Here is a 141,809-nt window from a genome sequence, read left to right as displayed (position 1 = left end):
CCAGTTTATTCATTTGTTAAATGAGAGGGTTGGATCTGATGGCCTTGAAGATCCCTTCCTATTTACATCTATGACCCCATGTCTCCCCAGGTCCCCTTGATGCAACTTACTTTTCTTGATGGGCAGGGTTCCAGCCAGCTGTTGATAGGAGGCATTACTAAGCTCTGAAGGGTTCTGGATTTCTTTGAAGGTCTTCAAGTGACTTTTGCTCACGGAGTTGATCTGCTCTTGGGTCATCATCCAAGCCAAGATCTTCTTTTCCTCCTGGGGATGGGAGTAGTTTCAGCCTTCCCAGACACCCCACTCAAAGCATGGATGTGGTCTCTAAAGTGGTCCATGTAATCCCCCAACAGGCCACCTCTTAGTGATGTCAGGCTTTGGGGCATATCTCCAACACAACCACACTTACCCTTTCCCCACCAATACTTCTTTATTCTACCCCCTTCCCTCCACTGTGCAAGCTTCCAACCTCTTCTGTCCTAGGAGCAGTTATTATTTACCTAGGTACCCAAAGTAACAACAGCACAGGTGCCAGGAAAGTTCTACCCTGCCCCATCCTTACCAACTGCTTTTCTCTCTCATTCTCTCTCTCCCACCTGCCACCTCCTCCAATCTCCCAGTGGCTGCTTTGGCGAGTGAAGGCTTGAGTAGTGAAGTTAACCAAGTGGTTCACAATCTTTCTGTTCTCACTCTTACTGTCCCCACATATCCATTTGGATACCAAATCTTGTTCTTGTTCTATATGTAGCTATAATTATTAGTACAGTAATTGTTCATCCTTCGTTTTTGAAGCGGACCAATGACATCATGGATGATGTCTTAACTTTCACATGAATTAGATTTAAGTAAGGCAGAGTTACAGTCATTAGCCTCACTCTCCCTTCCAGAGCCACTGAAGTCTTAGTGGCAAGACAAAAGTCAGGATGATTGGAGATGGCCCAGGATGCAGTGAATGACCTCTTGGTGTCTTTGATGTCTGACCCAGCTCTAAGCACTCCATAGCACCTGCTTCATGGCCATTGAATAAATTATTCTCATCTGCTCATTCCTGGGGTACAGTGGGGACGTCTTCACATGCTTAGGGTACTTATCCCTCTAACTTACCAAAAGGTTTAAGGCCTGTTGATTGCCCCACCTTGGTTTAGCCTGGTCTGCCAAGATAGTTTCATTGAAGTGTGGCCAATGCACATGCTAGAGTTTCTTAAAGCCACAAGTGAGAGTTGGGTAAAAGGTGGAAAATGGATGAAAGCCCTGAAAAGGGCTCAGCAAGCCCTCACGTCAGAGATACTAGTCCTCCCTGTACACCCAGTATAGTAGAAGATGTGTGTGTGTGTGTGTGTGTGTGTATGTAGAGACAGAGACAGGGAGAAAGAGAGGAGGTGTGCCTTCAGATCTAGTCTTTCTACTGTGGTGATAATTTTTATCTACAATAAGAGAAACTGAGACAGAGCTCTGAGCCCATGGTACTTTATTAAAGGGTCCATGATCCCCTCTAATGAAATGGACCTCAGATCTTCCTTATAATCTGAGATGCCCCCTTCTTCCAAGGCCCTATTTTTCTAGGGTTAGATATTTTAAACATTCAAGAACAGCTATACCAAGTACAGAATAATTCCATTGGTTGACATGATTCATAAGCAAAAATGATTTGTCAGCATGGTTACAAGTTGGGTGAAGTAAGGAATATCTCCATAGACTAGGTGGGCATAAGATGGACACCTGCTCATGTTGGACAAGAAAGAATGGTTTGGAGGCACAGAAATAGATTTTGGGGGACTTTCCATATAGTTGAGTCACCTCGACCACACTGGGCTTGGTTACCATGACAAGGAAGAACAAGGGTGGAGTGCCTCTGGTTAACTTCCTGTGATTAAGCCAGTGAACTTAGAATCTGCAGCTGACAGCTCTGAAGCCTAATATGCAGAACTCATAATCACTACCCTTATGGAATGATAATGAACTGACAAATACTGATTTGGGGCTCCCAAGGAATCAACTTTCTCACTACTGAGCTCCAGTCTGCTATCTGGACATTTCAAACTGGATGTCCCATAGGCATCTCAAACTCAGAATGTCCAAAACAGAACTCCTTACTTTTCTCCCCAAACCTACTCCTCTTCCAAACTTCCCCATTATTGTTGAGGATGTACCACTGTTCTTCCATTCATCAAGATTTACAACCTTGGTGTCACCCTCAACACCTCACTCTCACTCACCCCATGTATCTTTCATCAGTCACCAAACTACCTATACATTCTCCTCCCCATTCACCAGCCACCACCATAGTTCAGGCCCACAGTCAGTTCTTGCCCTGGATGACTACAATAGCTTCTTATTTCATATTCCTCTCTCAAATCTTCCCCATTCCTTTATACAGCTGCCAAAGGGATTTTCCTAAAGCACAGGTATGACCAAGTCACCCCCTGTACTATGAACTTCTATGCCACTGTTACCTTGAGGATGACATATAAACTTTGCTGATGTTCTCATATCACTTCTTCAGCACCGAGCTTGACCAGCCTCCACAACTTTGACAACGCTGATTTCTCAGCTAGAATGCTCTCCCCATCCTAATTTACTTTGTTCAGCTTCTACCAAGGTCCAGTTCAGATCCTACCTATTTCCTTTATGATGTTGACTCTAACTTACCTAACAGGGTTGTTGTGAGAATCAAATGAGAAGTTTGTGAAGCTCTTAGCACAGTGCCTGACATAGTAGGCATTCTATAAATGCTCGTTTTCTTCCTTCATTAAGTCCTTGCCCTCTATTCAGAATTCTTATAGCACGGGCAGTTTATATTTCATTATACAATATGGAACTTGATAGATTCTGTCTTACAAGTGCCTCCTTTTTGTTTTCACTCCACTGCTGGCTCTTTTACTCACCACAACCTGATCTTCATCAATTTCTTTGGTAGCTCCCAGGCTGAGGAGGAAGCCCAGAAGAATGGATGCAGGAAAGGCCAGGACAGAGCATAGAATGGAATAATGCATGACGCTGCAGGTGGGATTCAGCTCTAAAAATGAAATTGAGGAAGGTCTGTGATTCAGAATGTGGGATCTGGGGAATTTCTGTTTCTACAGAAATTCAGAGCATCTTTCTATCTCCCTTGGAAGTTCCTCCTCCCTTCTACTTATCTATGATTGCCATTTTCCCAAACCTTTAGCTCTTTCCCACCTGAGAAGATTGCTATACAGAACAGACAGTTGCATAGTACAGTAGATAGAGTCCTAGCCTTAGAATCAGGCAGACTTATCTTCCCCAGTTCAAATCTGGCCTCAGACACTTACTAGCTGTGTGATCTTGGGCAAGTTATTTAACCCTGTTGGTCTCAGTTTCCTCATCTACAAAATGAGCTTGAGAAGGAAATGGCAAACCTCAAGGTCAGGAAGAGTTGGACACAGCTGAACAACAGAACAGACATTTTGCCACCTAGTGGAAGAGATATATGGCTGTGTCCCCTTCTGCCTACTGTGACTTTTCCTAGATCCTCAGAACCTTTTGGATGATCCATCACATGCTTCTGGAAGTCAATGTATCAGTGAAAATCAGGCAGGTTTTCTGGGAGTGATGACACAGGGAGGGACCAGGACATCCAAAGGATATCATTCTTGGAGTAGGGAAATGCAGTATAGCTTCAGAGAAAGTAGTGGGGTGGGGGTGGGTGAGAGGGAGGAAACAAAGCAGGGCAAGAGGTCAGCTTCCTTTCCCAGCCCTTGACCATCAAGCAGATATTTATGATTGGGCTGCAGTAATGCACATTCTTCCTCTGATCCTCACCTGTTATCTGTTCAATTGTTGATCAATCCCTCCTTGATCTCTTGGCTGGAATCTCTTGGAAGAGGATTAGAATGGAAATAGTCACCCAGGGATGAGGATAGAGCAGTTTGTAGCCTGGGCTCAAGCCACTCTACCTTTCTCTTTAAGCACAATAATCCACAGTTCTTTCTCTTTTTTGGCATCTACTTTCCACTCCTCTAGGGCTGAGGAGGAAGTCTTCAATAAGTGGATCGTAAAGAATTAAATAGGAAATCCAAGCCAGTTCGAGTACCTCAGAACTACTGCAGGTGGTGTTTATCTGTCACCTAGTCAGCCTATTGCCTCTTAAGTGCGGGGTATTTCAGAGACCCTAGAGTTCGCCCAAAGATCCAGAGGAAGGAACTTTAAAACCCCTACAGGCAGTGGGGTTAGGTCTGGATTCCTAGGACCAGGGGGACAGAGCCTGATGGGACCAGAATTTGTCTCCTCTGATCTCTGGGGTGACCAGATAAATTTCTTATGGCCCCTCCCAGGTGATAGTACCCTAACAACCATTGTTCCCTCTGAATAGGGAACTACCACTTCAACCTCAGGGGTCTGTGACAAGGGGGAGCATATATGGTCATCAGAGTATCATTGATTTAGATCTCAAAGGCCATCTAATCCAACCCCAATATTTCACAGCTGGGAAAAATGAAGTCCAGAGAGATTTACCTGACTTGCCCAACCACTACAGTTAAGACATGCCGGAAGCAGAATCTGGCCCCTGGCCTGGAACCCAAAGCCAATACTCTTCCCACTGTGCCACACACTGACTTCGGTGGTCTCCATCATGAGACTAAGGAAAGGTTAAATATAGTCTTCTCACTTTTACTCAGATTGGAAATGTTAGAGTAGCAGTAACTGCTCTCACCTCACTTTTCTCCCTGGGTAGCTGAGAACCTCACTCAGACAGGAGCCCAGCCCTGCCCTGGATAATCAAATAGTTTGAGGACCATTGGAAAACCCATGAAGTTGACTTATGGAGAACCACTCCAGATCAAGAGTGGGATATGCCTGGGTAGCTGAAGCTTCAATCAGCACAGGAAGAACCTGGAAAGAGCAGCTTATAAATTTCCTATGGGTCAGAAGAAGCTGTGGGCAGGGGAGACCTGCAACGTCTCTCCTTCTGTTTGCTCTCCTGTTGTCACATTATTTTTCATAAGTATTATTTTGGAAGAGATGAAGAAATACAGAGAAAGATCGATTTTTTTTTTTATTAAACCAGGGAGCTTTATGTTCAAATACTCCATCAGACTTTTATCAGCTGTGTGACTTTGGGCGAATCAACAAACCTTTTTCAGTCTCAATCTCTTTTCTGTAAAATGGGGCTAATAGTACCTTCAAGTATCTAAGGGGAGGGGTGTTGTGAGGCTCAAATGAGATAATGAACTTTGTAAAGCACTTTGCAAATCTCAAAGTGCTATATAAATGCCAGTTATTATTGTGGTGGTTGTTATTTTTAGCCTCATTCGCCAGGCCTTCTGTCTAGTGATGACTTCATTCCTTGAGCCTTCTACTGCACCCTTTCAAAACAACATTTATGGAACAATCCAGGGGTGTACTGCTAAATGTTTCACAAGGGAGAGGGGATATTCAACAGTACTTTTAAGTTCAATATGCATCACTAACTTTCTTAAGTTTGGACAATTAACAAAACAATAAATCAAGTCCTAATTTGTAACTATTGCCTATTTCTTAGGTATAAATAAATATTCCCACCGAAAATTTAACAATGGGATCTCTAAGACAGGTAAAGCTGTTTCAAGCACATCTCTGCCTAAGGGGAGTTATGAGAGCCAAACAAATAATCAATAAGCATTTGCTAATTGCTCTATGTCAGGCCCTGCATCTAAGCACTGGGGACACAAAGAAACGTCAAAAAAATCCCAAACCAAACCTGGTTCCTGCCCTCATAGAGCTTGCATTCTAACAGTGGTTTTCAAAATGTGGTCAGAGGACCCCTCTGGGTCTTTGCTTATTAAAATAGCTCCTCTCCTTTTTCAACTACAAGTCTATATGAAGCTAGATTTTCTTCGAATGCTTCAGCCAAAGCACCATATCACAATAGATTGAATGCAGAAGCAGATATAAGAATATAGCTGTCTTCTATTACTAGATATTAGATAGACATTAAAGATATTTACAAAAATCTTTAAAATAATGCCACTCTTCTCAGTAAATTTGTTTTCGAAAATATAGCTATTTTCATAAAAATATGTTGTTTATGTTAACATGTAATAGAATTGTTATTGTTATTTTAAAATGAAATTAATAAATACTATATTTTAATTTTTTATTAGTTTTAATTTCTTAAACAGTAAATGTCAATAGATATAATCTACATAAAAAAGCTTTTGGGGGTCCTGTATAATTTTTAAGAATGTAAAGGGATTCTGAGACTAAAAAGTATAAGAACTGCTGCATTCTAATATGGGACACCAGTAAATAACTACATACATACCATATATTTATACACACATGCATATATGTATATTATATATACACATATACACACATGTACACATGTGTATATATACACACATGCATACATATATGTTAAAAGGAAGGTAATCTCAGAGGGAAGGCACTAGCAAGGGGGAAGACTAGGAAAGAACACCTCCAGAAGGTAAAATTTGAGCTGGGTCTTCAAGCCAGAGAAACTAGTTAAAACATAACAGAAGCTTGAATCCTCTGTCTTTGTAATTATGCCTGGAATATTCTCCATCCTCCTCCAAGACTACTGACCTCCTGGGCTTCTTCTAAGTCCCATCTAAAATCTCACCTTCTATAGGGAACCTTTTCCAACCCCTCTTAATTCCAGCGCCTTCCCCCTCTTAATTATTTCGTATTTGTCCTGTACATAGCTTGCTTTATATATATATATATATATATATATATATGTATATATATTTGCACGTTGTCTCCCCTATTAGATTGCAAGCTCCTTAAGGGCAAAGATTGTCTTTTCCTTCTTTTTATATCCCCAACACTTAGCACAGTGCCTGGCACGTAGTAGGTACTTAATAAATGTTTCTTGATTGATTCCTTGTGAAGATCTATTCTTTTATGGAAAATCATTTGGGAAAGCCTTCCTTCAGCAGATTGCAGAGCCCTTCATGATCTGGATCCAACATGCCTTTCCAGGCTTTTGTACAGTCTTCTTCATGAACTCTTCATTCTAGCCAACTTGAAGTTTCCTGTGTAGTTATTACCTCTCTGGCTTCTGTACTTTTGTGCAGCTTGTCTGCCAGGCCTGGAATGCTCTCCCTTCTCATTCCTGCTTCATGGAATCCCTAGGTCCTCCAAGGCTCAGCTCATATGCCACTTCCTACACAAGGTCTATTCTGATCCCCCTGGTTAATAATCCCCCCCCAACCTGAAGTTATTTTGTGCATGTTTCATTTTTCTATATTTGTAGGTTCATATTGTTCCACACCCCCCCCAAACCCCTCCCCCTCAACACATACACAATAGAATGTAAGCCTCCTTGAGGTCAGGAACACCTTTGGTTTTGTCTTTGTATCCTCAGCCCCTAGCACAGGCTAGGAATAAATGTTTGCTGATTGATTAAGGGAAGGATTCCCCCCCCCACTCTCCACCCCATTTACTCTGCATGTACATAATTATTTTCTTGCTGTATCCCACATTAGAATGCAGTGGTCCATGTGCCCTCAGTGCCTAGCGGAGTGACATTTAATTACACAATTTAATTCCCTTTTTCTCCAGGAAGTCTTTCCTCATCGATTTTTATCCACAACAACCTCTTTTTGATTTGAGAGATTTGAAGAAAACCTCTACCTCCTTAGAGTTCAGTTTCCTTATCTGTAAAATGAGGGAGTTGTTCTACATCATTCAATTTTATAACACAGATACATATGATTATTTACAAGGTAGATAAAAGATTTGGAGGGGAAGACTCAGGAGACTGAGAGAGGCCTCAGGTAGAAGGTGGCATTTGAGGCAAGACTCAGGCTCAATCCCTCTCGATAGGGTGCTTGGGTGCTTGTGTTTTTATTTGGACCCCAATTTCTCCCTAGTCTCAGAAACACTGCCTCTGACAATTTCTCCCCGACCCAAGGACACTGTACTTAGCAATTACTCATGAGTGGGCCTCAGCAAGACCCTTACCTCTCTCCCTGGTACAGCTACACAGAGCTGGGCTGCTCAGGCCCCAGCCCTCAGATCATGTCTCTGGAAGCCTCCCAATTCCTTAGTAAGCTCCTGTCTTGTGAGAAAACTTTCCCAGAGCATTCTCTAATCAGGACAGAGAAAGAGGGGTGTCTTGTCTGGCCCAAGGACTCTTCCTCCTGCCAGATTCCCAAGATCCATGCCTCTGATATCTCCCTCCCTGTCTGGTATACTCCCTACACTTTCCCATCCATAGCTTCCAAAGACACCAGGACCATTAGATTACCTAATCAGTATCCCTGGCATTTCTTTCCCATGCCCTTTTCCATATAAACTCTAGCTCCATCCTCAGTCTCTCACAGGTTCCTTAAGAATGCTTGCCCACTGAAAAGCGTAACACTAAACTTTTTGCCAGCTTGACTTAAAGAATGCTTGAGTCTGTGAATTCATTCCAGATGACCCCGTCCTGTACTCCAGTCTTTGAGGGGTCTCAATCTCTCAGACAGCAATACTCTCATTTTTATACCCAAGGAACCCAAGGCCCAGATAGGCTTTAGGGACTTTACCAAGACCACACAGTAGCAAGTGGCAAAGCCAGAATTCAAACTGAGCATTCTTTCCACTGCTCCTCGAAGTGGTTCTTCTTTCCGTTGAGCCTAAATCTGCCCTTTGGTAGCTCCTACCTCCTAGTCTTAGTTTTGCCCTCTGGGAATAAACAAAATAACATGTCAGCCTTTCAAATATGCCACTGTTCTGTCAGCAGAAGATGGGGAAGGCTGAAAGTCAAAGCTCAGATTAGAATAAAAGAAAACACCTGAAAGCAGTTCCCAAAACCGTTTGCCACAGAGTTACAGTGAAAGAGGAGACTGCTGGTCTGTTCTGGCCTTAAACTGACTGGAGTTTACTTAGATTTAGAGAGAGAAATCTCATTGAGGGATTTCTGTTTGTTTTCTTTTAAAATAAATATTCATTGAGTGTTTAATTGTTAAATTAAGCCCTAGGATCATATCATCACAAACTTACGCTGATGATACCTCTTTATGTCTTAACCCTCTCGTCAAGATATTGGGAGACACCCTGTTTTCCAGAGCTAAGGCCCATCAAGCAGGCTGTGCCCTGAGCTTGGCATAACAAGAGTCCTTTGCACTCACCCTCACTCATGGGCTCTGGATGAGCTCACCCTTTGGTTTAATTATTGTTATTGCTTTGACCAGCACCAGGTGTTCTCTAAGCTCTGCCGGCTCTGGGCATGAAGCCCTGCTACGAATCAAACTTGTCACGTTGTTGCTGTTACCCTTCATTGTCGGGGCTACAGCTCCCTGTGCAGCTACTAGTGTAAGTATTGAGAGTGTAAGTATTGAGATCGGCCTCTTCTAAAGCAGGTTCCTCAAGACCCTGGCACACATGGCTGGATTCGCCTCCTTGCTTGCAAGCCATTTCCCTCGCTTTGAAGTTAAACTTCTGTCTGATTTCCGATTCTCCTGTTTCTAGCCTGCTCTGTTCCACTCCGACTACTCACAGGCTAGAGGCTTGCTTGGGTCAGGTTGACTCTCTAAATGAGTTAGTAATAGAACTACTATTTCACAGTCATAGAGGTGGCTAGGTGGCGCCATAGGGCATAGAGCTCCAGGCCTGAAGTTAGGAAGAACCGACACTTCAATCCCCGCTCAGACATTTATTAGGGGTGTGATCCTGGGCAAGTCACTTACCTACCATTTGCCTCAGTTTCCTTATCTGTAAAATGGGGATAATAGCACCTCTCTTCCAAGATTGTTGTGAGGATCAGATGAGATCCTAACTGTAAAGTGCTCTATACTACATAAGATGTCAGCAACTTTTAAGTTCAATAGATTTTATCTGAAAGTGTAATTTAGCTCAACAACTTAACAGAAGACTACGCATCTAGCTGAACTCATACGTGTACCTTAACAGGCCAGTATCTGGGCAAGTATCTGATATTCAAAGACTGACCTACACTATAAAATGTGATATGATATTCTTTACTCAAGGGTAGTTATACAATAAAACAACAATGATGAAAGTATTTTAATAAAATCATTGCAATTAAGCTGTTCACTATATGGAAAATTAGGGAATTTAAGCTGGAAATGCCTGCTTTTACTTCAGTGGACTTGCTTCAGTCTTTGCTTTTGGATAACCTCAGGCACAGTGGTTAACAAACAGGATTTTCCACACCAGTGGGCATTCTTTATTTTTCAAAATATGCCACAGGCTAAAGTCATACAAAATCATAACTAGGCTTTCACCATTTAATAAATTAATGAAGCTTGATTAAATTAAAAAAAAAACTTCCAGGATATTGAGGTGGAAAGGATTGACTTTGTTAAAAAACAGAACAAAACAAAAAAGAGTCGGACTTGACCAACTCAATTGAATGTCAAGCCTAATCAAATCTTGGTTGTGGCTGGAATTATGACTAAAATACAGAAAACATAATCATTCATTTAAACACAAGCCTACCTAATAAATACCTGGAGGCAGCTAGGTGGCACAGTGGCTAGAGTGCTGGGCCTAAAGTCAAGAAGACCTGAGTTAAAATCTGGCCTCAGCCTCTTACTAGATGTATGACCCTGGGCAAGTCACTTAAGCCTTTTGCCTCAGTTTCCTCATCTGTAAAATGAGCCAGAGAAGGAAATGGCAAACCACTCCAGTATCTTTGTCAAGAAACCCCAATAAGACTGTAAACAATTAAACAACAACCTAATACTTAATTCAAAACAGTCATTCATGAAAAGTTCTATGATAGGTGAAACTAATTTAAATAGGGTAATGTTATGGTACTTTTTTTTAAAAAAAAAGGAAAGAAAGTCTCATTATAAGCAGATCTGCTTTATGCAATGAATGACTGCAGATGATGATTACTCATTCGTAGCTTTCTTGAGATATGCTATTAAGCCTACCTTTTGTCCCTTCTTCTCAATGCCAGTGAAGGTCATTTTTGTCCTAGTGACATATTTCTTGGGGTTTTCCGAGTGTTTCATCAGTATATCCATTCTTCAAATGATGCCTTTGCACTTGGCACTTTGCAAGTTGGCACTTATAGAAGAGAATCCTGGAGCCTGACTGGTCTTTTGGCCAAAGAGTCTATTCAGATTAAGTCCAGTCTTGTGCCTTCTCTTCCCTTTTCAGCTGTGTGGTTCTGTATACACTTGTGAACAAAAATCTTCTGGCCCTTCTCAACATTACCCACTGTGAATTCTGCTTGGCCGTAAAAGCTAGCTCAGTCACCTCAGCCCCAACTCTATTTCTTTTGATTCCTGTTTGTTTTCCAAAGGTCCTGTAGTTTCCTCTACAATTCAAAAAAGCTGTGGCCAGGTGTGGCTGTGCTTAGGTGTGTAGCACTAAGCTGTACACATCTTTTTTGATCTAAGATAAAAAAGATTTATCAAAGAAAAGATTTCTCTTTTAAAAAGTTTTAAAATATGAAATTAATTAGAATCAACTAATACACTTTAATATACAAAGACCAATAAGATTTTATGTAAAACAGTGAACCTCTATTTTACATTTTACATTTTAAAGCAAAGATTTATCTTTAATAAACATGGTCTTTGGCACCAAGGGGAAAAACTTGAAGTTTTCCAATGCATAGCCCAAAACATAGCTAATTGATTTTCTGGATTCTCTTCAGAATAATTAGAAAGAAAAGGCCAGAATCCAGAATTGCAAGTTATACCCAAATATTGAAAGAGGGAACTACTGTGGGGATTTGTTCCCATTACAAGTAAGGTATTTTTCAGTACTTTTAATTCAACATATTTCACTTTTCCACCTCTGTAACTTTGCTTGCAGCCAGACAAATACCAAGTTTCCCCTAAGTCCAAGACAGGGGAGACATGGCAAGCTATGCTCTTCAAAGCATTTCTGCTTCTCAGAATGTAATTCTGCTGCTTTAAAATTTTCAGACCTCTTTCCCCATCATATTCTAAGTTGTTATTATACTTAACCACTTACATGTCATATTCTTTGTAGTGAATTGTAATCTACATGAAAACAGGAACTGTGTAATTTAAAAAAAACACTCTAACTGCAGCATCTAATTTGATGTCTTGTAACATAGTTGGCACTTAATAAATATTTAATTAAATTGATAAAGATGTTGAACAGAACAGATCCAAGGTCAGGTATTTGACTAGAAACCTCACTCCAGGTTGACATCTGTTACCATAATTAGGGAAGCAGGATATATAGTTCACTGTGTCAGTAAGGGAGCAGCTACTGCAAATAGCCTTAATGAGTGTACTGATCTCTCTTTTACTGGAGATTTTGCCTGTAGACCGCAGAAAAAGGCAAGAAGAAAAATAATTATCTGGACAGGTATTTGTTATAGGTTCACCCATTATGTATAGTTGTACAGCTGATTGGAAAAGGTGTGGGGAAAGAAATATCTAGGAGAAATCTCTGTTTGGCAGAGAAATATCCCGTGGGGGAGGGGCAGTCTGTTGCTTCAGGGTACTGCTGTTCTTGTACATTTCAGGTCACTGTGTCCCTGGGGAATTCTTGTTCTTTTGGGCTATGTTGCAAGCTATACATTCGGGCCTAAAGGACAGAAGCATGTTTGGCACAAGGTCAGCACTATAGCTGTGGCCTTGACAGCATCTCTTTTCTCTTCTTTTCCTTGTTTAGTATTTTATTTTTCCCCAGTTACATGTAAAAACAATTTTTAACATTTATTTTAAAAATTCTGAGTTCCAAATTCTCTCCCTCCCCTTCCCAAGTCTCCCTAATTGAGAAGGTAAGTAATTTGATATAGGTGACTCATGAGTAGTCATGCAAGACACATTTCTGTAACAGTCACGTTGTGAAAGAAAACATGCACCAAAAGAAAACAAAACAACAACAAAAAAACAACCCCTCAAGAAAAATAAAGCAAAAAGAAGCATGCTTCGATCTGTATCCAGACACCATCAATTCTTCCTCTAGGGATGGAAAGCATTTTTTTCATCATAATTGTCTTGGATCATTGCATTGGACAGCACCTCTTCCCCCCACCCCCACCCCCGCCTTAGGCAATTGGGATTAATTGACTTGCTCAGGGTTACACAGTCTGCAAGTGTCAAGTGTCTGGTCTAAGGCCAGATTTCTGACTCCAGGGCCAGTGCTCTATCCATTGTGCCACCTAGCTGCCTCTTAGCACTTCCTTTCTTAAGCATGCCGGTGGTAAAGGTCATAGTATCCCAGAGGTCAAAGTTTACAGAATTCTAATAACATTTGTTCAATATTTTTTAGATCAACCAATTCTGAACATTTCCCTCCCCTGCTCCCAAACAATAGTAGTACCATCTGGCTCATAGAATTATAGAATTTTAGAATTGAAGGCACTTCAGCAGCCAGAGTACAATCCATACCCCAAAATAATTCATTTTAACTTTCCTGACAGATGGTTGTCCAGCACCAGGAGTGGGGAACTTGCAGCCTTGAGGCCACATGTGGCTTTCTAGATCTTTAAGTATGACCTTTTGACTGAATCCAAATTTTATAGAAAAATAGCTGCAGGTTCCCCACCCCTGGTCCAGCCATTGCTTGAATCCCTTATAAGTAAATATTTACAATTTCATGGAGTGGGCTGAGAGGCACCAAGAGCTGGGGCGAGGAGCGAGGAGCAGGGAGGAATATAGAAGGGCCTTGTATGAGGATTTTCCAGTGATGAAGTGGAGCCTAAGTTGAGCTCTGAAAAAAACTAGGAACTCTAAGAGGCAGAGGTGAGAAGGAAGTATATTCCAAACCTAGAGGACAGCAGTGCAAAGGACAGAGATGAGAGAAGGAATGCTGGATATGAGGAAAAGCAAGTTGACTAGAATGTAGAATTCATGAGAGGGAATAATGTGAAATGTCTCAAAAACTTAGCTAAAGTCAGATTGTGAAGGATTTTAAATGTCAAACCAAGGAGTTTGAATTTTATCCTAGAGATAATACAGGGGGCCACTGGCATTTTGTGAGTGGGGGAGGGACATGGTCAGACATGCACTTTAGGAATGTCATTTTAGCAGCTATATGGAGAATGGATTGGAGAGGGGAGAGACTTGAAGCAGGAAGAGCAATTGAGAGACTACAGACAGTTCTCACTTTATTTAAGGGAACCATTCTTCAGACCTCTATGTAAATTGAGTTTTTTGTAACTTGAATTTGCCCTCAATGTGGGGAATGGAGGAAGGCCAAACCAAGGGGCAGGAATGGAGGAGAGAAAGAGAGAGAGACAGAGAGAGAGAGACAGAGACAGAAACAGAGAGAAAGCACAGTACTGTATGGTAAAATTAACATAGATTCTTCTTGGAATGTGGATTTCTTTTAGAATTCTTTACATAAAGTTAAATTTATGTAAAGTAAGAACTGTCTGTACTACTTCCAGATGAGAAGTAATGAAAATGAACTATAATGGTGGACATGTGAGGCGAGAAAAGAGGACAGATATGAAAGGTTTCATGGTGGTAAAGTTGGCAAGACATGGTAGCTGAATGGATATGATGGCTCAGTGAAGGTGAGGAGTTGAGGATGACTCTACAGTTGCTAACCTAGTGACTGAAAGGATGGTGATGATGGGGTGCCTGTGTTTGGGTGCTTGTGCTTGTACTTGTACCCCAATTTCTCCCTAGCCTCAGAAACACTATCCCTGACAGTTTCTCCCCAGCCCAAGGACACTGTGCCTAGCAGTTATTCATTCATGGGGCCTCAGCACGACCCTTATCTCTCTCCCTGGTACAGCTACACAGAGCTGGGCTGCTCAGGCCCCAGCCCTCAGATCATGTCTCTGGAAGCCTCCCAATTCCTTAGTAGTTCCTGTCTTGTGAGAAAGCTTTCCCTTGTTGCAGAACCTTCTCTCATCAAGACAGAGAGAGAGGGGTGCCTTGCCCAGCCCAAGGAGTTTTGCCTTTGGCCAGCCCAAGGACTCTTCCTCCTGCCAGACTCCAAAGATCCATACCTCTGTCATCTCCCTCCCTGTCCGGTATACTCCCTGTACTTTCCCATCCATAGCCCCCAAAGACACCTGCACCTTTAGATTACCTCATTAGTGTTCCTGGCATTTCTTTCCCATGCTCTTTTCCATATAAACCCTAGCTGCATTCTCAGTCTCTCGCAGGATCCTTTAAGAATCCCTGCCCACTGGAAAGCGTAACAATAAACTTTGCCACCTTGGCTTAAAGAATGCTTGAGTCTGTGAATTCATTCCAGATGACCTGTCCTGTACTCCAGTCTTTGAGGGGTCACAACCTCTCAACCTCTTACACCGCAACAGTGATGCACTCCACAGGTAAAGGGAAGTTAGAAAGAAGGGTGGATATGGGAGGAAAAGAGAATGAGTTCAGTCATCCCGATGAATGTGAGATTCTAATTGTACATGCTTTGTTGTTAATGGGGACTAGGGCACAGGAGAGAGGCTAGGGTTATATTCACAAACACAATTAGTTTTTGAAAAAGGATGAGTTTTGTAGGAAAAGATCATGAGTAAGGTTCTGAATATGTTGAGTTTGAGATGTCTGTGTGATATCCAGTTTGAAATGTCCAACAATAAATTAGATCTGCCAACTAGAGCTGGAGGGAGATTCAGGCCAGATATATAGAATTTGAGAGTCATCTGCATAGATATGATAGTTGAAACCATTGGAGATGATGAGGTTACCAAGGGAGAAAGGAGAGAGAAGGGCCTAGGATAGAAGCCTGGGCACTGTGGCCACACACGTAGGAAGAGAACCAAAAGAGAGTTGTATTTGAATTCTACTCCTGCCTCAAAAACACTCAAGACAATGTGATTGTATCTAAGCATTTAAAAAGCGTTCTTCCTTGATCGTTTCCCTCTACTCTGTGAAGACAGAGCTGTGCTTCATTACCGGATCCCTAGGCCCATTATTGGCTCTGAGAGTGACATTTTCATTTACATTGTTGTTATGGTGCACAGTGTTCTTTCGGTTCTGTTCACTTTGGGTCACTTCATACATTTCTTCATGTACAATGTGATCTTGTTGGCCCTTCAATCTAATCTTTTTCTTTTGAACAGGTCCCCTTTTATTACCTTCATTCTGGTCATAAGTCTTATTCTGCCCAAATCTCAAACATTAGTAAACCTCATTTCTCGGCCTGAGATTCCCAAGGCTCAGGACTTCAGTTCCCTCTCCCTATTCAAAGCTCAATGGCGTTATGACATCTCAGCTGGTTGCTCAAGAATGGAAGGCCAGAGATGGCATTCCCTATACTGAGAACCCCTCCCCACCTAGAGAATTCCCAGAAGGGGAAGGAGTCACGTGTGGTTGTCCATGGAAAACTGGAATTGAAATATAGTTAATAAGAAATCCCATGCTTGGATTCAGGACATCTGGGATCCAGATTTCCTCTCCCACTGCTCTGCTATGACTTGGGGTAAGTTACCAAGTTTCTTTGAATTTCAGGTTTCCTAGATGGAATGAGGAAAAATAATCTTTGATTTTTCCTACACATAAAGATAGTGCAAGGGTCAATATTCCAATACAAAGAAGACACCCTGAGCTCTTTTGGAAGAAAGGGACTCTCATTGGCCTTCCAGAAGTCATCAGAGTTTATTGAGATTCCCCCCATGGTGGGTCTCCTTGGGAAACACAGGGCTTAGCATGCTCACATCATAGCTCAGCTTGCTTTGGATGGGGATGGGATGGGGGAGGGTTATGTGGAAGAGATAAATGACAAGAGATGACTGCTAAAGGCATCAGGTCCAAAGCTGTCCATTTTCTCTAATCAAGGCTCTATTATGTGGGTTGCCCCCTTTTTGTTGTTGTTCAGTCGTTTTTCAGGCCCGGCTCTATCCACTCTACCACCTAGCTGCCCCCAAGTTGCCCCCTACTAGCTACCACAGCCAAATGCCATGTGGTTAGGTTGCCGGTCTGCTGCTTCTACCCCACAGGGAGCCCTGGGAGAGTTCAACTAATGAAATTACTTTATTGGCATTAAACTTTTTTTTTATTACTATTGTATAACAATTGTTATAACAATGTTGACAAATATCAACTTCTAAGATATCTAGATCCCTCAATGTCTCTCATAACTAAATACATTCTTGGCAGTATGGGTGGAAGGTAATTCTATCCCTAAATTCACTTGGCTTCAGGGATAGATAGATAGAGAGATAGAGAAATATCCTGGAGTTTTTAGGGTCATTTGCTCATGCTGAGCTGGGGAAGGCAGTTTAGGAGGGTGGATAGTTTTGAAGGAAAAAGTGAGGGGGTGGATCTCCTTACTGCCATGTGGGCCCCTCCAAGGGTGGAAAGGAGTCTCTGTCCCTTATCAGCTTGTATTGTCCATTCAAATGAGAGATTTAAGTGAAGTGCTTTGTAAACCTTAAAGTATGGTATAAATGTTAACTATTATTGTTGTTATTGTTTTTTTGTTTTGTTTTGTATTTTGCTGGGCAATTGGGGTTAAGTGACTTGCCCAGGGTCACACAGCTTGTACGTGTTGTGTGTCTGAGACCGGATTTGAACTCAGGTCCTCCTGACTTCAAGGCTGGATGGAGCTCTATCCACTGCACCACCTAGCTGCCCCATGTTGTTATTGTTAATGTTATGATTATTATCATTACTCTCAAAAAAATGCCCCTGGCTGTTTTTCAGTGTTTTAATTTTCTGTCACCTCTGTCATTTCAGTCTGCAGACTGGGCCCTTCTTTGTCTCTTCATTATACCCTCCATCTCCCACTGTTCCTCAGGCTGTCCAGATCTTTGTATGTTTGAACACAATCCAGTCATCCAGGTGGTTGTCACCACTAGCCTCAGGCTGTTCCACCCTGTTCTCCATTTCTTTGGACATTTTATGATCAAATTTCCCATTTTCTTTGGCATGTCTTTGACATTTCACTGGGATTATATAGCTCAGCTCTATCTTTTCCCCAAGTAGGAACACTAGCTCCTCTTCTGGGCCTGTCAAAACTTGTCTTATCTTAACTGGCTCCTCCAAAAATCACAGTCAAGTGTGGTTGCCTACCATAGGCTTCAGGACCCAGAAGAAATCTCCCAGGCTGTAGCCTTTCTCAGGTAGATAGCCTTTAAAAGTCTGCATGTCAGTGTAGATGAATGCGGGTGGGTTGTTAGGTTTTCCAAAATCCTTTTCTTGGAAATTGTCCTCTGGTTTTAAGGCACTGACTTCATGAAAGGGGATCTTCCTGAATGGAGAAGTCCATGGCCTGGGAGAGTGAAGGCCTAAACTGGATGGTTTTTTCCTGGGCTAGCATCTTGTAGAAGCTAGAGAAGAGCTTCTCAGGGGGCACTCTCTGATAGTAGAGGAAGAAAGAGGCTAGATGCGGAAAGTCACTGGAGAGGCAGAGCTTGCTTGTGAAGCCCCGCTTAGCAAATTCCATTATCACCCAGGGCCTATTCCTCCAGATGACCAGATCATCAGATCACTGCCACTTGTGTGGCAGAGATAAAGTTGGGAGATCAGTGGATATCGTGCTCCATCATCAGAAAGTAATCAGAGAGGTTGGCAGCAAAGTCCATAAGGAAGGCATAGCCTGCAATCTATTTAAACAGGATAGGGACGAGGAAGGGCACACCAACGTTGTTGCTCAGGTTCCCCGCGGAGAGATAAGCAGCAAGAAATGTGTGGATCACCAGCAGCCGTCCTTGGAGGATTTGCGGAGCAAAGATTCTGCTCACGCTGATGCTCATCTGTCTGAGTAAGTTAGGGTCAGGATCAGAGAGGTGGACCAAGGCCGTGAAGTACCTCAGTTCAGCCTTGGAGGAAGCACTGAACACAGACTGCAGATTACTCACGAGGCATATCCCCTGCTTGGAGGACAGTCCTGTAGGCAATGGCTCTGGGGAGGAAGTTTGGGAGGTAGTTAGAACATGAGGGAGTGGAGAAGGCAACCTGAATGAGATGGGGTTGGGACATTCCTTAGCCCTTCCCTACTGCCCCTATTTCGTGTCTTTCCTTTTTTCATTGCATCTTTCCTATTTCCCTGTGCAGACTAGATAGCCTAGATTAGGGGTTGGTAACTTATTCAGAGGTTAAGTGCAAATTTTCATTTTGGGGGAATCACAGGACTTTAAGGCTAGATATGAGCTTAGAAATCACCTGTTCCAACTCTTTTCATGTTATAGATGAAGAGAAAGACATAAATGACTTGCCCAAGGTCATCTTTCTAGTTACACCCAATGTTCAGAGACATACAAGGCAGAAGGGGCCGTAGTATTCATCTTGTCCAAATCTTTCATTTTATTGATTTAGAAAATGAGATATAAAAAAAAGGAAGTGACTTGCCCATAGTTACATTTTCAATAATTGGCAGAGGCTGTACTGTAACCTAGAACTCTTGAATTCTAACCCAATATTCCTCCCACTATGCCAGGCCCTCTCCTACTTCCTTTTCAAGAAGTCTTTCCTACAAACTTCAGACCATAAGCTCATAGTTGATCTCCTTTCCTCTAGATTCCCTCTGCCAATTCCTCTAGTATTTCTACTCTTTCCCTCTAGTGGTTCCAAATTACCCTAATGAATGGCTCTGATCACATCATTCCCCTGCTGTAAAATATTAATGGCTCCCTAATGCCTAAAGGTTAAAGTCTAAACCCCTTAGCCTGACATTCAAGGCCCTTCACGATCTAGAACCAGACTTGTTTTTCTAGACTTATATCCTCCTTCTCCCACTCTTGAACCTTCTGTTCTAGCCAAGCTGTCCCATGCATATATATCACCTTTTTCACCTTCACTCAAAGAATTAGCCTCCTTGGAATGCCTTCCTCCCTCCAATCTAAATCTGATCTTTCAGCTCAGCTCAAGTTCCTTCTTTTCTGTGAGCCCTTTGTCCCCTTTGGAATGGCTTTAGGGTAGCAAAGGGGGGAGAATTAGAGGAAGTAAGAGAATGCAGTGGGGGAAACAAGTGATGGATCTGGTGTGAGAGGACCTGATTTGAATACCAGCTCTTCCACTTACTTGCCTGAGTGACTTTGGGTGGCTTAGCCCTTCATCTCAACAAGACTCAGTTTCCCAATTTGCAAAGTGAAGGGGCATCAGACTAGGTGATCTCTAAAGTCTCTTCTGGTCCCAAATCCATGATTCTGTCACTGTACAAACCTGGCATCCTTCACCATTTGTTCTAGAGGCTGCCCTGGCTTGGCTAGTCAGCATTATTTTAGGGCTATAGACTGATAACTTTTGGAGTATATGATCTCCTGAGTTCCATGTTGGCTCAAAGGTTCTGAAAGCCTAGAGAACATAGTGTCAAGCATTCCCAAGAAGCCCATTTATTCCCCTTTACTCACCTTTATTCCTCACAGTTTCCCTTCCTTCTCTCCTCCTAACCCATCATTTCCTCCTCTCTTCTCTTTCTTTGGGACCCTGCTGAAAATGTGATTAATGGACTTTTTTTAAGGAGGGAAATGATTTTAGTCAAGGTGGAAGCTAGGCCATAATGGCCATGGAATTACAATTGTCTATGTTCGCAATTCCTTAGACACAGCCCTTCCTTTCATTCCCTTCTTTTTTCCCCCTCTCCCCTGTATTCCTCCTCCTTCTTCCTTCCTAATCACCTTCCCACCCAACTATCATACTTTTCCCCCTCCTAAGAGAGCTTAACTTTTCCACAAGTTCCCCTCCCAGCAACTCACTCTTCTTTTGGGACAGGATTACAGGCAGGTGTTGGTAGGAGACATTATGGAAGAGGTCGGAGCTGTTCTGCCATTCCTTAAAATTTCTCACGAGGTTCTTTTCCCCAGATGTGACCTGCTCCTGGTCTATCAGCCAAGTCAAGTTCTTCTTTGCTTCCTGGGAATAGGATAAGCATCAGCTTTTCAGGAATACCTCCCAAACTCTAGCTAGAAGAGGCAGGATGGGATCCCTTCCATAGAGCCTCCACTGATTCCATGTGGAGACCGAGCAATCAACTAATATATTGTATGCACCTATTATGTGTTTAGAACTGTGCTAGGCACCACAAAGGATACAGAAGAAATTTGAAGACGTAGTCCCCAACTTCATGGAGTTTACAATCTAATGAACCCAGTATAAATTCCCCTACTTAGCTTTTCAAAATCTGGGCCCACACAATTAATACAAAGTAATTCCCGGTATTTCTTAAATTGCCTAACACACAATCAGTGCCAAATAAGTATTTGTTGAAGATGATGGTGATGTTGTAACTCGCACTGGTTTCATTTTCAAGACAGATCCACAGAGCTAACAGCGGGGCAGGAAAAGTGGGGTTTTGTCCCAGAAGGCCAATATTTAAAGGTTTCCAAAATTTTACCCATGTGTTCCAGCTGTGTAGTAACCATTGCGGTAACTAATTCCTTCCACTCAGATGATTTTGTCTTAATTACTTCTCATATTATTTTGATACAAATTACAAACTTGATTCTTTTTTGTTTGCTCCAGGCACAATTCATGTTGCTTGTTTCTTATTACTTGCCCTGAGAACCAAGATTACTAGTAAAGGCTTTATATATATCAGAGGTTCCCAAACTTATTTGGCCTACTACCCCCTTTAAAAAAATTATCAGCAACCCCCTGGAAATATACTTTCTTTAACCCTTTTATGTTTTTTCAATTTGCATTAGAATGCATCTTAAATTTAATAATTTATTGTAGATTTGTGGCTTTTTTCTGCATTGAATTTTTTTTTTTAGGCAATGGGGATTAAGTGACTTGCTCAGGGTCACACAGCGAGTCAGTATCAAGTATTTGGTTTGAGGACAGATTTGAATTCAGGTCCTCCTGACATCAGGGCTGGCACTCTATCCACTATGCCACCTAGCTGCCCTGCATTGAAATTTTGATGACACAACATTGCATCATGTAACTGTATAGTAACATATTGTAAACAAGTCATTACGTGCACATATTCCTGCCGATGCATGCTGGACTTCCCAACAATACACTATACTCTCACCTGCCAACACTTGCTTGTTAAGATGGGTTGGGGCAGCTAGTGTTATAACTTGCATTTTGTGTTTGTTTGGAAAATAACGTAATCATTACAACTTTAACTCTGTTACACAACAGATGAAACACATACAAATGGTTTTTAAAAATTTTCTTCTCTTCTTTCCTTATGCTTCCACCACCCCCTTATTTTTATTCAACGCCCCCCAATTGCACCTGAGGCTACTACTGCCCCCTTGAAACGTTCCAGCAATCTCAAAAGGCAGTGTTGCCCACTTTGGGAACCTATTAAATTTATATATTATGTGAGTCTTCTGTGCCTTAAGTCTCATGTTATTTTCCTCACCTGGAATGACTTTCTCTGTCTTTTCTGCCTATTCAGATCCTATTCATTGTGCAAAGCTCACATTCCTCATTCTTTTCTCTTAACCCTTCCCTCATTACTCTTAAGTTCTCACCAGTTCTTCTTTCCTTCACGACATGGATAGATTATGCCCCCTATTATATAACACTTGATCATTTTCGACTTGTATCCCCAGGGACTAGCATAGTAATTGGCACACAGTAGCTGCTTAATCAAGGTGCTTTTTGATTGGTTGATTTTGTCTCAGAGGTTATTGCCACTTGGTTCTGTCACTTACCAGGACTTGGTCTTCATCAACAATGATAGTAGCTTCCAAACTGTTGAAGACACTGAGAAGCACTGAGCCAGTTAGCACTAGGACACAGAGCTGAGTAGAAAGATACATGGTGCTCAGGTTGAGGTACAGCTCTGTAGGGAGGGTGAGAACAAGCTGAAAAATTCATCGTGTAATTTTAAAAGCACAAAGATGGAATTCTGTAGAACTGATTTCTAGTCCTGGCTCCCAAACTAGCTAGTTATAGCACATTGAGCAAACTATTTATTTTCTTTTCCTCATTAGTTACATGAAAGGATAGATCAGATAATGCATAATCCCTTTGGGTTTTGATATGCCATGGTTTTATGAGGAGCAGCTAAGTTTCAGAATTTAAAATTGGAAAGACTTTATTTCCACATAAGCCTCGAGCTGTCCATATCTCCCTTGGAAACTTTCCTTTTCCTTTTTCTTTGTTCTAGGCACAGGGAACCTTTCCTCCTTCCCCTTTAATTAATGCCTCCCCCTTGTTGATTATTTCCAATTTACCCTGTGTATAGATCGTTTGTCACAGTTGTTTGTATGTCATGTCCCCCACTGGACTGAGCTCCTTGACAGCAGGAGCTGTCTTTTGCCTTTCCTTGTATCCCCAGCACTTAGCACAGTGTCTGGAACATAATAGGTGCTTAATGTTTACTGAATGACCTTTTGTATTTTTTCTTCCCTTGAGCCTTTAGTTCTTTACCAATCTGAACCAAGACAGTCCTAGAATAACGAACGGAGACTGCCAGGTATGACTCTATCCTTCCCGGGTGGTTTGCTAATTCAAGGAAGCATGCTTTCCTCTAACTGTTGTTGTTTGTCCCTCATTCTCAAAGAGGACCAATGACAGCAGGGAGGTGATATCTTGACTTGCAAGTGAATTGGATTTAAGTGAGGCAGAGCTGTGCAAAGTTATCAGCCTCACTCTCTCCTCTGGAGCCATCTGGGTCCAGTGGCAAGATACAGATCAGGACGACTGGAGATGGTCCCTGATGCAGTGAGAGACCTTGGCCTTTTTTTTTTTTTGTGAGGCAATCTAGGTTAAGTGACTTGCCAGGGATCACATAGCTAGTAAGTGTTAAGTGTCTGAGGTTGGATTTAACCTTGGCCTTTTTAGGCTAAGGTCTTTCCCAGGTCTCAGTTTGTCTGAGGCAAATGCCCATTCAGTGATTAAGTCTAGGTAAGAAATGAGGCCAAAAAATGGCTTTCCTCTAAGCAGGCTGCCTACAAGAAGTAGATGAGACATAAGCCATGTGGATGGGTGTGGAATGTGGGTGGGGATGACAATAAGGAACACTTTGCCTGCCATGCCTATTGCTATCTAAATATTCCCCCTTCTCCTCCCTGAACTTACGCTTCTCCCCCCTATCTTTAGAACCCTGCCCCACCTTTTTCTTTTACATCTCTTTTCAACTTTCAGTTGAAAACTTGAATCTGTTAGCAGAGCCCCCCATGGATATCCCCCCTTTCTCGAAACTCTGGAATTGTGGAGGAAGCAGGGAGCAAAGGGATTGAAAGAAATCAGTATAAAGTTCTAACCACTTCAAACCCCTCACCACTGTTGAAGTTCCAGGCCCATCTAAGTTATTATTTTCTTCCTTGTTTCTTGCTTCCAGGGTGCAGAGAAGACAAGGCTCAGATGCTTCTTCAGGTTTCAGAGTTCTCTCCAAAGGTTAATAGAACAAACTTTTAGCCCCTTTGGGGCAGGGTTTGGGGCTGGACCCAGCTGGATGGGACCAGAACTTGCCTCTTCTGAGCTTGGCCAAAGCTCAGTCCTCCTAAGTGACACAGTCCCCTGACAACCATTGTTTCTTCTGAATGGTGGGCCTGCCCACTAGCCCCACCCCAGGCGCCTGTTTGGATGTGTATATGGGATAGGGGTGTATGGGATAGTTTTGTAGGACATTATAGGATTAAGGTCTTGAGGAATGAGGCCCTTAGAATAACAGAAAAAAAATTCACAGAATCTCAGAGATGGCCTTAAAGATCATTTAATCCAAACCCCTCATTTGACCTTAAATGATGGAAACAGTTCTAGAGAGATAAGATGACTTTCCTGATGCCATACAGTAAGTTAATGGCAGAACCAGAACTAGAAGGAACTCAGTTCTCCTTATGGATATGTTTGTTATTTACCTCTCATTTCAGCATATATTCCCTTCCCCTCCCCCATCCATGGAGCCACCCCTTATTTTTGTTGTCGTTGTTTTTCAGTTGTGCCGAGTCTCCATGACCCCATTCTGGGTTTTCTCAGCAGAGATACTGGAGTCATTTGCCTTTTCCTTCTCTAGGTCATTTTATAGATGAGGAAACTGAGGCAAACAGGGTTAAGTGACTTGCCCAGGGTTGTGCAGCTGGTAAATGCCTGATGCCAGATCTGAACTCAGAAAGATGAGTCACCCAGCTACCCCACTATCCCTTATACTAAAGACAAAAAAGAAAGTGAAAAATGCAGTTCATCAAAACCAATCAATACACTATCCAAGCCTAACAGAACATGCATCACTCCATACAACCCCAGCCACCCCTCTTCCCCCCGAAAAGAATTGACAGAGGTATTTTCTTGTCTTGTTTCTGGCAGCCGGGATTGTTTTTTAAGATTTATTATTTTTTTGTGTCAGGTTTTTTATTCTACGTCCTACAACCTCCATCTGAAGCTTGTTTCTGTACTGAACCGATGAATGGGCTGATATGACATCTTTTTTTGTTTTTTTTATGACATCTTTTTTAAATCAAGCTGTTAGGATTAGGGCAGCAATAAAGTCTTCTTACACTTTACCCACCCCACCCTTTCCTCCCAGGTACTACACTACCAGTGACACTGACCCCTTTGCAGTTCCTTGTTCACAACACTCCACCCCCCAATTCCAGGCATTTACACTGGCTGTCCTTCATACCTGGAACTGTCTCCAGCCTCATCTTGACCTTCAGACTTCCCTGGATTCCTTCAAGATCTAGCTAAAACTCCTACCCTCTGAGGCTGGAAGAGGTTAAGTTCTTTGTCAGGTCACATAGTTATTAAGCCTGAGTTAAGATTTAAACCTGAGTCCAGCACTCTACCCACAATGTGCTCTAAATGCTCTTCCTCTCCCTTTCTTTACACTGGATGAAGAGGAAATACTGTAAATGATCCTCAGTGTCTTTGGCTTTCTCCAAAGGGTTGGAAAAATTTGGGAGATGTTGCTCCAGAAGATTCTTTCAGTCAAAGCACTGTCTAACTGCTCAGTTCTTCAGGTGGTATAGAGCAGGTAGAATATCTATGAGCTGCTATCTTAGGCAATCAGTTTTCTAATACCTTCTCAACTCTCTACAAGTGTCAGGACTGCTAAAGACCTGGCTGGCTTACCTATGGACATCATAGACAGAGAAGCAAGCTTCTGTAAGGAACAAAAAGGGTTTCTTACATGGGTGGATTTTTTCAAATATATATGTGTGCATATATATACGTACATATGTGTGTATACACATACATATGTGTACATACACACATATACATGTGTATATATACATATGTGTATCATAAGTGAACCACATCTGTACTTATGTGCCTGCATAAACCAAGTAGAATGATTTGAATCACAGAGTCAGGCATGACATTAGAGGTTGTCTAGTCCAATGTCTAATTCATTTCAAGTATCATTTCCCTGACAGCCTTTGAACCAGCCTCTTCTCATGAGATGAAGCAGTATATATCATTGTTATATAGCAGGAACTGTTATAAAGTTCTTGCACTGTGCCAGATTAGCACCTGGGCAATTTCCGACCATTATTCTTTGTTCTACTCTCAAGATGCTGAATGGCTAAACAAATTATGGTACATAAATGCAATGGAATATTTCTTTGCTGTAAGAAACAATGAGCATAATGAATACAGAAGAATATAGAAGAAGTCATATGAACTGATATGAAGTGAATTAAGCAGAACCAGGAAACACCTAGATAGGTGGCGCAGTGGTTAGAGTTCTGGGCTTGGAGTCAGGAAGACCTGAGTTCAAATCCTGCTTCATCTGCTAGCTATCTGGCCCTGAGCAAGTTGCTTAGTTTCTCTTAGCCTCAGTTTCCTCGTTTGTAAAATGAGGGGTTGGACTTGGTGGCCTCTGAGGTCCCCTCCAATTCTCAATCTATGATCCTATGAAAGCATACGATGACTACAACGATGTGAGTGGAGAGAACAACAAAATAATCAAAACCAAAAGTTGCAAAATCATGAGGCAGCAGGTCACAGCAGACAGGGCACTAGACACAGAATCAGGAACATCTGCATTCATCTCCAACCATGTGACCCCTAAGCAAGTCATTTCACATCTCTGTGCCCTGGTTTCCTCATCTGTAAAATGAGGACGTTGGTTGGACTCAATGGCCTCTGAGGACCCATTTGGCTTTAAAGCTATGATGCGTATGTGCCTTTTCTTCCATCTGCTAGTTGCTTAAATGTGAAAAAAATCTCAAATGTCCTCATTGTCTTTTCTTCTCTAGGACAAGTATCACATATATCCTTAGCTTTTCCCCCATGGTTTTTAAGCCTGTCACCATCTGCATCACCATCTCCTCAATCCCTAGCTCAGAGAGTTTAGAGGTTCAGGTCTGAAAAATACTGGAATTATCTTAAAACAAATCAGGCTCCCAATAAAGTTAGATAGATGATGAGATAGATAGATAGATAGATAGATAGATAGATAGATAGATAGATAGATAATTAATGTAACCCAGTTTTTAAGCCTGGAGTATTTTACATGACTGTCCTAAGTGGTAGAGAGAATGATGACTTGATGCTGCATGCACGTGTGAAGGGAATGAAGTTGGTATGAGATTTTTGGAGAGGAGAGACATTCTTCTTTCATTCTGTGAGAGACACATGGAGTTTTCAGACTCTCTGCAAACATCTATCCATGGCTTCCCACAAGCTGCATTTAGGTGTGTGTGTCTGGGTGGACGTGGGCAACATGGTCAACACACACAAATTTTACCTAAGAGATTTTTTTTTGGGTGACCATGTTTCTCAGTACTATAGGTGGCTCCATAAGAAAATTTTCACTGGGATATGAGGCAAAATTCAAACTCAGGTCTTCCTGACTCCAAATCCAGTGCTGTACTCACTTGATGTTATCTAACACAATCTCTGAACTCTGAACAAGAATCCCTTTTACAGCATCTCTGCAAGTGATCACCCAGTTTTTGCCTGAAGACTTTTGGAGATGGGGAACTCACTACCTTTTGAGGCAGCACATGCTACTTTGGGACAGCTCTGTTATGATGATCTTCTGCCGAACCCAAATCTGCCTCTCTGCACTTCTACCATTATTGCTCCTAGTTTTGCTCTCTGGAACCAAGAGGAAAAAGATCCTTTTCTAATGACAACCTTTTTTATACATTCAAATACAACTATTATGTTCTTCCTAAGTCTTCCCTTCTCTAGTGTGAATATCTCTACTTACTTTAATTCTTAGGTAACCAGGTATTCCCAGCAGCCCCTTGCCTTGAGGGGGTAGAATCAGAAGATGCAGTGGAAGGATGCCAAATCTAAGCAACTGAGCTGTGGTTTCAGTTTGGTTTTGGAGACGGAGGAAAGGGGTAGCTTTGAGATGGCAGGCTGTGTGGTCAGACTGTCAGTGAGAAAGAAGCTCCAGCAGGGACTTTGAATGGAGATTGAGACTGGGAGTAGTAATGACCTTAGATCTTTCCCTGGCTTGCTGATCCACCTATTCAAATTTCTGAGAAGGTTTGTGTGTGATTTGAATGTACTGAAGCTGCTGATTATTGTCAGCTCCTTGAAACCAGTGAAAGAACAGCCAGTGAAGTTTTAACTCCCTTCCTCCTTCCCCTATGCCTGCAGCTAGCAGGCATTTTCTGCATAATTTCTCTATCTTTTTAAACCAGTTCCTGATTTTGTGTCATATAAAGTTGTGACCAGTCATAGATTCTTATGATTCATATATATTAATTAGTCATGAAGAGAGGGACTGCAGTAGAGAAAGCCAGTGAACACTTGGAACATATAGTACTAAAACAAGACAGAACTTTGCACGTTGGTCTAAAGTAGCTGGAGTTCATTCTTGGTTTTGGGGGATTTGAGCTGTAATCGTGAGAGATTCTTATGGCTTTTGATCTTTTTCCTAATAATTCTTATAAACTCTTAAATAGTAGAGATAAGACCAACCATATGAATGTTGAGTCTCATGGGTAAGGAGGTTTCAAATGTCATACAGAATATGGCAGGTGCCTCAGCCAACCTTGCTAGACAGTGCCACCTGCTGGTTATATTCATATGGCATCTTCTTCAGTCCCCTTACCATGTTAGCATAGACATGGCTCCAAGTTTGTCCATGTCCTTCACAAAACATTATTTCTGGAACCGAATACAAAACTCCAAATATAGTCTGACTAGGACTGAGAGAAATTATTATCTCCATTGTTTTGTATACCATTAATCTCTATTAACATATTCTATGATTGAGTTTGTATTTTTTTTTACTACCTTATTATATTGTTGACTCATGTTATGTTTGCAATCCATGAAAATTCCCAGACCCTTTTCACAAGACATATTGTCAAAAAAAACACCAAACCGTACTGCCTATCCATATCCCTCTATCCTATATTTGTGCAGTTGATTTGTTGAACCCAATCATTAGACTTTACATTTATCCCTATCACATTTCTTCTTAAGAGATTCAGCCACATCATTCTAACTTCCTGAGATCTTTTTGGCTCCCTAGTCTGTCATGCAACAGGTTAGCTTTCCCTGCCAGCTCCATTTGATTAACAAATTTTATAAGTATGCTATCTGGACTATCATTCAAGCCATTCACAAGATGTTGAATTGCCTTGCAGCACTCCATTAGAGAGACTTCCCTCCTTGACACTGATCCATTAATCACCACTTTGGGGAGTTTAGTGATCTCACCATTTATTTTTCAAATAAAAATTCTATTTTTTCAATCAGTAAAAATCTGCTTTCTCTCTCTCCCCCTTTCCCAACTGAGAAAGAAAGAAAAATGAGACTCTCATCATGAACATGGATAATCAAGCAAAACAAATTCCTCCATTGGCCATATCTAAAAAAATATGCATCCATTTGTACTTCTGAGTCCTTCCCTTCTCTATTAGGATAGTTCTCTTTATCAGGAGAGTACTATATTTTATCATGAGTCCTCTGGAACTGTGATTGGTTATTGCATTGATTAGAGTTAAGTCTTTCAAAGTTGTTTGTCTTTACAATGTTGCATAAATTGTTCCGGTTCTGCTCATTTCACTGTGCATCAATTCATACAAATCTTCCTAGGTTTCTCTGAAATAATCTCCATCATTTCTTACAGAACAAAATATTGCATGAAAGTTATATACTATAACATGTTCAGTAATTCCCCAGTTGATGGGCACACCTTCATTGGCCAGTTCTTTGCTACCACAAAAAGAGCTGTTATAAACATTTTTGTATATCCTTAGTTAAAGTTTGTTTTGCTTAGATTGCCTTAATTTATCTTGACTTTTATTTCCCCTTCTACCTTCTCCTCTTGTTTTCTAATTGAGTAAAATGCATTTCTGTCCCCAGTTGTACGTTATATACATTCTTTCCTCCTTTGACCAGTTCAGATGAGAGTCAGGTGTTACCTACTCCCCTACTTCCTCTTTGTGCAGACTTCTACTTGCTTGCTTTGATTAAGTGAGGCAATTTTTTCCATAGCTCCTTTCTTTTCCCCTCCTCCTTCCCCAGTGTATTCTTCTTTCTCTCCCTTTCCCATAAAGATCATCAAGACACAATTGAACCACTCTCAAGTTCTCTGTCTGATGAGATTCCCTCTATGACCCCTCATGATGATATAGTTCTGAGGGCACATGTATCTTATCTCCCCATATGAGAATGCATAGTTTTATCCTTGTTCAATTGTTTATGACTGTTTGCTTAAGCTTATCTTTTTATGTTTCTCATGAGATATATATGTCTCTCTTCTGTTTCTCTTTTGGGCCTGGGGCTTCATCCCCGAAGTCCTGTGTTTACACTTCAGTATTTCTATGCAGCTCTGGTCCTTTCATCAGGGATGTTTGGAAGAGAGAGTGAGGCTGATGGCTTTATGTAACTCTGCCTCACTTAAATCTAATTCATACACAAGCTAAGACATCACCCTGTGATGTTATTGGTCTACTTTGAAATCAAAGGATGAATAACAAGGAAATCCTTTGTTTCATTAAAGATCTATTTTTTTGCCCCTTTAGGATTATACTCAGTTATACTGGGTAAATTATTTTTGGTTGTAAGTCTAGATCTTTTGTCTTCTGGAATATTGTATTCCAAGCCTTGTTCTTTTATGGTAGTGGCTGCTCAGTTGTGTGACTATGGCTCCTTGGTAATTGAATTATTTTTTGCTTGCTACTTGTAGTGGTGTTTTTTTTTTTTTAATTTGACCTGGAAGTTCTGGATTTTGGTTATAGCATTTCTGGGAGTTTTCATTTTTTTTTTCCCCAGAAGGAGACCAATGGATTTTTTTTATTTCTTCTTTGCTCTTTGGTTCTAAAAGATCTAGGCAATTTTCTTTTATGATTTCTTGAATTGTGATGTCAAGGTTCATTTTTTTGGTCATGGCTTTCAGGTTTTGTTCTTAAATTCTTAAATAATTCTTACATTATCTCTCCTTGATATATTTTTCAGGTCTGTTTTTACTGTGAGATACCTTACAATTTCTTCTATTTTTGTTCATCTTTTGATTTTTTAAAAATATTTCTTCTTGTCTCCTAGAATCATTATCTTCCTTTGGTTCATTCTAATTTTGAGGAAGTTTGCTGCTTGGGTAAGGTTTTGTACCTTTCATGCCAAGCTGTTAATTCCTTTTCTAATTCTTTCTTTTGTAGCTCTAATTTCTTTTCCATTGTTTTCTTTTGGTAGTCTCATTTCATTTATAAAAAATATTTTAAGCACCTTTTAAAACTTTTTTGATCTCTTTCAGGAATTCTAGTTGAACTTGTGCCTAAGATATATTTTGCTTTGAGGCTTTTCTTGTCACTGTTTTGGAGTCAATCTTTCCTGGATTTGTGCCTTGGGCATCCCTGTCACCATAATAGCTTTTAATGGTGGAATTCTTCTTCTTCTTCTTCTTCTTCTTCTTCTTCTTCTTCTTCTTCTTCTTCTTCTTCTCTTCTTCTTTTTTGCTCATTTTTTTGCAGCCTGATTCAGACTTAATGTTAGAGCCCAGGCATGCTCATTTCTGGAGGGAATATCTGAGCTTTCCTGGGGATATGTTATGTTATTCAAAGATATCAGAAACAGTTTAGGCTGGCAACCTGCAAGCTCTCAATACTACCAAAATGGTTTCCTCTGTGGTTTGAACTCTGCAAGTTCCTGACCAGGGTCTGGATCTGAGGAATATGCCTATGGGTTTTTTTGAGTTCCAGTGTACGACAGCGGGACTTAGCTACTATCAGCCAGATATAAAACTTTTCTGGTTCAAAGTGCAAGAACTGTAGGCTTCCCTTTGGTCTTAGATTTCTGCCCTGATTATTCTTCTCCAGGCTTCAGGCAAGAACGGAAGCTGGAACTGAGACCCTGCTCTGTTCTTGGGGTCCAAGCCACACAGCTACTGCTTGCTTCTGAACTTTTTCCTTGCTTAGTACATAGCCTAGGTCCTGCAAGAGCTCCTCACTCTGGAATACCACCCCAGGGACAAATCCCTCCTTTGTCTTTTCTGAAGCTATGATCCAACCTGGGTGCTGAGCCATAGAGCTGCTAGATTACACTTATTCCTGTACCTGCTCAAGGGTAGGCCCCTTTATGCCATCTTTAGGAACTCTTCGTCTTGATCCAATTTCTCCCTATGCATCCCTCCATCACCAATGTCCACAGACCACTCTTTCTTTCTGTCTATGCCAACCTAGGTAGGGAAAAATGATTCACTGTGATTTTTTTCCTTGGCTTTCCCAATCAGGACTCTGTCTGGTGCATTTTCTAGATCTTTTTGGAGGTATTGTGGAAAAGAGCTTGTCTGTACTTTGGTTCTTCTATTCAGTAATTTTAAAATTCCTCTAATTTCACTATCACCGATCCCACATCTTTCTTTTACATGAGAATAGCAAGAGAGATTTCGACAAATGCCTTGCTAATATTTAAGTATATTATGCTCATAACATATCCCTAATCTTGTGCAGAGTCTCTTTGGATTATCCCACAAATTGCAGGTTGGGGGTCCTGCAGGACAAGTGCCCCAGGTTCAAGGTTACTATGTGGATCAGTATCCCTACAACTATAGCTTAGGAGTCTCCCATTGATGTTTACCTTTCAATAGTCAGCCAAGGTATACAATTAGGTCAGAACAATTTGCTTACGAGAATGGCATTACAAGGGGTCTTACAATAGAATGCTTCTCATAAAATTAATGCACATTCTTTCACTAACACACCACAGCATCAAAGGAGAAAGTGGGTAAGCATAGTAAAGGTGGTTGAGGAATTCACATGTGAGGGTCGTGAGGGGCTAGTCAATTCATACCATTGATTCTGAAGGGCTCCTCATGTACTTTTTTTGGTGTTTCTGTGATGAACGTTAATGAGTGAGATGTCTTGATGAAGATCATTGCTCCACTGGCTCCATTGGGCCTGCTCTCAGCTGACTACATTGCTCAGATGGGCTCACTGGGCCAGCTCACTGCAGGGCACATTGCTCTGCCAACTGGCCATAGTCTGCAATCTCCAGCTTTTGGCTAGGATACTACCAGGCTCTTTTGAAAATGTTCAGTACCTCTCCCTAGGACCAGTAAGAAACCTCTCCAGTTCTGTTCTTTGGGAGTATTGGCTCTATAACCTTCCATCTCTCTAACAGCAGGCTCCCTACTCCAGGCATCAAGTTCTGGCTCTTTGAATTTCTTTCTATAGAGAAATCTGAGATTCAGGAAGCAATAATACTTTAATTCATGTCTTAGGCTGCTTGCAGGCACATCTTCTGTGGCCGTTTGCTTCTGTTACAAGGTACCATTGCTGATGGGAGCGGGGGGAGGGAGAAATCCCCATATCCTCTTGCTGCTCTCTGCTAGAATGATCCTAAGAGCTTATTGTTTAAATGAGTGTCTCAGACTTTCTTTTTATCTAGATCACAAAGCACATGGCTAATCTTCACAACCAATCATTAGAAGTTACTGAACAGGGTATAAAATGGAAAATTTTAATAAATAAAGTTGAAAAGCTTTTGCAGAAAGTCAGTATATTTAGAATTAGAAGGGAAACCTTTGCCAAAAATTTTTTGAGCCTAATCCCTTCATTTTATTTATTTAAAATTTTAAATTTTTTCTATTAATAAAAAAAATTCTTTCCCTCTCCTCCCCCGAAGAAAAATCAAGACCTCTTTTTTTTTTTAAGCAAATACGTATAATCAAGCAAAACAAATTCTCCAACTGGCCATGTCCAAAAAAAAAATGTCTCAATATGCATGCTGAATCCACCACCTCTATGTCAGGAGTTGAGTAGCATGAACCATCTAAAATAATGGTCACTGCATCGATCAGAGTTCTTAAGTTTGTCTTTACAGTGCTGTTGTTACTGTATTAATTGTTCTCCTGGTTCTGCTCACTTCACTCTGATCAGTTCATATAAATCTTCCCAGGTTTCTCTGAAACCATCTCCTTCACAATTTCTTAGAGCAAAATAGTTTTCCATTAATTCATATACTATAATTTATTTAGCCATTCTCCAATTTATGGGTAGCCACAAAAAAGCTACTATAAATATTTTTGCATGTAGTAGTCTTTTTCCTTTTTCTTTGATCTCTTTAGGAGTACAAGCTTAGCAATATAACTATCACTGGATTAAGGGAAATGCTCAGTTTAGCAACTTTTGGGGCATAGTTTCAAATTGTTTTCTAGAATGACTACCAATTTACAGTTCCATTGACAATTCATTAATGTGCCTGCTTTTCCATAACCCATTTGTCATTTTCCTTTTATGTAAATTTTGCCAGTCTGAACAATATGTCAAAGATGCTTTGATGTATATCTTTTTATTTATTAGTGATTTGGGGCATATTTTCAGATGGCTATGGATAGCTTGGATTTCTTCTTTTGAAAACTGTTTATATCCTTTGACTCTTTATCAGTTAGAGAATGGAGAAAATTTCTCTGATAAAGGATATTCAAGATATGTAGGGAATTGATACAAATACATAAGAACAAAGGCCATTTCACAGTAGGTAAACAGTCAAAGGCAACTGATTCTCAAGATAAGAAATCCAGGCTATCATCAACATATGAAAAAGTGCTTCAAATAACTAACAATAAGAAAAATTCAAATGAAAATAACTGAGGTTTTTCAAGTGGATATCCAATATTCTAGCATTTAAATATATATATTTGTAGTACATTACTAAGCCAAGAGTGCAGAACTGAGTCAAAGACTTTGCTTTTAGGTGACTTGTTCAATAATCACCAAATTTATATTGAGTTGCTCTTTATACCACAGTGATTTTGTTTTTTGTGTGCCCATTTTGATATGAAGTCAATATATTGTTTTCACGTGTTTATTGATTTTTTCCCGAGTGACAGAATTGAATGCCTTATACATAGTACAAAAACATAAATAGACTATATTTGGAAGGGTCATTGGTGCTTTCGTTGTTTTGGTAATGAATACGTGATGTCTCCTGTTAAGAATGATGGATTTAGGCTTGCATCAGAGTGGAAGCTTCTAAAGTTCTTTACTAACATTTCATGCACTACCGTGAAGCATTTGAGGCAATAATTATGAGGCTTATTTGGAGCTGCAACTCATCAGTTTTGCAGAAAAGTTACAGTTTTAATCATTTACCTTGATATTACTGTTACTGTTATCATTAACTATTTTTGTTATTATTATTACTGCTCTTTTTTGGAAATAATTTCACATGAATTATGGTGCTCTCCACCTTATTCTCCCATGGTTGTACCTGCTACTCTCCAGTAACTAGCTTAGTGATAAATATAGATTTTCTCCCTGTACTCACTCTTTCTCTTTTCATTTTTGGAATTTTTTTTTATCAGATCTGCAAGTCTGCAGTCAAATATACTTTTCCTGACCTTGTTAGATACAGTGGGGATGCCTTAGAAAATTGCTGCATTTAGAATCAGAGGATATGGGTTCTGATCCTGGCCCTTGAACAAGTCACTTAACTTCCCCAAGCTTTTTTCCTTCTCTATAAAATGCCACATTTTGGATTAAATGACACACATTAGATTGAATTACTTCCAAAGTCCCTTCCAATTCTAAATGTATGAGTTCTGGAAAAGTCAATTACTCTTTTATCTTAAGCTTTGTTTGAGAAATTAAAATAAGTATATGAACATGTTCAGAAAGTATTTTTTCAGTATGTGGAGTTATTCTAGGTCACTGTATAAGTTACACAGATCCACAGTGCACATATATAGAGTGCATTCAGAGAATGCTATAATGAACCAATATCTGAGTACATAAGATTAATCTCAGTAAAATCTAATTCTGAGGCACTTTTTGATTATACCTGTATGAGAATCAAATGAATATCCCATTGGTCAATATATTTAAATTTTTTTTTGTCAGCCTTCTGTGTGAAAGGGAGGTACTAGTTAGGTGCTGATAGGAATATAAAGGTGAATAAGATAGGGTTTGCTGTACTCTGGGAGAGCAAGGACATGAAGAGGAATAACTGCAATGTATGATAAATTTCCTAAGAGATGTACAAAGAAAGTATTTCATTGTTTAGAAGAGAGATCACATCAGGTTGAGGGGGCTCAGGGAAGGCTTCCTGGAAGCACATTAAAGTTGTCCATCAGACTAATTAAACTTTGCTATGTGTCAGGTAATATGGTAATGTTGGGGTTACAAAAAAGAGGGTAACCTCCAGTTTCTGCCCTCAAGGAGCTCATAATCTAATGGGGAGATAATAAGCCGATGAATGTGTATAAACAAGTTATACATAGGATAAATAGGAAATAATTAAAAGAGGGAAGGTGCTAGAACTAAGAAGGTTTCCTCTAGGAGATGGGATTTAGGTTGGGACTTAAAGAAAGCCAGGGAAGCCAGGAAATGGAGATGAGAAGGAAGCATATTCCAGGTATGGGGACAGCCAGAGAAAATGCCTTAGAGCCAGAGATGGTGTGTCTTCTTCATGGAACACTGAAGAGCATGATGGGGGTAGTAAGGTGTGAGAAGGGCAGCTGGGTGGTGCAGTGGATAGAGGGCCAGTCCTGATTCAGGAAGATTATCTTCAAGAGTTCAAATCAACCCACTTAACCCTGTTTACCTCAGTTTTCTCATCCGGAAAAGGAGCTGGAATAGGAAATGACAGACCACTACACTATCTTTGCCAAGAAAATCATAAATGGGGTCACAAAAAGTGGGACAAGATCGAAAAACGACTCAGCAAGGTAAGGTGTGAGAGGACTGGAAAGGTAGCAGAGGGCTAGGTTATGAAGGGCTTTAAATGTCAAACGGAAGATTTTGTGGAGAGCCACTGGAATTTGAGAGCAGGGAGTGGCATGATGGGATCTGTGTTTTAGGAAAATCACCTTAGTGGCTGAATGGAGGATGGATTGGAATGGGGAGTGATTAGCGGTAGGCAGCCACAAGCGGGTTATTATACTAGTCCAGGTGAGAAGCAATGAGAGACTGCACTGGAGTGGTGGCAGTGTCAGAGGTGAGAAGGGGGCACTTTGGAGAGATGTTGCAAACGTGAAATCGACATGGCTCGGCCACAGCTTGGATTTGTGGGGTAAGAGATAATGAGGAATCCAGGTAAACTTCTAGGTTGTGAGCCTGAAGCACTGGGAGGATGGTGCTGCTTTCCAGTAATAAGGAAGCTAACAGCAGCGTTCATTTTGATGACCTACTACATATTACCACTCTGACCTTGGGCAAGTTACTTCCTTTCCCAAGCTATGTGTTTTCTCAGTAAAATGAGGGGGCAGAGATACTCTTTACTAGCTCTAAGTCCTATCGTCTTGTGACGCGTGGCATTTGAGGCAAGCTTTTCGGAGGTGGTTCTAACCATTTCCACAGGTGGAAATGGGGGTGGTTAAGGATGAGCCAATAGGAGCCCAGAAGCAGGTTTCAACACCTGGGCGGTCCAGCTTGGGGAAATCTGGGCAAAGAAAGGTTGTAAAGGTAGCCTGGGGCTAGACAAGCGGGTTGTGGGTAATACTGCCTTCTTCTGGACCTGCTCTCGAGGTGCGGTGAAAAAGCCCTTGGAGGCTTGGAGTCATTAGAATCGATTCCCTGCCACGTGGCCAACTAGACGCCAGGCTTAGGGGGCCTCTAACGCAAACCTCCCCCACTCCCCCACGGAGCAGCTGCAGGAAGGACAGGGCTCCACGTAGCCTTTAGGCTGCTCGGCTTCTCCACAGTGCGCGCTGGTGTCAATGGAGAGCTTTCCGCGTTTTAAAACGCTTTATGTACCTCGGTGGAGGTTGGACAGTCAGTCCCCAGTCCTCGGGAGAACTGTTTTACTATGGAAGAAATATTTTAAGGAGGGAGGAGCGGGCCCGCCTCCCTCATCTGTAAAAAGGCTGTAATAATGCCGCCCGCACGGGGGTTGTGAGGAAAGCGCTCGTTAAGCTGTAGAGCGCTACGTAAATGTCGGCTTTTATTTTACAGCCCCCGCACCCGAAGCGAGGGGCTGGGTGAGCATGTCCGGCACCAGTGCCCTGGAAGGTGCAGTCAGTACGGGGGAGTCGGGAAGTTCTGAAGCTAGCTCCTGCGATACCAGTGCCTCTGGTTGCAAGGACAGATGTCGGCAGCAGGCCTGGGAGGCGCGGCCCGGGCGGCGGGCACAAACCACGCCCCGAAGCGGGGGAAGCTCCGTCCCCCTCCTCCTCTTGGTCTCGCCCGTTCGCCTGGGATGACGTCACCACCCTCGGACCCGGCCGGGATTGGTTCGGCTAGAGGGGCGCCGGCGGCGAACGCGACAGGACGTGGAGCGACGCCGGACTGGGAGCCGGAGGTCTCGCGAGAACTGCGGGGCCTGGGTGTGGGATGGACGCGGAGCCTGGAGTAACTGGTCCGCTGCTCCCCGGCTCTCCCTGCCGGTCCGAGACATGGCCCGGGGCCCCGGCCCGCTAGGCCGCGGCTGTCCCCGCCCCGAGCCCGCCGCAATGCCCAAGAGAGGGAAACGACTCAAGTTCCGGGCCCACGACGCTTGCTCCGGCCGAGGTGAGAGCGAAGGCGAGGGGAGGGAGGGGAGAGGACGTCAGGGAGGCGGGGAGGCCGAGATGGAGCCGAGGCTGCGGGGAAGGGGCGAGCCGCACCGGAAGGACGGAGGAGGGAGAGACACCTGCCGTAGGGGCTGCCGTGGTGAGAACGTGTCCTGTTTTTCAGTGACCGTGGCAGATTATGCCAACTCGGATCCGGCGGTCGTGAAGTCTGGACGAGTCAAAAAAGCTGTTGCCAATGCTATTCAGCAGGAAGGTAGGTTTTGGTGATCCCGGGGCTGCAAGGGGCCCGAGTCGTTGAGCTGCCTGCCCTTTCTGTTGCAGCTCGTCTGGTTTTAACTTCCTCTTCTTCTCCCTTGAGATTATTCTTATGAAGTTGTTTGTTTTCATCGTATCATCCTCAAATAAGTGTTTTCCAAGGGGAACGAAGAGCGAAGGGGGAGTAGCTAGAAACTACATTTATCTCCTCGATTGATTTATTTGCGCTTTCTAGTTTATTGTTTTCTTTCGTTTTCTCCCTCAGTATTAGTTAACTTGCTTTCTAGTCTATGCCTTTTGCTCTCTGGTCATTTTCTCCCATTACATGTTTTTCCTGAGTTGTTTTTCTCACTTGTCTTTGTCTTTTTGTCCTTTAGTTCCTGGAACAACTGCTGTAATATGCAGTCTTTTTCAGGTTGAAGATATGTTGCTCCCTGGGTGCTGCATTCCGAGTGTTCCAAAAATCTTTAAACTTTAACAGCTTAAAATTGCACTAAGATTTTTGGAACATCTTGTATAATAAAGATTGGTTATAGGATTTCACTGGAATAGGGAACTCCAGGAGGAGGAAACTCCTTATACCAATATATAGGTTGGCACCTTCTTTGTAATTTATGACTTTAGAGAATTTTCGTGAAGAACTGAGAACTTTAGTAAGTTCCTTTCTTTGCCTAGAGTCGCAATTCAGTATGTCAGAGGTGGAACTTGGATCCAGGTATTAATGTCCTCATGGCAGGTTCTCTGTGCTCTTCCACACTGCCTCTCTACTAGAGTAGATGTGGTGAATGACATGAGAATTTGTCATTGTGTTCAGTCATTTTTCAGTTGTGTCTGACTGTTTGTGACCTCATTTGGGGTTTTCTTGGCAAAGATACTGGAGTAATTTGCCATTTTCTTCTGCAGCCCATTTTACATAGGAGGAAACAGGCAAATAGTTAAGTGACTTGCCCCCGGGGTCACTGAGCTAGTAAGTGTCTGAGGCCAGATTTGATCTCAGAAATATGTCTTCCTGACTCCAGGCCAAGTATTCTATCCACTTCATCACTTACCTACCCCAGAATTTATCATCCATTTTACCAGACGAATTAAATCGTGGGGTAGCATGAAAGTAGTATATTCTCTTTCGTTTTGGACAGATTCAAAATCAGCTGACAATTAAGCATCTTTATGTTAAGAGTTAAGGCATTGTGCTAGGTGCTGCAGATGTAGGTACAGAAATGAATCAGCCCTAGCTGATTGTATGCATTTTACTGGCAATATACAACAGAGACATTACCTAAATACAGGACAGTTTAAAAAAGGGAAATCAGAGAGCAAATAACTCTTTAGGAAAGATAGATCATTAATTCCATGTAAGAGACTGAGCCTTGAAAAGATTCTGACCAGTTTAGGAGAGAATTTAGTGTTGGATTTATAGATATGGGATTGAAACTATTGGAATGGGAGATAATCAGGAGAAAGAGGCCCTCGAACTGAGCTTCGTTGAGCACCCCTGGGGTTAAGGGATGAAGGATGATCCAGCCAATGAAACTTGAGGAGTCAGAAGGGAAAGAGAAGAGAACAGTTATCATAGAAGCACCAGGAATAAGAACTAGTATCAGAGTTGCAGAGAGGAAACAGGGAAGGGAGCACAAAGATAAGATTTGAAAAAATGATGTAAGATTTAGCATTTAAGAGAGCAATTTCTTTTGGGAGGTGGGGTCAGAGGCCAAATTACAAGGGGTGGAGAAAGGAGTGGTTTAGGAAGTAAAGAGGTTATTCTAGCTATAACTGTCAGTTAATGATACAGTATAGGTAAATAGCTTGAGGGCATAAGTGAAGATTTCATAAAGAATTTATAAGACCTGAGTATGTTTCCATGTACTGGGGAATGTTAGTAGAGAAAGATTGAAGATGGAAGAGAGTTCAGGGGGATATATCGAAGGCATAAGTGGATAAGTCTTGTCAAGGAAGAGGGCCACCTTTTCAAGTTTGTTTTCAAGAATGTACTCATTGTTTTATGGATTAAAAAGTATTTCTGGAAAAAATATTACCTCGTTTTCTGGTTAAATTGCCAGGTGTGAGATAACTCAGAAGTACAGCCATTCTTTTCTACATCACATTGGCTCATATTGCTGAGCCTTTTTTTCCTTTTTCTTTTAAAAATTGGTTGTTACTTTGCTAGTATATGATTTTTATTCATTTGTCCATGTTGCCTTTTGCGTAGTCATGGTCAATGTGCATGTTGTCTTTTCAGTGCTGTTAAAATTATATTGTATGTTTTCTGTATATTATTTACGTTTGTCATTAATTGTATTATAGTATTCCATACACAGTTCAGCAATTTTTCTCCTTTTGGACATTTAAGATTGCTTCCAGTTTTTTGGTGTTACAAATGACAACCCTAAATACAAATTTTTGATTTGCTTGACAGTGCTCTGAAGGTATAGCCTTAATAATGGGATTATTGAGTGCTGCATTGTTAGAGTGCTCTCTAAAAATGATTCTCTTAATTTTCAGTGCCATGCCCTGGATGTCTTCTGTTAGGTGATGGTAGCCTGTCTGGCTTGTTTTGTGTTGCTGGGTGAGATTTTGTTTCATCTTGCTCTCCTGTCTCCTAGTGAAATCTTTGTGTGGCTTGGAAGCCTCCCAGGTCCCTACAGAAGAAGTTTTCTCTGGGGCTGGGGAGCCTGGTGACAGCAGTGATGAGATGGGTGCCCAAGAGGAGAGCGTCCATGAGCAGACTGTCTCCAGAAAAAAGAAAAGCAAGAGGCACAAAGGTAAAGGGCATGCTTTGCGTTGTCTTGAACATTTCTTTCTATAATGGCGTATAGTAGGTACATTACCAGCAGTTTTAGGGAAGGTATTAGAGGAGGCTTCCAGAATCAAAGCATTGGGGAAGCTATGTAGGTGCTTATGTTACTAGGGATGTAAATCAGTTAATCTTGTTATGTTTAACATTTCCAGATTTGGAAGGTGATGTATGACCATTAGAGCAGTCACTACTAATAGGCAAAAACCTACATAATTGTCCTGGAGCACAGCCCTGCTGGCTATCCAGGGTGTAAGGCAGAAGAGATATAGCAAAAACTTGGCTTTCTCAACTGTGTGTATGTCAGTATATCAGATGCCTGTGATTTAACTGGTTTCCACTGATACATACTCCAAATTTAGTTTTAGAGAGTTGCCTGAGGCTCAGAGCAGCTAGGTCATATGCCTAGTAAGTGTCAGAGGTGGCCAGGTCTTCCTGACCCCCCAGTGTTCTTATTATTTGCCACTCCAAAAAGTATGGATAGTGACTGATTTTGTTATCAGACAAAATTTGTAAGTGTTTGGTTTAATACAATGCTACATATCTTCTGTGTGATTAATAGGTCCTATAGGTGGATATAAGTATGTGACAGTTGTTTTCCTCAAGGAGCTTATGATTTAGTTAAAGCTATACTTAAACAAATGAAACAATTAGAGAACAATACAAGATAGTGTAGAATAAAATGCTAAATTGAATGTAAGTGGAAGATAAGTTCCTTGAAGTAAGGGACGTTTCACTTTTGTATTTGTAGCTCCTGCACCTAGTGTAGTGCCTGGCGTAGAATATGATAAGTGCTTGTTGATTGATAAAGTGCCAAAATTTGTTATGTTGCACACAAATAATGTGGGTGCACTTCTAGTTTTATTTCTCTGCTTATATTGTCAATTGGACATTCCATTATAGTCTGAAACTAAGTTTGTCAAATACTGAACTAATTTGTTTTCCTTTCCTTACATCACACATCCAAATCCAGTTACCAAATCCTGCTCATTCTTCCTCTACAATATCTCTTTGGTTTGCTCTTTCCTGTCAGTTTCCATAACCCCTATAATCTAGACTTAATTCATCTTCAGCTTGGATTTCTGTCATAGCTACTTAACTTTCAGCCTTATTTATAGCTGCCAGATTAGTTTTCCCAATATATTATATTTTCATAACTCACTTCTGGCTGCGGGTGTAGTGGAAAGGGTCTTGGATTGGAACCAGAAGCCCTGGATTCTTTTAGGAAAATTTTTTATTGGTAAAACAGCATTGTTATTTTCAATGACTTAATCCTCCCTTGTAACAGAAATACAGTTAAGCAGAACAGATCAAGACACTGACCATATTTGAGGTTGGTAGGCCTCATTCCACCCCTGTAGGCCCACCACCTCTCTGTTGGGAGGAGGAAGCCATACTTGACTGTAAATCTTCTGAAGTGTGATTAGAGTTTTGATGTTTTTCAGTAATATTTTCCTTTGCAGGTCATTTCTTACAACTCAATATTTCATTGCATTTGTATACTGCATTTTATTCAGCTACTATAAATATTTTTATTTATATAAGACCTTTTCTCCAAGAGACCTAAATTTCAATCCTGGCTCAGACAGTAGCTGTAAGCCCACAGATAAGTCACTTAACCTCTCTGAGCTTCAGTTTCCCTACCTATAAAGTAGGCACTGATAATTGTATAATCTGCCTCCCAGAGTGGTTATTGGGAAAACCTTGTTAACTTTAAAATACTATGTAGTCTGTTATTATGAAATGTGTAATACCGAAGTTCTTGAAATTGTTGCTTACTGGGTCAAATCCAGATGCCTAAATTTGGTATTTGTGCTCTTATATTTATTGTCCCCACTTTTATCTACCCAAACTCACCTCTCCTCGCTCTCCAACATGACCCTTCCATTACGGTTCAGTGTGTTTCCTTATTGTCCCTCAAACATGCCTTACTTCTTCGATCTGCCGTAGTTTTATTCAGACTTGTCTCATGCCACCTGGAGTGTCTTCCCATTGACCTTTGTTGTCTTCTTCAAGGTCTGGTTCAAGATGCATTTCCTTCATGAAACACTTCTCCTGAATAATGTTGTTGGGGTTTTTTGGTTTTTTTTTTTTGGTCATGTTAAAGACAGTGTTAAATGGCCTGAGTTAGCTTCTAGCTCAGGATTTTTCAACAATTTTCATTGCATGCCAATACATTTGTGAAATTGACAGGACGCCCTCTGTGGTCTATTCAAAAGCATCTCCCCCTCACTTATTTCAATCATTCCCTTGCTTCTCTTCACCATGGTTATAACCAGCCCTGCTTTCCTCAGTTGCAAATTGGCAAGAGAAAAAAAGCAAATTTTTTTTTGTGGTGAAAATGAAAAATATAAGCTAATTAGTTGAGTAGTAGTAATTAATTAGTAATAAAGTTATTACTTGTAAAAAAATTATTACTTGTGAGAGCCTTGTGTATACGTGGCACTTGGGTATTTGGTTCATTTGTAATAAGAACCACTTGAAATTTGAGGTTAGAACTCCTTAAATTTAATTATCCTGACTTTTGGGGCAGCTAGTTTAGCACAGTGGGTAGAGTACCAGCCCTGGATTCAGGAGGACCTGAGTTCAAATCTGGCCTCAGATATATAACACTCACTAGCTCTGTGACCCTGGGCAAGTCACTTAACCCCAATTGCCTCACCAAAAAAAAAAAAAACACCAAAAAACTGATGTTATTGATGCTCATCCCTGATATTTAGGTATTGCTGTACTTTGTCTCTTAAATGAAAAAGTTCTTGTTTAGCCTCTTGCCATGTGAGAGTCAATGTGCTTGTGTGGGGAAAAGCGTTTGATCTAATTCTTCTTTATTTCTTGAACACATGAGAACTGAATGCACTAACATTAGTTATTTTTTTAAATTTTTAAAATTTAAAAATTTTATTTTTTTGAAAGCTGATTTTTAAAAATTTTTCTTAAATTAATTTTTAGCTTTCAACATTTACTTCCACAAGATTTTGAGTTTCAAATTTTCGTCTCACCCCTCCCCTCACCCCAAGATGGCAAGCATTCTGAGTATCCCTTTGCTAGTCTGCCCTCCCTTCTATCTCTCCCCCTCTTCTTTTATCCCCTTCCCTTTCTACTTTCCGGTAGGGCAGGATAGATTTCTGTACCCCATTTCCTGTATTTCTTATTTCCCAGTTGCATGTGAAAACATGTGTCTTTAAAACTTTAGGTTCCAAATTTTCTCCCTTCCTCCCTCCCCACTCACCCTCATTGAAAAGGCAAGCAACTCAGTATAGGTTATACATGTGCAGGTATGCAAAACACTTCCATAGTAGTCATGTTTTGAAAAACTGACTCTATTTCCCTTAATCCTATCCTGCCCCCCCCATTCTATTCTTTCTTTTGACCCTGTCTCTCCTCAGAAGTGTTTGCTTCTGATTACCGCCTTTCCCAATCTGCCTTCCTTTCTATCATTCCCTTGCTCTTTTGTTCCCTTCTTCCCCTATTTTCCTGTAGGGTAAGACACATTTCCATACCCAATTGAGTGTGTATAACATTAGTTCTGAACAGTGGGAGTAGGAGGTAGAAGAGAGTGGCCCTGGAGGGAAGCAGAGCTGTCATGATGACTGAAGCTTAAGAGTTTGGGGAATTAGAAGTGAGAAGAGAACAGAAGACAACTGGAGGAATTGAGGGGAAACAAGATGATGATGATGATGATGGAAGTTGTAGAACTTCATGAAGTAGCCAGTTAGAAAAGTTTTTCTGAAGGAACAAATGAGTAAAGGTTAGGGGAACAGCCAAGTAAGGCTGGAACGTAGGAGCAGCTCACTAGAATTGACTTTAAGGTTGTGTACTTGGAAAGGAATTTTGAGGGATATTCTTGGAATGGAAATGGTGTTCAGAGAAATTGCCAGATCCATTAAGGTAATTTTATGGAGAGGGATTTTTCCCGACAACAGTATATCAGTAAGCATTTATTAAGCATCTACTATTTGCCAAGCACTGTGCTAAGCACAGAGAATGCAAAGAAAGCAGAAAACAGTCACTGCCCTTGAGTAGCTTAATCTAATAGGAGAGACAGCATGGAAACAATGAGGCAGATCTTTGAGCAAGATAACATTTATTAGCCGGGGCATGCTATCTGTCAATAAATGGCTCGCCTCCATTAATGCCAAACACCCTGAGCAAGAGGACCCTTCCTTGTTTCAGGATTTTGGGGGGTACAGACCAAAGAATAGAGCAGGGTAGATGACATCAGGGAATTAAGGGCAACATGGTTGGTTACAGAGTTGAGGGACAGGGAGCATCATGATTGGTTGGAAGTTTAGTAATGGGGCTAGCAATGACCCTTCTCTCCTGAGACTAAGAAGTTCTTATTGTCTGAATGCAGGTGTGAGAATAGTGTCCTAGAGTTCTGGACAGCAAACCAGACATCCTTGAAGGATGGCTTGGTGGGATAAAGATATCAGGCCCAAACTCCCTTGCTTTCTCACACATTCTCCAAGGTCAGCTAAATTCCTTGAGGCAGGAGAGCTGGATTTTTAAACTTAACCTATTATAAGCCAGCTGAACTCTGAACTGAGTTCATAGACAAAGAACCATTACTTAAGCAATTGCAGGACAAAATGAATTACTTATAAATAAGATCAATAAGAAAATTATACAGGATCAATTTTAATATCTCTCTATATATGAAATATATATATATATATCAATTTTAATATCTCTCTATATATGAAATATATATATATCTATATATATAGATATATATATAGATATATATATATATAGATATGTGATAAATTGGAAATAACACAGGGGAATCACTAGAATTAAAGGAGGTTGAGATAAGCTTCCTGTAGAAAGTGGGATCAGCTGGGACTCGGTGGAAGCCAGGAGGCAGAGATGAGGAGGAGGAATAGTCCAGGAATGTGAGGCGACCACTGACATTTCCTGAAAGTAGGAGATAGTGTGTCTTGTTTGAGGCCAGTTGTTACTGGATCATAAGAGTATATAGAGGGGTGAGAGGGATGTTTTAAGGTGTAAGAAAAGTATAGAAAGTTAGAGTGGGAGGCAGGTTATGAAGGGCCTTGAATGCCGAACAGAAAATTTTATATATGATCCTAGAGATAATAGGGAACCATTGGAGTTGATTGAGTTGGGGGTGGGGGGGTGAGGGTCCATTTTATAGATGAGGAAACCCAAGGTAGCTATAGACATGTTAGGGACCTCAAAGGATACCTTGCCTAACCTCATTTTACAGAGGAAGGAACTGAGTCCCAGAGAGGTTAAGTGAGTCACTCAGGTTCACAAAGGTGTGGTCAGCGATATAATTTGAATGTAGGCCCCCTGACTCCTAGAATCGTAGTTCTGTTAGGGGGGAACTGTTACTTTAAACTTTTGTCTCTAGCACTTTGCCTGGTACAGTGTAAACCTTTAATAGAGGTGTCATAATATTGAGGAGAGAGCACTGGACTTGGAGACAGGAGGACCGTGGTGCAGATCTCATTTCTGGCATTAATTTTGTGACCCTGGGCAAAGTTTAGTTTCCTCATCTGTAAAATGGGAATAATAATAGCACTTACTTCATAAGGTTGTTGTGACCACTAGATGGGTGCTTTGCGAAACCTAAAACACCATATTATACTAAGTTTTGTTACTATTGCTTTGGGCCTGTGATTTCATTGGCTCTTCCTAGTGAGAAACCTGCCCTCTAGGGAAACAGCAGCTGTTGTATAATTTATAATCTCAGAGAGAGTTGCTTGAGGTACTAAAAGGGGCACTTTGTAAATGCAGAGGTATAGACAGAATAGACCAAAGGTCATTTAGGTGGGGGTGGGGCGGCCTTCAAGACTGCTAGCTAGAAGAATGAGGAAGACTGCTTAAAAAGTGTAGCTTGTGCTGACCCTAGAAGGCTTCTCAGAGTTAAATTGAGGAAAGTATGTGTTCCAGGCATGAGGGATGGTTTGTACAAAGGCATGCAGAACAGAGATGGAGTGAGTAATGTATGTGAAGAATAGTGAGAAGGTGAGTATGGACAGTAATGTGCTGAAGTGGGGAATAATGTGGAATAAAGCTAGGAGGTAGGTTAGGACCAGTCTGTGGAAGAGCTTTGAAATGCCAAATAGGTTTATATTTGTTCCTGGAGGCAATAGAGGATCTATCCATCACAGGGAAATACTAGACTCTAAAAGGCAGAAAATAGTTACAAAGCCTCCGGTATAGGTTTAAGTTACAGAAGGAAAAAGACTGAGATTCTGACTCTATTTCATTCTATTTCAGAAGACCCTGAGGGGGCTGTTGGAGAAGAATATCCCATGGATATTTGGCTTTTATTGGCCTCCTACATTCGTCCTGAGGACATAGTGAAGTTTTCTCTGATTTGTAAGGATGCCTGGACCGTCACTTGCACTGCCGCCTTTTGGACCAGATTGTATAGAAGGTGCGACTGAAGTGAGCTTAATATACTATTTATATAGCTGACTTCAGTGCTTCCTGTGGCTTGGAACTGCTCCCTGGATGAAGTCCTGGTGCTTTATCCTATGCTATGTGCATTTTCCTGCCTCTTGGATGCTTTTCTAATTTGTATTTACAATTTCTAACTCTCAGCTGTTATCTTTTCTGTGACTTTTCACCTCTGCAGCTTGCTCCAGCAGAGTGATGCCCTAAGTTCCCCCAAAAGACCTTTCTGTGGCCTTTCAAGTGGGACCTTTCCTAGTCAAACTTGTTAAGTTCTAGAGACACCTGTTTTCTTATGTTTTCAAGTTGATTTGTTGAATTAGTGGTGTCTCTTTTCCTTCTGAGAAGTTTAATTCCTGTAGTCAATTTTGAGGTTTTGTGATGCCATCTTTTTGTTTGTGTTGCTGTATCTGTATCAGTAGTAGTTGTGAACTGCCAAGGAGAGAAAACCTTGTATAATTAATCAGAATCCCAGCTCTGATTATTGGGGTATGGGTGCAATAGAGAAAGTGAAGGTGAGGATGTAGAGGGGATAGAAAGGTCTAATCAAGAAGGCAGTTTCCCAAGAGATAGACAGCTTGGGTAAGATGATGGTTCTCCCTTTCCTGGTTTACTCTTGTTTCTTCACTTTTGTTTCTGTCAAAGGACTTAAGCTCATTCTAAGAAAGGTACCTGTAGTGATTCAGGTTTTTGTTATACCATGGTCCTTCTGGCTTTTGGGTCCTACCTCACTTGGAGTCATCTTCTCTTGCTGTTACTACAAGTTAAAAGGGAATCTTCTAAGTGTTTGCAATTCTAGTAGTGAAGAGGGAGCCAGAGTGGTAACAAGGAGGACTTAAAAAATAAATGGAAATCTGGAGATTATATATCCATAAGCAGAATAGTTGAGAGGTGTAGGAAGTGGTGGCTCTTGGGTGTGAACATTATGGGTTGGCTGAGAACACCTTAATGGGGTAGTATGGCCAAGTTCTAGCTCATCTGGTTTCAGCCGTGTGGTGGTCCTGGTCTGGCATGCTGTTGTGGGATCGTTCACATGTTGGTATGGGTAACGTGTCCTGTTTCAGGCACTACACGCTAGACGCCTACCTGCCCCTCCGCTTGCGGCCGGAGTCTATGGAGAAGCTGCGCTGTCTCCGGGCATGTGTGATCCGGTCTCTGTACCACATGTATGAGCCGTTTGCTGCTCGAATCTCCAAGAATCCGGCCATTCCAGAGACCACTCCGAGCACTTTAAAGAATTCCAAAGTAAGTAAGAGGGAAATGGGGAGCTTGTTGATGGGGTTTGGGACTGATGGTCTCGTGTGCCTTTGGGGGCACATTTTATACCAAGTTTCCATTAAGATTTCTGCCCCCAGCCAGAGTTCTGGAGTGGGAAGGTAGCAAGGTTGCGGCCAACTATAGGAGACCAACACTGGCTGTTTTAGTTTAGACGTTTCAGTCCTCTAAAATATTTCTTTTCTTGTTGGGATGGCTTTTTACAGCCTTCACTGTTAAAGACTTTTTGTGCTTTTTAATGGAGTTCCCTGTTTTCTTTGTGTCAGTTTATTTGTATTGTGTTGAATATTGGGACACTCTAGGTGGTGGTTTTGTTGGGGTTGGTCTAGGAAGAAGACAACATAATTTATTTTCCAAGAGACAATGGAAGGAATTGATTTCTTTATGTGGATAAATACATATTTTTAGACAGGGGTAGCATGAAAAGTGCTTTTTATCATAAAACAAAATGAAAACTTTAGCTCACATGAAAAGGGCAAACTTTTTGTGGCTTTAAGATCTAGGGTTTCCTTTTCTCATTCTGTCTGTGTCAAACACCCAGGATTTTTAAGTGTTTGAAACTTCCCGTCTTTGAGAAGTCTGCCAGTTATTTTACTTTTATGCCCTATATGTCTAGTCAAGTATCTGATTGTATCTGATGGGACGTAGGTCTCTCAGTAACAAATTGTTTCTCTCTTTTCCTCTTGTCACCTTGTAATCTCCCTAAGTGGTGACATTATTTCTATCTAGGCAGTTTTGCATCTCTGATGCTTTGGGGAATTAATCTCTCAGGTTGCTCCCTAGTTAGCTAATACCTACTTGCTCTCTAGATAGATGTTTCTTGAGTTTTCAGATCCTTGAAGGCAGGAGGCATATCTTAATTATCTTTATATCTCCTCTAGTGCTTAATACAGTGTACATAGTAGGCAGTCAGTAGATGTTGACTTCAATTGAAGTGCAGGTCACTTTGATTACTCTGCCCCTGATCCTACAACCTAACGTTCTTCCAAGCCTTCTTAAGTCTGTTATGCTGGTGCTTTAATTAACATGAAAGTTATACAATCTTTTCATTATACAACCCTTCGTTTCAGATCTTGGGTGACTGCATAGCTTTCTGACATATATACATATGTGTGTGTGTGTGTGTGTGTGTGTATATGTGTATATATATGTGTGTGTGTGTGTGTGTGTGTATATATGTATATGTATATATGTATATATATACATATATGTATGGATTGAAAGTGTACTGTTAGTTTGGCATTCTATGCTGTAGTAGTTTTCTTCCCTTTGTCAAATGAAACCTGAGAGTCAGGATTATACATAAGGGCTTTTAGCAAAACCCTCAGCTTAGCGTTGTGTTACCTGGTGGAGTGAGGGCAGGAGCAGAATGCATGGCGAGTAGAATTCTCATTCAACAGCTGCTTATGCTTCTGATGTGGATGGATGGTGTGTCATTTGTAGCGTTTATATAGTAAGCTTCCCGTATGTTTACCATAGAGTTAGACTGGTGGTGGTGGACATGGGGCTCATCCCATAAATTTACAACCCTAGTTTTGTTGGTTAAAGGGAGTAGAGTGACATTGGGCGAACTCCTAGAGACACATCCTAGCGGCTCCAGTGCAGAATGCAAATGCTATGGCTAAGTTAATCTTAAATGCCCATCTCCTCTTATTTGTACTGCTGCTTGTTAAATTGGAGTAAATGAAATATAAAAAGCCGGAGTGGAATGACAGTGAGGGTTTTACAAACCAAACCCGGGCAGTGGGCAGTAAGCTCAGGCCGCCATGGCTTCTTCTATGCCTTTGTGTTAGATTTTTCCGAGCTGGAAGAGGGTTTGGGAACTGGAGTGGCAGGTGACCCATGCATGGCCTTGCCAGTTATGGACCCACAGTCGCATGGCATTCAGGGAGCTGCTGGCATGCCTGTAGGAGAACTGTCCCCTGGTCCTCGACTCCAGCTTTTCGTATTTGATTCTCCCCCCTCTCTCTCTTTTCAATAGCATAGCTTGTGTGGGACACTGGAGCCGTTGTGATGGCAGCAGAAGTATTTGCCCCCTAAAGCCAAGCCCATTATTTTTGATGGAACAGCAGGACGTACAGGGCATGTCTGAAGGGCAGGACAGCCAGCACGGCGGATGACCCACCCCCTACCCCCTGGGAGGTACTTCACTTCTTGTGCTTAACCTTAGCTGTAGCTTGGCTGCCACCAAGGGGCTGCTTATTAACAACTAGTGCAGCCTGACTGCAGTTTTCAGATGGGCCCTCTGCTCTGAGGAGCTCTTGAGCTGCTTCCCTTTATCACAGGGGCGGGATTTTCTCTGCCCAGCTTTACAGCTTGCTGGCACCTTGCCTGGTGGCTGCTGGCTGTCCTTTGGTTTCAATATGGAGATGTGGCCTACTGAATCAGAGTGAATGCACCAGTCTCTGTAGCCCACATCTCTGTATTTTAAAGATGAGAGTAGCAGGGGGTGACTTTGACAGATTCTAAAGTTAACACTGTGGGTCCCTCTTTTTGGTGCTGGGCAGCCCTGGGATTGGCTAGTTTTATGTGGAAAATAGAGATGACCAGGGCAGCTCTCAGTCAGCGCCTTGCAGTGCCACTGTAGATGGTAACTCACTGTAGGTGGTATCAGATCTGTCAAGCAGGGAGGCTGCTGTTGCTGATTTTGTTTCACTTTACAGTCTCTTGTGATGTTTTTTATTTCCTTATAACAGTGTCTGCTTTTCTGGTACAGAAAGATTGTTGGGAACAGACAAGAACCAATGTGGGAATTTAACTTCAAGTTTAAAAAACAGGTATGAGCTTTTCTGGTATCTCATTTGGGTTTGGTTAGCAGCGGCCCTCCCCAGTGTTTCTGGGGGAATATGTGATTGGGGATGGTGGGGTGTAGGACTTGAGTGAGGCCCAGAGAGCAGGACTTTCTTGAGGATTTTGTCGTACTGATTTCCTGTTAGTTGACATTTTCCTTTCCTTTAAGTCTTTTAAGAATTTAATTGCAACAGCTGATCCTTTGGATGGAATAATCAGAACCCTTATGCTGGTTCTCATTCAGGATTTTCTCATTGATCATATTAGACCTCCCCTATTGTTTTGTTTTAACAATGCTTCTCAGTCCTTCTTCCTCTTAAAAATGTATCCTAACACTACAAATGGGTTCCCTCTTAGGAGATGAATGATATGTTGCTGAAGATCCCACAATGTAGGGTATAGCTTTTACCAAAAAGACTCCTGTGCCAAATGGGAACTTTCAGAAAGATGAGGTTCCTCCCCGGGTATATAACAATGATGATTCTGAGGTTTTTAGGTCGAGCCCCCTTTGAAAATTTGTCTGGGGGACCTGGAATTTAAACTTAAACCATTGTTTTGCAGGTTGCTCTGCTTCCATTTTGTGCTGTGAAAATTGTGCATGGAAAAATTGCCTAAGTGACATTATAGTTATAATTTACTAATATTTATATAGCACTTTAAGTTCACAAAAGATTTGCTTTATAGATATCTCATTTTAGTCTCACAAGAATCCTGAGTGGTAGGTGTTATGATTACCCCATTGTATGGAGGAAGAAACTGAGACAGGCAGAGATTAGTGATTTGCCCATGGAATCACACAGCTTTTAAGTGTCACAGGTTGGTTTTTAAACTCAGGTCTTCCTGACTCCAGACACATTACTCTGTTAACAGTGCCACCTAGCTGCTCTATAATATAAAAAGGAACTTGTTACATTTTTTTGTTAATTCATTTAAAGCAAGTGTTTTGGTGCTCGTTTGTAGGTCAGTATCCAGGGGTTTTGTGCCTATATTTTGTGGGTTCTTTAGGATTTGGAATGCAGGGTAACTGGTATATTTCAGGTTTAACTTAAAGCTGTGGTGTCCAAGAGGGCAAATCTTTTCTACTTGGATTGTTGTTAAGGCCCAGTCCCTTTCATTGACTTGTCTATCTTTTACCACTTTGCCTGCTTTGTTCCCCCACTTATCTCCTAGATTCTGTTGACTTATTTTGCAAATAAAGTTTACCCCATTTAATATAAGGCATTCTTTTGTAAGTGAATCGCTTTTTAATTGATTTTTGTGTAATTTCTGGAAGGAATATATGCTTGTATAAGTTTATTGTATTTCTAGCCCAAATTTTTGGTCTTGAAATATAGCTGCTAAGATATTCTTAGTCTCCTAACTTCTTGTCACATGTCAGACATTGGGAAAACATGTTTGGCAAAATCATGCTAAGATAGATGTTGGATCAGGATGGGTACCACAGATTCCTAACAAATAAGGGACAGGAGCTAGTGACTATGACAAAGCAATCTTGAGAATCTTCTACTCAAAAAAATTCTGATTTCTCCAAGGAATAGTGACCAGAGTTTGAGTATCCTCCTCTGTTCTACCTCTTTGTACACAGTAGATCTCTCCACTGATAGCTGACAAAGCAGGAAGCATACACTTGTCATACACTGGTTGACATTTTGCCAGAGGTTCCAAGTTTGCTACGGCTTATTAGACATCTAGGAAGAGTAATTCACTAAACAAAGTCAAACTCCTACCACAGATTTGAGAGTCCTACCATTATTAGAAGTGCTGATAATCCTTTTCTTTTTAATAATTTAAAGTTTTCAAAGCCCTGTCATATTCAGAGAATTACAGCTTTGAGAGAATTTAGAGGCCTGCCAGAGCAGCTCCTCATTTTATGGATGAGGAAACTGGGGCCCAGAAATGTTATGTGGATTGTTCAGAGTCACAGAGGCAAGATATCTCAGTGAAGTTCGTTGAATCTCCATCTCGTAATGGCTTTGTGAATTAAAGCTGGATATTAATCCTCATTTTAGCGATGAATAAATTTAGGTTTAGAGAAATTAAGTTATTTCCCCTCGGCCACAAGATTAGTTAATACCTGACTGGGATTGGAACAGGGGTTCTTAACCCGGGATCCATAAACTTTTTTTTTTAATTGAGAATTGTCTTTTAAAATAATTGTTTTCTGTTACATTCCTATAGATTTTATTTTATGCATTTAAAAACATTAATCTGAGATTTGTATAGGTTTCATCAGAATGCCAAAGGAGTTCATGACATAAAAAAAGATTTAGAATTCCTGGGCTAGAACCAAGGTCTTTATCATCTACTATTCCACAGTGATTCTTTGTGTTGGTGGATGAGGAAGTCTTGTCATAAGATGAATTAATTTAAATAAAATCAACCCTTTAAAAAATTGATTTCAGATTTTAATAAATAATCTATTAATTCATTGGTCATTTGCTAGAACATAGAAATAGTTTGCACCACTAATAAAATTTTACATTTAAAATATTCATTACAACAGGATTTTTCCTTTATCAGCTCTGGTTGGAAATTTGTTGAGAAATGAGTTTATTCAACTAAAATAAGGCTTTGGTATATATATGGGTATATATGGATATGTATGTACATATATGTACACACATATATACACACATGTACACATACACCTATGTAGGTGCCTGTCTTTCTGTCTGTCTTTTCTCTTTCTCTCTCTCTCTCTCTCTCTCTCTCTCTCTCTCTCTCTCTCTCTCTCTCTCAGTCTTTCTCCCTCTCTTGCTCCTTCCTTCCCTCCCACCTCTAACACTGATTTTAAGTTGAATGTAACTACTTTTTGTAAGATTCATTGTTGTCCTTCTTAGTGAATCTTTGGATGTCATGTGTCCTCCTTTCCTATGCTCATGCTCAGGGGTAGATTCTTTGAAAGTGTTTGGTAAATTATAAAGTGGTGTATGAATATAAGCTGCTGTTTTTCTTGTCTTTGCTTACCTTACAATCTAGTCCTCTGCTACACAGAATAAGTAGCCAGGTGAAACAAAAGACAGTAGGTGTCATTAGGTTAGGCATACCTTTGTCATTGGTGGCATCCTAGAACCATTTACATTTTTCTAATCCAATGAGTTCATTTTAAGTTCTGTTTAGTCCCCCAGGTTAAAGAGTAAGTGTGTGGGAGGGCTGCAGCCTCCCGTTCAGTATGAAGATGTTCACACCAACCCAGACCAGGACTGCTGCCTCCTGCAAGTCACCACTCTCAATTTCATCTTTATCCCCATTGTCATGGGCATGATTTTTACCCTGGTAAGTGGAGACAGGATGAGTCATTAACTGAGTAACCCTATTAACTGAATAACCCTGTGTGCAGTAGGATAAGAAAGAAGGCCTGACAATGATGTGGTCTTTGGCTAAGCTTATAGATGAAGACTCTGGAGTCTTCTTCTCGTATCTCTTGAGGGACTGACTCTGGCTAGGGTTTGAGAAAAAAGAAAGTAACAAGAACATAATGGGGGAAAAGGCCATCCTAAGTGTTCTGGTGGGTCACTAGTCCCAAAATCAGCTACCCCTGGCTTGTGGGCAGATGGACTTTTGGAGAGGGTGGTCAGTTGAGATCCCACTCTCCTGTCTGGATGTTGATTTTTAATGATCCATAAACATAGAAGGCTCTGTTTGAGAAATAATAATGTCTTAGACACAAGACAGGCCTCATGGCATATGGAAGGCATCTCTAACCTAGGATGCAAATTGACACCCCTTGTGCAAAGTCTAGACTGTTTGAGTCAGCTTATCATGAAAGATGCTTTTTCTATATCTCTGGCACATTGTCCCTTTTCGTACAATATAGTTGGCAGCTACAGAAGGAAAAATTATGACATTAAGTCTTTTGCGCCTTCTAGGTTTATATTCAAGGATCATTGTCTTTATTTTTAGCTTCTGGGATGAGTTTATAAAATTAACCTTAAATGGTTTTTCTTTATAAGGCTGTTTTAGTAATTTACTTTTATAGAGTAATCTTGCTGCTTTTTTGAGTTGAGCAGCCTCTCTGTGAATTCTCTTTAGACCATTTTTTTGTAGAGTATAATCTGTAGCAAATCTAGCCTGCTTCATTGGAGGGATTGCTTCACGGGGCTACTCATTTTGCTTTTTCCTTTCAGTTTACTATCAACGTGAGTACTGACATGAGGCACCATCGGGTGAGGCTGGTGTTCCAGGACACTCCTGTCCAGAATGGTCGGAAACTACGCAGTGAACAGGGTGTACAAGTCATTCTGGATCCCGTGCACAGTGTTCGTCTCTTTGACTGGTGGCATCCTCAGTATCCCTTTTCCTTGAGAGCTTAGTCACTGCCTCCCGTCGTTGGGGGCAGCCCTGAGCCAGCTGGATAATCCGTTAATCATCAGAATACAACTAGGAAGGGGGCAGCTGGATTGCCTTTCCTGTTAGTAACTCAGATGCTGCTCAATTTCTGGGGGTTCTCACATGGGGCAAACAGAAGAATCAAAGGGGGTAACAATGATTTGTAAACTTATGTTAATGTAAATTCTGCATTTGAAAGGAGAAACTTGGCCCTGTTCTTTGCTTTAAAAGCCCTTTTTGGTGCTGTTGAGTTTGGTGTCTTTTATTTTATTAACCCCAGTGAAAATGGAACATCTTGATTTGAGAAGACTCAGCTTTTTGGAATCCCCAAACTGGAAAGCTTCTGCATTCCTTTGTGGATTAGCGTCCCATTTTGGCCCATCTGCATATAAGTGAATTTTCTTTCCTCCAGAAAATAAAAGAGGTGGTAGTAGGGTTCTCAGAAACCTAATCATTTTTTTTATGGAGATACTTGTTGTTTTAAATCTCTTTTGGTCATTTAAAAATCTCAGATGCTTCTGAATAAAGCTGAAACTTGAGATTTCCTGGGATATATTAAAAGCCAAATCACATATGTAGATGAAAAGTAAGCATTTGAAATTTGTCTTTTGTTAGATTGTAATGAAATTTTACGATGAAAAACATGAAAGTTACTACAGGGAAGACACTGTTTTTCTTCCAGAAATAAGTAGGAGACATATCATTAAAAGAATAAAATTGATTTGTCAGTTCTCTGTAAAATTGGCTTCCTAGGCTAAATAGGAAGTCTTGATTTACTTTACCTTTATGTTTCACTCAGCTGCCTTTGACGCCAGCCTGGGTGCCTCCTGAAGCCTAACCTATGGCACCTTTGCAGATTTATTTATTCCCTATAGTAAACAGGGGTGCAGTGTTTCTATAGCTGATGATCTGAGAAAAGAGAACAACTGTTTTGTGTGAAGCTACCTTGCAGCTTTTTGATGATTTTAAGATCTCGGTGGTGGTGGTGGTGATTGGCTAGACAGCTGGATCTCACCTAGACCCTGGCAACAAAGTAGAACCTTCTGTGTGGAAACCCTGTGTACCAGGTAGCTGATAACATAGGTCAAGCCTCTAAATGAATATTTGTCCCACTGCTTTTTCTACTGCATGGGTTCTGGAAAATTCTCCTGAAAAATCACTGCCTGATAATGCAGCTTGGTCTGTTATTAGGCCTATCTGGCCTCATTCTATGTACTGAGTTGTTAACAGGATGGGAGCGTAGGACGGAAGCAGCAACATTTGGGGTTGTCACCAAGAAATGGGGTGGTTCCTTATAAACTCCCCTATTTTAAAACTTTTTTTTTGCATTGGAAGACTTGTCTAATTGGTCTCCCTGAAATGAAACTACCAGAAATAGGATGACTTTGAAAGAAGACTGAAATGAAACTATTTGTTTTAGGTTTTTTGTATTAGGTGTTTTGATTTGACTTCTGCCTTGTTCATCTCTTTTCTCTTTGCAAAGCCAAACTTGAAACTTATTGTACAAAAACAGTGCCAACAATGGATATTGGCTCAGTTGTTCAGTTGGCATAAGATTACTCACCTCTTGAATTTATGATTAATCAAAACATCTTGGTTTGAATGCTAACTTTGCTATTTAGTAGCTAGGTGATGTTGAGCAAGTCACTCCTCTAAGCTCCAGTTTCCTCATCTGTAAAATGGGAAAAATAATACCTACCTCACACTTTGTGAGGTAAGTGCTTTCTAAACCTTTAAAGTACTATGTATGAGTTGTGTCATTAACTCCTGTGGCTTTAGATGTGCCATTTGCCCAGCTACTATTTCTAGACTTTTTCTATCTCAGTGAAAGGATTTGCATGCCCCAAAGCCTATAACTTTGAGGAAGCTTCTCCCTTCTTCCCCAATCCCGAATGTTTGTGGCGATTGTAAGTGATGCAAGTTGAATACTTGTCCTTTTCTTCAATTTTTTTTCTATGAATTGTCCTCAGAGCCAGTCTAGGTAAAAGGGCCTATAATTTTCCCACTAGAGATAGGCATGTCTTCTTCTGACTCATTGGGTTTTGGATCACACTCAGCTCCCCCCACTTTTTTCCTAAAACAGGAAAATAAAATGACATAGGAAATATTTTTGGAGAAGGGAAAAGGAGAGCAAGGCTCAATGTGCCATCCTGCTGCATAAACTAGTATTTGCTACTGAAATAGAACACGTTATGTATATATTTATAAATACATATGTACACAGTGCTGCATGTATATAAAAAATCTTCACACTTACAGCAGTGCTCATTGGGTATTCTTAATGGGTTCTGTAGGCATCCCGCAACTTACGAACTAGAATGGAGAAAAGTGGTAGTGGCATCAGAAGGGAGCCTGAGGTGATGGGAACGAAACACCGGGCGCACACAGCATTTCAGGGAACGGAGTATTTACGCCCGAGCCCCCATCCCTACCGCCCCGGGAGCATGGCCAGCACATCTGCAAGGGGTATGGGCACAGCAGTCCTCCAGCAAGAGTTGGACCCCATTCACTCCCGCGTTGATCTTGGCAGTCCTTACTGCGACTTGCAAGTCTCAAGTTTTCCCACTTCAAAAAATAGTCTCCCCCCTGCCCCCGACGCCGGGGCAAGCAGTGACCATGCAGGACCTGGGAGCAGGTCTGAAATGGCGAGACAACAAAGCCTAGGGTTTAGCTGCAGCACTGGGATAGGGGGGCTGGGCTGGGAAGGGCCGGGTTCGGAACAACGGCCCAGCCCTCGGCCTCCAAACACCCAATCTGATCCACACCTGGCCTGGGGTCCTACCAAGATGGCGCCAGGAGCGCCACCAACCCTCGTCACGTGCTGGGGCCACTAGCCACCCCGCGGCGGGGCGGGGAGGCTCCGCCTCCGGAGGCGTGGACATGCTAATATGCGCGGCTGGGGGCGGGGCCTCGGGCCGGGTATCGGCTGAGGCTGCAGCCAATTCGGCTCGGTCTCTGTTCCCTTGGACGTGCGGGGCTCCCGCGGTCGGGGGCGGCTCCCTGCCGCCTGTGAGCGGCGTCGGCAGCGGCGGCAGGTGAGGGCCGGGCGGGAAGCGTGGGGGGGAGGGCAGGGTTCCTCCTTTCCCCCTCCCCCCACCCCTCCGCCAGCCTAACCCCTGCCGGGCTCTCGCCCCGCTCTGGTGGCGGCGGCGCCCGCGGCATCCTCGGAGATGGCTCGGGCCCTTCCTTTAGCCCCTGGGTATCTCCTGGCCGGCAGGTGCTGACTCGGCCCCTCCTGCCGACCCTTTGGCTCCCAGGCTCTTGCCCTTGAGTGTGTGGGGGTGGGGTGGGGAGGGGGATGATGCATCGTCTGCGAGGCGGAGCGGGGAGTCAGGAGCCCTCGGTTCTCCCTACCCCGCCCCAGACTGACCCCTGCCCCCAGCTGTGCCAGTCCTCCGGAGGGGTCTGAGCCGGCCAGTGCGAGGGGGTGGGGTGGGGGGTGTTGTGGACAGCGCCGCCCTTCCAGGAAGCTCGCCCAGCCCCTTCCTCAGCTCAGCTGTCTGGGCAGGCAAGGCCCTAGGGGTGAGGGGTCTTTGGGGTGGGGTCTCGGCCGGAGGCTTCTTCCCTCACCCCACCTCCCCACAATTGTCTAACCCGTCAGTTTTCTGGGTAGCGATGCCTCCCTCTCCGCAGTGCTGAGGATGGGGGGAGGGGGCCTTCTGGCCAACCCTGAACAGGGGTCCTGGACCCAGGGGGTCCCTGAACATGCGGGGAAAGTGAGAATCCGCTATGATCTGGGTATATGTGTATGTTTCGTGGAGGGTTCCTCTCCAGAATCGTGTTCCTTTACCAAATGGAGGGGAGGTGGTGAAAAGATTGTAAATGTGATTTATGGTTTTCTTGGTGGTGGGGATAGGAGAAAAGCGGGGATCATGGGAGAGGAGAGAAGGAAGTGCCACTAGAAGGTGATGTCACTCTCCTGGGAAAGACTGGTGGTGGACTCCTAGGTATGGGCTGTCTCCCCACCCCCAGCTTCCCTTCCTGAGGTCTAACGTTTAATGGGGTGGAGGAAAGAGGGATGATGAGGGAAGTATTGCTCAGGTTTTATATCCCTCCCACTGACGGAGCTTATAGGGCTTCTGGCTTGGGCTTGAAAGTGGTCCCTTGGGGCTGCCTTGAAGTCACCTCCAGGGACACATGGGCTGGAACCTCAAGCAGCCCTTTATGTGTATGTGTAGGAGTGTGTTTTTGACCAGCAAAATGTACTTTCATCCAGTCTCCCCTTCCCTCTATTTGGATGTAACAGATCAAAGCAGAGAGAGAGGACCACATCCTTTCAGCAGGCTTTTTGGATGCTCCCACAGTGTAGCTGGCCAGGCATTCCTGGGGAAGCTGTCCTGGCTGGAAGGACAGGCCCGTATTATTTCCCCCCCTTCCTTGTTTTCCAGGGCTTTGTCCTGCAGCTCCTCGATGCCTGAATTTAATGGCATCTGGAAGTAACTAGATGATGAATGGTGCAAAGGTTTTTAAGGGCCAAGAATGCACTAGGCACTGGGCACAGATGACATCTCTGGAAGGAGAAAAAGTGTGGGGGAGGAAATGGGAGTGGGGGAGGGGGGCAGAAAGGGAATTGTACTTGTTGGCATCAAGGATACTGCTGTGAAACAGAATATCATGATGTCATAACTGTGGGGGTGGCATCAAATCTGGGGCTTGAGGGTGGGTGGAATGCCAGGCTCCCAAGTATCATCTGGGATCTGATTGCTGTGGTCTTGCTGAAGGAAATCATAGCTGGGGGCCATTTGCAGTATTTTTTTTTTTAGGCCTTCAGAGGGCATTGGAGGTGGGGAAGGGAACAAGATAATGACAATAAGATAAGCCATTGTGATAAATGAGGACCTTTATGTGTGACCTGGTACAGGTGCCCAGTAGAACCCTGAGGGAGAATTGTTTTGGCGCTGTGTGCTTGAAGTGTGAGAAAGCAACAGAGATCTTCTTCAGCCAAAAACTCTATCCCTTGGGGCTTTTGGCCCTCTTTGTGCCAAGTTGAACTGGCAAATAGCTTGAAGCTAGGAAAATGAGGTGCGATGGGGGTCTGAATAGGGGTGATAAGATTGGCATTTAGAGTCAGGAGTGGGGAGAATAAGGGTAGGGAAGAGAAAGCTGTCATAAAGTTTCTGTCTCAGGAAAATCGGAAGAATGGGCAAAAAGGAGTGTTTGTGTGTATCAGGGCCACAGGAAGTCACCATCTGTCCCCTTCTCTGTTCTGAGAGCTTACTGACCTATAATTAGCTACAGAGGACATGTGTGGAGTCGGTTTTGGACAGACTGGTGCTATGGGTAAGCAGGATACAGAAAGCTCCTGGTTCTAAGAGGAGCTCTGGCTTGACTCCTAGGATCATATAGAGCAGTGGGTACCATCATAGGACTTAGAGGCTGGAAAAGACCCTAAAGATAGTTTGGTCCAAGTCCCTCAAGGATTTTATGAATGAGGAAATTGAAGCCCCCCCCCAAAAAAAAAAGAAGAAGAAGAAGAGAAAGTAACCGAACCAAGGTCACACAGGCAGCAGTAAGCAGCAAAGTCAGAATTCAAACCCTGATCACCTGACTCCACTTTGCCACTTATATTAGTGAGTCACTTCGATAAAACATTTATTGAACACCTATTGTGTGCAAGGCAGCATTCCGGATAGACAAGACAATAAAGGAAATCTTCAAGGAACTTACATCCTAATGGGGAAGGTGGGATATTTGTGGGAGTGACATATAACATGTGTCCCATTAGTAAATATAAGGTAATTTGAGAAGGAAGGGTGAACACTAACAACTAGGCAGATATAGGGAGGCTTGAGAGGTAGGAGCTGAGTTGAGCCTTCAAGGAAGGTTAAGAGCATACCATGCTACCAAGGAAGTATATTCCAGGCATTAAAGATTGCTTGAATATTATAATGTATGGAAGAAGAAAACTGAATGTAAATTTTGGGGGAGTACCCCAAGTATAGAAAATGAGTGAGTTTGGGAACCAGTTTGGCTGGGAAGAAGAGTGTCAAGAGTAAAGTCATAACTGGCCAAGTAGGTGGGAGCTAAATTATGGGGGGCTTTAAATGCTGTGCTGAGGGGGTTATTCTAGAAAACAAGATCCAGAGCCAGTAGAGGGCCATTGACAAGTTTAGATCAGGGGCATGGAAAATGGTCAGACCTGTGCCTTAGATTGTTTTGGCAGCTGTATGGAGGACAGCTTGGAGAGGGGAGAGATCGGAAATTGGGAACCCATTTAGGAGGTGGTTGCAATAGTCTGGTCAAGAGACGATTAGGGTTTGAACAGGTTGGTGGCCTCATGAATAAAAAGGGAGAGATGGATTTTTGGCTGTACTTTAAAAAGCAGAGTCAACAACAGTTGGCAGCTATTTGGATCTGAAGAGTGAGAGAGAGGGAAAAGCCCAGGTTGACTCAGAGCTTATAGATCCTAGTAACTGGAAGGATAGTGGTACACTCAACAGCAAGAGGGAACTATAGAGGAAGGGTGTGGGTTAGTTCTTATAGAAAAAAGTCATGAGAATGTGCTGAAAAGAAAAATGGGGAAGGGGTTGGAAGGGAGAGACTGTCTGGTTTAAGGATAGGAGAAGTGGCAGGATGTACAGGATGTAAGGATAGGAGAAGTACAGACAGAAGCATTATTTATTGGGGAATCCAGGAGGTTGTGACTCTAAAGGTCAGAGGCAACAAAAGCTGTCACCAGGAGAAGTATCAGGGCTTCATAGGTAGAGAGTTGGAAGAGATCTTAGATGTCATCTTGTCCAGCCCCTTCATTTTATAGCTGAGGAAACTGAGGCATAGGGAGATTGTTAAGTGACTTGCCCAAGGTCTTACAGATATTAAGCAGCAGAGCTGGGATTGGAACCCAGGTCATCTGGGAGAAGCAAAGGTCAAGCACCAGCTTGGTCATGGGTCCCTTCTCTTGCCTGGTCCCAAGAATCTCAGCTCCCAGAACCATGAAGCTGGTTGATAAAGGATGTTCTTGGAAGTGAAAACACTCATTTCCTATGATCTTCCACAGCTTATTGAAGGTGGCTACTCCCTTCTCCTAGCCACAGTAGGTTTCTAACATTTAAAAAAATTTTTTTATTGGTGATCTTTTTTTTTCCCTATTACCGTCATCTCCTCATCTCCACAGAAAACTTTGTTTTCTTATAATAAAGAAATACAGTTAAGCAGAAACAGGTATATCTGCTTTGTCTGAAAACGTCTGCCTCATTCTGCATGTCCGCTCCACTATCTCTCTCCAGAGAGACGTCTAGCCACGACACTGTTCCTTCCTCCGCGTTATCCCAGAGGTTTCACCAGCCCAGGAGGATCAAGAGTAGATGTTTCTTCAGTTTTATTGAACAAGCTTTGACTGAGTGACTTCTTTGTGCTCGGCCCTGGGCACCATTCTTACCCTAATGGAGAAGAGTGTAGTCTACTAAGGACGAACCAAGGAGAGAGAAGAAAAGGGCAGCATATAATCCACCACGGAATGGCTGTTACAAGTAAAAAGTGCCGGCACTTTCCCCCTGTGGCTCTGGACTGCCCAGGGCCCCTTGCTGCTTACTTTTTCTTGCCTGCAAGCAGACGGAAATCTACCTTTGTAAAATGTAAACTCCTTGAGGGCAGGGACTGTTTGTGTTTGTCTTTTATTCCCTGCACGGAGCACAGGTCCTGGTAGGTGCTTAGATGCTTATTGGATTGGATTCAGTTGAATTGAGACTTGGGCCTGACCTTGCCCTGTGGTTTTGATCATCTTGGTCTTTTTTCCATCATTTAGTTCACAGTTTACTCACTTTTCTCCTCAGTTTTGTGGGCGAGGTCACTCTAAGGCCTCGAGTCCAAACGATGTAAGGCCTTTTTCTCTTATGCGTAATAAAGTATTTTTTTTTTTGCAGAGGGGAAACAGATATTTTTGCCCCAACCTCATTGAGGTTTTGCAGCAGGGTCAGTCTTTAAGGAAGATTATTTAGGGAATGGATTGGAAAGGGGAGAAATGGAGGCAGGAATATCCGTAGGTCATGATCACCTAGAGAGGTATATTTATATATACCTCTTATTTCATTGATTTTAGGAACTCTGACAGGCCAGGAAGGGGCTGGTTTAGAAAGATGGGGCCTTTCATAGCACCTCTCAAATTGCCCTTGATCTCAGGCCTCCCTAGAGCAGAGCTATAGGAGGGAGGTGGATGCCAGGAGAGAATCTTAACAACATAGGACTGTAGATTTAAAGCTTTAGAATAAGCCACCTAGTTCACCTCCCCCCCCCATTTTACAGATGAAATTGAGGCTCAGATAGGTTAAAAGCATTGCCCCTGATACATAGGCAAGATCTGAACCCAGGTCCTCTAACTCCAGAGTCCATGCTTTTCCCACTGAAAGTTAGGTCACTCTTAACCTCTTCATTCCCTGGAAAAAAGGGGAAGGTTTGGGAGAGTGGTCTCTTAAGATTTAACCCTTCCTATCCTGACTGAACGTGCCTGACTATAGGAAACCAAGACTGTTGCAGGAACAATGAGAAGGCCCTTCAAAGTCTGTTCTTATGGCACAAGTAATGAAAATAGCTGCTCACCTTTCCAAGCACTTCCATATCTAGAATCATAGAATAGCAGCATTGGAAGGGCCCTCCAGGGTCATCTTATTTATCTACAGTATTGCTGCCGAGTTGTTGTTAAGGATCACTTTGAAGACATCCAGGGACAGAGAGCTCAGTACTTTATGAGGTAATCTGTTCCATTTTGGAGCAGCTATGGTTATTGACCGGTACAGTTTGTGTGACCCTGGGCAAGTCACTTAACCTCTTACCACCCCAGGCAACTCTAAGGTACAGTGTTCTTAACCTGAGGTCCATGAACTTGTTTTGGAAAATGTTTTCATAATTGTATTTAAATATAATTAGTTTTCTGTATTATCTTAAGTTTTTCATTTTATGTATTTTAAAATCATTCCAAGAAGGAGTCCATAAGCTTCACCAGAGGGGTCCATGTTACAAAAAAGCTTACGAACCTTTGTGCTAAGACTACAAATTGCAAAGCAGGGGCCTGTCAGCATTGGTCAAGGAAGTTTCCTCATTAGGAGTTACAGACACCAATCAAATCAAAGGTTCAGTCTGAAGAAAAAAATGCAAATCACTGTATTAGGTGTGGGAGATCTACAAAGAAAAAAAAATACACAAGGCCTGCCCTGAAGGAGTTTACAGTTTAGTAAGAGGAATGAACCCCACACACTAATGAGCTAGATACCTGTTAGATTGGCATAAGCAGTAGGAGAGGCCTACATAAAGGATTTCTTTTAAAAACATTTTTTAAGATAAAATTTTATTGATATCTTTTTTTTTTAACATCACCAGAATTTCTCCCAGGATCCCTTTCATATCCACTGCCAGAGAGCCACCCCATATAACTAAGAATGTTTTTAGTGAAAAAAAGGAAGGAGAGGGGGAAAAAAAAAGTTAAATAGAACAAATACATTGAAAAAAGTCTGCAAATTTAGGCACTGTTCCACCCCTGTGGACCTCCCACTTCTGCCAAGGAGTGGGGTGGGTTTGTTTTTTTCATATTCTTTTGAGGCCATAAGTTTTTTTCCCCACAGTGTTCACTTTTGACTATTTTGAGGTGGTGATTCTTTCCATTTACGTAGCTGTAGATATTGTGTATATTGTTGGCCTCTATGTTCTCTGTATTCATTGTTTCTTATAGCCCAGTAAGATTAATATTCCATTTCACTCATATATCACAATTCATTCCCTAATCAGTGGGCAGTGACTTTGCTTTCCATTCTTTGCTACCATAAACCGTGCAACTGTAAATATTTTGATATGTATGCTGACTTTCTTCTTATCAGTAGCCTCCTAGGACAATAGTGGAATCTCTGGGTTAAAGGGTATGGGCATTTTAGTCACTTTATTTGCATAAATTTCAAATTGCTTTCCAAAATGTTTGTACTGATTCACAGCTCCACCAACAATGCACTAGTGTTTCTGTCTACTCACAGTTCCATCCAACATTGACTATTCTCATCTTTTGTCTTCTTTCTCATTTTTCTGGATGTGAGGTAAAACCTCGGGGTTGTTTTGACTTGCATTTTTCTTATTATTAGTGATCTAGAGTAGGGTTTAGTAGTTTGCTATTCTTTTTAAAACTGTTCTTCATATCCAGACAAAGCATTTCAAGAAATTTGAGGAGGGAAGGATCCCTCTGAGCTTAGGAGTGTGTGGGGTTAATGTTAGGGAAGTCTTCTTGGAAAAAATTCCCTAGGAACAAGGCCAGGAGGGAAGGAAGGAATGGATTTTGAGTGGTGATGTGGGGCAAGTGCGAATGCTGGCCTCTGAGAAGGTAGACTAGAAGAGTAAGTTGAAATCCAGAAACATCAAGTTGCATAATTTGGCTGGAACATAGAGTGTGTGTGTGTGATAGGGACTCATATGAAATGTGGCTGGAGGGTTGGATGGCCTTCAGTACTAAGGCAGTTGTGGTATAGTGGAGTCAGGAAGACCTGTTTTTGGATTCTGCCTCAGCACTTGCTAGCTCTCTGGCTCTGTGCAGATCACTTTACCCCTCTGAGTCTCAGCCCCCTCACCTTTAAATTGGGGATACTGCTTGCTGCCTTTACCTCACAAGGTGGTTGTATGGATCAGATGAAATGACATATGTAAATTACTTTGCAAACATGAAAGCCTATGCAAATGTGAGCTGTTTATTTTATCCTGTAGTCTTTGGGGTTTTGCAGCAGGGATCAGTCTTTAAGGAAGATTATTTGGGGAATGGACTGGAAAGGGGAGAAATGGAGGCAGGAATATCAGTAGGTTATGATCACCTAGGCAGGAGATTGGTGTCTGACTCTTCATGACTCCATTTGGGATTTTCTTGGCAGAGATACTGGAATAGTTTGCTATTTTCTTCTCTAGCTCATTTTACAGATGAAGAAACTGAGGCCAAGAGAGTTAAATGACTTGCCCAGGGTCACACAGTTAGTGTCTGAGGCAGATTTGAACTCAGGAAGATAAGTCTTCCTGACTCTAGACCTAGCACTCTATCCACTTGGCCACCTAGCTTCCCCTAGAGATAGAAGGCCTTTAAAAAGTGTCAGAATAGGCACTTAATAAATGCTTACTGGATTGGGATCAGCAGGGCTAGGCAGCTGATTAGATGTGGGATTAAAAGAGGGAGAAGAGTCAAAAGCGATACAAGGGTTTTTTGCGTTGGGACAACTTCTTCCATATAGCAGCTCTTCAGTTATTTGAAGATAGTTATTATCATGCCCTGCCCCCAAATCTTCTTTTCTTTTCTGTAGGCTAAATATGCCCAGCTTCTTCAACCGATCCTCCTGTGACAATCCTATCGACTGGATTGGGCACCTGAGGCCTAGAGAGTTGGGCATGGGGCTATGTATATTAATACTACTACTAACAATAGTAATCTCCTTGGTCTCCCTGGTTCACACTTCTTTTTGCATCTGTCCTCCAAACGGCTGACGAACATAATCCTAAAGCATAGATCTGAGATAGGTAACTTCCCTAGTCAAGAAACTTTAGTGGTTCCCTGTTACCTCTAGAATGAAACAGAAACTTCACTGTTTGTCATGAAAAGCCCTTTTCTACACTGATTTCACATTACTCTACCTCTCAAACTCTGTTTTAGCCAAACTGGCCTTCCTTGTTGTCCTGGTATGTGATATGCCATCTTCCCCCTCTGCACCTTAGTATGGGCCATCCTTTATACCTGGAATATTCTCCCTCCTGACTTTTGTCTTTTGGAAAAATACAGCCCCATTCAAGGCTCAACTCCAGGGCCACCTCCTAGAGGAGGCCCTTCCTGAGCCTCCCGGCAGATTGCGCTTCCTCCTGTCTCCACAACAGCTTTGTAATTACTTTATATTTTGCATTTGTTTATCTGTATATGTATTGCTCCTTCCAATTAGAAGGTAAACTCCTTGTAGGCAGGGAACATTTCCTTTTTTGGTGTTTGTAACCCTGGCACATATTCAGATACTCAATTAGATCTGGGATTTTATTGATCTTATTGTATTGGCTATTCCCTCCAGTGATGCAGTTTATAACCCATCCATGCTTGTCTTCCTGCCCACATCTTCCTACAAGTTGGCCACAGGGGCTCCACCTGACATGCTGAAGACCTTCATCACTTTTCCCTGACATTATAAGGATAGCATGGAGAGGGCCAAGCTATGACTACTTGTCCATGCTTGTCCACAAATAGCTCATCTTCTCTTCTGATCATGCATTTCTTTGATGACATCCTTTACTTTGGTTCTCTTTTGGAGTTTCTTATTTGTTATAGTTTGCTGACTGTTTGCTCCCACCATGCACTTCTTTATTGCCCTCTGTGATACTCATTTTTATTTCTTTGGAGACTTGTATCTCATGTTTTTCAGTTCTATAGCCAAAATATATTGGGATTAAAAAACTGTGTCTTTATTTTGGGAGAAATCTAGAGTCATTAAAAGAGCGTTTGCAATTTTATGAAGGCAGTCCAGCCCACTCCTCTTCCTCTTCAACTCTAGCCCTGATTTGTGTGGGTATATGTGCATGTTCATGTAACACATACATCCCTGATACGGATATGGTCAAGTGCCATTGGTTGTCCACCTGCTTGTCATATTTTTGGTAATAGACATTCTTTATCCACTTGGTTTTTCTTATGTGGATACTCAGGACAAACTCTTTTTGAGTGGTCATGGATTCCTTCCAGGAGGCTCTGCAGTGTTATAGGGCTTGATATAAGCAATGTGATGTTGTTTGCCAACAGAAGATCTGGAGGACTCCCCATCCTTAAAGAATCTCTCTTCAACTTAGACTCTTCACTAGATGTCTTCCATCACAGTGGCAAACACTTTTGGAAAGCACCTACTCTGTTCAGTAGCTCACCTAATGCTTGTGATCAGAAGGTTGCTGAACTAGGTTATCTCTTGATAAGAAATCTTGAATGATTTTTATGTATGGATGGGAGGTACCTTGTTGAAAGAAAGCCTTTAAGACAGCATTTTCCTCTGCCAAACAAAATGCCTTTTAGAACATCAACAAGCCGTAAGCATAATGGGATCTTGTATCCTTTGAGTTATGTTGGTGAAGGTGTAGTCTGCTGTGGGATATCAATTGCATGAGCCTGCCTATTCCCTTCTAATATTCTCATCAATGGTGCCTTTGTAGATGATTCTCATAAACATCTAATGTAGATGGGAAATAGGCATATAAGTTGGTAGTTGTTGATGGTTTCTCTTTTTTCAGTATTAATGAGGTCTGAGATTTTTTTCCCATGCATTTAGCATCTTCTCTTTGAGATATATTGTGAATCAATTCCTCAGTGCCTCATAATTGAGTCTCCTCCAGCATGGATCGCCTCTTGTACACTTGGTTTAATACTGCTGCTTTTCTTTGCTTTGTTCTCTTTGGTGCTATTTATATTTTCTCCATAAGCACATCTGGGATTATTATGTTAGAGTCCAAGTGTGGTAGCTCTATTGTTCTTGTTGGAGAAGACAGTTTATTATAAAAGGACAGTTTATCTTTTCCATTTTTCTTCAGTTTGTTGATTTCTTTCCATTTTTATCCTTATGTAGCACTTCTTCTGGACTCACTCCCCTAAACTCAGCTAGCAGGTTAGGTCCTCAGAGAATGACTGACTGCTTTTCCTCTCAGGGTTCTTTGAATAACCCTGAGGGACCAGATTTTCTATTATTCGTGAATCCCCATTGGCTTCTCCCCCAATATTGATCAACTAGTTGATATCAATTAGCTTTTACAAAGAGATATTTACTAAGAAGGTATATAACAAGGACAGAAGTACACAAACATCCCTTCCAAACTCAGGGATACAATCTTCTTAGGACAGTGGGCTTAAGTTTAAAGTAGTTGATAGAAAACATTCCCTCCAAACCCAGGGGCTCTCTCCCCTCCCCTCCCCAACCTTTCTCTCTCTCTCTCTCTCTCTCTCTCTCTCTCTCTCTCTCTCTCTCTCACACACACACACACACACACACACACACACACACGCACATACACACACACATACAGACACACAGTCCTTGGGAGAGTGGCCTCAAATTTGGAGCACAAAAGGTACTGAGGAACCTAGATAGAGAACCTATAGGGCTGAGTAGTACCTCACCACTTCTGGCCCTGGGAATCCTTTTCTCCCTTCTGTGGATCCCTACCAACTTTGCTTGGGGGCAGGTAATGCCAGCTGGGCTAGCTTCTTCTAGGACTTGGTATCTCCACTGCTGGGCTGTGCTCAGTTACTGTGCTAATCCTTCCCTGTTGCTATTGGTGCCAGTTATTTCTGCTGTCAACTCTAACTGCTGATGGAACCTCTCCTAGCATTTCAGAGCTTGCAAGGCCATAACCAGCTCCCTTCCTTTTCTGGGTATGTATTCATCGGAGATCAAGAAGGAAGAAACACAATAGAAGCAGAGATACCATGTACTCCCAAACCCATGATATCTGGGTGAGAGATAGGGTACTCTGCCCTTCTCCCATGTGGTGGCAGCTTACAGAAATTCTCACTGGGAAGCTGCCAGGGAAGAAAGTGAGAGATCTTCTGCTGAACCTTCTGTATACTCCTTCAGTTCTGGCTGCTCAGCCAGTTAGAATGCCAGAATACTGCTAGTCACTCACAGCCAGTAGTAGGCTCACTAAGCCGCCATGTGTTGGATTGAAGCCAGGAAGGAGATATTGCAGATGTTCCGTATAACCCACAAGGAATGGCAAATCCACTGGTACTCTATGGACTGGGCCCTCATTGACTATTCTTGCATTACATTTAAATGCCCTTGGGATATATTTGCTTGGTTGGATCTCTCACTAAGCATCTTTTAAACTGTTTTTTACTTCTCACTGCTTCTCACTGCTTTGTGAAGTGATATACCTTATAATAATCCTTCATCATGAGGCCTTTTCTAATTCCCTCAACCACTAGTATCTGCCCCCTTCCAAATCGCCTCATATATATTTTGTTTATGTGTAAATATTTGTTATGTGTTGTCTCGCTTAGTAGAATGTAAGCTCCTCAAGGGCAGGGACTGTTTTGTCTTTATATGCCTAGCATCTGGCACAATGTCTGACACATAGTAGGCACTTAATAAATGTTTGATTGTTAGACTATGCTTCTCCATACAATAGGGATCTTTGATATAATTGATTTAGGAAACTTCCTGGGTGAAAAGACTGCGCTGTAAATTTGGATCAACACCTTTTTGTCTTAGAAAGTTGCCTGTAATATGGCTAAGTTAAGTGATTTGTCTAACATTATGCGGCTAAAGTTAGCCTGGTTCTGAGACTGGTTCTCCACTATGCCATGTTAACTCTTCAAAATTTTACAGATAAGTTTGTGTTCTATACTGGTGTTGCCTTTGGCTGCCCTGTCATTTTGATTATCAAGTATTTGCTGATTGCTTTGTGCTTTAGGCTCTTTGGATTTGTTATATAAGTTATTTTACATTGGTTAAACTACAAAATTATTTAATTGCTGTCAATGTCTTTTTTACTGTCCATTGCCCATTTTTCATTATCAGTAATTTGTTTGAATAGGTCAAGGCCGACTTGCTTCAATTGCACACAGTATCATTTTTTCATTTATTTCTTCTACTTTTGTACCCTTTTTGATCTTTACTTGGACAAATCATTTGTCTGATTGCCCACAAATACCTGATTCAGGAATGACTTCTTGTAACAAGCCTTTGCCTGTGTTTAATTATAATAAAATGTCAGTCTTTGTAATGCCTAGCCTTTCGTGTTGTAGAAGTATGAAGTTTCTGTGCAGACTGCAAGTCTTTGACTTCTTTCATTCCTTATTCCTGATTTCATGTTTTCAAATGTCCATAACTATTTAGGTACTTTATAAATACTTGTTGAATTGTGCTGGACGGAACTTCAGTAAATGGGAGCATTTATTAACCACTTAGCCAGTTTCCATGGAAAACTGAAACTGAAAACTGGGTTGGAGCCCAAGATGGGTTAATTGCCTCAGTTTTCTAGGTTCCTTGGTAGTGCAGATGTTGCTTTGGGATGTTCTGAAGAACTCAGGCAAGGCCCTTTCTCTACCTTCATCCTAATAGGAGATTGACCAATCTATGACCAGGTACTGAGCTCTATTTTTCTTATTTTGTGCCTCCTCTTCCTTACCTCCCAGTCCCTACAGGTAGCTGGGGAAGAACTGGTCCAGGATAAAGAAGGTTAGACCTAGAATTAGAATCTTGGCTGTGACCAAGCATGGTCTTGAGAAAGTCACTTCACCTTATCTCATCTATAAAATGGGAATAATAACACTTAGACTGCCTTCCTTATCAGATTGCTGTGGGAAATGCACTTTGTAAGCTTTAAAATGCTTAATGACTGTGAACTTGAACCCGAAAGAGAAACTTTTAGGAGAGTGGGCAGGTGTGGCTCATGGGTCGTTGTAGAGGAAGGGGGACTGGGAGCATGTCAGTGAAGGAAGGGCTGGCAGCAAAGGAAAAGGTAGAATCAGATCAAGGAAATTAAGGGGCACGTAGCAAGGATCCTTAGTAGAGCATGAACTAGATATGGTGAAGTGGGTTAAGAGGGGCAATTGAGGCAGTGGCCTTTGGAGTGTAAGTAAGGTGGGGAGCCAGAGAGCTGGCCACTTCAGCAGAGGGGATGGTTGGTTGATGATGGTCTTTCCAGGGGCGTCTTTGAAGGCCCCAGCTAGTAATATTATTCCCTGGAACACTCTTCCCTTCTTATCGCCACTTCTTGGCAAGTCACTTAACTTTTGTCTGTCTCAGTTTCCCTCACATGTAGGAGGTGGATTGGTCCAGGGTCACACCACTGATTTGTGTGTCTGGATGAACTCTGACCTTGTCAGAATGTGTCTCCAGGGCTAAGTGTACAAGTTAGGGTCATCCACTTACAGTTCATTTGTTGGGGCCCATTTCAGATCAGACAAGCTAGTATTTGAAAAGTGCTTTGCACAGTGCCTGGAACATAGTAGGTGCTATATAAATGCTTATTCCCTTCCCCTTTCTAGGTTGGAGGAAGAGAGAGTTATTAGGGATGCTGATATGGGAACAGGAAAGAAGAAATCTTATTCCAGGAACAGTTCTGTCTCTTGACTGCTTCACATTGGCTTTTTCCTGAGGTTGGAGGATGAGTTGACAGAGGGTGGGGCCAAAATTTTTTTGGGCTTCTCCTGACAACCTTGTAGAAGGATAAGGGGAAGGATATGGCTGATTTCTTGGGGGTGGGGTGGTGGTGGAGGGCAGAGCATTTTAATTAAACTGTGGTCATTGCCCTCTGCCTGTGGCCTCTCAGGGGCTTGGCAGAAAAATGTGGATGTTCCATTTTGTCATGGTGGGGCCTACCTAACCATCTAGCAGCCTGACAAGGAGCTGGGCCCATTGTGGCCAGTAGTGACTGAGGCCAGGGATGTCCTTCCCGCTTGTTTGACAGGAGAAGAGAGGAATCACTTTTGGGAAGGCAGGCCTTAGCCTCTTTCACCAAGTAAAGAGCCTGATTTCCTCCCTCCCCTTTTGCCTACCCTTCCCTGCCCTGCACTGCTGTCTCACTGTTTCCCTTCCTCGGTTTCACAGTCTACCCACACTCCTCACAAGCAAAGCCTGTTGCAAATTGCCTGCTTTAAGGAGCTGGCAGTTTTCACCCCTGAATTAGGGACCTGTAAGTGTTACTTAGAAACCACACTGGGGTTGGGAAGGGTTCTGTAAGGCCAAGAGGATAATTGTGCTATTTAAAGCCAATGCCAGAGCCGGCAGCCTGATGTGGCCTCTGGGAAGCTGTCTCTGTCCCCGCTGGATGAAAGAGGGGTGAAGGAAGGGGGGACAGAATCTCATCTGTTTTTTGTGTGTGAGTGTTCCCCCTCCTCCTCCAGAACATGCCTGGCCAGTAGAGATATTGACCAGCTGGTCCAGCTGCAGAGGAGGCCACAAAGCCAGTGTGGAGTCTGGGTACTGAGCCGGGCAAGAGCAGCTGAAAGAACTAGGGATCTCTGTCCTGGAAAAGAGGAGACTGGAGAAAAGCAGCAGGGGACAAGGAGCTCTCCAAGCTGGCGTGGGGAAGCAGGGTCAGACTTGTTCCATTTGGCCCCAGAGGGCAGACCTAGAGGACTGAGGGAGAAATTGGGGAGTCAGATTTAAGCTGGGTATAAGGAAGACTTCCTAACAAATAGAGGTGTCTCAAAGGAATTTGTGGCTTCCCCATCTTCAAGTCAAATGAGAGGCAGTGTGGTGGCAGCTGGTGGAGAGAGTGGAGAGAGGCTAGGCCTGGAGTCCAGAAGTCCTGAGTTCAAATCCAACCTCACACACTTATTAGCTGTGTGACCCTGGGCAAGTCACTTAACCTCTGCCTGCCTCAGTTTCCTCACATATAAGATAGGGATAATCATACCCACTTCCTAGGTTCTTGTGAGGATAAAGTAAGATAATAATTGTAAAGTACTTTGGAAACCTTAAAATGCTAGCTATTCTTATTCTTATTATTAAAATGAAGGGACTAGATTCGCTGGCCTCTAAGGTCCTCTCTAGCTCTGAAGCTGTGTTCTGGATGGACGTTTGTCCGGCCTGTTGAGTGGAGGGGATTCCTGATGAGGTGCTGGTTGACTTCTGAGGTCCCACCTAGCTGTGTGATTCTGAGTAATCCGGCCTTCCTGATTGTCTGGACAATGCCTTGTGGGCCCTGAAGGCTGAGTAAATATTAGGGTAGTGAGGGGACAGAGGTGGCCAGGACCAGACAGCCAGTGTCCTGCGGCCAGCAATGTTTTAGAGGGTAGAGTGGCTTCCTGTGAGGTTGATGCCTCAGTGTGTTAAGCTTGATTTCTTATTGGTTACCTTTTCCTCTCCTCAATGAGATTTTTCTTCTTCCTTCAGGGGAGCATCAGACATTCCATCCATGGATGGTCTTTGCCTTTGAGAACATGAATCTGGGGGATCATCCTCTCTACCCCCAGGCTCCTGGTAATGACCTTCTTTGCCCTTAGGCTGCTGTTGGATCATAGACAGGAAGTCCTCCAGGCCCATCTCAGTACCTTTTCCAGTGGACCTTGCTGGCATGGCTTTCTAGATCCCAAGGTCCTCTTGTCTCCCTACCTTGATGGTGCATGGGAGCAGGGCTGGTGCAGAGAATCTCTTAGAAGAATTAGTGCTCACCTACATTTCTATAGTGCCTTATTGTTAAAAAATTATTGATGTATTTTGTTTTTAACTTCATTTTTGTTTTACCATGTATTCCTTATCCTACCTATAGAACCGTCCCTTTAATAAGGAGGGGAAAGCAGTTCAGCAAAACTTACCAAACCAGAAGCTCGATACACTGCCATTATATGCAGTGCTCCACTGCCATAGTTCCCCATCTTTGCAAAAAAGGGAGGGAAGTACACTCATATCTCTTTTTACTCTGAAAACTGCCTATTCATACCCCTTGACCATTTATATCAATTAAGTATGACTCTTATTCTTATAACTTTGACCGAGTTCTCTGTAAGGTCTTAGAAACTTGCTGGAATGATTTCCTCTACCCCCCCCCACCTCCCCCACCCCCCCGCCCCATCTCTTGCTCATCTTCTAATTTTAGCTGCATTGGTTTTGTTTGTACAAAATCTTCTTTTTTTGTGTGTGTGATTAAAATTGTCCATTTTACCTCCGGTGAACATCTCGAGATCAAACAGTTTGTTTATGATGCTGCCCTTCATGTCTGAATCTCATACAAATTTTGAACTTATCTTAGCATGCAGTGTGAGATGTTGTTCTATACCTAGTTTCTGCCAGACCACTTCCAGCTGTTTTTGTCAGGCAGTGTGTTCTTGCTCCCAATAGCTGGGATCTTTGGGTGGACCAAAAACTAGGTTACTGTGTTCATTATCTTCTGTATCATATCACTTCTTTATGGCCAAACTCATCTATTATAATTGCACATGCTTCATAATTTTTACATCTATTACCTCTGATCGTCACTATGCCCCTGTGTGATAGGGAGGGTTGATTGTGATCTTCCTTTTCCAAAGGTGGCAGCTGAAGTACAGAGGTGCCTAGTGACTTGTCCAAGGTGCGGTCAGTGGCAGAATCAGGATCAGAACCCAGTTGTGTTCTTTATATCATGCTGCCCAAGGGCCCAAAGCTTTATGGGTGCCCACAGTCTCAGGCCTCTTGCTCCCACAAAGACAGATTCTGGAATGCCTTTGAAAATAACCCTCTGGTATAGGACAGGTAGGGTAGTGTAATGGCTAGAGTCCCTCAGACGCTTATTAGCTGTGTGACTGTTGGCGAGTAACTTAACCTCTTGGGGCCTCAGTTTCCCCCTCTGCAAAATAGGGATAATAGCATTAGTTACCTCCCAGGATTGTTGTGAGGATCAAGTGAGATGAGATGTGTAAAGAGCTTTGTAACCTTCAAAGCACTATATAGATTGTTGGCTGTTATTCTTGCTAGCCACTCATCTTTTCTTTAAAAAAAAAAGCCTTATTAACACTTTGTTTTTATATCACCATCATTTCTCAATGTACTCTCCACTTCCCCCAGTCTCTCCTACCTCTGCCCTACCCTGTATCCACCTGTCTTAAGAGAAACAGTGAAGCAGAACCGGTGGATATAGCAACCACATTTGACAGTGTATGCAACAGTCCACATCCATAGCCCCCTGCTTTACCAGTAGCATATTTCCTTGGCCTTTTCCCAGGGCCAGAATTGGTCATCACAGTTACACAATGTCTGGCTTCAGCTTCTTTATGTATTTGCATGGGTGCATTCATTCTAGCATGTCTTCCTATTTCTGCTTACTTATGTTCCTTGTTTCCTTTCTCTCTCTCTCTCTCTCTTTCTTTTTTGGCTAGGCAGTGGGGTTAAGTGACTTGTCCAGGGTCATACAGCTAGTGTGTGTTATGTGTCTAAGGTCGGATTTGAACTCAGGTCCTCCTGAATCCAGGGCTGATGCTCTATCCATTGCACCACCTAGCTGCCCCCATTGTTTCTCATAATATAATAGTGTTCCATTACATTCATCTCCCCCAGTAAGTTTAGCCATTCCTCAGGGGTGGACACCAACTTTGTTTCCACTTCTTTGCTATGAGAAAGAATGGTGCGACTTAATATTTCAGTATATATAGGACCTTTCTTCTTGTCTTTGCTCTCCTTGAAGGTATGTACCCAGCTCTAGCTTAAAGTCATCACTTCATCAGAGAGTATGGCGGGTTCATCAGTGTTACAGCTCCTACTGTGATGGTTTCAGGAGTGAATGATGAATTTCAGGATGAATTGTACTCCATGGCATGTGATAGTTATGGGGGATGCTGTTGTCTGGGTTTACAAGATGGCAGCTCTGGCCTCCCCCAACCTCTTTGTCCGCAGTAGCAAGGCTGGAGCAGGGGATGCAACCCTGCTTCAGGTCATCCCACCTTTTTCTGCCACTGTTGGTCTGTTGGAATGGGAGGAGGAGGGCTTGTGAGCATACCCATTGGACTGCCATGTTGGGATAGATGGGCAGGCACGGGCAGGACATCCATAGTGGGTAGCAACCCAGGGCTTGCCTCTGCTGGAGCTGTCATTCCAGGGCAGCCACCGTGATCTCTCTCAGTTCTGTGCCAAATCCATCTCTGATGCTGTGGGCATCCATGTTTGTAGAGAAGGAGTGGGACATTGTAAGAAGAGCACTGAATTTGGAAGAGCCCAATTGTTAGAATCCATGCCCTTCTGCCTTGGGCAAGTCACTGCCCTTTTCTGGCCCTCATGTTTTCCCTTATCTGTTAAAGACAGGGTTTGGACTAGGTGATCTTGAAGATCCCTTGTTCTAAGGGCTCTAAATCCTGTAATTTTATGTATGTGTCTGTTTCTCTGTGTGTATGTGTGCTTTTGCCTTTTTTCTCATGGATAAGCCTCTGTTGTCCCTTTCCATCCAGTACATTGGATCTTCTCAGGGTCTAAAGAGGGCTGGCTGCCTAGATTGGCTCTACTTTTATCCTCCTTATCCTTCCAGTAAATATGTGTGTGCATTAAAAATATCACACAAACATACATACACATGTATGAAATACTCATATTTATAATGTGTTTCTGTGTAATACACTTCTATTCATATGTGTGTATACATATACACAATACAGAAACATACCAATACATATGCATATATGAAAGAAAGAACGAATAAACAAAGCATTTATTAAACACTTGCTATGTGTAAAGCACTGTGCTTAATGCTGGGGATACATATAGAAAAAGTTCCTGCTTCCAAGGAGCTCATATGCTGATGGAGAAGACAACACATCTGGAAAGTAAGCATACATTTACACATCTGTGCAGACTCACATATTTATATTTACATATATGTTACTGCGTGTACAGATAAGTAAGGGGATGCATATACATATGTGTGCATGTATGTATGCACACATATATGGAGCGGGAAGAAGAAGCACTATGGTATAGAGGAAAGAACATTGGATTTAGAGTTGGCCTCGGTGACCCTTGGACACAACTCATTTTGCTTCTCTGGTGCTTCCTCTGTAAAGGTGGGGTTGGACTGGATGGCTTCTAAGGTTCCTTCCAACTCTAAATTGTAAAATCAATCCCAAATGGACAGCATGATGCTGCCCAAGCCCAGGCCCTGACCCCTCTCCTCTAGCCCAAGACCCTGGCTGCCTGCTGTTCCCTGGCCCTGTCCTGGGGGGGGGGTAGGGGATGGTGGTGGGGATGGCTCCAGCTGTACTTGGTGATATGAATTATAGGAAATACTCCCGTGGGATCCTAGCAAAAGGAGTTCTTAAGCGGTCCTGCCCTCCATTATTGCTCTTTCCCACTGTGAGGCTCACCCAGGTGTTAAGTGTGCTGTCCAGGCACAAGCCACCTGGCAGCCTGGAGCCAGGCGACACAAGAGCACAAGCTGAGAGCAGGCTGGGCCCCCCCCTCCCCCTCCCCCCCTCCCCCGCCTCCAGGGAGAGCCCTTCCCCAGTTAGGGGAGGGGTCTCTGCACCCTCCTCCCCATCCCCTACGCTTAGTTCCTTCCCACACCTGGAGGAGGGAGGGAAAGAGCTGGCATCTGCAGCTCGCTGCTCCCCCCAGGCCAGGGTGCTACATATCTTGGCAGGTTCCACAAGCACAAATTGACTTGGGCCAGAGCCAGCTGACTAGATTAAAGCCATCTCGGCAGGTCAGGGCTCTGTGCCTGCCTCAGGGCCCATCCTGTGCCCCTCCAGCACACCTTTGCTACATGGTGCTTTTTTGGATGCTGGCGTCTGGGGCTGGGGGCTGTCATCTTACCCCAGGTGTCTTCACCTGGGCGTGACTCTTGAGTCAGCCAGAGCCCTGTAACCCCTTCAGTGCTAGCACTGGGAGGAGATTGGGTGGGGGTGGAGGGTTGTGGGAAGATGCCACCTTCTATCTTCCTTCTCCGAGGGCTTCCCCTGCCCAACTCCAGGGAGGACTCTGGGCTGAGGGCCGGATGCTGCTCCTCTGCCGCCAACTGAATCATTTCTATATTTGGCCAGCAAGCCACGTGGGTGGGGGAACCACTGCGGCTGCCCTTCTGACAGCTGCTGGGGGGAGGGAGTGGGAAGGGGAGGATGAGCAGGAGGGACTGGGGCTGCAGGCAGCAGGCAGCGGGCGAGCGTCTGAATTTCTCCAGAGAGCCAAGTAGGGTTGCTTTTGAGCAGTCTTGGAGAAGGGGCAGGCGCTGACTTCTCTCTTCCTCCTCTTTCCCCACAGCCTCCATCCTATTCCTGGGCTCTGAATCTGTCTCCCTTTGTGACTCCTTACATCTCCTCCTTCTCCCACAGAGCTGGTCCAATTCAGTGCACTCTCCTTTGGAAAGGATGGGCGTCCCTAGGCCCGGCTGGGATTCTGCCAGGCTCCATTGCCTGGTGTGAGAGGAAGGCATCCTTTCCAGCCCTGGCATCTTTGCTCATCATGGCCCCGCTCAGCTGCTGCCCATTCGCCTGGGGACTCAGAGGGCCCAGCTTCAGCCCTGGGAAGTCCCATCAGGCAGTTCGGCACCACCCTTCAGAGGCCTCCCAGGCACTGTGCTCCACCTGGAGCAAGAGCCATTGATGGCCTCAGCATGGGAGAACCCCCTGCCTTCATATCTACCTGCCTGGCACTGCCCACTCTAAGCCCTGTGAACTAGGTCGATCTGGAAGTGCCAACCCTGTGAACCCATTGCCCACCCCTAGGGATCCCTGACCACCCCCAACCATGTGTGAAGTAATGCCTACCATCAACGAGGGGGACCCCCTGGGCCCCCCCACGGTGCCGATGCCGACGCCAACTTTGAGCAGCTGATGGTGAACATGCTGGATGAGCGGGAGAAGTTGCTGGAATCATTGCGTGAGAGCCAGGAGACCTTGGTGGCCACACAGAGCCGACTCCAAGATGCTTTGCACGAACGGGACCAACTTCAGCGCCACCTCAACTCTGCCCTTCCCCAGGTAAGCTGCCCCCTGATCGTCCTGCGGCTTGGACAGTGATGGCCCTCCACCGACCTGCCTGTTCCACCCTCCATCTCTCCCCATCCCCAAGGCATTGGGAAGCAGGTCTGTCCCCTTCCCCCATTCCCCCTCTAGTTCTGAGTTCTGAGGCTTGGGTTCAAATCCCAGGTGTGGCACTTAGCACCTGTGTGACTTTGGACAAAGCACTTCCTCTTTCTGGGCCTCAGTTTCCTCATCTGTAAAATGGAACTGTTGGACCAGGTACCTTCTGAGGTTTCTTCCAGTTCTAAATCAGCAATCCTGTCATTCCCTCCACCCCAGCCAACTAATTTGGAGTAATTTGTGTACCATATACATATGCCTTGAAAATCAGTATAACTTCTGCCCTCCTTTCGTCCCTTTCCCTGATGTCTTCCAAGCCTTGTGAGTCAGTCTGGCCTGACTAAGACTGGAAAAATGAAAGGTTGGGGTCTTCCTTGGCTGCAGGAGGAACCCTTTGAAGACCCTAGCCACAACCCTACCTGCAGTGAGCCAAGCGTGCCAGCAGGTGGCACCCCAGCCTGGGAAGAAATTTGCCAATTAGCCCCACTAGCCTGTGACTCACCCATCCTGGGATGAGGGTGGATGGTTTTCTGAACAAGGGGGTGGGTATAGGAATACTTGGTCATCAGGCATCTTGCCTGTGGATTGTCAGGGAGGTGAGTGGGGGGCATCAAACCCTGGGTGAAGGGGATGGTTATTCTGTCCCCTGAACTACCACATCCTCTATGTGCCCATCTGGCATGTCAGGGTGTCCCCTCTCCCCCCTCCCACACCCCAGCTTTCCCTTCCCCATTGTAGGAATGGAATCAGCTTTCAAAACTAATCACCAGGCACCAGTGATCATTGAGCCAACAGAGCAGCCTCAGGGCTGGGCTGGGAGGAGAGCTGAAGAATTTGAGGAGAGGGTGCATAATCTGAGAGCCCGGGGCAAGGGCCTCTCAGGTGGGTCACAGTTGGCCCAGTCTCTCGCCCAGGGTTTATATGGTGTGGAGGCTGCTAAGGGACCAGAAGACCCCAGCCCTGCCTGGCTGGGGTTAGGGGAGTCAGATGCAGGAACTCTTGCTTTGAGTGGGGATTCCTTTGCATGGGATAGGGAAACTCCAAGCTAGGCTGATGCTGGGTGACAGAGTTGAGAGGAGCCTGGTCCCCAGAGAGCCCTTTTTGTATTCTGCCCTGAGAGCAGTGACTTGGCTAGTGGTCGTTGTTGGACTCTGAGGCCTGCAGATTGTGCAGCCTGGCTGCTTGTGTCTGATTCAGCCAACACTTCTTGAGGACCTAGTGTGTGCAGAGCACAGAGCAAGGCACCCGAGTTAGGGAGATTAGAGATGACAGGGACAGAGGTGACCATAATAATCATTACAAGAGCAGTAATAATTATAGCTAGTATTCATATGGGTTTGCAAAGTGCTTTACAAATACCTCATTTTCTCTTCGCAACAACCCTGGGAGATAATAGGTGCTATTATTACCCCCATTTTATAGATAAGGAAACTGAGGACTGAGAAGTGAGATGATTTGCCCAGGGTCACACCACTAGTAAGTATTTAATGCAGGATTTGAACTTGGGTCTTCATGACTCCAAGTCCAGGACTAGGTCCGCAGTACCACCCAATTTGCCTGTAATACAGAACAATACATGATAAGTGCATCTGGAAGGTACAAAATAGTGTTTTGTGAGGTCTGAGGAAGAGAAGGTCATCACTGACTGGAGGAGAAGCTATTATAGAAGAGGTGACATATGAGCTGGCCTTTAAAGGTGGTAGAGGAATTCAACAGGATAACACCAACAACTTGAATTTACATAGACCTTTAAGGCTTTCAGAATGTGTTCCCCACAACAAACCAGTGAGGTCTGTTGGAGAGGAGGAAGAGAGTGTTCAAGGTACAGAGAATAACATGATGCAAGACCCTTGATCGGACAGGGTCTCCTTTGGCTAAAGCTCTCCTCCCATCAGCTCTGTGACCAGGCTCAACCTTGCTGGCCTACAAGAACACTTTATTTTTTTTCCTTTTTAATTAAGATATTATTACTATCTTTTTATATCACCTGCATTTCTCAGTATATCCCTTTCTCCCTCCTCCCAGAGATCAATTCTTTATAACAAAGAATTAAAAAGGGGGAAAAACCCTGTTAAACAAAAACTAATCAACAGACAGAAAAAGCCTGATGATGTGTGTAGTGTTCTGTAGCCATAGTCCCTTCCTTCTGCGAAGAGTTGAGGAAGATACAGAATGGCACTGTTTTCTTGGTAAGGGAACAAAGATCTAGACGAGAGACAACCTGATATAGTGGAGGCCTCGTCAGAGTCAGAGGACCTGGGTGCAAATCCCACCCCAGTGGCTACTACTTGTGAACCTTTGGGCAAGTCTCTTCAGTCCTCCGGGTCTGAGTGTGCTTCTCAGTTAAATGAGGGGGTTGGATTAGGTGACCTCTGAGGTTCTTCCCAGATCTGAGTCTGGTCTGAGCTGGTGATCTCCAGGCAGGGTTTGGGGCTGGAGGGAGGCTTGGCACTAAGATGTCAGGTTGTAAATACTGGAGTAGTTGGCTGGGACATTCTCTAGGTCAAGGCCTGAGTGATCATTGCCCTTGGTCTGTGAAGCCAGAGAAGTTTAGGTTGTGGGGGGGGTCCTGCTAGGTGTCTACACCTCATGTCTAAGTTACTAGGAAGCTAGTAGCTTCTTACAGAGGCGCTCCAGCCCCAGACACCTCCAGGGCATGTGCCAGCAGGTTCTGTGCTCTTAGGGCTTCTTCCTCCTCTCCTTGGCCCCTGCTGCTTAGAATTGGAACAAGTATCTCCATTGTATAGTTGGGGAAACTGAGGTTGTGAGAAGAGAGAAGACTCACTCTTGGCCACACAGTGTGTTGAGGGCTTTCACTCACTTGACCTATCCCTCCAATATCAGACCCTCACGATGAGGGTGAGGGTGAGGTCAGTTGGCTCTGCCTCCCGACTTTGTGACTTAGGGCAAGTCATTGAAGCTCCCTGAGCCTCAGTCTCCTCATCTGTGACATGAGAGAGTTTAGCTCTCGTCCAGCTCTACATCCTGGGATACTCTAACAAGACTCGGGCTGGGTCATCTCTGATTGCAGCTCACTCCCTGGTGAGGCCACCCAATGGCTGAAGATGGAGAATGGATGCTGGGGTGCAGGGGTATGGGGGGTGGAAGGCTAGTGAAAAAGGGTGAGACAGTGTTTCCACTCTCCTGGGGAGGGCAGGTCCCCAGGCTCATGGATGTCCTGGGGGGTTTTCAGGAGTTTGCCACATTAACCCGGGAGCTGAGTGTGTGTCGGGAGCAGCTTCTAGAACGGGAGGAGGAGATCTCAGAGCTGAAAGCTGAACGGAATAACACAAGGGTAAGTGGGAAGGACTGGGTGTGTGTAGAAGATAGGCAGGTGCTGTCGGGACAGGGGGTGGGCCTCATGCCAGTGACCCTCTTGTCCTAGACAGCATCTAATAGCAGAGTAATGACCCCTTCCTCTCTAGCTGTTGCTAGAACATCTGGAGTGTCTTGTGTCCCGTCATGAGCGATCCCTTCGGATGACAGTAGTGAAGCGTCAGGCTCAGTCTCCCTCTGGTGTCTCCAGTGAGGTAGAAGTGCTCAAGGCCCTTAAGTCTCTGTTTGAGCATCACAAGGCACTGGATGAGAAGGTGAGTGGGGGCCCCTTGCCCAGTTCGGCTCCATGTCCTTCACTGGATAGGTCACCATGATGCAGCTCAGTGGCCAGCAGCCTCATCTTCCCCATTTGCTCCTGTCTCTGGTGCTCTTGTCACCCTTTACTTAGTGAACCTTGCCAAAGGAACCTTGGTGTTGCTTTCTGGTTGAGTGCTGAAACCTGCCTATCATTCTCCTTGTCCCAGGACCCTTCCGTGCCAACTCTTCCAGGTGTCTCACCCATTGGCATAACCTCTTGCCCTCCCCCATTCCCTGGCCTCAGATTAGTAGACCCATTCCTTCAGTCTGAGGGAGGCAACAAGATGACTTTTTCTTCCTGCCATCTGACCCGGCTAGGTTCGGGAGAGGCTACGGGCAGCGCTGGAACGTGTAAGCACCTTGGAGGAGCAGCTGGCAGGTGCTCACCAGCAGGTAAGCTACCTGCCTCTCTTCTCCTTTCCTCTTTGACTTCCTCCCATGAGCCTGGGTGGCAGGGGCTGCCTTGTACTTTTAATTCCTCTTTGTTCCTCTGATGTCCTTTGGGTGGGACCTTTCCTCTCTGAGAAGATGGGAGTTCTCATCTCCAAAGTAGCCCTTTTTATGTCCTTTTCCCCTGCAGGTATCTGTTCTACAGCAGGGAACTGGAACCCGGGATGGAGCTTCAGGAGAAGATGGGGCCTTGGAGTTGGGACCGAGACTCTTATGGAAGGTGGGTCTTTGGGAGTCTGGCAGGGAGAGGGGTTCCCTCCTTCTTCTCCCTCATAGGGGCCCTGTGCTACTTTATCTCAGCGCCTAATCCATCCCCAATTCCCGTGATGGAAGGTGGGGCCCTGCCCTACTTTAGAAAGGTCAACAGTGGGACCAATTTGATTGACATTTGAGGCTCTCAGCTTCACTGCACACACCCTTCTGATTCTCTTGCTCTGTCAGGTCAGGAGGCCCCTTCCTTTGCTCTTCCCTTTCTGGGTCTTAGTTTCCACTTCCATGAGCCCACTCCTCCCCAAGACTGGCACATTGCTGAGAAGCTGGGCATGGATTTGGAAGCAGCTGCCTTCTGTGAGGCTGGCTAACTAAGGACCAGAGTGGGCTCCTGAGGCCTGGAGGGAGGAAGGGGCTTAACTGGCAGTATACAGGGATGTCAGAGGCAGAGCTCGGAATAGAATCCTGTTGCTGGCTCCTCAGGGGGAAGGGAGGGGGTGGGAGGGCACCCCAAGGGAGGGTGCTTGCTGTGCCCAGGACGCCCAGAGACTGACCAATGACTCGGTGCCCCTGGAGGATGAAGCAGGCCGGGCGGGAGAGCTGCAGGAGCGCCTGGAGAAGCAGACCTTTGAGCTGAATCAGGCCCGCGAGCGCCTGGTTGCCCTGGCCAGCACAGTGGCTGAGCTGGAGGAGGATCTGAGCACTGCCCGCAGGGACCTCATCAAGTCAGAGGAGTTGAGCAGCAGACACCAGCGGGACCTCCGAGAGGTCAGAGGCTGCCACTTGTCCCAGACTTGCCCTGGTCTGGGTTTGGGGAAAGCAGTATGCTAAAATTGAGAGGAGATGCATTGAATCCTGTGGACGGCCAGTCAGAGGGTGGGAAAGGGGCACATGCTTATTATACCTGGGGAGGGAGGGAGGATGGTGGGGTATGACCAGATGCCAGAGGGGCAGTACAGGCAGGCATTGCGGTGGAGGGTCAGAGGCCAGCGTGGGAAAACTCCAGCGCTGCGCCAGTGTCAGAGGGAGGGCTCAGCATACAGTAGGCCTGGTGGGCTCAGCGCTGATGACTCTCCGTGACCAGGCTTTGGCGCAGAAGGATGACATGGAAGAGAGAATCACCACGCTGGAGAAACGCTACTTGGCAGCCCAGCGTGAAGCTACATCCATCCATGACCTCAACGACAAGCTGGAGAATGAACTGGCCAATAAGGAGTCCTTGCATCGCCAGGTGTGTGGCCTGGGTGGGCCGTGGAGTTCCAGGCGGAGAAGGGGCAGAGGTCCTCATGACACCCCGTGACACAGGACCCCATGGCCTCTTGTGGCTGTTTTAACAGAGGCATGGCCTCTCCGGTCACCTGGGTCTGGCTCAGTTTAGTGTCGACAGGACTCTGCCAAATTCCTTTGGCTTCCAGGAGGCCTCAAGTCATTTCACTTGGTCTCTCCTAGGGTATTTGCTTCTTCCACCTCACTTCTGCCTATTGTAACAATCCTGACAACTTGATGTCCCATCATAGTTTCTTCCTTACTGTGCTCAGAGATTTCCTCTACATCCATTAATGCCATGTAGGCCATACATTCACTCCTCTTTCCCATCCTAAGCCCAAACCACAAATGTGTTTCACAAGAGGGATTTATGTATATGGAAGAAACAAAATTACCAATATAGACAAAGGTTACAAGAAATCAGATTCTTCCAGTCACTGGGCCAGTGAGAAACTTCCTCATATAGACTAGTCTCATCCCAACTCTGCTTGAGAATTTAGTTTCCTTTGCTGAGAGGAATGCCAAGTCTTTCTCTGTCTCCCAGGAGTCTCAAAGATCCTCTCTCTTTCCATAATGAATCTAGGGGAATAGCTAATGACAGTCACTGCACTGCATCAGGGGCAACTAGTTGCCTCAGTGGGTAGGGCATTGGGCTTGGAATCAGTAAGACTCATCTTCCTGAGTTCAAATCCAGCCTCAGATACTTACTAGCTGGATGACCCTGGGCAAGTCACTTCACCCTGTTTACCTCAGTTTCCTCATCTGTAAAATGAGATGGAGAAGGAAATGGCAAACCACTGCAGTATCTTGCCAAGAAAAACCCAAATGGGGTCATGAAGAGTCGGATGCAACTGAAAAATGACTGAATAACAACAATAACCCCTCAGCATGCTCTGCCCCATCATGAATTAGCCAAGGGATCACTGGGAAGAGGATAAATGCTGCACCCAACTATTATCAGTAGTTATGCAGTTCCTGCATCCAGACTTCACAAGAAGTATACTGTTTTATCTCGGTCCAGAGGCCGCTGTAGTCTGTGACTTGGCCCTTCTCCCCCTATCCCATGGCTCCCAGGAACCAAGGGAAAGAGCCTGGTCTAACCTTCACATCCTTTTCTTGCATCCAATCTCTTCGCAGTGTGAGGAGAAGGCCCGGCACCTACAGGAGCTTTTGGAGCTGGCTGAGCAGAAGCTGCAACAGACAATGCGCAAGGCTGAGACCCTGCCCGAGGTCGAGGCTGAGCTGGCTCAGAGAATCGCTGCCCTCACCAAGGCAAGTGCCCATGGAGCTAGGCCCTAGGCCTTTTCCCCTTCCCCCTCTCCTCTCTGCCACCTCTCACTCTCCCATGGAGCAAGGCAGATGGCAGAAAGTGTGGTAGGGTGGACCAGGAGATAGGAGCCCTGGCAAGCTGCTTTAATGCTAGGCCTGTTAGCCCATCTGCTAGGTGGGGAGGGTTATTCCTGCATTATGTACTTCATAGGGTTATTGGGAGAATAATGAGCTAGCATATGTGAATATGCTTTGAAATGTGTTAAGTGCTATACAGCTACAAGGTGCTATGGTTGTGCCTTCTTTATGAGGTCAGACCAAAAAGAATAGGACTTTTCCATCTGGTCTGGGGGTTCTTGACATTTTTTTGTGTGTCTTGGATGCTTTCAGCAATGTAGTGAAGCCTGTGGACCACTTTTCAGAATAATATATTTAAATGCATAAAATAAAATACATCATAAAGGATTACAAAGGAGAACAATTATATTGAAATACAGTTAGCAAAATAATTCTCAGATTCCCTGAAATCTTTCCATAGGCCCCAGTATATTGAAATACAGTTAGCAAAATAATTCTCAGATTCCCTGAAATCTTTCCATAGGCCCCAGGTTAAGACCCCTGATCCAGGAAGATTCTGACAGAGAGGGGATGGGGAGGAGGGAAGACGTGATCAGTTGATTCATTTTTGTTTCCACCAATATTTGTTGAACACCTGCAAGATAAAGACAGGGACAGAGTGAACAGATTGTCCCCCAGTTCCAGGATAAGGAGTCCTGGGTTGGGAGGTACCCCTGGAAGCTTGAAGGAGGAGGGAGTTTTATGGCAAGTAAAATGACAAGTTTGGAGAAGCTTGTCACCAGGTTAGCCATCAGGTAATGGTGGGGTTTTTGGAGATCTATGACACTGGCAAAACCAGAGACCCCTCGGTCCTGTGTGGCTGACACCTGTTTCTGTAAGTGACTGTATTGGAATGGCGAAGGACCAGAGGGTGCTAAAAAGCATCCGGTTCTTAGGCTGTCAAGAAGCATCAGTTTGCCTGGTGATGCTCCTAGGGTGTGATCTTTTGTCCAAACTGACATGGTAATTCACTACTGCTCTAGGACTGAACCACACTCGCACTGACATTCATACACAGCAGTCCTGTGGTTCTCACACTTGTGTGGTCTCAGGACCCCTTTACACTCTTCTAATTATCAAGGGTCCTAAAGAGCTTTTGTTTATGAGGGCTTTACATATTGATACATACTGTATTACAAATTAAGACATCTTAGTATCATTATGAAAACAGTTTTGTCCTCACATATCCCCTGAAAGGGTTTCAGGTACCTTCAGGGGCTCTGTACCACACTTTGAGAACCACTGATCTACATGAAACTGGAGAAGCCACAAGCTATGTGGAAGGTCAGCTCAGTGATTCTCCCTGGAGAGACAAAGAAAGGACTTGGCAAATCTGGACTCATGATGTACTCAAAGGTGACGAGAAGAATCATTTCATAGGATGCTTGACCATCTGGCTCACCATTGGGCATGGTGAGGGCCAGCACACAAGATGCTACAAAGATAATTGTGGCTTATGGGTCAACATCTGTTGCAAAAGATGAAGAAATAGAGAAATTCTGTGAAGAATCTTACAACCTCCTCTAAGCTCTATAGACGTACACCTCGGTAGTCAGTGACCTCCATGCAAAGGTGGCCGTAGGGAAGGATAACGAAAGCCTCCAAGAAATGGAAGAGGCCACAGTCTTCCGCAGTCTTGTGCAGCGTGATGCTTTGGTCAGTACGTGAATCGAAAGAGGTGTGTGCTGAGCGACATCATACAGACAACAGGAAACAGCTGAGTGCTGACAGTGGTGATCACTTCAGATCCATATGCTGGTGCAATCAGATGGCTAGAGCAAAGGCCAAAGTTAACATCACGTTAGAGCAAAGGGTCAAAAGCAGAAGATAGCTTCAGCAGGGACAGCATCTCCAGTCTGACCCGTTTAGATGCCGTCAACACCAAAAAAAGGGTAAATGGAAAGAAATCAATTCTCTCACCAATTTCAGAGGAATGAAATTGTTTCAAAACAGTTGCTACCATGAGAATGCCAGTAAATTACAGAAACTGCTCTGGCCATCAAACACACCTTCACCCAGCCATGACACCAGGGAAGTGCTGGTTTAACCTACAAATAACAACCAGAATCCTGGAGGAAGATCCCAAGCTGTGCTGCCTCATCAAAGTGTAAATAGAGAGAGCTTGGGGTGAGATCCACTCAACCAGGTCATCCCAAGAGCCTAGTTCACATCCTGTGTCAGAAGGAAGGAAGACAGCAAACACATCTGAAATGAAGAGCTTGCTGGCACTTGTATGGTGATGCTTGCTCATCAGCGCTGGTTGCGGAACGAGCTGCAGGACTGAACTCTAGGACCTTGTATTATGGGAGGGAGAAGCAATGGCCCTTTACAGGCTTGGAGGAGCAGTTGCATCTGTCCAACTATAGGGATGGTATTGGGACCTGTGATTCCATTGGTCTGGTGAACTTCCAGGTGAGGAAATGCCTTCTTCCAGTGCAGGTCAGCACCTTCTCTGCAACTTAGCAGTTAGTCAACAAGTATTAATTAAGTTCGTATTCTGTGTTGTGTGCTGGAGATGTAGGTACAAAGAATGAAACGATCCTTTTCTCTTCTGGTTTTACAGCACTGAAAAATCCAGTGACTTGTCCAAGGTCATACAGCCAGAACGAGTCATAGGCAGGACTTGGCTCTCTATCCACTAACTGCTGACTCTTGGACTAATATGGAAGAAATCTGTTCTGGAAACAGCAAAATTTTAAGATTGTTCGGGGGTCAGTTGTCAAGATATTCATAGATAGAATGCTAGTTTTGGAATCAGGAAGATCTGAGTTTAAATCCTTCCTCAGACACTTAACTGCTTGCATGGCCCTCAAGTCACAACTGCTCCCAGTCTCAGTGGCCTCATCTGTAAGATGGGGATGATACAAACAGCATCCACTGCACAGTGTTCTGAAGATCGAGGGAGATGGTGTATGTAAAGTGCTATGTGAATGTTAGCTGTTATTATCACAGAAGAATGGGAAAGATCATTGAATGGTACTTTTAAAAAGGACAGCTGGGAAGAAATCAGCTGCTGCCAACCCTGTATGCCTTCTTTCTCATTTCTATAAACTCTTTATGGGTGTGGTCTATGCACGTGTCAAGAGTGTTCTCGATGAAAAGACATGAAGGGAGTAGCTAGGCTTTTGCAGGTATTTTTCTGTCCACAATCTTTACAGCCATACAGTGATCTCATTGATATAGAGAATCTAAGATCCCATTTGCCTGTTATCTGATTATTAAAAAGCATTTGATTCAGCAGAACAAAATTTAGCCTTTAAAGCTCTCATCAGGCAGTGCCTTCCATATGTATATTAAAATAACATTATGTAATAGAGGCAGTTAAGGAGAAAACTTGGTTCAGTGATCTGTTGCGTTATTGACATCAAACGGGACATAACACTTGGAGACATATGCTCACCTAAAGCATTTGATACTGTGTTGCAGAGTCCAAAGAGAATAAGGACTTTCTCTAAGGGCTGAAGCCCTCTGAATACTCCTTGTACACACATGACATCACAGTTAATTGCATTGAGTTCCAGGGCATTACAAAGCCTCCTCAGTTAAATCCAAAGTTATGTAGAAGAAATTATTCTAACTGTCCATACCAAAAAAACCAAACCGAACCAAACCCACAAACCCAACTCCGTTGTGAATGAAAATTGCAGCTAGGAAGGCAGCCCATTGTGTCAGTACATTTATCTTTCTGTCTGCTTGTCTGTCTTTCTGTCTGTCTATGTAAATACAGGATGTCCCAAAAGTATTGGTGCAGTTTTAGGCTACTGAAGTTTAAGATGATGTAAAGTTATTAGAGTTTGAAATTGCATCAGGACTTTTGAGATGCCATGCATATATTTTGAATAGACAATGCAGAGGTGGGACCAGAATCATGTAGGAGGAGAAGATGGGGGTATATTTGGGAAATCATGTGAAACTTTGAATGATCCCAAGCTGCTTGTTGCCACAAAAACCCATCTTTTCTGCTGTGTGACTATAACTTATGGAACACCATGATCTCAGAAAAATAGAAGTAATGACTAACTCAAAGGACAGCACCAAGGTGCATGGTAGGCATTGATAGGCTGCATCCCATTACCAATGACGACTCCTGCACAAGAAGACACAAAAGAAATTGTTCAGGGCACATTTGACCAGAAAACAAGGTGGACTGGTCATGTAGTAAGAATATGAAGCAACATGTGGGTGGTCCAGATGCTTCGATGACACCCCATTCTCTCCCTCTTACCCAAATAGTAACAAACCTCTGCACTGGATAAACCATCCATGGGAAGACGTGGGTGAGAATAGCACAGCATGATTAAGTGTGAAAGGGCTGCGATCTGCCCTGGTGGTAGGAGCACACGCCAATAAGATCCTTGTTTCCTTTAAACATCTAAATAGACAATGAACTTCATGGAGCTCATTCCCTCCAAAAGGTGGTGGTATAAGACGGAATAATGTCATAGAGCTCTGACTACGAATTACAACTCTAAGATCAAATTACTTTGAAAGGAAGAAAAACAGTATATATATGTAGTAGAAATAACGGTGACTATTCCGCATGCAAGTTTTATACAAGTCAGATTTGGGAGAAAAAAGAACAGTTTATTTTCTGACCAATATGGCAGATAGTTTCAGGTAAGGTTTAGGTAAATTCGTGAATGACAAATGCATGAATTAAAGGGAGCTTGGGAATATCTATCTTATTCTTAAGGGAGGTCAGTTGTACCTTCCTTCCTACACCATTTCTGAGTGCCTCTCAAAGTGGAAGCTTGGATCACTCTACTATTTTTGGATTAGAACCTAGAAGTATTGACCCTTGGTCTTCTCTTTGGTGATCCTCTTGCAGAGGAGTTTCCAAAGCTGTGTCTGTGTGCATTCTTGGCTTCTTCTGCAGGCCTCTGGTTCTTGTCTGGAGAGCTCAGTGTGGGGTTCGAATATGGTTTTGGAACTGTAAGGGTTTCCTCTGTCCTGGAAAGGCCTTGATTAGGTGCCTTGCCTTGAGTATGGGCCCAGAAAGCTTCAGATTTTGAAGGGAACTTAGAAGTCATCTGGTCCATCTCTTATTTTACAGATGATAAAAATAAGGCCTAGAGATGTGAGGGTCTATAAAAGTAGAAGTAGTAGAACTGGGACCAGAGCCCAAGTCTTCCCCCTCCAAGTTTCTTTCCACTCCACATTTCTCTCACAATATGAAGAAATCAAGGAGCAACTTAACTGGCAAGAGGTTTGATAGGTGGGCTTCTGAGGGTGTCTCAGTCTATTTGTCCTGGTAAAGAGAGAGGCTGGCAGCTTGGGAGCACCTTGTTAGAGTCTTTAGGGTATTCTAGGTTGGGGCAGCTGGCTGCAGGCCAAGATGATGGTGGGAGGGGGTTAGGTCAGGCTTGAGAAGAGCTGCTTGCTGGTGAGAATTATGAGCCACAATGTTGGGCCAAAGGGCTACGGAGCCGCCTCTAGTGATTTTCTTTTTTTAGGAAAGGCAAAGGCAGTTCTGTTTCTCTGGGCTGATGTGAATGAACACAGGGGAATGGCTTTGTAGCTCTTTGAGCCCCAGTTCTAGCAGTGTCAGCTAAGAGAGTGCCAGGTTATGGAAGAACTTGGTTTGTTCCTCACTCTGAGGTCTGGTGACAGCTCTGCTGGGATGGGAGTTGGATTGTGAAAGGCAGATAGGTGGGGAGGGTGAGGAAGGGGAGGAGAAGCTAGGGAAGGAGTGTGATGGTCAAGTGCATATTGGCGTCCCCAGGCTGAAGAGCGGCACGGCAACATTGAGGAGCACCTTCGGCAACTGGAGGCCCAGCTAGAAGAGAAGAACCAGGAGCTGGCTAGGGTGAGGGCAACCAAAGACCCATGAGCGGCTCCTATTACGGTGTACTTGGGCAGGGGTGGCTTCAGCAGGGATGAGAAGGGTTCTCCAGCTGATTCTCTGGGAGTGGAGGTCCCAGAGAGTGTGGAGGGAGTGGAGTTTAGTGGGAAGTCTAGGTTTGTAGTTATGGGGGTGATAGGAAGTAGAGAGTATAGCCAGATGCTAGGGCAGGAGTTCAGAGGGCACAACCAGATGCCAAGGATGAGTATCAATGGAGCAGGTAGAGCCCTTATGAACTACATAGCACGTGTCAGGCATTGTGCTAAACACTTGGCATACTAATACAGTCCCTGCCCTCAAAAAAGGTCATTTGATGATGGGGCAAGACAAGCCATAAAAGGGACCTGGAAAGCAGGGAGGGAAATTGGGAAAAGTGAGGGCAGTTGAGTGGAGGCCTGGCCCCTACGAAGATGAGACAGAGAGGTCATCCGTCAGAGCCAGGAAGCTTGGAGTGGAATACAGTTTTCTGATGGGATGGAGACAGAGAGGAAGGGCGTGATGAGAGAACTTCAGGAAGTTGCAGGGAGGCCTGGGCAAGACAAGACCAAGAGGAGAGCCCAGGAGCAGATTCCCAGAAATAATACCATCAGGAAGGAGTGGAAGCAAAGAGAGGGAGGATGAAGCTCAGTTATTGGCTCCTGGAGGAGCTCGCCAAAGTCCCAGGGGGTTTCTGGGTGCCATGTGGCTTGTCTTGTGGCAGGTGCGCCAGCGGGAAAAGATGAATGAAGACCACAATAAGCGTCTCTCTGACACCGTGGATCGGCTCCTGAGTGAGTCCAATGAACGGCTGCAGCTGCACCTCAAGGAGCGCATGGCTGCTCTCGAGGAGAAGGTGTGGCTGAGGGCTGGGGCTACTGGTGGCGGGGGTGGGGGGCACCCAGGTGAATGCAGGGAAGGTGGGAGGATGGGACCCTGAGAACCACACTTCCTTCTCTGGGTCAGGGTGGGCATGTGTGTGTGTGTGTGTGTGTGTGTGTGTGTGTGTGTGTGTGTGTGTGTGTGTGTATGTGGTATCCAGATTTCCTGAATCTGATCTTTGGTACCCTGGGGCTCTCCTTCTTCCCTAGAACACACTCATTCAGGAACTGGAGAGCTCCCAGAGGCAGATTGAGGAGCAGCACCATCACAAGGTACCTGCCAGCCATCGCCACCTTCCAAAATGGCCCACCAGAGCTGCTGGAGGTAGCCCAGGGCTCGTGGGGCTGCCAAGTCTTTCTTGGGGAGAGACTAGTTTGGTGGTAGTCGACAGTGGAGAGACAAGAGACTCCTCAGGAGGGCCAGGCAGGCGGCATTTCACTGATGTGGCCTCCCTCCCCAGATTCTGGTGAGAGATGTTCTCTGGGGTTCTTGTTCAGGGTTACAGCATCCTAGCATTTAAATCAACTCGCTGTGTCCCCCCATTTTACGGATGAGGAAGGTGAAGTCCAGAGAGGAAAGAAAGGGCTGCTCGAGGTCACACAAATGTCTCCCCGGCTGGTGCTTGACCCCAGATCTTTTGAGACCAAATCCAGCATTCTTTCTACTCGAGAAGTTCTGAGCTTGGACCGCAGCAGGTATTACTGGCCTGGCAGGGATTATTTGATCTCATCATATTCACGCCAGTGAGTGCCAGGTAGGCCTATAGGGCAGAGGGCCTTGTGCCAGACTCTGTCTGTTGGAGACTCTGCAGCAGGGAGATTTTGGAGCTGTGTCTGCTATTGCTGACCCCATGAGCCAGCCCTCCTTCCTGTGTCTGTGAAGGACAACAGTGTGTGGCAGTGGAGGTGGGCGGATGGGATTGGGTTGCTGCAGTCCACTCCTCTGCTTCTGCCCTTAAAGATGTTCTCAGGGATTCTTTGGGAGGTCTGCCTATAGTCCCTAGCAGATCCCATGTGAAATGTGCTGCTTTCAGCAGTAACCCCCCCTTCAGATCTCATAGGGGACTTTGTTTTGTCTCTCTCGAAGTACTTATGTCATGTTGTGTGTGCTAGTGATCTGTAAAGTGCATCACCTCTATTAGACTGTAAGCTCTTGGAGGGCAGAGACTGTTTCTTATCTAAACTTTATCTCCCCCAGCTCCTAGACAGTGCTTTGTGCCTGTTGTGGAGGGCACATTGAATCAATGCCCTCCCTGGAGGGATAGTCTCTCAGGCTGAATTCCTGACAGAGCTGAGTTCATTCCCCAGTCCCTTGGGCCAGCCCTGTTTCCTCTATGTGTGACAGACAGCAAGTGTGTTGGGCAGTTCTCTGTTAGCTATTAGCCTCCCTTCTTAACCAGATCCCTCTCTTAGCCTTAATACTCTTGGATCAGCCCTTTGCCAGGACCCTCGGCTGATGCTCGCTGTTGATCCTTTAATCATGGTGTCAGGAGTGGGCCTAGATTGGGGCTTCTGGGGTGTGGCCTGTGCTGAGTTCTTCTTTACCCTTCCCTGACCTCCGCTTTCCCCTCTCTGCTGCCCTCTCTTTGCCCCAACCCAACCCCCACCATCCCCTCTGTGACCCCCACCCTGCCTGGGTTGGCCTGGCACAGGGCCGCCTTTCAGAAGAGATTGAGAAGCTGCGCCTGGAGGTGGACCAGCTGAAGGGTCGAGGGGGGCCATTTGCAGATGGCGTCCATTCCAGGTACTAGAGTTGAGGAGTCTGGGTGCACTCGGAGGGGTCCCTGGAGCATCCTGACAGAAAGAAACACTTCTTTGGATGCTGACTATCTTATGGTTCCTGAGATAATCCCCCTTCAACAACCTCTGTCCTATAAAAACTACCAGAGCCTCATCTTACCCAGGATGAGGTAACCAAGGCTCCCAGAGGTTGAGAGAGAAAAGGTGACATTTAAATAGCCCTTGATGGTCCAGAGCATACTGTCTCCTCCCTCCAGCCTTGTGAGATAGGCCCCAAAGTGGGATTATCCCTTTGTCACAGCTGAGGAAATTGAAGCTTAGGCAAATGACTTGCCCAAGGTCACACAGCTAGAAACGTGTCTGGACTGGGGCTTGAACCCCAGGTCTTCTGACTCCTAGTCTGATGTCCTTTTCACGGCTCCCCTACAGCACCTCAGGGCAGAGTTGGGACCGGGGCCCGGCTCTTCTGCCCGGTTGGTTAGTGTATTCTGTCTTCCAGGGGAGCCGCATCCATGCTCTGCTTTGAAAACTAGATTCTGGGATTAGAGAGAGCAGCGTCAGGCCTACAGACCTAGACTGGAAGATAGGCCTCAGTCAAACCCCCTCATTTTACAGATGACGAAAGTGACTTTTGCCCAAGATTCTCTTGACGGAGGTTGCGAAGCAGATCACACACAAAAAGGGGGTGGCTGGTCAGTCTCTTGCCACCAGGCTCTCCAGAGCTGTTGCCACGCTTCCTCCACCCCCCCCAAAACCCCACTATCCAAAACACTTTTTCCTAGGGTCTTATTTTCCTTTGATAGGGGTGCGGGTGGGAAGAGCACTAGTATGATATGACCCAGGGTGTAACAAGCTCTTTGCCACTTTTTTCTTTCTGTTCTGTCTTTGGTGTCCTCTGGCCTGTACCCCAAACTTCTGGGCCTGGGGAGGGGGAGCTTAATACTATGGGGAAAGATAAGCTGGAATCTCTATTGCTCTCATCCCCCATAACCACTCTGGGTAGTTTGATAAAGGCTCCTGCAATCTCCTGGTCTGTGTCCCCTTTGGGGTCCTAAGTGACTTGAGAGTTAGTGAGGAGCAGTGGGGAGCTAAGGAGTTAGCAGAGACACTGGAGGATGGTTCCAGGCCAAAGAAGTTTCCTTAGCCCTCCCTTCTGTTGTGGTCTCCAGGCCTGAAGCCTCCCCAGGGTTTGCCAGAGGCCCAGGGCTGAGCCAGCTCCGGGTACACTGCCCAGGGTGGGGAGGTCCAAGCGGATCTTTCTGACAGTTCTGTCTGGTCCAGAAGGCATGACCTTGGTGGGTGGGGAGGTTCCTGTGCTCAAGGGATGTTCTCCCCTTTTCCTTCAGGTCCCACATGGGCAGTGCTGTGGACCTTCGGTTCTCTATGAGCGCTGGAGCCCACGCTCCCCCTGGTCCTACCCCCAGCCTTCACCGCAGGTTTTCTGCCCTTCGAGAGGAGCCCACCAAGGTAAGGAGCAGGGGGAGGGGGAAGGACACTCCCTCGGGGCCTTTGGGGTCCAGCCCGCCGCGTGCCTGGCTCCAGTTTCGCTGGCGGCTGGCGTGTGGTACAAATCCTCACCCTTCAGCCCTCCCCTCAACCACTGACAGCTGCAGCAGCGGGGGCTCAAGGCCGTCTGTCAGTGGTAACAGCTGTGGGGCCCCTGGACCCCCTGAGCCTCCTTCCTCCCTGAGGTGGGGAAGGGGGAGGGTAGGACTGGCAGGTGGCCAGTCAGGGGGTGTGTGTATGTGTGTGTGTGTGTGTGTGTGCACACGTGCACATACATGTATTGTATGTGTGTGCATGAGTGTGTGCATGTCTGTATGTAATGGGCAGAGATATCAGGAAAGAGAGGAAAGAGAAAAGCTGAGGAGCTAACTAGGCTGTGGAAATGGCATCTGGACTTTTCTGGGAAGTAACTGTGAGCCAGTGGTCTCCCTCTTTGCCTAGAAGGGTGTTTCCCTGCAGTGTGCTCCCTTCTATTTCCCTAGCCTTCCCTAAGGACTCCTCTTTTTCCTCTTCTTTGCTCCCTCTGCCCTCTACCTCCATAGTGCTCAGACTGAATAAAGACTGCAAGAGCTGGCTGCAGAGAGCCTCGGAGGTGAATGGGTGAACCGCCCCCTCCCCCACTCCAGGGTCTTGGGTGCTAACAGTGTTTCTTTGCCTCTTGCCTCCTTCCCCTTCACTCCCCATTCTCTTCCTTTTCCACATCCACCTCTACTCCAGTATGGATGTCTTGGAAAGAATTAGCAAAGGGAATTGGGGAATCCAAAGTGACTGGTATGGGTGCTGAGAGAATCCAGGTGCCACTCACACCAGTCGCTGCTCCCAGAATGCTCTCCTCTCTGTGGGGCACTAAGGAGGCATTGGAGAGAAACCGTTAACCAGGAGCTTTGTCATGACCCCCCTCCAGTGGGGCTGACTGCTGGCAGTGCAGAGGAATGTAATATCATGGATCTAAAGTGGGAGGGAATTTCAGAGCTATTTAGCAGCTTGTCCATGGCCATGCAGCGAGTCAGGGTGAGAGACACTGCTGCACCCACCTAATTGTTCCTTTACTTTAATGATCTGGAGGCAGGGGGTGAACCAAAACCCTTCCAAGGTCCATCTATGGGTTCTGTGACTTGTAACAGCTTTGGACAAATGAAGACTGCCTGCACCCCTCCTCTACAGCAAGGGATGGGTGTGTGTGTGTGTGTGTGTGTGGTGCAGGGGGAAGGACCTGGAGGGGGCTGTGCCACCTCAGCAGGGTGTCTAATTGCCACTTCTTCCTTCCTCCACTTCCCAAACCACATTAAGGACTGGGAACCATCGCCACTCTCCGGGGTGCTGGCTCCCCCGGCTGCCCCCGCCTTTGATAGTGACCCTGAGATCTCAGATGTGGATGAGGATGAGCCCGAGGGGATGGTGGGCTCTGTGGGTGTCATCTCTCCCAGCGGCCACTCAGATGCTCAGACCTTGGCCATGATGCTTCAAGAACAGCTGGATGCCATCAATGAGGAGATCAGGTTTGAGGCGAGGCCGGCCTGATTAGGAACAAGGGGACACTGATAGGGGTTGGTTCTTCTGAATTTGGGAATTGGGAATAAAGTGAATTATGTGATGCTTTGCAAATACAGTATATCATTGCATATAATCTGGGGATAAATCGGGGGATAGCTCTGGAGTCAGCTCAGGAATTCCATTCTGTAACAGGGGTGGGCAATTCTGTCTTGGGGCAGGCTCTTGTTCATCTCAGCTGAGAGCTCCAGACACCTTCATTTGGGTTCTTAGCACCCCACTGAGGCCTAAAGGGGAAAATAATGACCTCTTTGGCTAGGCTGGTTTTCAGTGTGGGAGGAATTGAGGAAGAGGAACGAATTCTGGGGCCCCTGCTTGCCTTTCTTGACTTGTTCCCAGAATGCTCTGCTCTCTGTGGGGCACTAAGGAGGCACTGGAGAGAAACCACCAGGAGGTTTGTCATGACCCCCTGGGGGGCTGACTGCTGGCAGTGCAGAGGAATGTAATATCATGGATCTAAAGTGGGAGGGAACTTCAGACCTATTTAGTCTAGTCTGGACAAGAAACTGAGGCTGAGAGGTGTGAAGCAGCTTGTCTGTGGCCATGTAGTGAGTCAGGGTGAGAGACCTGAGGTCTCAGAGCCCAGTCCGCCTTTCACTCCTTGCTGTATATGTTTCTGGAGGCTTCTTTGGTGAAGCTTGGGATGTAGATGGGCAGTCCTGGAGCTGGGGGAGGGTAGGGAGGCCTCTGACCAGCAATGCGGGGGAACTCCTTCCCCACCAGCAGCCGCTGAGTGTAGCTTTTCAGGGTGGAGAGAGTTGGTGACTTTTTAATGATGTGATTCGGAGTTGAAGGAGTTTGGCATGGCAACTTTCCTCTGGACCACCATACAAATGTCCAAGGGTCTCCTGTGTAGATCCTTAGTCCCCTTTGGGCTAGAGATCCTAATGACTGGGTCTGGTTTCTTTACCTGCCAGGATGATCCAGGAGGAAAAGGAATCGACTGAGCTTCGAGCAGAAGAGATTGAGACACGGGTAACCAGCGGCAGCATGGAAGCACTGAACCTCACCCAGCTGCGCAAACGCAGCTCAATCCCCACCTCGCTGACCGCCCTGTCTCTGGCCAGTGCTTCTCCACCCTCAGTGGCCGCTCCACACCCAAACTCACCTCCCGCAGTGCCGCCCAGGACCTGGATCGAATGGGTGTCATGACCCTGGTGAGACCCGCTTCCTGGGTCTCCTTGAATCTTCCTAGGGGCCCAGGATGTCACGAGTCTCTGCTTTTGGAATTGATTGAGGGAGTCGACGGGTCTTGGGCTGAGGTTGCCTTTGATTGGGAGAGTCTTATTCCTCATATTTCCTGGGAGTAGGATACTTTGTGGCCAGGATGCCAGAATTCACAGGCCAGGCTCCTGACTTGAGTTTCTTGGAGCTTGGAGAGGTCCTCTGAGACCTATTGCCGGGGTTAGAGATAATTAGCTGCTCTCCCCTGTTCTTTGCCCTGGAAAAGTATGTTACCCCCGAGACTGGTTGCTGCAGCTGGGCCTGGCACTGTCCTGTCATTCTAGGGAGGTTTCTCTTGGCTGTGGATGTCAACATCAGATTCCCTCTCGGTCAGGGTTCCCACCTTCAGACCAAGGCCGTGTCTTTTCAGTGACAGGCTTTTCCCAGGCACCTCAAGATCCAGAGGGAAATTGACCTATCAGGATTATAGGATCATAGGATTTTGGAAAGACCCTTGAAGATCATCGAATCCCAACCTCTGCTTTATGGAGGGAGCTATTGAGAGGCTAAGGGACTTGTCTTCTAAGGTCCTGTGTGTTATAAGCCGGCAGAGCTTTAGGCCCAGCCCTTCTGACACCCACTTCAGTCCCTTCCCACTAGACTGTGCTGCCTCACCCTGTTGTCCTCTCTCATGCATGGGCCTGACTGCCAGCTTTGGGTGCATCTGGAGAGGAATTTGTATGTTCCACTTTTCTTCTCTTTCTCTTGCAGCCGAGTGACTTGAGGAAGCACAGGAGGAAGCTGCTGGTGAGTGCCCTTGAGTGCCCAAGGTGCCAAGGGGTTACCTCTCATAAACCTGGGGTACCTTGCCTCCCCTCACTCCCCAGCCCCAGACAGGGGAAGCAGAGTCTGGGTAGCCAAGGGAGGCTATAGAAGTCTGTCCTGAGTCTTTTCCTGACTTCATAAAACAACCTATGCCCAGGTGGCTGTCAAGAAATGGGTACTCCCCTTTCTTTCCCCTCCCGCCTCCTGGCTTCATGATGGTCCAGTCCCCTCACCCCCAACAGTGGACCCTCCAGGCTCTGCCTTCTTGGAGGAGCTGCCCGTGTGGGTCAGTGGATGGTTGACTAGTTGGCAGGTACCAACATCCATCTCTGCCCTGTTCCCCTCATGGCTTCACTGTCTGTTCAGTCACCAGTGGCTCGGGAAGAGAACCGAGAAGATAAAACCACCATAAAATGTGAGACTTCTCCTCCTTCCTCACCCAGGACTTTGCGGTTAGAGAAACTTGGCCATCCGGCCCTGAGCCAGGATGAAGGTAAAAGGTAAGTGGGGTGGGGCCCACCTCTGTTCTTCCCCTTCCCCCTCTTCCCAGTCAATCTGTCAACAGATCTTTATTGAACACCTTCTACATACAGGGCCCTGTGCTAGACTCTATGGGGTATACAAAGAAGACTAAAGCATAGTCCCTGTCCTCATAGAGATTATACTCTAGTAGGGGATCTCACCCATGCTCCTACTCGCAGACAGGCTGGCATCTCACCTATCCCAGGTACATGGAACTAACTCTAAGCCTCTGCTTGAAGCATCTCCAAAGAAGGAGATGGCCCCAAACCTCCCCTCGTCTCCTGCTCCAGGCCCCTGCATTGCTTTCTCCCTAAAAAGGTAGTTCTTTTTGAGGTCTAGCTTTCATCTCCCCTGCTCCAACTCAGCCAGTTTCCTCTGCTCTCTCACCCTCTTGGCTCCTGTCCTCCAGTTCCTTGGACGACCAAGGCAGTAATCCCAGCAGCAGCAACAGCAGCCAGGACTCCCTGCACAAGGGCACCAAGCGCAAGGGGATCAAGTCATCCATTGGTCGACTCTTTGGGAAGAAAGAGAAGGGCAGGCTGATCCAGTTGAGCCGGGAAGGAGCCACAGGCCATGGTCTCTGCCCTGCCTTCGGAGAGTTTTGGATGGGTTCTGGGAATGGGATAGTGAATGGGAGACTGGGAGCAGGAAGAGCTGACTTAGCTGTTTCTTTGGAAACATTAGAATACTGGGACTATTGGAGAGAACTAGGGGAGACAGAGGGAAGGTGAGAAAGAGAAAGAGGGAGAAGGGGAGACAGAGAGAGGTAGAAAGTGAGAGAAAAAGTGAGAGAGAGGGGGGAGAGAGGCGTCAGGATAGTCAGTTCTTGATTGTGGCTTATCCTCATTATATGTTGGTCCCAAGTTGTTGATACTATCCAGTGTGACACTTAAAGCCTTTTTTGGCATTCGATTCAGTGAGGATTTATTAAGTGCCTATGGTGTGCCCAGTGATTGGCGTTTCATTATTGCTGGCTCTGTTTATTTTCACTCCTGAGCTTAGCCTGCAACCCTGTAGGAGCTGGAAGGGAAGAACTTTTAAGCTGGAACACCTAATTGCCATCCTCACCTCAGGAAGGTGTGAGGCAGAAAGGAAGCTAGATGAGAGAAAGAAAGGGAGGAGGGGTTAGTCTAGAGCTGTGCATGAGTCTCAGAGGCAGAGTTCACCATCTCCCAGCATGCAAGGAGGAAGCAGAAAGCTCTGGATCAAGGGGAAGGGTTTCTCAAAGCTGAACAGCTTTTCAGCTGTACCCCAGAGTCATATATCTCCCCAGTGGAGCTATTTTATGTTTAATGACAGGAATTTTCAGAAGGCTGCCCACACTTGTATTTACCTCTAAATACAATGCTGCATTCCCAAGGCAAATGGAATATAGTATGATTGATTACTTACCATTTTGGTTTGTCCATTTCACTGTCCTTCATCCATTGGTGTGGCTTATGGAGATCATTCTTTATAAGATGTTGCCTCTTTCAGTGGATTGGCCACAGGGTTCTGGGACCAATTCAAAGATGGAGAAAATATGTTATTCAGTGAATGAAAAGAGCACAGAAGGATCTTTATTTTATGCAAGTGAGCACTCCTGGAAGGAGGCAAGGAGACTTCCCATCAATAAAGGGATGTGTTTGTAAGCACTCATAATAGGTTACATCTCTCACTACCAGGACATGATGTTGGATTTTCTTCACTCATATCTCTCTACCTTGTGAGAATGGCTGGGTCTTCTTTCCTTCCCTAAATTAAACACCTTCAGGGCTCTGTATAACAGTAGGCACTTAATAAATGTTGGATTGATTGACTGAGGGACAGACTCTGTCCTGGCTGCTGCTAGGTGGGGTAAACTCTTCTCAATAAGCTCAAAAGATACCCTAGATTTCAGGATTTGCTGAGATGGCTCTGGGATACAGGCACTGTAGCGATCTAGGGAAAAGGAAACCCCAGGAAAGCCTGGGTCTGTGGCCATAGACCAGGCTCCTTGCCCATGGTCATGGCTTCAGGTGGGGCCGGGGTGACTTGTGGGGTGATGGAAATGCCAGGATACCTCTCTAGCTGTGGGTTGAGGTGGGAAAGGGACAGAACAGAGTTGGGAGGCTGGGCAGAGGTGGAGCCCAGAAGCCCTTGTCCTAACCGGTGGTGGGAGAGAATCCTCAAGGCTCTGGACAAGTGGACAGACGTCCCCTTGGAGGGCCTCTCTTTGGTTCTCACTCCCCTCTGTTTGAGTAGACTCTGCCTTTGGCACCCCACCCCATCCCTTGAATGTGGTCTGGGCTTTGGTAAGAGAAGCCAGGTATGTGTCTGTGTGGGTTCCGGGGAGGCTGTACACTGACATCCCCATTACTTCCCTTCTAGTCCTGCTGTCAGAGTCAGAGCTCAACCTGCAGGAGCCCCTGGTGCCTGCCAAGCTGGGAACCCAGGCTGAGAAGGATCGTCGCTTGAAAAAGAAGTAAGGTTTGAGGGATGGGTCAGCCCCTCCTCTTCATCTGCCATCCACTCCCTGAGGGTTATTAGGGTTGAGCCCAGTGATTCGTCTTTTTAGGCCAGCCCCGATTTACACATTAGGGACTGATTGGGGAGAGAGGCAGGGATTTAACATAAGCCCTAGAGGGAAGGGTCAGGAGAGATGTCTGTTTTATTTTGAAATGGTCAACATGTCAATTCTAGGACTGGTAATACAGAAATTAGTTCAGAGCTCAGGACCTTTTGGGAATCAGGCTCTGTTCTCTATTTTCCCTAGTTCATTCTGAACAGGGCAGAGTTAGCATTTAGGAGGCTAATGTAGCTGATTCTGGGCTTGGGCCTGGGGAGAAGTTACGGTAGACATCCCAGTACCTGTTTCAGGAGTCCCCAGGGTCAGTGGGTGCTGGGCACAAAAGAGGGCCAGGTTGGATCCTCTCTGAGTCCGCTTTGCTTTCTTCCCGCCCAGACACCAGCTTCTTGAGGATGCACGCCGGAAGGGAATGCCGTTTGCTCACTGGGACGGCCCCACTGTGGTCTCATGGCTGGAGGTAAGGCAGGGCGGCTGGTGAGACACACTGGGATATGGCTGGTAAGGATGTCCCCACTGGGGGAGGAGCAGAGGGGCCAAGACTCCCTGATTAGGGGTGTGATGTCCCTGGGCCCTCCAGTGCTCATGCCCTGGAGCCCTGTATGGTTGGCACAGTTCTTGGCAGTGTTAGGCTCTGTTCCTACAAATTGTTCTGAAGCACCCAAGTGGTATTGCTAATGACTTTCAATTCCCTTTTGGCCAGCTGTTTGGGGGTTAGTCTAGGAAGGTTTCCCCGAGGGTCATGAGCCCATTGTTCTGGATCTGTTCCATTCTCACCAGCAGCGGTGATCCTTGGGATGGCCCTTCCTCCAAGGTGTATGACTACAGTCAAATTCCTTAGTCTCCCTGGGGCTCCTATTCCTCATGTCTAATGCAGGGGAGAGAAGATTTGGACCGGATGGACTCTAAGGACCCTTCTTGCTCTCAGATTCCCTGACCTCCAGGTTGCTTCAGTTCCTATGGGGTGGGTTTCTGGAGAGGAAGGCAGGAAGCCTGATGGTTAGTTACCCCTCAGTGATTCATGGTTTTTGGGAAAGGAAGGGAAATGGAGTGTCTAGGAGCCAACCCACCCTCTTTTCTGTTGGCAGCTGTGGGTGGGCATGCCAGCCTGGTATGTGGCTGCCTGCCGAGCCAATGTCAAGAGTGGCGCCATCATGTCGGCTCTCTCAGACACGGAGATCCAGCGGGAGATCGGCATCAGCAACGCCCTGCACCGGCTCAAGCTTCGGCTGGCCATCCAGGAGATGGTGTCGCTGACCAGTCCTTCAGCCCCACCCACCTCCAGGACGGTGAGCAGGTGTCCTTTCCACCCCAGGGACTTCTAGGGGGGTTCTTCTAAGATTGCTCCTGGTCTTTGTCACTGGCTTTAATGCTAGGAAGATCCTGCCAGGCTGGAAATCCCCACACCCGGGGGCCTTGCTTGCCTCATTTTGGTTTTCTTGGGTAGTATGTTGAGCTGGTATCCTTGGTGCCCCTCACAGCCAGTGACCTCGAGCAAGTGACAACCACTCTGGGCCTCAGTTTCCTCATCTGCAAAAGTGAAGTTTTTGGACCAGAAGACCTCCAAGGTTTCTTCTAGCCCTAATCTGGGATCTCCCTTCCTTCCTAGCAAATAGCATGGCCCATCCTAGAATGGGCTGTGGTAGGGGAGTTTGAAGGGGAAGAAAGGAATAGAAGAAATTGGAGTGACTGGAGGCCACCCTGTTCTCTTTTAAAAAAAAGGAAAAAACCTTTCCCATGCTCACCTGTGTGGTTGTTTGACCTTTAGGAAAGCTCTTTTTGCTGTTGTTATTTTTCCCACCTCCCTTGGTGTTTGTACAGGACTCTAGCTTCTGTTCTGCTTTTCTTTTTGAGGAGACAAATCTGTAAGGATTCTTACCCATCACCCACCATCGAAGCACTGAATCCTTTGGGGAAGACACTTTGGTTTTCCTCTAGAGGGGCTTAAGGCTAGTGATGGGGAAATGTAATTGGCCAAGCAGTGAGCTCCTTTTTTCCCTCTGAAGTTTTGCAGTGAATGAGTTTATCCTGAGCATTTTGAAAATCCAGGTGTTTTCCTCCTTCAGTGTGCAGTGTCCGGGAGGACAGGAAATTAAGTGGTTTGGGCTGGTTGGTTCTGGAAGGCCCCTTGGCGGGGAAGCACAGTGGCATTATTGGCTTCTCTCTGCCCCAGGCTCTGCTTTCTGGGACCTGATTGTCTTACCAGGGTCCCCTTTTCCTTCACAACTTATTTCCTTCCATTACTTGCAGTCCTCTGGAAATGTCTGGGTCACCCATGAGGAAATGGAGACACTGGCAACATCCACAAAAACAGTGAGTTTTACCCCTCCACCCTCAGCTTAGGAGTCAGAGTCAGGGGGGTGACTTCTGGGGTTCTAGGGGCTCAGAGGGCACTGAAACTTATGAAGCTTAGACCTGGGAGAATTCTTCCGTCTTTGAAGTAGAGAGGAATGGGATAAGGGACAGGGCTTGCTTCTCCATCAGTGCCCTATAGGGAGAGCTCATGAGCTCTATCCTGGGCTGCAGGTGCCCCAAGAGACACCCATGCCAAGCTGGGCCTGGAGTGGAGATAAACTGGAAAGGGCTTACCTCAGGCTCTGCTGGGCTCTGATGCCAGAAGGGCCCCATACCGTAGGCATAGGTCCTTACATTGGATCATGGACCATGAGCAAGGGTATGGCAAAGAGAGGGTCCGGGGCACCTTTACATTCTTACATTCTTACTGTCATGTTTTAGGACAAATCCAAGGACCTAGCACATGGGTGAGTGTGTGTGTGTGTGTGTGTGTGTGTGTGTGTGTGTGTGTGGTGTGTGTATGAGACACACTTTTCCAAATAAGATACCCCCATCCACTTTACTGCTTACTCTTTTCATCTGAGAACCTCAAGGCCCACTAGTCTCCCTTTGCCCCCAGTTCAGCTGAGGTGACCTCCTCCCTCTGCCCCTTCAAGGGGGGGTGGTCTACGCAGGTAAAGGTTGTGCGTTAATTGACCCAGGCTGTTTCTCCTGACATGCTGCACTTGCTCCTGCTAGGACAGTGAGGAGGGCAGTTGGGCTCAGGTAAGATCCCCTGCGGATTCACATGCAGGATGTGAAGGCCCCGGGAGTTCTCTCTGCAGCCCTTCTAGTTGGGGTCTGCTCCCCTCGGACTTAAGTTTTCATTTCTGGTTTCATTCCCCAGAAGAGCCATAACTAGGCATTTATGCATCCAAGGCAAGGTTTAAAAACTGTTCACTGCCTTTTGCTGTTCATTGAAGCATTGAGCCTTTCCCATCTACATAAGTAACTTATCACAAAATAAATGCCCTAAAGGCCACGGGGAGCAGAATTTTCTGCCATTGAAAAATGTGCATTTTTTAAAAGTGGCATTAAATCTCCTTTACGTGTTGCATTCTCAAGGTCTGCCTCTCATACTACTCTTAGTCTTGCCTCCTAGAGAAAGCATCCAGAGACTGGCTCCCTCAGGAGTGCCAGGACACCTGGCATGGCGATGCTGGAGTGAGCTGGCTCCAGGCTCTTCCTCTGAGCTCCAGTCACATCAGCCTTAGAGCTGAATCTCCTTCCCTGGAGAGGAGAAACGAGATGTAGACAGGCTGGGGGCAGTCTCTCCTGTCCCTCACCCTGCCTGGAAAAAGTACTGAGCAGCCAAGAAATGGCCAGTAGTTAGAGAGCAAAGGCCCAAGTGGTGCCCCACACACCAAATGGCCAGTCTTAAGACAATGGAGAGTTGACTCTGTGGTTACATATTATCAGCTCTCAGTGATTCACAGTAAGTGACTTAAATACTTGGAGGGCCATATTGTGTTTTCTCATTGAACATCCAGTTGACTGTCATCAGCCTGGGCCAAAGAGAAGGGAGGGAGCTGAATGACAAATGACCATCAGCTTACATCATTGAAGATAGATCCAATTTTCAATCATCCTTCTCACCCCCTCAACCCTAGTCCAACCATAAAAAACTATAGAGGGAAGTCAATGATGAAAACCTCTGTACTCCTTCCTGGGTAGAAGTTGGATTAACAATTCTAACCAAATGTGAGTGCTACAGATGGCTCCGTCCCTCACTCTTTTGCTCCGGCAGACCCTGGCCTATGGGGACATGAACCATGAGTGGATTGGGAACGAGTGGCTCCCCAGCCTGGGGCTCCCCCAGTACCGCAGCTACTTCATGGAGTGCTTGGTGGATGCCCGTATGCTGGACCATCTCACTAAGAAGGACCTTCGAGTCCATCTGAAGATGGTGGACAGCTTCCATCGGTAAGCTGGGGCCAGGAACCCACGGTCATTTTGCCAAACCCCTTTTCTCTGGATAGGATGGTGCCTCCCTCGGATTTGGTTGTGGGCTGCCTTGCTATAGGAAACAAGATGTCACTGCCTCACCCAGTATTCTATTCCAATGCAGCGTCTCTAAGCCTTCACACTTAGGAAGTCCTTCTTTTGTGTTGACCCTTAGTTTCTCTCATTGTAGTTTTAAGGTGAGGGTCATCCCTATCCCTCATCACATCTTCCAGGGAAGAGCCTGGATAACCACTAGACAGGGATGCCATAGAGGGGAGCCATCTTTTGTCTGAGAAGTTGGGTTCAATGACCTCTGGGTTCAATGAACTAATCAACAAGCATTTGTGAAACATGCCAGCCACTTTGCTAGGTGCTGGGGATTTAAAGAAAGGCAGAAATATGGTCCTTGCCCTCAAAGAGCTCCCATTCTAATGGGGGAGACAACATGCAAATAAATATGGGCAAGTGAGACATAGTGTGAATGGAAGGTGATCTCAGAGGGAAGATACTAGTAGTGAGGGTGGGGTGGGCCGGGAAGGGCCTTCCCCAGAAGGTGGGATTCAAGTGGAGTCTTAGAGGAAGAATAACTGAGAACAGAGGTGAGAGGGAAAACATTTCAGGCAGTGAGCACAGCCAGTGCAAAGGTGTGGAGGCAGGAGAGGGGATGTTATGAAGGGAATGGCTAGGATGCCAGTGTCTGCTTCACAGAGTCCTTGGAGAGGAGGGAAATCATAGGGAGAACCAGATTGTGAAGGCTGTCAAAGACTAAACAGAGGATTCAGTATTTGTCCTGGAGGTTTGATAGGGACTATGTGCCGGAAGGGTTTCCCTCCCAACTTTGAGATTCCATGGTTTTAAGTCCAGTTTCCTTTGACTCTTAAATGTTGAAGAAATTGAAGAATCACTTCCCTTCAGCAGTTCCTTCTCCAGCTCTTTTTCAGCTGGTTCTTTCAGGGCTGAATCTCATTACTTTTCTCCTGACTCTATCTTTTCTTGAATTGAGGATTCACAAACTGAATCCACTGCCTAAATCAAGCCCAAGTAAAGTAGAAATGTTCTTAATTAACCATCACTATATCATGGCCCTCTAGGGGAGGCTCCCCCAGGCCTTTCTCTAAGCTTGGAGCCCCTTCAGGGAAGGATGGTATTGAATCCTTCAACACTTTGATTCCCAGATTTTTTTTTTCATACGAATGTATGGCTCATTGGAGCAATAGTGTGCTTCAGGGAACTTGTGGGCTCTTGTCTGAAGCCAGGGCCGGAGTCTGTCACGTCCAGAGTCGATGGAAGGAATGGGGAAATTTCTCTAAAGCTCATCTCTCTCTTTGCCTTGTGTATTTGTCTTGAGAGGTTTTCTTGATTCCTAGATCATAGTTCATCGATCATATCGGGTCAGAGCTAGACCCTAAAGATCATCTCTTCTGGCTCCCTTGTTTTGTAAGTGAGGAAACTGAGGCCCAGAGGTGAAGGGAGTCATCCAGGGTCACACAGCATGTTGGTGGCACCAGCGCTGGTACCAGAACTGAGCTGACTTCTGTTCCCCGGGGCCTGCTGCCTTCTCTCCTGGGGTGCCTGGATGAAGGCCAGCTCAGAAGCACGGCTTCCTTCCACCTCCAGTCAGGGCTGTAGGGTGCATCCTTTGTCTCCTGGAGGGAGTCTGCCAGACCCTCAGCACCTGTTCCCTTCGCTCCCCAGTCCAGTAACTGATAGGGAGGGTGGGGGGAGCTGAACACTTCTCCTTTCCTGTTCTGCTGATGGGACACATTCACCTTCTGCCCACACAACTGGAAGTGGGGGAAGGAGTCTCTCAGTCCAATCACAAGGTTTTATTTGGACCCTTTCCTTCTGCCCAGGGGAAAGAACCTTGGACTTGACTCTTAGAGTATTAGTTAAATAAATACTCCCACCCTCCTACAGCGCTGTGGCCTTTCCAAAGTGCTTTCACCTCTGTTGCTTGTTTGTCACAATACCCCTTGGAGATGGGTTGGACAGGGACTGTTACTCCCATTTAGCAAATCAGAAAATCAGTCCCTGGGAGTTTAAATGGCTTGCCCCAGTGCACACAGGAATTCAGTTATAGAATCAGGGCTAGAACCCAGGTGTCCTGACTACTCCTCACTCTCCTGTGCTGCCCAGCCATAGCCCTTTTCCATAAGGAGTTTGTGAGGTGATGTAGGGAGAAAAGACAGACGCAGGCTGGAAATACGCGGGCCCCCAGAGGATTGTGGGTGTGTGATGGGGCTAGGAAAAGGCCTCTCTTCCATAAGCACTGAGTGTCAGAAGATTGAGGGCAGAGGTGGGATCTGAACAAGGTACAGAGCCAGTATTCTTTCTATCATACTCATTTTTCTTATTTTTTTTCCATTATACTCTTTTTTTAAAGTGCTTGATATGTGCATTGAGAGGAAGCTTGGTCTGGTTTATAAAGAAAGTGCTGGCCTTGGAGTCAGAAAGACCTGGGTTCAAATCCCACCCGATATTTAATAGTTGGGTGAGTCTGGGCAAGCTTAAGTTATTTCATCTGTAAAACTGGACAATAATAGCTATAAGATTTACCTGACAAGCTTGGTGAGAGAACTAAACGTGATGAGTTTGTACTTTGCAAGCCTTAATAATAATAATTGTAATCATAGTTAGTATTTACATAGCACATTAAGGTTTGTGAATTACTTTACCAATATTTATCTTATTTGATCCTCATAGAAACTCTGGGAGGTAGATGCTATTATTATCCCAATTTCACAGATGAGGAAATGGAGGCAGTCTGAGGTTAAGTGACTTATCCATGGTCATAGAGCTAGTAAATAGATGAGGCTGGATTTGAGCCTAGCTCCTATGACACCAGAGACAGGGCTTTTCCCACTGTGCCATGCTTCTTCTTGTGGAGGAGAGGACATTAGGAATCCCAGAAAGGATGGTCTCAGTATTCTCAGCAAAGCAAGAGGTGAGGTCTATTGAAACAGGTCAGTTTTGGGGGTTTGAGAAGAGAAGGTTGTATTTAATAGTTGCTTTGGGGATGTAATAAGGAGTCAGTAATACTGGATTTCTGAAGAGTAGTGATGACCAAGTTGAAGTTAGATGGTGTAAGTTAATGTGGGGCTCAGTTTACAGTCGTATGATTTGCTCCTGCCATATTCCATTTCTCTTGAGTAGAATCAGAGATGGCAGATAGTGGGGGTTATGCAGACTGGGGATTACCAGCATGGAAACATAAGAAAGCCAGAGAAGGTCAGAGACTTGAAGGTGCTGGAGAGTGCATAATTGAAATGGCTGACCATAGGGACAAAATTTATAGAATCTCAGAGTTTAGAGGGTCCCCAGTGGTCCCACAGTCCAACCTGAAGGCTGCAGAAAGGAAGAAAGAGAAGCCAGAACAGTTGTGAAAGGACTGGGAGAAGAGGGAGGGGTCAGAGTTCATGATGGTTCAGGAGGAACGAGGCAAAAGGACAAGAGATGATGTTCATAGGGGGAAATTTCTGAGTTCAGAATCTTGGAGGTGGGGTAGGTTTTGGTGTTGCTGAGATCTGTGGTGGTGTGATTACTCCTACAAGGGCTACAGTAGAGTGGAGATTGAGGAACTGAGAGATCGAGGTGTTAGAAGAGTCAGCAGTGTGAACATTGAAGTCCCTGAGTTGGCTAGCAAGTGATGGGTCAGAGAGGAAGACTGAGCCAAGTGCTAAAGTTATTGGAAAAGGCAGGGGAGTGTTCTGGAGGTTTGTCAGTGGCTGTAATGAGGGTTACGGTTAGAATAACAATGATCATAGATAACCTTTACATATAGTGCTTTACACAGATTTTCTTGTTTGTTGGGGAGAGGATGATATAATTGGACAGTGTGATCTGCAAAAGAGGAAGAATTTTTGAGTGCTGATGGCAGTGAATTTATGGTGGTGGATTGTAAAATGGTTGAATGAATTATGGAAGCCCTCTGGAGGAGGTAGACTTGATCTGCTATTAAAGGAGGTTACAAGTTGCGGTTTCTGTGAAGGGAAGTGGTTCCACACATATGGAATGGTCTGATAGGAAGGCTGGGAAGAAGAAGGAGGGGGAGAGGAGAAATGCAATAACAAAATTAGAGGAAAATCTATCTCATGATTCAAAGCAAAAAAAAAAAAAGGAGGGCTTGTCTCAATTAAGGAATCACAGAGATAATGCAAACACAGATATTTCTTCTGGGTCTCAGTAAGATGAGGGGGTAGTACAGTATATACCATCTGAATATAAAGACCTTTCCCAGCTCTTTTTAAAAAATCAATTTTAACTAATATAAACACCAAACAATGGGCATTTGCATATACATATTAGGACAGAAAAAAGAGGATTGTACATAAAATGCAGATCTTTATAATGTGCAGCTTTCTTACTTAAACAATATATAGGAAGAGTCACTTATAGCTTTGAAAGCTGTCCTACTTTCTAGTCTTCTTTCTGGCCTTCCTTCTGTTCTTTTCTCTTCATTTAACAAAAAGTCACCGCAATGACCTCCCTCCCTCCCTATCTCTCTTTCTTCTCTTCTTTCTCTCCCTCCCTCTCTTCCTCCCTTCCTCATTTCTTTCCTTCTCTCTTTCCCTGTCTCCATCCTTGCCTCCTTCCCTCCTTTCTTCCTTCCTCCCTTTCTCCCTCCCTCCTTCCTTCCCTCACACCTTACCCAGCAGTATCCCCCACACTATTAGCATAGTAATAGGCAATATATGCCACCTCCAGGTGACTGTTGTTTATTTTCCTCTCCTTTCAGAAGTAGTCTCTAACTGTCACTAACAAAAGTCTAGGGAAATCAAGAGCCTGATTCTCCTCCAGCTGTCTTTCCTTCACATAATAATAACTTAATTAGCTATTAAGTTAATAATTAATACGAATTTAATATTATTATTTCCCAGCTGGCTTTCCATCCCTTAATAGTAATAGCCAATAAATATTTATCAGTAATTAGCTAATAATCAGTAACTGATTAACAATAACAACAACAATAAAGCGACTTCTTAACCAGCTGGCTTCCCCCTCTCTTAATGAGCCTATTCACTTGGAGGTTATTCCATCCCACACCCACCTTAATGTACATGGTTCGTTATGATCATAACTCCTTCTCCCAGCTCTTGTTGATCTAGTGTTTCAAGGTTTATAAAGCATTTTTCTCATCACAGCCTTGTGAGGCAGGCTCTGGAGCCAGCTCCTTCATTGCACCCTGACAGCTCTGTGGCCCAGCCAACGTGGTTCCTCATGACTCTTTCCTGGGGAGTCAGGAAGGGCATGGGTGACCTGGGCCATGTGTCCTGGAGCATTAACTAGCTGGGCACATGGCCAGTTCCCCCACTGCCCCAGGGATCATGACCAGCGCAGTCTGCTCCAGCAGTGAAGGGCTCTGCTCATGATGTCCTGGATGCTTGGGTGGGTGTCTACAAAGAGAAACGGAGGTAGTGAGTGGAGAGAACCCAGGACCAGGCCTCAGGACGTATAGTTCTCATTCTGGTTCTTGCTCAGTGTATGAATTTGAACGAGTCCCTTCCCCTCTCTGGGCCTCAATTTCCTGCTCTCTAAATGAGAGGCTCAGGCTAAGGGGCTGCCTGTGGTCCCTCTGACATTCTTTGTTTTGCTTTAAGCCTTATGGCCCCTTTAGCTGGTTCTCCTTGTGACTCTAACCTACCCTTTGTTTAGTATGAGAGTGCTCACCAAGTACACACCCAGAATCATCTTCTCCTGCCTGGAGGTTGAAGCTTAGGTGATCTAAGGCTGCGAAGGGGCCCTGGCTCTGCTGGGCACTCCTTGTGTGACCTTGTATAAATCACATTTCCTCTTCTGTAAAATGAAGATTTTAGACTGGATTTCCAAGGTCCTCCTTTCTAGCTCTAAATCTATGATCCTATGAAATAGGGGACTCTTTTCTCCTCTCTTCCCCTCTCCCCTGCCTTCTCTTGATAGGGGTTGTTATGGAGGCAGTGGTCATTGCATTTATGGTCGTAGAAAGAGCACTCATGGTTCATCTCCCTGGGCTTCAGTTTCCTTACTTGTAAAGGGGTTAGAGTAGATCATCTCTGCGATCTCTTCCTTCTTTGATAGTCTCTGAATTCTGGTGTAGTAGAAGGACCATCAGACTTGGGTTCAAAACCCAGCTCTTCTGCCACTTGACTTTAGACAAATCACTTCTCTCAGAGCCTCAAATTTTCCCCTTCTGTAAAATGAGGGAGTTGAGCATATCATCTCCATGGCCCCTGCCAGCACTAATCCTATGATCTGATTCTGTAGTTGTCTTGGTCTTAACATTACCTAGATGGAGTGGATGGGGTATGGAAGGAGGTAGCCTCAGGGTAGGGCCCCAGTTTAGAGCTGAGAGCCAGGTAGGAATGTTGAATGGAAGGGCAGGGAAGCATGAATGTGCTTGCTGGTAGGTAGGCTTCTTCACTGCTGTGGGCAAGGAAGAGTTGTAGCAATATTTTCATCTGAAGCAAGTGGCCAGGGGTTGGAGAGAATGGGGTGTGTGTGTGTGTGTGTGTGTGTGTGTGTGTGTGTGTGTGTGTATGGGGCCCTCACTGGGATTATGGGGAGGAAGAGCACCGTGGCACAGGTTTCAGCCATGCTGAAAGTATGGCTGCAGAGGCAGGGGAGGAAGAGGAGGGAGAGGAGGAAGCTAGCGAGGGAAGGTTCAGTTGACACTTTGAATTCCTCCTCTAGTGCATACCACAGCTAGCCCTACCCCCGCCCTGGTTATAGAGTTCTTGCTGAAAGCGGGAGAGTTACTTGCCTCCTCTTCCCTCCTACCACCACCCTGGGCCCTCAGTACCATGCTTTGTGCCCAACAGGAGCAGCCTGCAGTATGGCATCATGTGCTTGAAGAGGCTCAATTACGACAGAAAGGAGCTGGAGAAGAGAAGAGAGGAGAGCCAGCATGAGATCAAGGGTGAGCTGGCTTCTACCACAGGACTCCTGCAGCTGGGGGTGGGGGAGCGGGGAAGTGGGACCTGGGAAGGGCACAGCATAGGACTACTGGCCCAGCTCTGACAGCACTCCCCAGACCCCTTTCCTAGGGTCCTAGGGAAACTCTGTGCCATGTTTTACTGGTGAGGAAAGCAAAATTCTGTTGGGGGGGGCCTGACTTACTTGCTCATGCTGGTAGTCAGTAACAGAGCCAGAATTTGCACACAGGGCCTCTGACTCCACGTCTGACCTGCTTTCTCTACTATGTCACCTTGCTTCTTTGAGGGGCTTGGGCTGATTGCAGGGCCACTGCTTTCTCCCTTGATCCTTCCCCCTCCAGATGTGCTGGTCTGGACCAACGACCAGGTGATACACTGGATCCAGTCCATTGGGCTGCGGGACTACGCCAGCAATCTTCATGAGAGCGGCGTACATGGGGCTCTCCTTGCTCTGGATGAGAACTTTGACCACAACACGTTGGCCCTGGTCTTACAGATTCCCACGCAGAACACCCAGGTGGGATTCCCTCCCTTATCTTCCATTTTCTGTCAGGTCAAGCCAACATTCGAAACCTTGTTTCCTCAAGGGAAATAAAATTACACACACATACATGTGCACACACAAAAATTCATACATACTGGATTTTTTCAGAACCTAGGAAGCTCATGGTTTGCCACTGATAGGAATGGATAGAAGCACATTTTAATCCTCATTAAAAGAACCTCTTCAATGGAGTCTTTGGGCCAATTCATGCCTGACAAAGCCTTTCTTGCCCTCACATAGGGTCTCTGAGTGGTCCCAGCCTCATCTTAGCTTTAGAATTAAGCAGTTCAGTGGCCTTAAGGAGGCTTTTCCATACTACTTTATCCTCGATCACTCTTGAATCTATTCTCAGAAAGCTGGGTAGAGCCACAATGGCAGCGAGGGAAGACCAAGACATGAGCCCATCGGAATTTCAGGCTTGATCCCCATGATCTCTCTACCCTGATGGTCTATCCCTGACAGTGGTGCTAAGGGCGAGCATGGGAGAGCATGATTGGCCTACAAAAATTAGGGTTGTCTTCCTGATTTTTCTTTCATAACTCACATCACCCAAGAATTATTTGACTCTTCCTTGAATCTGTTTATGTTGGGGGTCTGCATAACTTTTGGGATCATTTTCCTTTTGCAATTTTGTTTTTAGAGCTGGAAGGGATGGTAGAGATTATCTAGTACAGCAGTCTTATTTTACAAGTGAGAAAATGAAGGCCTGCAGAGGTTAAGAGACTTTCCTCAGAAAACGTGGCAGTGAATTCTGTGTGGGAAGTAGCACTTGCTTTTATTTGTCACAAAGTTAATCTATTTTAAGCATTAAGGTGGGTGGAGGAGAGAAGCCTGGAGTAGTCCGGGTCTGGTGAGCAAGCCCATTTTTAGCCTAGCCCTTGCCCTTCACCATTTTATAAACTCTGATCATATTTCCTCCCAGCTCTTGTCTGTCATTTTGGGACAAAGAATCTCCACCCCCTGATGATTTTAGTCATCCTGCTTTGGACTTTTTCCAAATGTGTTGTTTGTATCTTTCTGGGGATATAGCAACTAGAACTATTCACAGCATTCCAGCAGTGAACTTTCTTTGGCTTTGTACTAGGATAGGGTGATATTTGCTGATGGTACCCAGAAATGTAGTGGCCATTTTGGTCATAGAAGCACACTGGGCCAGAGTCTTTTGGAAACAGACTATGATGACTGACAGCTCTTCCCACAAGAACTCTCTTTCCTAACAATTGTCTCAGTGTCTCTCCTTCTATAATTTATAGTCTGGATTATGCCCACTGGGTACCCATTGTCCACATACTAATCCTTTCAAAGAAGCTCAGTAGCTTAAAGATGCATTTTTTTTAACTTATATAAATCATGTTGCCTTTCCCCCAATGTGTTCAATGATCTTACCTTTTATTATAAATTCTGCCAGACTATACCATGAGTGAGCAGGGTCTCCAGTGAAGTCAGTCTCAATGAAGGCTGGCAACACTTCCCAGGAATGCACTTAACACAATGATAATAGCTCTTCACATTTATATAGTCCTAAAGTTATAAAAGTTTTACAAAGTGCTTTTATCTAACTTCTATATTACATATATGTATGTGTGTGTGCGTGTGTGTATACATATCTTTGCAAAGTAAATTTATACAACCCTAAATTTATAACCCTAAAAGTTTTACAAAGTTTACTTTGTAAACTCTGTAAGGTTGGTGGTAAAAGTGTGATATCTTCCTTTTACAGATGAGAAAATGAAGGCTTCGCCTTCTCATCTAATGCATGCTCCTCTTGTGAGTGGCTGAGGGAGTCCGGGGAGGGGTCTAGAACCGGGCTCAAGGCTGTAGCGCCTATTGTCCTCTCTTCTTCCTGATATTCCTAGGCCCGCCAAGTGATGGAAAGGGAATTTAACAACCTCTTGGCCTTGGGGACAGATCGGAAGCTGGATGATGTGAGTACTTAACCTTAACTGGAATTCATTTGGGGAGTTCTGGTCATCGTTGGGATTTGGCCTTCACAAGCCCCTTTGATGCTAAGGATATGCAGTGTGGTGGCTTGAAAGAGAAGAGGCTTGTTTTGTTTGGGACCAGAGGGCAGATCTGGGGACACTGGGTCAAAGCTGCAAAGAGAAAGAAGTACCTACAATTGGAACTGTCCCAAAGTGGAATGGGCAACCAACTTGGGGAAGTGGCTTCTCTCTCAGTGAAGGTCTTCTAAGCCAAGGCTCCATGATTGTGTGATGGGTATCCTGTAGAAGGGATTCTCGTTTAGTTATGAATTGGGCCAGATGGCCACTGAGGCCTCTTCCAGCTCTTGACATTCTGGAGTTCTGTGGGAGAGGCATCAAGGCCTGGATAATAAACCCTCAAACTCTGAGTGGTTGCTTATGCTCTATTTTGCTTGTGGGAAGCGTTTGGGTCTCCCTGGGTTATGGTATGTGGCCTTTGGGAGAGGTTGTAATGGGGCAGTCCTAGGGTAACTTCACCGTCGCCCCCTCAAGGATCAGAGTTTCCCCTTCCTAAGATCATGCCGTTGAGATCGTAGTTTTTCTTTTGTATTTCTCTCTGAGACCCTCCCTCTCTTTATGGTAACTTCAGCTTGGCATGTGCTCAGCGAGCTACTTTGTGTCCAAAAACTATTTTGCTATAATATATGGGGACCTCAGGGTACAAATTCTAAGTGGGTGGCTAAATATTAGGGATTAGGTTGCTAAATTTTGGGGAAGAAATTTGAGGCAGGGAGACTAATTAAGAGGCAATTAACATGTTCAGGTAACCACCCTGTTACTCAGTTCAGTTTGACACGGCTTAACTCATCAGTCATCTCCAGTTTCACTTTCTAGCTTCCAATCTTGCTCCTGCCCCTAGTCCAAGCCAGTGCCTTCCTGTCTTAGGATTCCTGGTCTCCTTCCCATTTGTATTCTGCAGCCTTCCCGAGGTGTGGAGCAGCTGACAAAAATCCCCTTGAACTTCTCTGTTTACTTGACATAGTGCCTGCCCTGCCCTCTCCCTGCACTTTCCACCTGACATGCTACCCCATCACCTGCCAGTTCCTTTGATTTGTCCCTTGACTGATATGTTTGCCTCCCTTCAGTTAGTTCATTGTTATTTTCCCTCTGCTCACTATAACTTCTCCATCCCTGATAAAACACCCTGCTCTCTGATTCCCATCGTCTCACATCAGCTTCATTTTTTCTTCTTTTCCAAACCCTCTCTTTCCCCTCTGTGCGGTAGAATCTGTCAGACTGCCTGATGAATGGTTCTTGTCTACTTTAACTTCATACTTCAAAGATCAGTCGGTGCATCAGCAGGCATTTCTCAAGTACTTATTGTGCTAGGTGTTGGGAGACAGCGGCCAAGGACATTGCCTGTCCTTGAGGAGCTGACTGTAGCAGGGGAGACCGCTCCATCCGTGCATGCCATCCATCTGTCCGTTGCTCTCTTTTTACATACATAGGCGTATGCAAAACACATACAAAGCAGCTGTCAGCAGCCTTGGCAGGAGGAAGGCCCTAGCTCCTGGCAGGCAAAGAAGGGCCTCAAAGGGAAGTTCTGATTTGAGTTGAGTTTAGAGGAAATCTGGGATTCCCTAGTTTAGAGATGAGGAGGGAGAGCATTTCAGGCCTAAGAATCACCAAAGCGCAGTCGGGACAGGGTACGTTGTGTGGGAGGAACAGGGAAAAAGGCTGAAATAGCTGGGACTGAGGGCTTTAAATGCCAAACAGAAAGGCTTCTCTTTGATCCTAAAGGTAACAGGAGCTGACCAGAGTTTAAGGAGAGGAGTGACATTAGGAAAATCACTTTGGCAGCCACATGGAGTGATGGGCTGGAAGGGGAGAAGTTTGAGGCAGGGAGACTGTTTACAGTTGGGAAGCTATTTCAGTAGTTCAGTTAAAGGGGATGCATTAGGGCAGGGATGGGGGAACCTGTGCCCTCCAGGCCACATGTGGCCCTCTAGGTTCTCAAGTGTGACCCTTTGACTGAATCCAAACTTCATAGAGCAAATCCCCTTAATAAAAGGATTTGTTCTGTAAAATCTGGACTTAGTCAAAAGATTGCACCCAAGGGCCTAGAAGACCACGTATTCCCCACCCCTGAACTAGGGCAATTACTGTGTGAGTAGAGGGAGGGTCCCTGAGTTCATCCACGTGAGTGACAGCTCAACCTCTCCCTGCCTAAAGAAATTCTGGCCGAAGAAGCTTAGGGTTTGGTGATGGTTGGTCTTCTGGTGGTGCACCTTGTCCCAGTTAGTGACCCTGATGCTCAGATGACAAGTGCCCAGTCTATCGCTGAACTTGTGCTGTTCTCAGAGTCTCGATACCTTGGTCTGCCTTGCTCCAGCCCGTATTCTGTGAGGGCAGCCTTTGAGAGCATAGGGTTTGCTCCACGATGGGAGGAGGAATCAAAGAAGGACAGATGAGCATGACCCAATCCTATGTATCTGTAATCACAGAATCTAAGTGGTGAGATGGACTTTAAAGGTCACCTAGGCTAACCCTTGCATCTTATGGAAGAGGCTGAGGCTCAGAGAGATTAATTAACTTGCCCAAGGTCATGTGAGTGGTACTAGCAGAAAGCCAGGATTTGAACCCAACTCTTTTAACTCTAAATTCAGTGCATGCTTTTCCACAACACTGTGCTGCCTCTATAGTCGTTTTTCTTTTTCTTTCTTTTTTTTTTTTGGCTCAGCTAGCCCAAGGGTGTATTGAGATTCTCATGTATTTGTGGGAGGAGAGGTTTGTTTTTTGTTGGGTTTTTTTCCATAGCAGTGCCTTGGGGCCTGGAGTGGGTTTCTGATTTAGGAAAGTTGACCTTTCTAGTCAAATGGATATCAAATATCTTGCCTCTCTCTGTCTTCATCTTCAGAAACATGGCTTTAGTTCTCCTTCTGTCCTCTGTGTTGTAGTGTCTTTTGGCTCTTAAGTCATCCTGGTCTCTGCCTGGAATGTCAACTCAGGGGGAAACTGGAGCTAACTTCCTAGGTGCCGTACACCAGGGTGGAGATGTTGGTGATGTCATCTGGCAGGGGACATAGGAGTGCTGGGAAAGGCAGAGATTCTAGAGAAAGAGTGCTTTGTGGAAGAGAAGACAGATACCCAGGCTCTGGTCTGAGACTTTATGATCCAGGGGTGGCCTGAAAATGGGGGAGTCTGTCACCCAATGAACCACCCAGGATCTGCTCAAGGATCAGGTTCCTTCTGTCTAGAATGTGTCTGAGGCTTACTTCCCAGGCTCCCAGTCTGCAAAGGGAATCTGACTGTCCATGAGGGAATGCAGGCAGTCAGTCATTCAGCAAATGATGTGTGCCAAGCACTGTGATAAAGTGCTGGTTTGTAGCAGAAAGTCCATCACACTACCAGGGTGGGGTTGTTAGAGAACACAGGGATTCAATTTAACGAATATTTTGTAAAGCACCTAACAGACATCAAGGTATTGTTCTAGGCTTTGAACGTAGAGAGGTATAACGAAGATCGTGTCCTGAAGGGACTTGTAATCTAACAAGGGAGGGAAAATATCCGCAAATAAGTGTGATAGCAAAGGAGAGATCCAGGCAAAGGACTTCTGAGAAATTTGTGGGAGAAATCACTTCACCCAGGCTCTGTGTGTGTGTGTGTGTGTGTGTGTGTGTGTGTGTTCAGGAAAGGTTCCAAGAAAGTGGCACCTGAGTTGGGCCTTGGAGGAAGGGAGTGCCTTCAGAAGATGGAGGATGCTGGAGTTGGGAGACTGTTCCTCCCATGGGCAGAGGTGTAGAAATGGCACAAGCTTTGGAAGCTTTTCTTGAGCCTGGGTGTGTGTGTGTGTTTAAGAGTAGGGGAGGTGACTCTTGGTCTGGGGTAGGGGAAGGGGAGGCCTGTCTAGAGTCAGGGGGTGGATTAAAAATGACCGCTGAAGAATATTTATAGCCTGAGAAGTCCTGGATGAGCCCAAGAAGAGTGTGTATTTGTTTCTGGCGGCCAGCATTGACAATTCTTTGAAGGGATGACTGAGTAGGCAGTGGGGAGGATGACAACACCGCCACAGCAATAATGATAACAATAGCTAGCAATTACATAGTGCGTGAGGTTTGAAAAATGCTTTACAAATACTGTCTCATTTGATTCTCACAACGACCCCGGGAGGTAGGTGCTATTATTATCCCCGTTTTACAGAAGAGGAAATCGAGGCACATAGAGGTTAAATGACTTGCCCAGGGTCATGTAGCTAGTGAATATCTGAAGAAAGATTTGAATTCAGGTCTTCCTGACTCTGGGACCAGTGCTTTACCCACGTGACATCTCTGGTTAGCTGATTTATGGCTAGTGTTGGCCAAGACCACCTATACTCTGTCAAAACTCCATTGACCAGTCCAGTCCCCAGCATTAAACCAGAGAGGGAGAATGAAGGAAGTAAGAGGCCTACTAAAAGAAAAGGGAGGTGGTGGGGAGTGGGATGGTTCCCCAGTTCTGTTCTCTTGTGGATAAAGTGGGGCACTGACACCATGGGAGGTGTGGTCTGGGCCTTGCACATAGAAGAATACCTAGCTCATGGCACTGGTAGCTGGATAGCAAGGGGATTCGGCTGAGAGGATACGCACAGGAAACCAGATCCCCAACACTGTCTCCATTTAGCTGGGCCTGGGAAGGATTGTGTATTCTCCAAGGCCTAAGACCCGAAGGCAAGAATGGTGTGTCTGGGAGGCCAGCTCTTCACTTTTCCCCTGGGGGAAGGGATGGGAGACATATGGGTGGGTGGGAGGGTGTAAAGAGAATGGAGATCCTAAGTTTGGACTGGGGTGGTTGGACCAGGGCAGCAGGACCCTCACAGAGAACTGGCCTGAGCCACTTTTCCTTGGAGTCTCAGGTCTGAGACATCCTGCCTCAGAGCTAGAAGGGATGTTAGAAATCAGGTACTTGAACCTACTCATTGTACAGATGAGGAAATTGAGGCCCAGAAGATGAGAAGGGACCCATCCAAAGGCCCCTGAAAGGTTCCCACCGGGCTCAAAGGTAGATCCAGACAAGAGTAGATGAGGCTTGAGGTCCTGAGGGGCCGAGGGTAGTGAAGCTTCCCATTCTTTGTGTGTAAGAGTGTGTTCATGCATGTCTCTAACTTGCAGGGTGAGGACAAGGTGTTCCGCCGTGCCCCGTCGTGGAGGAAACGCTTCCGTCCCCGGGACCCCCATGGAGGGATGCTCAGCACCTCAGCTGAGACCCTCCCCACCAGCTTCCGAGTCTCCACCCTGGGGCCGTTGCAGCCCCCACCGGCTCCGCCAAAGAAGATGCTGCCAGAAGGTGAGCTGGCTGCTGGGCTGTAGTCAGTGTCCATGTGGGCACAGGACCTGCCCCGACACCCCTCTCCCTCCTGGTATTCAGAAGCCCAGCTATAGGGGTTACCAGAGATGGTGGTGGGATCTGAGCCCTGGGTCCTGCCATCCATTTCAGAAGGCTGGTTTCCAATCCCTGGCTTCCCAGTTCCCCCTGCTAATGCTAAACTAATGGTCTGGCCCTCACCCCTCTACCCAGTGCTTGGTCCCCACGCCCCATCTGGCGCACTAACCCCTGCTCTGTGTGTTCTTGCTGCTTCTGACTCCTCCCAGCTGGGACATCAGGGTCACAGAGACTGGAGACCTCTACGGTTCGGACCTACTCCTGCTGAACTCCCCCCTACCTTCCCTACCCCGGGTCTGACGGGGGGTGTGCCCGTGGCTCGGGGTAAGTGGGGGTAGGCCCTATGCCAGGCTGGGAATGGGCATGTGGGGCCATGCCTACTTCTGCCCGCACGAACCCCTCCCCCTACACTTCCTCAGACAACTAGCTATCTTCTTGTTTGCCCCTTCCATGCCCACTGAGCATAAACAGTCCCCAAATATCCACCTAGGAGAGCTTCTCCCAACTATACCAAGGAGCCGAGATGCTACATCTTGGGTTTTGGCTTCCTCACACAACTGCTTTGTGCCCTCCAGGTCTGGCCCTTTCTCTCTAGCACTGGTCCATGCACACTGCCCTGCCTGGCCATCCTCTTGCCTTTTCTGCCTTGCTTTGCTCTGGGGATTAAGGGAGGTGGGAGCTGACCTTCAGAGGTGGAATGGGTGGGGAAGATTTGTAGCCCTTTACCTCCCTGGAGTCATCCTGGCTCCTTCTAACCCCATTCTCTCTTTCTCTCTCTGTGTCTGTCTTTCCTAGTTCATTCCCACTATCTCTACGGACACATGCTCTCCGCCTTCCGGGACTAGCCACGGCCCCACCTGGCTTCCTCCTTGGCCTCACCGGCCTGGCCGGCTCTATCCCCTCTTGCTTGTTCCCTTTCCAGTAGCCCCCAGTCTTGTCTGTGACTTTCCAGTTGCCCCTGGATCTCAGCATATACTCATCCTTGAGCTCTGACCCCCATCTCCTTTTGTCTGTGTGTTTCATGAGGCTTTGGTTGGGGCCTCTGTGTGCCAGGCTTGGCCCCATGGGTTGGTCATTCTCAGTCTACAGGGGAGAGAAGACAGCAAGCCCAGGGGGTGGAAACAACTTCCCCTTCATCTTCTCAATACCTGACCTGTCCCCCTGGCCTTGGAGCAAGGGCCAGGCCACGGCCACTGGTACCAACAGAGTAGTGTGAACTATGGTTCCCAGGGGAGAGACAGCTGTGTGCCCAGGCTCTGGTCTGTTTCCTTCCTTGTAGGGAGGGCCTCCTAGGCCTTGAGAGTGTTTCTACCTAACAACCTATTTTGACACCTGTGACAACTTCTACATTAGCAATAGCTACAGAAGCAGCTCTCAGGACTTCCTGGGGGTTTAAAGGGCCCTTGAAACCTTTGGAGAAGGCAGGAGAACAGAGCAAAGGGCTTCACCTAGGCTTGGGGCATGGGGAGAGTGAAATAGCAGGAATATTTCCACCACCAGAATAGGTTCCAGCTCAGTCTCTCTGGGATCCAAGCCCCAAGCCCTGGGCAAAGAGAGTGTAAGGAAGAATGGGGTTGACCAGCAGGCCAGCTTGGGGCTGATGTGGGAGAAGAGATGAGAAGAAATGGAATACAGAACTGCAGGTCTAGTGTCCACGAACAGGGAAGCCCCTTTCTTCAGTCAGATATTCAGACGGGGGCTGGGGGGAAGGGGAGAGCAGACTGTCTTCTGTTAGCAATAAGTCCCACGTGGCTGTGGGAGCTCTTCTCTCTCTGCTTGCTCCCCAGACCCTGGCAGGACTGCTGGGTTGGTGGATTCTGGAAGAATGTCGTAGATTCACACTGACTCAGAATGTTGGGGTTGGGGAGAGGAGAAGACAAGGATTCTCCTCTGCTTCCCCTGAACTTTTCCCAAGGGATAGAAGTAGGAAGTAGGAGACAGGAAGAGAGGGGAGGAGGAATGAGTGACTGCACATGTATCCTTTTGGGCTCAGAATCTTATGGATCCCAAATTTCCAGTCCTCTGACTCTTGCCATAGATTCCTCTTTTCCCTCCGCCATGAGCCTGCTCTCTCTGCCCTGGGAGCATCGCAGGAAGAGGCATTCCTAGGAAATCCTCCTCCTGGTATCCTTACCCCACTAAGAAGTATTGCAGGTGCCTCAAGTTTGTGTCAGTGGTGAGTGTCTGGGGAGGGAGGGGCGGGGTCCAGGACTGAGTTTTAGATTAAGGAGTCAGAGATAATTACTGGTTTCCTTGGACCTCTACAACCCACTGTCCTTCCTGGGTCTCTCTCTGGGAGAGGTCTGAGGTTTTATCATTCTTCAGGTGGGCCTCCCTATGGGAAGAGCTGGTGTGCTGGTTTGTCTGCTTAGCTTTTGAGCTGGGCTTAGAAATCAGGCTGACTGAGGCAGCAGTGCTACCTGGCTACCTGGAGGGATGATGCCCAGGTGGGGCCCAGAGCGGTGCTAGCTCTCGACCTGGTCCCTGGTTTGCTTTGTAATGGAAGGAAGAGGAATGCTAAACCTCTGTCTGCCTGCATGGGCACTTCTTCAGCCTGAGGAACTGATGAACTGGTTCCTTCAGAGGTTTAGGTGAGTGGGAAAGAATCTTGTGATGCCCATTCTCCTGAAAGACCCTCACCTACCCTTTGGGACTTCTGTGCTCATGTAGTGCCTGCTCCCTTCCCACCAGGCTGACAGAGGTGGTGGAGCTGGAATTTTTAATCAGGGAATAAGTGGAAGGAGACTAGGCTGAGAGAAGAAATTCTGTTCCAAGACCAGACTTTGGGGTTATAGAGTACTTCTTGAATGTTAAGATCCTGAGATTGGGCATCTAGGATCTTGGGGATTGCAGTGCCATCTGAATCCTTTAAAGGACTCACTTATTTTTCTTATGTAAACATCCCACTGTAAATGGGCTGTGCTGAATGAGAGACCAGGCCAACAGCTGTGTCTCCAGCCCCAGCTCTCTAGGACCTTATTGTTGACCTGCTCTGGCTGGCCTGATCACAGGGCAGAAGCTAGAGAGAGAAAATACATCCTTCCAAGGGCTGTTGGGAAGCAGGGGGATCTGTGTCACACTGTGGTAGTGGGGTGTTGTCTCCATATGTTTTTTTTTATTTGGAGAGTCACTAGTGACCCCAGCCCCCCTCACCAGCCTCCTCTGTCTCGTCAGGTCCTCCTTCCTGAGTACTGTATCGGATCACTGCATCAGGAATGGGTGTGCAACACCCCTCTGTGTGTGTGTATGTGTGTGTGTATGTGTGTGTGTGTCAGGGGTGTGTATGTAACAATAAACAACCCGGTTTTAAAATAACAGACACATTGCCTCTGGTCCTCTTGAATGTTGATGTTCTGGGTTTGGGGCTCCTGGGAGGCTGCTCCTGGGCTGGAAAATGAGCCTTTTTATTCAATCATGAACCCGCTTGTCTGTGGCAGCCACCTTGATCTCTCAGAGAGAAGTCTGGGGATCTGGGTGATGAAGAAAAGGAAGGGAGAGAGGGCTTTAGAATCTGGGAACATCCTGAGCAGAAGGTAACCAGCACCCACCACCTCTGGGCAGGCAGACTGAAGACCACGGGAGGAAGTGGCAGAAGGGAAGGACTGAAGTTCAATCTCAGGAAGAAAATTGCCTGCGGGCCAGGATTGTGAGTCCTCAGGTCAGGTTATCCAGAGAGCGGGTGGAATATTCTTTTCTCCAAGAATGTGAGAACTACCTGGCTCTTGCCCTTGGTCAGGGAAGCTTACTTAGGGTCAGCCATAGTCAGTAGCAGGGAGGTTGACTGGATGGTCTTTGGCATAATCCTTTCGCCTTTCCTTCCCTGGAATCTCCTCCTTGTAAAAGAGGTGAGATTGAGGAACAGAAGGGGAAGGGGATGTGTTTCTGGTGATAGTCAGCAGAAGCAGGGATGAGAACTCAGGAGCCTGCCAGACCCCCCACCCCCCACGTCCCAGAACACAAGATGAGGACTTGTTCCATCTAGGTGTATGAAGCACAAAGGCACCAAGTTTATCTGCAGTCATTTGCAGGCAATTTACATAACCTACCAGTTAAATTGTCATTTCCATTCTCCTGATAGTTGTCATATTTGATTCTTCTCTATTCCTTCTCATCCACCCCCTCATCCCCACTTGGGTTTCCATCTACCAGATACATATGACAGGGGAGGAAGAGATGTACTAAGCTGGGGAGATGGAGCAGCCTGCAGGCAGCTCGTATGTAAACTGGGGATAATAATTGTACTACCAGCCCCCCAGGGCTGTTGTGAGCATCCGATGAGACGATTTAGGTAGAGCATTTGGTAAACCTGGAAATGTTCCATCAGCCTAAGCCATGATGGTTACTACTACCTTAGGAGCCACTCAGCTGACATGGATGTCCTGGGTCTCCAGGCAGTCGCCTTGCCCCTCCCCACTTCTTCCCCAAACCGCAGGGACAGTTGAGTTTAGCAAGGGATTCATTTACAAAGTAAGAGTCACTTACAAGCATACACAAGAACATATGAAATCAGAGTGCTCACCAGTTCACTGATCATTTTCTAATATAAATTTCTGTTCTCAACCTTGTCTAGGACTGACTGAGCCCAGCCATTTTTGTCAGGGAGAAACACTCATCCCTCTTTTTCCCAGATCTTTTGGCAGACTGCCTCCTTCCTATTCCCCTCATGGTCTCTATTCTCCCTTAGCTCTGCCACTCTTTGAAGGAAGAAACGATGACACCTATTCCACCTCCTCAGCAGGCGCCATCTGTGAGTCAGTAAGGGGTCCACTTCATATCGACCTGGGAACAAAAGTCCTACCTGCCTATTTCCTGTGGCTATGTAGTTCTTCCACTTAAAATGTCATTTTGTCACAAGTGGACAAGTGCCACAGGAGGCAGAGATCCTTCCAGGGGCTGGAGCAGCCAGGGCAAGCTTTATGAAGGAGATGGGAATTCCAGAGTCCTGAAGGATAGATAGGGTTGGACTAGCCAGAGAGGAAGTTACCATGGTGTGATGTAGTGGTTCTCAAGCTTTTTGGTCCCAGGACCTCTTTATGCTTTAAAAATTTTTTTTGAGGATTCTCCAAAGGACTTGTGTTTATGTAGATCATACCTATTGATAAATACTGTTTTAGAAATTCAAATATTTTCTTATTATCATGAAAATAATTTTGACTTTGTTGACACCCAAAATTGATCCCCTCCAGGGATCCCCAGATCATAGTTTGAAAACTGCCGGTCTAGGGAAGAGAAGAGAGTGGGAGTCTGGAACAGACTACCCTGATTCAGATCCCATCTCTAGCACTTATTTGCTTATTAACCATGGGCAAATCTGAGCATCAGTTTCCTTATCCTTGAAACAGTAGGGTTGAGAGATGAGATCTTTAATGTTTTTCCAGCTCTAAATAATATGAGCCAATGAAGACGTTTGGGGACGACTGTGGCATCCGTAACTGACCACTGTTCCCAAGACATTATGACCAGGGCAGAGTGTAATGGGACCTCCAGCTCCTAAACCCTGGAGGCTGTCTTTTACTGCAGCCCCCAAGATCTCAGGTCACATCTCTCTTTGCCTGCTGTCTGCTTGGAGTTCACTAAAAACCCCAGATCCTCCTTGGACAAACTGCCATCTGGCCGTGCCTCCCCAGGCTTGTCTTTGTAAGGTTGATTTTCTGAATCCAGCTGTAAGGCTTTCATTTATTTTGATTAAATTTCATCTCGTTAGAGTCAGTCCACTGATCTACCAGGGGTGGGGAGGCCATGGTCTCGAGGCCACAGTTTCCCCTCCCCTGACTAGGCTGTCAAGATCTTTTTGGATCCCGACTGATATGTAATGTGTTATCTACTTCTCTGCACTCCATTGGAGATCTTCTAAGCTGATGCTGAACCATTACCTATAACTCTTTGAGTTGGGTCGTATGATCAGTTCTAAGTCCATCTGAATGTATTATCAGGAAGATCCAGTTTCAGATCCCACCTCAGACAGCGACTAGCTATGTTGCTCTTGGTAAGTCACTCAACCTCTCTGTGCCTCAGTTTCCTTTTCTGTAAAATGGGGATAATATAGAGCACCTACCTTCTAGAGTTGTAAAAATCAAATGAGGTAATATTTGTAAATCACTTTGCAAATATCAAAGCACTATAAAGGTACATAAGAATAATATGTCATTTTAATAAATTAAAAACCAATAATAGTCCCAAAGAAAAAGATAATGAAAGATATTTCCCTTCTCATGGCACAGACATGAAGCAAAACATTATATGCACTATCAGATGTAGCCACTGTTTTGGACATGTTCACTTATATAAACCTACGTTGGGAACTCTACACTTAATTGTTTTTTTTTTTTGGCTAGGCAGTGGGGTTAAGTGACTTGCCTAGGGTCACACAGCTAGTAAGTGTTATGTGCCTGAGGCCAGATTTGAACTCAGGTCCTCCTGAATCCAGGGCCAGTGCTCTATCCAGTGCACCACCTAGCTGTCACTTAATTGTTTTTCTTACAGTGCATCATGTTACAGTGAAAAAAGCCTACTTCTGAAGTCAGGGGACCTCAGCTAGATGGCATAACTGATAGAGTGCTGGGCTTGGAGTAGGGAGGACCTGAGTTCAAATTTGGTCTCAGACAATTACTAGCTGTGTGACCTTGAGCAAGTCTCTTAGCCTTTGCCTGCCTCAGTTTCTTCATCTGTAAAATGGGGATAATAGCAGCACCCTTCTCCTAGGGCTGTCGTGAGCATCAAATGAGATAATACCCAGCGTTTCCCCAATCTGCCCAGTTTTGTAACCCCATCAGGAAAAGGAAATAACATCTGCCTGTCTGCCATGACCTGTTCTTGCTGAGGCATGCTGGCTGGCTCTTCATGATCACTGCTTCCCTTCTGCAGGCTCGCAAACCATCTTTTTGATGATTCATCTTAGAATTTTCCAAAGAACTGGGTCAAACTCATTGGACTGTAGTTCATAGACTCTTCCCTTTCCTGAAATCATAATCTTTCCCTTTCTTCAGTCCTGTGGTCCATACCCTGCTCTCATTGATCTTTCAAATATGGAGAGTACAGCTGTGATCAGATCTGCCAGTTCACCTGGCCTAGACTCTCCTAGTACAGTATCTGCTCATTTGAGATATCAACTCCCCATTAACCACTTTTGTTCATATTTTCCTGTCCCAAGGGCATTCTTCTTGGCAGAGAAAACAGGAGCAAAAGAAGGAGCTTCTCTGCCTTGTATCAGTCTCCAGTTATCTTTGTCCTTCCCATCCCAAGCAATGGTCTAATGGCTAGATGCCAGCCTTTCTTGGATCGTTGTGTCTCCTACAGTGTAACTAACACACTAACCTCTCTGTTGTCCATAGTTTTATTTTGTTTTATTTTTTATTAATTTATTTTGATTTATCAGCAATCACTGCCATGTGCTGTTGAGTTTAAAATTTTTCTCCCCCTTCCTCCCCATCACCCTCCCCAAGACAGTGCACAATCTGATATAGACTATACATATACATTCCTATTAAACATATTTTCACGTTAGTGATATTGTAAGTAAGAATTAGAACCAATAGGAAGAGCCGCCAGAAAGAGGAAACAAAACAGAAGAGGAAAAAAAGGGCAAATATTATGCTTCGATCTGCATTCAAATTCCATAGTTCTTTCCTTGGATGTGGATGGCATTTTCCATCATGAGGCCTTTGGAGATGTCTTAGATCCTTGTATTGCTGGGAAGGGTTAAAATTTATCAATATTAGTCATCACACAACGTTGTCCATAGTTTTATTCACTGGCCTTGGTTCGTTCTGAGATTTGGCATTCCTGGTACTACCCTTGTATATCATGCCACACTTCTGCATATACTTTTTAAAAAAGTTAGGTTATGTAGTAAATTCTATATGCATGCATATCAGTTTCTTCAGGCAATCACGTTTTCCCTCCTCGATGGAATTATTTACCTTTTTAGCTCCATCATTTCATGGTTGAGATTTTCCCTCCCTTCTACGGTATCATCTCACCTAGAATTTTAATCCATGGTGTCCTTTTTTTCGAACACTTTAAAAATTGCTGTCCTCAGATCAGGCTTTGCCATGTTCTTTCCATTTCTATTACTAACTCGAGGAGGGAGCGGTGTCTCTATGCCAAGTTCTTCTTCATTTTTGATCCAATCAGATCCAGAATAAATAGGCTTCTCCTTGGTTGGTTCCTTTGTTTTTGAAGCATGGTATGTCATGAAGGCAAGTCAAACTATTATCTCCTGCTGTGCTTTGGTCTTCCTGACTCCAGCTCCATTACTCCATTCGATGTGCCACCCATCTGCCATGGCGTCTGGCCCCTTTCCAAGCCATCTTCCACATTGCTGCCAAAATAATCTTCCTAGAGTACAAGGCTGCCCATTTCATTCTTTTCCTGAAGATCCTTCAGACTCAATAGAGATTGCCTTTAGGATAAAATGCAAACTCTTCTGACTGGCATTTAAATGAAGCCTTTTATGATTTGTCTCCTGCCTACCTTTCCAGGCTGGTTGCATATTGCATAACACGTTCCAGGCAAACTAGGCTATTGTATGTTTCCTGAACTTGGCATTCTGAGCTACCAAATATAGTTCCCGCTCTTCTTTCCAGACATTTTCTATTACTCCCCTTCATATGTTCATCATTCCAGCCAAACAGATCTACTTACTCTTCACCAATTTCAACATTCCAACTTCAACCTTCCTTCATGCCTTTGAACCTTTTTCCAAAGGCAGCTTGGGGCTGCACCCTCCCCACCCCCAACCCTAAAATGTACTTCCTCCTCATTTCTGCCTTTTAGAGCCCCTCAAGGTTCAACACACATGCCATCTCCTAGGGGAAACATTTTCTGACCCTCTAAGTTAGCATTTTGGCCTTTTCAGATTATCATGAATACATTTATCTGTTTATGTGTCGTATCCCCCAGTAGACTGTAAACTCCTTGTCTTGTATCCCTGGCATCTACCACAGTACTTTGCACACAGGAGGCACGTAATTAATTTTTAGCGAATTGGATTGGATAACCAAACTGAAGCTCAGAGGGGTGATGTCATTTACCCTAGGCCACAGAGTTATTAACTACCATGCTGGACCTCAGGTTAGGAAATACAGGGTGAATTGTTCACATGACTTTGAAATAGGTTATTGAAATAACACATCATCTTTTACTGAGAAGCGGTAAATGATACTAATAAAATAAGAGGATGAATGATTACATCTGAAAACATCAGTACAAATATGGCTATAATTAATGCATTTCTTAGTGTCTGATGTTTATGGGACATTAGCTCAGTTGCAAATGTGACATATTACTGGAAAGTAATAAACTTCCTTTTAATAGTCTATAATTCATGTTAATCCCCAAGGGAGTCTGAGTTTCTCTGTGTGTGTGTGTGTGTGGTGAAAGTGGGTGGGGGGCTAAGGAAACTCAAATTCTAGCTAATGTCAACCCTCTTTGGTTAATCATTACATTACCTCCAAAACTGTCTGGCCCATTTTAATATTGTCTGATGAGCTAGAGTTTTCAGTTATTCCATCCAATCTTTGAAAAACTAACAACCTCAAAAGCAAGAAAACCTTTGCTACCCTTTCAATAATTACTCTTTGTCATCTTCAGCTGTTTGACTAATGGCAGAGATCAATACATCTCATAGCTTTGAGTCAGGGGAGAGGTAAGGGAAAAGATGTGTCTCTGCATTGAAAAGCAAGTGAAAATATGATCACCTCCAACCCTTACTTGTTGTAATTACTCTCCATCTACCCGGAGGACCCCTGGACCTTCTCTCTTGGGGTTGTGGGAAGCCAAGAGAAGAATCAAAGGAAGCGTGTGGGGGAGGAGAAGGCGCCTTGAGTCCAATCCCACTCCTTTGGTTATGAGGCACAGCAATAAGAACATGTACAGAGGGGCAGCTAGGTGGCGCAGCAGATAGAGCTCTGACCTTGGAGTTAGGAGGACCTGAGTTCAAATGTGGCCTCAGATACTTGACACTTACTAGCTGTGTGTGACCCTGGGCAAGTCACTTAACCCCTGATTGCCTCACCAAAAAGCAAAAAAATCCCCCCCAAAAACAAAAAACAAAGGACATGTACAGAACCGAGTGACCATGTCACTGCCCCATTCTATCCTGGGATTATCTACAGTATAAAATACAAACTCTTCAGCCTAACATTTTAAGCCCTCCAAAATATGGTTCCCACTGTCTTTTCCAGACATTTTATATTACTCTCCTTCACATGTTCATCATTTCAGCCAAATGTACTTGCTGTTTACCACTTTCACCATTCCTTCCAGCCTTCATGCTTTTAAATAGGCTGTTTCGCCATATCTGGAATGAATTCCCTTCTCACTTCACCTCTTAGACTTAGACGCTCTTCAAGGCTCGGCTTGGGTGCCACCTCCTTCATGAAGCCTCCATGATCCCCACTCCTACCCCCTTGGGTTTTAGTGTCCCACCTCTAAATTACCTCACAGTCCCTTAGACTTGTGTATGTGTTGTGTCCCCACTAGAGAACGAAAGCAACTTGAGGTCAGGGACGGTTTTGTTTTCACTGTTGTTCCTCCAATGCCTCACATAGTTCTTTGCACATGGTAGACATTTAATAAATGTTTGCAAAGCTGGAATGAATTGGGGAGTGGATGGGAGTGGCATGCCATGGAATGGAATGGAATTAAATACAGTGGAATAGAATATTTGTCAGGTTCACACTCTTGTGCCCTTCATTGTTTTATCTGAAACCTTTTCCAGGCTTTCCCAGGGAGAGTGGAATGACAGCAGTGGCCAGAGTATCTCCATCTTGCTCCTTCCCCCAAACTCCTTCCTAACCCTCCCTTCCCTATCCTCTTGCTGGAAACCCTGCCCATGGGAATGTGGCCAGTTTTCTGAGCAGAAAGGGGAAGAGGAATGGGGGCTATTGGTATCCTCTCCACTCTTCCTTCCCCCATGGTTCTTCAAACACCTAGATTTTTATTCATTTTTATTTTTTAAAAAAAAGGAAATCTAAATAAGTTAGCAAAAAAAATTACAAAACAATGGCAAAACCACACAAGGCTTAGTAAAAAAAAAAAAAAGAAACCAACAACCCTCAAGATCCCCACTGCCATTTCCCCCTCCCCCCCAGCCTCTTGTAACCTTACTCCCAGGAGCCCCTGACTTTGGCTCAAGGAGACATTGGTCAAATGTCCACTTTATAAAAACAAAACAAAGCAAAACAACACAACACTGCTTGGCCCCCAGGCATACCTGGATAGAGCATTTCCCCTATTGAGGTTGGGCCCAGCCCAGCCACTGGAATCAGGGAGAGATGAGAGCATATGGGCCACACTGCCCAGGCTCCTATCCCTATCACTCAATGTTTTTTTTTTTTGGGTGGGGGGGGTAAGACAGAGGGGCATTTTGGAAAGGGTCAGCTGCTAGCCCAGGTTGACATGCAGGAGGGGCCACCAGTATTCCATGATTTCTCTCCCTGGAGGGAAGGGAGCTGAAAAAACCCAGCTGAATGGGGAAGAGCCCTCTCTTTAAAGGCTGTAATCCAACCTTTTAGAGATATGGGAAAGTCTGTGAGACTTGGTAGCTCCAGTGGGTGACCTCCAGGCATTGGAACATCCAAGGCTGTGAAATCCCTGCTTTGGAGGCAGTGGTATCTGTAGCCCTGGCCCCCTTGGAAAGCCACCCCCACCTCATAGCCAGCTTCAGTTTGGCATGGCTTCATCTGGGAAGGCTGCAGAAACATCTTCCACTGTGATGCTGTCCACAATGGATGTGAGGGAGTGCAGGTTGTGGGCATCGGAGGCGTCATCTGGGAGCAGATGGTCTGGGGTGGGGAAGAGAAGGTACAATATGAGCTGTAGGCTGGGGGCAGAATGAGCTTTGGAGCCCAGAAAAGGGAAGTAATGGAATAAGATGGGATATTTGAGATAAGTGTAAGTAGACCCCAGTAGTCCTTGCCCTAAATGTGCAATCTCCATGTGTTAATGTGAATGTGTGTATATGTGAATACGCAGTCCAGTTAGGCTTGATTTAGCAATTCCCAGGGACCCCTAGGGCAAGTACACTTTTTGCCTTGGGGAAGGTCCAAAGACTAGTGGGCGAGAGTGAGGTAGGCCAGGAGAGGAGGGGATGAAAGGACACAAATATCTCCTCTGACCAGTCTGGGAGCAGGGGGGACTGTAGGCAGAGGGACAGAGGGAATAGAGTGGAGATACAAAAAGCGTGATGGAAACTGCAGCCTCTAGCAGGGGAGAGCAGGGGCTTTAGGGTGAGATTGGGTAACTCAGAACTTACCCCCAGGGTTGCTGCTGAACTCCAGTGTGGTACCCCACTCAGGACTGCAGGAGGCGCTGTGGGAGCCGCATTCACTGGGCACCTGTTAGACAGGGTGGGGGACATGGTGCGGGGGTCCCAACGATAGAAAACACTCCAGTTCTCCAAGGGTTCTCCCTTTTTACTACCCCAGGAGAACCAGAACTAAAATCCCACGTCCATGGCTTGGGCTGCAGAATCCCATCTGTAGGAGACACTACCAACTACCTAAATCTGGCTCCAAGGATCTCTAAGCCCAGGTAGCTGTCTCGGGTCCCAGTGACGAGTTCGGGCTCTCCTAACCTCTTCCTAAAGGTCACTGCAAAGACCGCCTCTGCTTGTCGGGGAGCCCAGGACACTGGACTTCTCATTGTAGGTGTCTCCAGTCAGCGCCCTTCCCGTGGCTCCCATCACTCTGTCCTTATGGCTTTGGTGTCAGTGTGCTGATCCCAGTCGACATCCCTGTGTTTCTGACTCTCCTAGAGGGCAGGAATTTGCCATGGGGAGAGAGGGCCCTTCCTCTTCCTGCCCTGCAAAACAGGACCCCCCCTCCCTGGAGAGCTGGGGGAGTTTTCTCTCTGCTCAGCAGTAATCTCCTGGTCCTCCTCACTCTCTGGGCTGGGCAGAGCTGTCCTGAGCCCCATGGGCTTGTCACAGATTGCTGACACCACAATCCCCTGTTAGATGCTCAAACCAATATGCTTGGCTTCATCTCCACCAGGCAAACTCAGTTCCCACTCCCAGTCACTCTTTCAGGCTCTTTCTGCCAAAGTTTTTCCTCACATCCATTTGGAATGCCTTCCTGCCTTTAAACCCTGGTCTGGGGCTGACCCACTTAGACCCTAGGTCATTCCATCCAATTCTTCTTCCCCCCAACCCTAGATCTGCCCCATGGGGGCCTCTTGAGCCATTTCAGCACCCCCTCCCCAGCCCACTCTGACTAAAAATAGGAGGGGGTGGGGAATGCGTCCAGAACCATAATGCCTAGTTGGAAGCATCTTCCTCCCTGTCCTTGCTACCTGACTTCCCTCCCTCCTATTGCAAAATGCCCCAGCCCTGCTTTTGGAAATCAAGTCCGCCCACATGCATCAGAGTCTTGGAAGGGGAGGCAGAAGCTGCCACTTACCCCTGGCTGGGGTCCCGCTGTGCGGTAGCAGGCCAGGTCCCGCTCCTCCTGATTGAGGGAGCTGAGCAGCGTCTGGAGACGCTCGATGTATTGAATGGCGCTACGCAGGATCTCCACCTTGGGCAGCCGCTGGTTGGGATTGAGCAGGGTGCTCCTCTTAAGGGCCTCAAAGGCCTCATTGACCTTCTTGAGCCTTCGCTTCTCCCTCAGGGTCGCTGCCCGCCTTCGGTCCACGGACACTGTCTTCCGCTTGCACACCTTACAGGCCCATGGCAGGCACTGGCCTGGGCAGTGTTCTGCGGAACCTGAGCCCTTGTCCTCCAGGGGTACCCGGCAGTCAGGGCCCAGGCCAAGGTCAGCCCGCTCATAGCTCGGGGGCTCGAAGCCCGGGAGCCGGACAGGCAGGTAGTTTTCAGTTTCATAGAAGCGGGGCTCGGGGTAGAAGTAGGGAGAAGTCTCATAGAGCTCCATGGGGTCGGGAGATGTTTGCTCTTGCCACCAGCCCCCGGCCTCCTGCAACCCCTCAAACCCCTCACACCAACTGCCGGGTGCCATTTAAACCCTTCCCGCTGGCATGGAATCAGAGATAAATATAGCCGACCCCTTGGAAACCTGAGCCTCCCTCTAAGCTGTTGCTGCACATCAAGACATTTACAGTGGATTAGATGTGAATCCCCCTTCCCTCTCTCCCCCCCTCACTTTCGGCCCCCCCTGTCCCCTACCCCAGGCCAGCCTGCCCCAAGCAGGTCCAGTGGCTCCTGTGCACGGGGAGGGAGGCCGTTGGGTGTAATTTGATTAGTTTTCGTTTCTCTGAAGCCCCTGTGGGGCAGGGGAGGCGGGAGGCTGCACAGCATTCTTTCCTCATCTGCTCCTTTCAATTATGCCTAGCCAGGCAGCCTGCCCCCCCCCCCACCCCGGGTCCCTGAAGCAGCAAGACAGAGAGGAGAGGGGGTGGGCTTTGCTTGGAAGGGACCTTGAAAGGTCATCTCACCCACACCTCTGTTCACCAACAGAAGCTCATGTAAATATCCCAATCTCCTGAGATTCTGTCCTGGCTGAAAAGACCACAGCCTAAGGAAGGAGACTCTACAAGCTTTGTGTTTCTTAAAAGCTGCATGACCTTGGGCAAGTCACCTGCCCTGTCTGAGCCTCAGTTTCCTCATTTGAAATATAGAGTTGAAAAAGATAAACCCTCAAGTCTCCCTCAGCTCTTCAGTTTTATGACGTGACTCATAAGACTTCATTGCCAGAAAGTTCTTCCTTGGGTCTAACCCAACCCCCTTTTGTTAGAATATAAACCCCATAACTTCTTGTTAAGTTCTGGGGGAGGGAGCTAGCTAATGTCTGTCTGTATGGGGACAGAATAGTCATGGAATCTAGAGGGACAAACGGTTTCTAGCTCCCACTTTATTTTTTTTCAGAATGGCCTTGACATCCTTCACTGTCTCTTGTCTGAGGGAGTCATGGTGCCAGAACTGGGAGAAGGAAGGCTCCTTGCTGAGGGGCACAGCTTATTTGGGCTAGAGCTGGTATTTGGGCACGAAGTCTCAGCCATGTCACCTTTACCTATTTTTACATGCGTCAGGAGCCACTGGGAGCTGATTATCCCACTTACTCTGGTCCACTGTCTAGCCAGCCTGAAGCCACCTTGCTTCTCTTCTTGATCAGGGGGATCCCTCCTTCAAGGGGTCACCAGGAACAGTTCTGGCTGCGATGTGAGGGTGGTGATTGGAAGTTTGTAAGCTCGGGAATGACAGAAAGCAAGGTCCCTTAAATCTCACCTTTTCCTCAAAGCCCTCATTCTTTTCCAGTTAGCAGGAATCACTCCTCACCTCTGAACTGTAGAACAACTCATAGGTTTCATTTTTATAGGATTGAAAGCTGGAAGGGACCTTAAAAAGCATGTAAGCCATATCCCTTATCACATGTTATCTTTGCCTCACAGGTACTTAGCATGTTCTGCTTTGCATTGTTAGTGATCTTGTGTCGTTTACCAGGTGGAAGAAGTAATAGGCTTTTATAATGGTCTTTTGTACACGGCTCTGGAGGGCCAAGCCAGGATCAATCAATGGAATTTTCACAGAGGCAGATTTTTGGCCCTGTATAAGGAAGACCTTTCTAACAGAACAATGAGAGCTGTCTAACACCCAGGAAGAAATGATCGACTTCCTGTCAGGGATGTCATGAAGGGCATTCCTGGACTGGGTAGAGAGATGGATCAGCCTTCAAAACAATTTCCCAATTCTAAGGTTCTATCATTTTGTGGTTCTAGAGCGTAAGCTTCCCAAGTACAGGAATTGTCTTTTCTCTTGTTTAGCATAGTTCCTGGAACACAGTAGGCACTTAATAAATGCTTATTGGCTGATTCTGTGCCTTAATGCATTGTAAGCCTCATGAAGGCAGAGTTCATACCTTAAGTATCTTTTTTATTTTTCCCAGTCCTAGCTCCATTGCTTTGCATGTAGAGTAGAAGGTGTTTAACAAGTGGTTGTTGAATGAATGAATAAATGAATGATCTGTTGAGGAAGCAGAGGAATCTCTCTCTCCACCCTGGCCTTCCACTGGCTCAGCAACAGCTAACTTTCATATCTCAGGCTGGCCTTACAACTCCCCTTGATGTAGTCTATCTTGATATTAAAAAAACACTCCTATTTAAATAGTACTTTAAAATTTACAAAACACTTTCTTCACAAAACCCCTGGGAGATAGGAAAACAAGAATTATTATCCTCATTTTATGCATAGGTAAGTGGCTTTCCCAATAAGTATAGGAGCTAGAATTCAAACCCAGGTCTCCTGATGGCAGGTCTAATACTCTTTATTTTTTAAAAAATTTATTAAAAAAATTGTTGATGTCTAAGAATAGTCAGTATCATTTCCCAGTACCCTTTTCCAATAAAATTCACTTTTGTAAGAAAAAAATATAGTTAAGCACAGCCAGTCAAAACAATGATTGTAGCCAATGACAGATGCCGCATTCTATACCTGTGGCCTACCACTTCTCTACTTAGAAAGACATATCAATCAATCAATCAATGAGCGGTTATTAATCACCTGCCGTAAACTATGTTTCATCATCTGTTCTGTCATCAACATTGGTCAGTACATTGATCTGAGCTTGGATGTCCTCTAGGGTTTTTTCCTTTATATTATTGAGGTCATTGTCATCCCTGTGTGTCCTTGAGCAGTTCACTTCATGTACGTCTGCCTCAGTTTTCTCAACTGTAAAATAATAGCACCTAGATTCTAGGTTGTTGTTAGGATCAGGTGAGATAGTATTTCTAAAGTGCTTAGCATAGTGCCTGGCACATAATAAGTATGTCCCTTTCTTCTCCCCTCTCTTCATTACAACACACTGTCTCTTCTGTGTTGCATCTTGTTCTGGGGCAGTCATTCATTTCAGGTGTTGTTTTTTCCCCTAGGTTGGGCATTCTGTTTTCATCAAAGGCTAAGTGAAAAGAACAAAGATGGCGCCGTGAGGAGGACTATGTGTATTGCAATGAGGAAGGAGAAAAGTCAGGGAGTTGACATTCATTGAGAAACATCACGGACATACAAATATCCTATGAGGCAGCTCCAGGCACTTTGGGGGCCAAGAGCCAGGACCACTTTGGCTAAAAGGCCTGTGGCTCGTTTCCCTCTCCCCATTCTGCACATTCTCATCCCACATGGTAGAAGTTGCTCAATTGTGCTTAGAAGCTCTAGGAGAAAGCGAGCCCTCTGTCAGGTCCTCTACTCAAAGGTTTGTGGAATGAATGGAAGATAGGTCAGGAGTCTGGAGGGAGGGGGCTGAAGAGCCAATTCTGTTCTGCCTCTGTTACTTATTTGTGAAATGGGGGTGTCATACAACAGCATTTGTTTTTGGCGTGAAAAAACTGAAGGTTTTCGTCTAACTTCTCCATGATGATGAAGGGTTGGGGTCATGTTTCCAAGGCTCTTGGGCAAAAGCAGCTAAGGCAAGCTGAGGGTTTTTTGGGCTGACACCTGGTGAGCACAGAGTTTACATCTGTGACTTATTTCCTGTGTGACCTCAGACAAGTCTCAATCTCTCTGGGCCTCATCTGTAATATGAAGAGGTTGAACCATGAGTCAACAAAAGTTAACATGAACTTGGGCTGCATTCAGGGAGGCCTACCTCCTGGGAGGAAGGTGGTAATAACACTTCCATTGTCAATAATGCCAGGATATTGACAGTGCCCCTGGTCAGACCCTACCTAGAGCACAGGATTCAGTTCTGGACACCACATTAATGGAAGGGCTTAATTAGGCTCAAGAGCATCCTGAGAAGGGTAACCAGGCTGGTGAAGGGCCTTGAGTCCATGCCACCTGAGGATCATTTGAAGGCACTGGAGAAGTGTCAGGAGGATATGAGAGCCGTCTTCAAGTACTTGAAATGCTCTCTTGTGTAAGATAGATCTGTTTCACTTGGCCCCAGAGGGCAGAATGAGGAGCAGGGGAGGAAGTGAGGGAGGAGGCTTGCTGTCAGGATTACAATGATTAGAGTTGCCCTGAAGTAGGCTGGGCTGCCCCCGAAGGTGGTGAGTTCTTCAAGCAAAGGCTAGTTAGCAATTGTCCGAATGTTGGAGGGGGGCTTCTCTCTCTGATTGGGCTTGACCAGATGGCCAGTGAGGTTCCTTCAGCTCAGGAATTCTGTGACTAGATAACCTCTAAGGTCACTTCTAGGTCTGAATCTATGCTTGTGATGATGCTTCTACTCTACAGATCCTTTCTGGAATAAATAATTATTTATGCATAAACAACTAAGGAGATCAACTTAGAAATGTTTGTACAACTGGCCTTAGGAGCCCCACATTCCCCTCATCTTCACTACTGTCTGTTATGTTCATTCTGCACTCACCTCTTGGTTGGTTGTTTCATAGTCAACGAGGACCAAAATGGCACCGCCATGTTGGAGTCAATGTATAGTATATCTGACTGTG

General features: G+C 45.1%; 4 protein-coding genes and 2 pseudogenes across 7 annotated transcripts in view; 2 read left to right on the top strand and 4 right to left on the bottom strand.

Annotated features, from left to right (window-relative positions):
• LOC110219622 (alpha-1,3-mannosyl-glycoprotein 4-beta-N-acetylglucosaminyltransferase-like protein MGAT4E) overlaps positions 1-3,860 on the bottom strand; it is a 6,758-nt gene extending 2,898 nt beyond the window's left edge. Inside the window, exons 1-3 of the mRNA XM_021003148.2 lie at positions 3,781-3,860; positions 2,886-3,016; positions 111-264 (exon numbers count right to left, since the gene is read on the bottom strand). Coding sequence (XP_020858807.1) covers positions 111-264; positions 2,886-2,993 — 262 coding nt within the window. The 5' untranslated portion in view covers positions 2,994-3,016; positions 3,781-3,860. The remainder of the gene's footprint in view (positions 1-110; positions 265-2,885; positions 3,017-3,780) is intronic.
• Positions 3,861-10,808: 6,948 nt separating this feature from the next.
• LOC110219680 (cytochrome c pseudogene) lies at positions 10,809-16,782 on the bottom strand (annotated as a pseudogene).
• A 733-nt stretch (positions 16,783-17,515) lies between these two features.
• Positions 17,516-24,190, bottom strand: LOC110219637 (alpha-1,3-mannosyl-glycoprotein 4-beta-N-acetylglucosaminyltransferase C-like; annotated as a pseudogene). The gene is made up of 4 exons (XR_013487557.1): positions 24,007-24,190; positions 22,433-22,563; positions 20,519-20,675; positions 17,516-18,726 (listed from the first exon to the last, which is right to left on the bottom strand). The product of XR_013487557.1 is annotated as an alpha-1,3-mannosyl-glycoprotein 4-beta-N-acetylglucosaminyltransferase C-like (transcript).
• A 14,126-nt stretch (positions 24,191-38,316) lies between these two features.
• TMEM183A (transmembrane protein 183A) lies at positions 38,317-56,699 on the top strand. 3 transcript variants are annotated; one of them, XM_021003108.2, is made up of 8 exons: positions 38,318-38,584; positions 38,750-38,839; positions 41,442-41,600; positions 47,882-48,038; positions 49,120-49,300; positions 52,027-52,107; positions 55,241-55,396; positions 56,248-56,699. In XM_021003108.2, exons 1-8 carry the CDS (start codon positions 38,470-38,472, stop codon positions 56,431-56,433), a joined length of 1,125 nt encoding a protein of 374 aa, XP_020858767.1. In that variant the 5' UTR covers positions 38,318-38,469; the 3' UTR covers positions 56,434-56,699. The 3 variants fall into 3 exon arrangements, with proteins under 3 accessions (XP_078012541.1, XP_020858767.1, XP_020858766.1); XM_021003107.2 differs by having other exon boundaries at positions 38,320-38,584; positions 47,879-48,038; XM_078156415.1 differs by lacking the exon at positions 52,027-52,107 and having other exon boundaries at positions 38,317-38,584; positions 47,879-48,038.
• A 2,658-nt stretch (positions 56,700-59,357) lies between these two features.
• PPFIA4 (PPFI scaffold protein A4) lies at positions 59,358-126,789 on the top strand. The gene is given in 32 exon segments (XM_021003151.2): positions 59,358-59,484; positions 80,154-80,605; positions 80,608-80,801; positions 84,097-84,198; positions 84,329-84,493; positions 84,855-84,929; positions 85,117-85,206; positions 85,773-85,964; positions 86,281-86,427; positions 87,600-87,734; positions 93,571-93,654; positions 94,391-94,522; positions 94,758-94,820; positions 96,200-96,291; positions 97,634-97,754; positions 99,084-99,292; positions 100,262-100,422; positions 100,425-100,501; positions 101,280-101,315; positions 101,700-101,833; positions 102,265-102,431; positions 104,205-104,298; positions 104,779-104,860; positions 105,489-105,689; positions 106,651-106,713; positions 107,434-107,460; positions 108,482-108,657; positions 115,473-115,570; positions 115,928-116,103; positions 117,987-118,055; positions 123,200-123,374; positions 124,266-126,789. Coding segments are annotated over 31 exon segments (3,624 nt in total). The 5' UTR covers positions 59,358-59,484; positions 80,154-80,568; the 3' UTR covers positions 124,316-126,789.
• Positions 126,790-135,043: 8,254 nt separating this feature from the next.
• MYOG (myogenin) lies at positions 135,044-137,412 on the bottom strand. The gene is made up of 3 exons (XM_021003152.2): positions 136,871-137,412; positions 135,727-135,808; positions 135,044-135,256 (listed from the first exon to the last, which is right to left on the bottom strand). The coding sequence occupies exons 1-3, from the start codon at positions 137,339-137,341 to the stop codon at positions 135,135-135,137; spliced, it is 675 nt and encodes a 224-aa protein (XP_020858811.1). The 5' UTR covers positions 137,342-137,412; the 3' UTR covers positions 135,044-135,134.
• Positions 137,413-141,809: the final 4,397 nt, after the last annotated feature.

Source organism: Phascolarctos cinereus, unplaced genomic scaffold, assembly GCF_003287225.1.
Source record: "Phascolarctos cinereus isolate Bilbo 61053 unplaced genomic scaffold, phaCin_HiC Scaffold_5;HRSCAF=322, whole genome shotgun sequence".
Lineage (NCBI taxonomy): Eukaryota > Metazoa > Chordata > Mammalia > Diprotodontia > Phascolarctidae > Phascolarctos > Phascolarctos cinereus.
This window is presented reverse-complemented; position numbering and strand designations above follow the sequence as displayed.

Excerpts from the sequence above, each read along its gene's own strand:
- TMEM183A (XM_021003107.2), top strand. The coding sequence starts at position 38,470 with ATGGCCCGGGGCCCCGGCCCGCTAGGCCGCGGCTGTCCCCGCCCCGAG. Across the intron at positions 41,601-47,878 it reads GAAAAGCAAGAGGCACAAAG|AAGACCCTGAGGGGGCTGTT; the intron begins GTAAAGGGCATG and ends ATTCTATTTCAG. Across the intron at positions 52,108-55,240 it reads ACTTCAAGTTTAAAAAACAG|TCCCCCAGGTTAAAGAGTAA; the intron begins GTATGAGCTTTT and ends AGTTCTGTTTAG.
- MYOG (XM_021003152.2), bottom strand. The coding sequence starts at position 137,341 with ATGGAGCTCTATGAGACTTCTCCCTACTTCTACCCCGAGCCCCGCTTC. Across the intron at positions 135,809-136,870 it reads CAGCGGGACCCCAGCCAGGG|GTGCCCAGTGAATGCGGCTC; the intron begins GTAAGTGGCAGC and ends CCTGTCTAACAG. Across the intron at positions 135,257-135,726 it reads GTTCAGCAGCAACCCTGGGG|ACCATCTGCTCCCAGATGAC; the intron begins GTAAGTTCTGAG and ends TCCCCACCCCAG.